We start from the raw sequence: 144,179 nt of genomic DNA, 5'->3' as shown, positions 1-144,179 counted from the left end.
AAATAACAGTAAAGATAGTTTAAAATGAAGAAAACTTTTCATTTTTATAGCAATGATCACCACCTCAAGATATTCTAAAGTGTTTTATAGCCAATGAATCCAACTATTAATAGAGAAATAAATATTGACCAAGAAATTTTTATTCTGCCATGAATGATTTTATGTTAACTTGAGGTGGCAAATGAAGTTTTGATTTAATGTCATATCCAAAAGACAGTGCAGAACTTCATTGGTATCATCCTTAAGTATCAAGCTGGGTTATCAACTCAAGTTTTGAGACTGCGACTTGAACATACATCATACCAACTCAAAGGTGAAAGTGTTGCCATTAAGCGTGGATTGCCACAGTGTCCAGACACATATTTTATTATATTTGAGGCACAAGTAGAAATTAGAATTAGGTTGTTTCACTGTGAAACCATTATTCCATTCATTCATGTAATATATTTAAAATAAACCAATTCATTAATTTGCTTTTGTGTTTGGTCTTATGAAAATGCTCTTAAGTCTGCTTTTGTGTAATAAGAGGAGAACATGACAGGCTGCGTGTATTAAATCCACAAAACAAGAGTAGGTATTGAAAGTGTCGAGTCATACCATCATTTAACTAGATGTTGTGAAATAAAAAATGGCCCTGCTACAAGAGAACAATGACCCAATTACAGACTTGGCCTGCTGATGCTGAGCTCAAAGGAATATATGCCGTGCACAGATGAAACCTATAGCAATGCCACTAATTCATTCATAGAATTTAATTCTTTTTTTTAATCATGGTGTTTATATTCAGGTTAGAACTGGAATTCAAGTGTACATTTAACAAAATCACTGAATTCTTACAGTACAGCAGAAAGCCTGTTGTGTCTGCAGCAGTTCTCTGAATGAGGATTATGGCATGGTGTCACTCTCCTGCTGTTTCTCCAAACCAATATTCGCTGAATATTGTTTCTATTTAAATAAGCATCACAGCCTTCTTGAATACCTCAGTTGACTCTGCCTCCACCACATTACCAGCCAGTGCATTCCAGACTCTAAGTGCTGATATTGTAAAGGAGAGTTACCACACATCAGCTTTTTATTTCCTTTTGCAAATCACTTTGTATCTGTGACATCTCATTTTTGATTCATGGTTTTGAAAACTTCTATCAAATTTTCTCTTAGCCATGAATTCTCCAAGGAAAAAGTCGTAAATTAACTCAAAACTAAAGTTTCTCCTCCACTTTTGCACTGTTTCTAATGCATTCACATCATTTCTAAAGTGTGGCACCCAGATCTGGACACAACACTTTGGCTGAGGTCGAACTAGCATCTAATGCAAGTTCATTATAATCCCATTTCTACTGAACTCTATACCACGTTTTACTAAAGTTCAGAATAATGCAATGTTTATTAATTCACAATAGTACATGCATCATGGTTTTCAAACTGTAATAGTTGTTTAAAAAAGAACACATTTCCTTAGAAGGCATTAAGGAAGAAATGCCTCTGGCCAGCAAGAAAATTCTTCTTTGAATATTAATAAAAAGAATCAGACGACTCAAGGTTCTGAACATTTTACCTCAAAGGAAAGGAATTTCTTCATACTTCAGATCAAGGAGGTAAACCTGTAACTTGAAAAGGCTCTTACAGACTCTAAAATCAAGATATTTGAACAGGCCAGGGAAATGTCTTTGACTATTCATAATAAACTATGTCTACGAAACACCATCCTTATAGACTCAATCCAAGTAAACTAGCTGAAGTAAAATAAGCAACTAAGTTCATGACAGAATAAGGGCAAAATACTACAGATGTTAGAAATCTGAAATACACAGAAAATGTTGAAGAAATTCAGCAGGACTGAAAGCAGCTGTGGAGAGAGAAGCAGTGCTAAAATTTCAAGTCCAGGTTGTCAGTTCTGAACTAAAAGCTGTCAGAAAATGTTTTATTTTATACCTTTTCTAGAGGCAGAGACCCAGTGCTAAAGGCAAAGGGGTTATTCATGGTGGAGAAAGAGAAAAATAGATTTAAAATGGCTGTAAATTATAGTGTGAAAGAGAGAATGGTTTCTCTCTACTATGAATAAAATAAACCAGATGCAAACAAGTTTATGATGGACCATGACACTATTGAACCAAGTCATAGTAGTTGGAACTCAGTTAATATAATAGAGATTAAAATAGATATGTTGCAAAGATTTTGTATTGATTCTTGTAAAGTCAGTGCAACACTGGATTAACATTCTATTCCAAGATTGGAAGACAACATTGAACAAAAAAATAGACATTGTTTGGAAGAGGTGTCTCCACTCCTATGTCCAGTAGCACAGGTCGACCTACATTCAGAGCTCTTTAAACACATGTGTGGGAGAGGCCAGAGACCATTCTGCATCTGGGCTTTCATCTGGGGCCCAGGTCCCTCTCAGTTATAACTCAGATCTGAGGCGAGGTCAGTGACACTCTGGCCTCTCCAGGTGAATATTTTTATAAATTTTGCATTAAAATAATTACACGCAGTATTGATGTAATTGTTCCATCCTGCTAATCTTTACATCCAATCCTGTAAAACACCTGATCAATGATGGACACTCCTGTGGACAGCCTTAAGTTCCTCATGATCTCATATTATTTATCAGACGTCAATATCATCAGTCCTTGGGATCTTATGATGCATCTCATTAATTTACATCCCAATGTTAATGATTATACTCTTTCTCAGACACTTGCCAGACTTACCTATAGAATCATAGAATCCCTACAGTGTGGAAGCAGACCATTCAGCCCCATTGAGTCCACATTGATCCCCAGAAGAGCATTCTACCCAGACCTACCCCCAATCCAATCCTTGTAACCCTGCACTTCCCATGGCTAATCCACCTAGCCTGCACATCTTTGGACATGATGGGCAATTTAGCATGGCCAATCCATCTATTCTGCACATCTTTGGATCTCTAAGGACTGTTCAAATTTTGTTATTCATTGTATGCCTGGTTATCCTAATTACAGGAAATGCAAAAAGATGAAAATTCCTCCTAATTGCCATATAATTCATAATTTCAGGTCTCGTATAAATGTTGATTATATATAAAGTTATATGGTTAGACCTAATGTTAGAATTCTTCGGCCAACGAGTTGTGAGCAGTTTTTTCCTATCTGATCTTGAAGGTTAAGTAAACCCTCTCCCTCTTTCTTGCAAGTGCAACTATAATTCCTTCTACTCAACAGCCATCTGTAAGTGTGTTTTAAACAGAAGATTGCTTCTAAAATGAAGTTTACTGACCCTACTCTAAATATTTCTACCTTAGCTCTTTTACTTAAAAAGACAGAATCTATTCAATTTCCATTAATATGACTGAAACACAATCAAGTTCACAGCTCCATAAGCTTATCTGAACTTCCAAGATTTTACAAGATACAATCTTGTTTCCCTTTTACCTTATCACTTGTCTCTTTTATTGTGGGATCATACTTTTCTTTTAGTTCTTGCTAAACTGCAAACTTCAGAATGTCTAGTCCTAGACCTCCCTTATCAGACTGCATCTTACAGACATCTGCAGTTGTTGGTTTGTACAGGACTCCCCATACATTAATTTGTAATATTCTTTGTTCTGCCTGGACCCTGTTACCTTTGAATTACCTGACTCTCAAAGCCAGCATTGCCCTATCTTATGATCTTACCTTTAGTCTGAACTAAACAAGATAACTCGGTTATTGCAGCTAAAAAATCTTCTCCATCACATTTATGTCAACTAAAAATCCACGGGCAGCCATTTTGAGCTGCCCCAAGGACACTGGCAATTTCCAATGACTGATTGAAATATCAGCTTTTATAATATTAGATTGACTTAATCAATGCAAAGTTATGTCTTTTGGAATAAAAAAAACAGCAATGTTCTAATGATTAACCAATAAAATTGAGGGATTATGTAACTACATAGTTTGTATTAATGACATTCTTGTGTTCTGCCAAATCTAGGAAGACCTTATCCAGATTGTTCAATTGGTTACAAAGAGTGAGGCTGTTTATAAATTTGGCTAAAAGTGAAGTTGCCAAAACAAAAGTGATATATTTGGGCCTCACAGTGGGATTATGTTAAATAGCACCCAGAGATAAATTCTATTTTGGAATTGTTCCACACCCAGAACAATTGCGTTTGTGATAATATTGGAATGAGTGGATTTTATCAGAAATTTATTGTGAACGTCAGGAGTAACTTGGCTCCTTTGACAAATTTGTTAAAGAAATGCAGGAAATTTGAATGGTTACAAGAATATCAGAATGTATTTTGCACACTAGAAGCTGCGCTAACAACTGCACTAATGTTAGCGTTATGAGATGCCAGTGGCATTGGCCTAGGTAATTGTAGTGATTAGAATGAAGGCCAGGTGGATCTCATTGACTATGAGATCCCTGATTAGAGTTGTTAACCTGCCCCAATCAGGGAGCCCTGCCTGACAGATATAAACAGGAGAGTCAGAGAGTCTCCTCATTCCAGGTATTAGCTGTGACAAACTGGTCTGAGTCCATGTACTGTGCACATTTAAATACAGGGTGACTTGGTGACGGGTTACTGGCTGCCTTGGAGCTTTTTTAGTACTATTTTACCACAAAATGATGAAATGAAGATTGAATGAACTGTCAGTTAATTTTTGAAAAAGGTTGATTACATGTCAACAGAAATATTCAGTAGTGGAGGAAGAGACATTAGATGGAATCTAATTGGGCCTGAACAATGTGGGCTACGGTGAGAAATCTGAGTGAATTGTATGGGGATTCAGGTGAGTATTAACATCGAGAGTGTTACTACTGCTTTTGTAACACAGAAATAAGGTTAATAGGAATTTTTGATGAAAAGTGAAGTTGTCTGTCATTTTAATTCTCCTTTAGCAATGAAGGTGAGATGAAAGGCATATGATTTACAGATAAAATATGAAGCTCGGTTTAATTATGAAATCTGACTTGTCTAGTGGTAATGTCAGCTGTGATCATTACACCATTTTGAATCAAATTTCCTAAGTATTCATTCTGCATTGTCTCACTCTGGTGTAGTTTGACCATGCATCCCTTTATAATTGGTTTGTTTCTTTGGATGAGAGAGTTGCCCTACAATGAGAGCTAAGTAAACTGTGTCTCTGTTTTCTGGGGTCCAGAGGAATAAAAGGTGACCTTGCTGAAATACACAAGTTCTAAAGGGGCTTGACAGAATGTGTTTGATATAATGTGTTTAATGACGACCACAAAACATAGTTTTCAAACATGACTATTGCAACACAGCCCGAATACATTGTACAAGTGCATTTTTCCAAATATCCCTATAGTGATTAGAAGAAGGGCCAGATGGATCTCACTGAATAAGTTCCATGATTGGGGATGTTAACCTGGGCCAATCACTGAGTCATGGCTGATCGGTATAAACAGGAGTCTCAGGGAGTCTCCTTACTCTAGAGCTTGGCTCTGAGCTAACTTGTCAGAGTCCATGTACAGTGCATGTGTAAATGAAGGTTGACTTGGTGATGGAATGTAGACCTCAGTGGAGTTATTTTAATCTCTCTTTCCAAAGAAGACTAAAAAGTAAATTTGCATGTTTTATTGCCTAGTTACAAGTTACTCAGCTTAATAAATATATATAATGTAGAAATTCCGGTATTGGATTGGGGTGGGCAAAGTTAGAAGTCACACGACACCAAGTTTAGATTAGATTAGATTACATTACAGTGTGGAAACAGGCCCTTCGGCCCAACAAGTCCACACCGACCCGCCGAAGCGAAACCCACCCATACCCCTACATTTACCCCTTACCTAACACTACGGGCAATTTAGCATGGCCAATTCACCTGACCCTGCACATCTTTTGGACTGTGGGAGGAAACCGGAGCACCCGGAGGAAACCCACGCAGACACGGGGAGAACGTGCAAACTCCACACAGTCTGAGGCGGGAATTGAACCCGGGTCTCAGGCGCTGTGAGACAGCAGTGCTAACCACTGTGCCACCGTGCCGCCCACAGGCCACCGTGCCGCCCACCAGGTTTATTTAAAATCACAAGCTTTGAGAGCACTGATCCTTTGTTAGGTAAATCTTGTGATGTTAAATAAACCTTTTGGACAATAGCCTGATGTTGTGTGACAAATATACCTGGTCAACAAAGAAAAAATATAATCCATAAACAAAACTGGTAATTCTAGTCTGTCCCATTTTCATCAGTCTGTGCACATTTTGTGCTTTATTTCTAATGTATTTTAATGAGATATATTTGCATGTTCTGTTCATATTTTTTGAGTTTTTCACTTCTGCTGTTCTGTGATGTCTGCAGCTCTTCTATTTTGTCTGCCAGTCTCGAGTTGAGTACAGCTGAAACTATCTTCGGATGCCGAGCTGGTCTCACACTTTTATCTACCTTGAGATGATTTTCAGCAGGAAGACATTCACAACCTGCAAAAATATTTTTATAATCTCTGAGGATCTGTTAGACAGTCAATGGTTTCATGGTCTGCAAATTGCTGAAAATATCTTCTTGCATTTAGTGATTCCCAAGTCCAAACTTTCAACTTGCTCAGCTGAGATGAGTCAATTTTACTTCATGTGTACTATCCAGAACATCAGATTTTCATTCCTCCCATTCCATTGGGTTCTCAGCTTCATTTGTCATTTAAGATTGATGTTGGTTGATCATACAGCCTTAACTCTAAATTTTGAGGGCTCCATTTCTCTGATGTCAGCTTGAATCACTTTGCAAAGGACGGCAAAGCTCATGATGTTGCACAAAACGCTGGCATCAGTCTAGCACTTCATATTCACTTGATGCACATACTCTGCAGTCTTCATTCAAACAGTAGCAAACTACTTATCACCTTTAGACCTGACAATGCCAAGGTCAAGATAGCTCAGGGCTGTAATCAAAATCTTTTTTATTATGTTTATATGAGCCACGTTGATCTTTGAAACTGTCCAGGTTATCATTTGAAAATAAAGTGCAAAAATGAGAAGAAATAGACAATGCGGTGCATTTTTCTGAGAAACAAGAAGCAAAATCACCTTTACGTGATTGATCAAAAGAAGAATCTTCATTGGCTTTGGAGAGGAGATGACCCAGTTTGGAGGCATAAGCAGGACAGACCTGACACCTTTGGATTGATTTTGCCTGACAGTACAGGGAGGGCAGGAATGAGCTGGAGGATATTTTTTTAAGGAGTGCAAGAGAAATCTGGCAGTCACACAGTTGAAGTAGGAAGTTGCCCATGGTGAGAAATAAGAAGTTTTGAATATTTGTTTCTCATATGCGAATGAAAACAAAGGTGCAGGGTCTTCACACAGTAGTTCTGATTAACTAGGAGAAAGTGAGGACTGCAAATGCTGGAGATCAGAGTTGAGAGTGTGGTGCTGGAAAAGCACAGCAGGTCAGGAAGCATCTGAGGAGTAGGAGAATCAACATTTCCGACATAAGTCCTTCATTCCTGTGTGGGCCTGCAGGGAGGCTACACAGATATTACATTGCTCAGCTTTTCTGTTTACTTTCTTTAAGTTTTTCATTGGTCTGAATGTTTCTTCTGTGAAGATCTGAAAGAGAATTTTACATTGATGTAATTTTTCTTTTTAATTTGTTAATTATTCATGTATATGGTCTTTTAATGAGCAAGCAATATACCTCCAATGAATTTCTGAATGGACAATTAAATTTGAATTGAATTGATTAAACTGAAATTGCATTGAATGTTAATGGTGTAATACATTTTTAACATTACTGTGCTACGCTTTTCCAATCATGATCAACTACACAGAAAGGGAGCTTGCACTTTAAGATGAATGGATACCTGCATATCCAGGCTAGCTACACAGAGTCAAAAAACCTTTCTCTTCCTCTCACTAAGTTAAAACTTTCTTCAGTGAAATTATTACCATGCCAGTGTGCTTATGATCATGAAGCATTCTACTTAATTTTGTTTTCTTCCATGTCATTGATTTGTTTGATTGTTTTGTTTCAGTTCCAAATCATGGACATTTGCTCACATTTTTGTTAATACTGTCTTTGCATTAGTCATTAGAGGCATAAAGAATGATCCTGAGAAAGCTTCTTTTTCCGAAATGTTAAACAACAATTAAACAATCCTAAACTATACAAGACGTGGTCACTTTTTTTCTTCATTATGTGCCATTTCCATCATTGCCAGCAATGCACAGTGCTGTATTCAGTGGCATCTGTTCGCAAACATTATTTTATTTTCATTCGAAAACCAGATTGCTTCTTTAGTAATTTCCTGCAAGTGAGCATACTTCATTTGTGAACGTCAATTGGCAATGCTCTCAGGTTATCCAGCATTGGAGGTTATCATATATGAGCACCATAACACACAGACTGGAGTAAATTTTTCTGTTCATCAAAACAAGCCCTCTATGGCTCAGAGACCAGACTTGCATAGTATATACGCTCGATAAATGTTTGCATTGATATGGAAGACTAAATGTTATTTTAGAGAAATTGCTGCCTCGCTCCAAAATTCAGCAAAATTAAAGGTGAAAAAAACACAGGTTTTAATATCTCAAAAGATTTCAAATAACTTCCTCCTAATCCCTGAAGAGCACTTTGTGATTGTCTTCACCCAACGTCCAACAGGAATGAATGAACAGCAAAGGAAGCATTGTATTAATTCTATCAGCGAACATAAATAAAGCTGTTAAAGATGAAGCTGTCCTTAAAAAGCTGGATAAGACTTTCTCCTGAATGACTCCACTCCTTTGAATGATTGTGCTGCCTGTTGAGTAGTAATGAACTCTGACTGATTTGTCCATGGCCTAACCCAGGAACACTGAGTCCAATCACAGAGCACTGTTTGTCAGCTCGATATAGAAATACAAAGAAATGTGGTTGCCTGGCCAGTACTAACGTTAGTGCTCCACATGAGGCTGCTCCCACAATATTGCACCAGAGCTTATCCTGGTGGTGGCCATTGCTGAGACTGAATAGAACAAAGAACAATACAACATAGGCCCTCCAAGCCTGTGTCGACAGATCTTGCTCTTCCATTCTAAAACAGTCTTCACTTACAGGATCCATATCTATTCTCTTCTTACTCATCCAGATGCTTCGTGAATGGTGCCATTGTGTCTGCTTCCACCACCTCCTCTGACAGCGCATTCCAGGCACTCACCACTCTTTGTATGAAAAATTTGCCTTGCACATCTCTTTTAAACATTGCCCCTGCCACATCTTTAACCTGTGTCTCCTGGTAATTAACCCCTCCACCATGAGAAAAAGGTTCATACTTCCTTCTCTATCCACACCATTCACATTCTTGTAAACTTCTATCAGAATGTGTCAGTGGGAATGAGGCCTCATGGGGTAGCAGGTATTTTAGTAGGAAGTTGCAGCCAGGCCAGTAGGCCTCGGTAAAAAGGAAATGTTGGATTGAGGGTTATTTTGTGTGAAGGCAGCATAGGATTAGACATAGGGGCTGCCATTTGCTGTATCACACCAAGCAGATGTGCACCACCCCCACCAACCCAACCACCAGCTCCCCTCCTAGTGCTGGTTGGAAGGTCAGATGTCACCCAGCAGTCTCTCCCTGACACGAGCAGACTGCCAGCAGAGGCAGGTAGTGACCCTTCATTGACCACTTAAATGGTTCCATTGGGATCGTGGTGGGTGGTCGATATGCTAATTTTCCAAACTCTGGTAAAATGGCACAGCAGCAAGCAGATATCGTGCAAGCTCACCACCCCAATACCTGTATCTTTTTGCATCCTTTCCACCCTCAGTGCTTCTTCTAAGTGCTGTTCAGATGGAGGAGTATCGATTCACCAGCCGAGAGAGGATGGTACATGATAACTCACAGGTTTCCTTGCCTATGTTTAACATGAATACATGACACTTCTTGGAGTAAATGTTGAGGATTCCCATGGCAACTCCCTCCTGACTGTAAACTGTTGTGCCATCATCACTGGGACAGGACATATCCAGGGATGGTGATGGTGGTGTCTGGGATATTATCTGTCTGTAAGGTATGAATCCATGAGAATGACAATGTCAAACTGTTGCTTGACTAGTCTGTGAGACATCTCTCAACTCAAAGATTAGTAAAGAGGACTTTGCAGTGTCGACAGGTCTATTTCTGCTGTTCTGGTCCTTAGACCGATGCCAGGTGGTCCATCTGGTTACATTTCTTTAACATTATAGGAATTATAGGAGAGACGTGGAAGCATTGGAAAGAGTGCAGAGGAGATTTACCAGGATATTGCCTGGTATGGAGGAAAGGTCTTATGAGGAAAGGCTGAGGGACTTGAGGCTATTTTCATTAGAGAGAAGAAGGTTAAGAGGTGACTGAATACAGACATACAAGATGATCAGAGGATTAGATAGGGTGGACAGTGAGAACCTTTTTCCTAGGATAATGATGGCTAGCACGAGGGAACATAGCTTTAAGCTGAGGGGTGATAGATATAGGACAGATGTCAGAGGTAGTTTTGTTGCTCAGAGTAGTAGTAAGGGCGTGGAATGCAACAGTAGTAGACTTGCCAACTTTAAGGGCACTTAAATAGTCATTGGATAAATATATGGATAATAATGAAATAGTGTAGTTGGATGGGCTTCAGATTGGTTTCACAGGTCAGCACAACATCGAAGACCGAAGGACCTGTACTGCACTGCATTGTTCTGTGTTCTATGAGACTTTGTAATGATTGATACAACTGAATGGCTTGCTAGGCCATTTCAGAGGGCAGTTGATAGTCAACCACATTGCTGTGGGTCTGGAGAGACATGTAGGCTGGGCCAGATTGGAGTGGAGGATTTCCTTCCCTGAAAGACATTAGTAAACCAGATGACTTTTTCTGACAATTGGCAATGCTTTCACAATCATCAGTAGATTCTTAATTCGATTTTTATATTGAATTCAAATTCCAACATTTGCCATGGTGGGATTTGAACCCAAGTCCTCAGACATTAGTTGAATCTTTGGGTTAATAGTCCAGACATTGCCTCCTTCTGTGGAGGTGGAGATACAGTAGTAACAAATGGTGAAAACACAGGATACTGCAGCTGCAGAATCCACAGTAGAGCCCAGACTCACTTACCTCCAGTTTATTGCAGAGCAGTGCACAAGGAAAAACTGTTACAGACCAACATGGTATATAACAACAACAGGCCTGCAGTTGGATTCTGGGTAATCCAAGATGGAGGACGGGAAAAATTTCTGGCTGTAGGAGCTGCTACTTTTTTTTTGAGGTAATTTCCTCTAATTCCAGGAGCAGCAATTACTGTTTTATATGCTGTTGCATTGTTTTGGAACTTTGGTTTGGAAAAAAAAGTCAAAGCAACAGCAGTTTTAAAGGGAGAAGAGCAGACAAAGGAAGCACATGGTGAGAACAATGCAGGAGAGAGAGAGAGAGAGAGAGAGAACCTGCACAATTACTGCCTTTGCTGTTTTTGAATTCATGTGTCTCTGGACATTGGAGTGCATCTGGGAAAATTAACAAACAGTGAATTTCACAGCTAATCTCGGAGGAACCGGTTTGGGTGAAGTTCACAACATGGAATCAGAATGGTTAATTGTTGTTTTAAGTCTGTCCAAGAGAAAGGCTGTATTAGTGAGTACAGTGGGTTCTTTCTTGATTATATGTTTTTGGAGATAAGTCTCTTGATTAAACTTAAAATATAAGCCATAGCTCTTAATTTAACCTGGTGCAGTGATTTGTAGAGGAATAAGACGGTGTTATTTTCTGGGTCTGTAGATTGTGAAGGAGCTAAAATGGCCTTTGCAGTGATATGTACTTCTTGTCAGATGTGGGAGTTTAAAGAGAGTTTAAGGGTTACTGTTGATTATATCTGCCATAAATGCTGTTGGAGGCAAATCTTATCAGATCGAGTGGACCAGTTGGAGAGACAATTAGAAGCAATGAGGAATTTGCAACAGCAACAGTATGTGATGGATGGCATTTATAGGAAGGCGGGGAAGTCTCAGATACAGTCACATAGATGGGTTAACTCCAGAAATGTAGGGTGTGATGGATTCTCAGGGGAATGTAGCACAATCAGCCAAGTTTCTGGTATTGAGACTGGCTCTAATGCAACGAAGGGTACGTTGGCTTCCAAGAGATCAATTGTTTTAGGGGATTCTATAGTCCGAGGTACAGACAGATGTTTCTGTGGCCAGCAGAGAAAAAGCAGAATGGTGTGTTGTTTTCCTGGTGCCAGGATCAAGGATGTCTCAGAGAAGGTGCAGAATATTCTCATGGGGGAGAGGGGCCAGCAGGAGGTCATTGTCCCCATTGGAACCAACGATATAGGAAGGGAAAAGGTTTGGATTCTGAAGGGAGATTACAGAGAGTTAGGCAGAAATTTAAAAAGGAGGTCCTCAAGGGTAGTAATATCTGGATTACTCCCAGTGCTATGAGCTAGTGAGGGCAGGAATAGGAGGATAGAGCAGATGAATGCATGGCTGAGGAGCTGGTGTATGGGAGAAGGATTCGCATTTTTGGATCATTGGAATCTCTTTTGGGATAGAAGTAACCCGTACAAGAAGGACGGATTGCACCTAAATTGGAAGGGGACTAATATACTGGCAGGGAAATTTGCTAGAACTGCTTGGGAGGATTTAAACTAGTAAGGTGAGGGGGTTAGGACCCAGGGAGATAGTGAGGAAAGAGATCAATCTGAGACTGGTACAGTTGAGAACAGAAGTGAATCAAACAGACAGGGCAGGTAGGGACAAGGTAGGACTAATAAAATAAACTGCATTTATTTCAATACAAGGGGCCTAACAGGGAAGGCAGATAAACTCAGGGCATGGTTAGGAACATGGGACTGGGATATCATAGCAATTATGGAAACATGGCTCAGGAATGGGCAGGACTGGCAGCTTAATGTTCCAGGATATAAATGCTACAGGAAGAATAGAAAAGGAGGCAAGAGAATGGGGGAAAGGCATTTTTGATAAGGGATAGCATTACAGCTGTGCTGAGGGGGAATATTCCACAAATACATCCAGGGAAGTTATTTGGGTGGAACTGAGAAATAAAAAGGGATGATCACCTTATTGGGATTGTATTATAGACCCCCTAATAGTCAGAGGGAAATTGAGAAACAAACTTGTAACGAGATCTCAGGTATCTATAAGAATACTAGGGTAGTTCTTATGGCCAGGAATTTTAACTTTCCAAACATAGACTGGGACTGCCGTAGTGTTAAAGGTTTAGATTAGATTAGATTACTTACAGTGTGGAAACAGGCCCTTCGGCCCAACAAGTCCACACCGACCCGCCGAAGCGCAACCCACCCATACCCCTACCTTTACCCCTTTAACCTAACACTACGGGCAATTTAGCATGGCCAATTCACCTGACCCGCACGTCTTTGGACTGTGGGAGGAAACCGGAGCACCCGGAGGAAACCCACGCAGACACGGGGAGAATGTGCAAACTCCACACAGTCAGTCGCCTGAGTCGGGAATTGAACCCGGGTCTACAGGCGCTGTGAGGCAGCAGTGCTAACCACTGGGCCACCGTGCCGCCCACTAAAAAAAATTTTTACTTTTTAGATGGAGAGGAATTTCTTAAGTGCATATAAGACAATTTTCTGATTCAGAATGTGGATGTACTGACTAGAAAGGGGCAAAACCTGACCTACTCTTGGGAAATAAGGCAGGGCAGATGACTGAGGTGTCAATGGGGGAGCACTTTGGGGCCATCGACCATAATTCTATTCGTTTTAAAATTGTGATGGAAAAGGATAGACCAGATCTAAATGTTGAAGTTCTAAATTTGAGAAAGGCCAATTTTGACGGTATTAGGCAAGAACTTTCGAAAGCTGATTGGAGGCAGTTGTTCGCAGGTAAAGGGACGGCTGGAAAATGGGAAGCCTTCAGAAATGAGATAACAAGAATCCAGTCAAAGTATATTCCTGTCAGGGTGAAAGGGAAGGTTGGTAGGTATAGGGAATGCTGGATGACTAAAGAAATTGAGGGTTTGGTTAAGGAAAAGAAGGAAGCATATGTAAGGTATAGACAGGATAGATCGAGTGTATCCTTAGAAAAGTATAAAGAAAGTAGGAGTATACTTAAGAGAGAAATCAGGAGGGCAAAACGGGGACATGAGATAGCTTTGGCAAGTAGAATTAAGGAGAATCCAAAGGATTTTTACAAATATATTAAGGACAAAAGGGTAACAAGGGAGAGAATAGGGTCCCTCAAAGGTCAGCAAAGTGGCCTTTGTGTGGGAGATACTAAATGATTATTTTGCACCAGTATTTACTGTGGAAAAGGATATGGAAGATATAGACTATAGGGAAATAGATTAGGAGGACTGCAGATGCTGGAGATCAGAGCTTAAAAATGTGTTGCTGAGAAAGCACAGCAGGTCAGGCAGCATCAAAGGAACAGGAGAATCGACGTTTCGGACATAAGCCCGAAATGTCGATTCTCCTGTTCCTTTGATGCTGCCTGAACTGCTGCGCTTTTCCAGCAACACATTTTTAAGCTATAGGGAAATAGATGGTGACATCTTGCAAAATGTCCAGATTACAGAGGAGGAAGTGCTGGATGCCTTGAAATGGTTAAAGGTGGATAACTCCCCAGGACCTGATCAGGTGTACCTGAGAACTCTGTGGGAAGCTAGAGAAGTGATTGCTGGGCCTCTGGCTGAGGTATTTGTATCATCAATAGTCACAGCTAAGGTGCCAGAAGACTGGAGGTTGGCAAATGTGGTGCCACTGTTTAAGAAGGGCGGTAAAGACAAGCCAGGGAGCTATAGACTGGTAAGCCTGACCTCAGTGGTGGGCAAGTTGTTGGAGGGAATCCTGAGGGACAGGATGTACATATATTTGGGAAGGCAAGGACTGGTTAGGGATAGTCAACATGGCTTTGTGTGTGGGAAATCATGTCTCACAAACTTGATTGAGCTTTTTGAAGAAGTAACAAAGAGGATTGATGAGGGAAGAGCAGTAGGTGTGATCTACATGGACTTCAGTAAGACATTCGACAAGGTTCCCCATGGTAGACTGATTAGCAAGGTTAGATCTCATGGAATAAAGGGAGAACTAGCTATTTGGATACAGAACTGGCTCAAAGGTAGAAGACAAAGGGTGGTGGTGGAGGGTTGTTTTTCACATTAGAGGCCTGTGACCAGTGGAGTGCCACAAGGATCAGTGCTGGGCCCTCTACTTTTTGTCATTTACATAAATGATTTGGATGCGGGCATAAGAGATACATTTAGTAAGTTTGCAGATGACACCAAAATTGGAGGTGTAGTGGACAGCGAAGAGGGTTACCTCAGATTACAACAGGATTTGGACCAGATGGACCAATGAGCTGAGAAGTGGCAGATGGAGTTTAATTCAGATAAATGCAAGATGCTGCATTTTGGGAAAGCAAATCTTAGCAGGATTTATACACTGAATTGTAAGGTCCTAGGGAGTGTTGCTGAATATAGAGACCTTGGAGTGCAGGTTCATAGCTCCTTGAAAGTGGAGTCGCAGGTAGATAGGATAGTGAAGAAGGCGTTTGGTATGCTTTCCTTTATTGGTCAGAGTATTGAGTACAGGAGTTGGGAGGTCATGTTGCAGCTGTACAGGACATTGGTTAGGCCACTGTTGGAGTGTTGCGTGCAATTCTGATCTCCTTCCTATCGGAAACATGTTGTGAAACATGAAAGGGTTCAGAAAAGATTTACAAGCATGTTGCCAGGGTTGGAGGATTTGCGCTACAGGGAGAGGCTGAACAGGTTGGGGTTGTTTTTCCTGGTGCGTCGGAGGCTGAGGGGTGACCTTATAGAGGTTTACAAAATTATGAGGGGCATGAATAGGATAAATAGACAAAGTCTTTTCCCTGGGATCGGGGTGTCCAGAACTAGAGGGCATAGGTTTAGGGTGAGAGGGGAAAGATATAAAAGAGACCTAAGGGGCAATGTTTTCACACAGAGGGTGGTACGTGTATGGAATGAGCTGCCAGAGGATGTGGTGGAGGCTGGTACAATTGCAACATTTGAGAGGCATTTGGAAGGGATATATGAATAGGAAGGGTTTGGAGGGATATGGGCCAGGTGCTGGCAGGCGGGACTAGATTGGGTTGGGATATCTTGGTGTGGACAGGTTGGACCAAAGGGTCTGTTTCCATGCTGTACATCTCTATGACTCTGTGACTCTAATCATAAATAGCCACAGTATTTTTGCCTTGAGTTCCTTTCAGTCTCCAGGAGGGGCAGTAATATTGATCAATCTGCAGTCCATACCAACAACAGGAAAGTAACTGATACCACATGAACACCTTGGACCAGTAGGTTAGGACCAACATTGTAGATTACCTCAATAACAACAATTATAACTTGCAAAAAAGCAACAGGCTAAGAATGCTGGACATCTCAGACAAAACCATGAGAAACCCAACAGGTTTGGCAGCATATGTGGAGAGAGAAACTGAGTTAACAGTTCAAGTCCAGTCTTACTCCTCTTTGGAACTGAATGGGTCTGGAAGATGATCATCTATATGTTAGTGATAAAGAGTCAGGAGGAGCCAGTGGAACAGATGGTGAGGTTGCCCAGAGCAAAAGTCAAAGAGAGTGCAAATTACAGTCAAGGGGAAATATAAATGAAGAACAGTTAATGTAGAAAATTGGTCACATCTGCTGACAGTAAACTCATGAAAACAGAGCAAGAGAATATGAATAGAGGGAGGAAGAGAATGTAATGATTAGTTTAGATTAGATTCCCTTCAGTATGGAAACAGGCCATTTGGCCCAAGAAGTCCATACTGACCCTCCGAAGAGTAACCCGTCCAGACCCATTTCCCACTGACTAATGCACCTAACATTATGGGCAATTTAGCGTGGCTAATTCACCTGACCTGCACATCTTTGGAGTGTGGGAGGAAAGCAGAGCACCCGGAGGAAACCCCATGCAGACACGGGGAGAATGTACAAACTCCACACAGACAGTCACCCTCGGCTGGAATTGAACCCAATCCCTGGTGCTGTGAGGTAACAGTGCTAACCGCTGTGCCACCATGCTGCCCCTAAAATGGAATCAAAATGGAAGACAGAGTTCGTGGTCCGAAGTTGTTGAATCTATGTTGAGATCTGAAGACTGTGAAGTGCTGAAGTAAGAAATGAGGTGCAGTTGCTCCAACTTCCTTTGAGCTCTGGTGGAACACTGCAGGAGGCTAGAACTATGAGCGAGGACAAAAATATTAGCATGAGATCAACTTGCTTTTGTCTCCCACCTGTATTGTAGTAAATTTCCCCAAGAAGCTTCATAACAACCTTGATAAACAGAAAAAAAAATCATTCTGCATGTTATGACATGGGGTAAATCATTCTGTTAATTTACACCAGACCCACAGAAAAGGTCACCTCAGCTCATAATCTGTAAAGTATGAGTGACAAAGAACTACCAAATCCCACTATTTAAAGGAAAATTAACAATTTATTCTTTAACTCCAAGAAAAAAACATTAAACAACAACCGTCAACACTATAAACCTCCTTTGTCTGATCAATTTATCTACGTCCCACTATACTACACTCTACTGATCCAACTAACACTCCCCATTAAGATTTAGAAAAAAAAATCACATTTCAAAATCAGTTAGCTGTGTTGATTCGTTTTTGAATCTTTCTCTGTAGATTCTTCTGGGTCTTTTCTTCAGTCTTCTGCTGCACAGATTTCACATGAAGAGGTACCTTTCAGAGAGCGATTCTGCAGACAGTATGGTGCTTTTTGCCGCTCTATCTAACTTTACAAAATGTCCCATTTTTATACCCTGAAACATCGGATCGTCTCATTGGTTTGATGGCGTCCAAAGTAGTAAAATTCAAATTCGATTTGTTTCGGTATCTTGGGGCATAATTTAAACTGATTGGCCAAATTCAAACTTGTCGTGTACCATGGCAACTCAGCTCCAGCTATTGGTTTCTCAGCCAAATGTTATGTTTTTAAATTTTTTCAGCATACTCTGTGCTTGTTAAGTCCTTGCCAGCTTTCACTCTCTCTGAAAGATACAGTACACACCTACAACTTCATAACATTGCAAAAGGAGATATCAGAATAGATCATGAAAAATCTAGTCAAATTGGTAGGTTTTGAGAGCATTTGATAGGAGAGAGAGGCAGACATATTTTGGGTAGTGGTGTAGTTCCATGACTTAGAACGAGGTATCTTATGGCATGGTCACCAATAGTGGACCAATTAAAATTGGGACTGCATAAGAATATAGAATTGGAAGAGTGTAGAGTTCTCAAAGGATTGCAGAGTTAAAACAAAAATGGATAGAGATCTGAAAAAATGAAATCCTGGAAGGATTTGAAAGCAAGGACAAGAATTATTAAATATTTAACTTAGTGAGTCTATTCTTCATTGTCACTGTATATGTTCCTTCATTGTGAAATAAACAACTTGATGTTCCATGTTTGATCTCATACCTTCGCATTTTGTTTATAAAAATATCAAAGAAGTGTAAAAGGGGTGGAAGAATTGATTAAATGAGTGTCATGAGAGTCTGTCCCATTGTTACACACTGAGTTATGTGGTAATTTACTTAGAAGTTGTGTTTTATACCTTTAAAGATAAGATACTCGAGTCACTTACAAGATTGAGTTGTGCCACAGTACACAAGAGAATATTTTATGCAAGATGGTGTAAAATGCTGTTCAGAGGACTTCTATCTCCAAATTTGCCATGCACAATCCCAAGGGTGTCAGTGTATGCAGCACTTGGCTCAGGCTGTTCAGAGGTCAAGGGATATCTGGCAAGTGAGAGACTTTCAAAAGTGAGATCATGAGAGTCAGGGCTTTGTTACTTCGAATGCTTAAGGACATGACATTATTGAAAAGTTTATCAATGCATAAAACACACTACAACTGGAGAGACATTCTGTTCACGAGCTGTGACCACTGTGAGCTTACTTAATCAAGATAATTGCTGACTTGTTCAGACACTCAAGTAACCTTGTCTATCATGTCACTTGAACACTACAACTATCGGCATAGCTAGCAGGATAATCTGCTAGTAGCTGAGATGTCAGATGATCAGACACAACGATTGGTTAAGGACATTCAATGCTGGGATAGACAGATTTCCATTTATGAAGGGGATCAAGAGTTATGGGAACAAAGCAAGAATGTGCAATTGAGGATTAGTTGATCAGCTGTGATCTCATTGAATGACAGAATAATCGTAATGGGCCAAATGGCCTACTTCTCCTCCTATGTTATATGGTCTTAAGTTTATTTACTCACCACAGGTAAAATCTAGTCTGGAAACTGGTGAATGAACAGATGGTTTTGAATTTAGGGGCAGAGTAGTGGAATATGACAAAGGGTACCCATGCAGAGTTGAGAGCTTCCAGGTAGAATAATCCTCACATGACCAGTAGGCCAAAGTCATCTGGGGATTAGATAAGAGCCATTGTGTATATAAATGTGTAAAACAAATTACCATCAGGGAGACAGTCTTTTCACGAGCTGTGTTCCCTATACTTACTGAGTACTGGGTATTGAGTATAAGAGCTGGCAGGTCATGTTAAAATTGTACATTACGTTGGTTCGGCCACATTTAGAATACTGTGTACAGTCCTGGTTACCACATTACCAAAAGGATGTGGACGCTTTGGAGAGGGTGCAGAGAAGGTTTACAAGGATGTTGCCTGTTATGGAAGGTGCTAGCTATGAAGAGAGGTTGAGTAGGTTAGGTTTGTTTTCATTAGAAAAAAGGAGGTTGAGGGGGGACTGATTGAGGTCTACAAAATCATGAAGGATATAGACAGGGTAGATAGAGATAAGCTTTTTCCCAGGGTGAAGGATTCATAACGAGAGGTCACGCTTTCAAGGTGAGAGATGAAAAGTTTAAGGGGGATACACATGGCAAGTACTTTACACAGAGGGTGGTGGGTGTCTGGAACGCATTGCCAACAGAGATAGTAGAGGCAGGCACGGTAGATTCATTTAAGATGCATGAGTAAGTGGGGAGCAGAGGGATACAGATGCTTAGGAATTGGGCAACAGTTTTAGACAGTAGATTTGGATTAGCTCAGGCTTGGAGGGCCGAAGGGCCTGTTCCTGGGCTGTAAATTTTATTTGTTCTTTGTTCTCTGTACGTACACTTGCATAATTTTATTTGAGCCCTCAACCATCTTTATCTCGAATATGACTTAAATACTATAAGACAAAAGCATATACCACTGAATTATAATTGTTTTAATACTCTGATTTGTATTGCCTTTGCTTCCATAATATATCAGTCACAGCAGTCAAATATATTCAAGTAGGGGAACTAATATCCATCTCATTAGAATCTTCTTCATATTTATTGACACGAGACACAGGATACAAGGGAAGAATCCATTGTGTTACATTATAAGGATATCCATTTTGTATCTTTTAAATTGTCTTTCATGTAATGCTAACAGCTCAACAGATTAACTGGGGAAATGTGCATATGCTTAAGTGAACTACCAGTTATTGCTTTCAGTTTGCTTGTATAATAGACAAACAAGGCCAGATTTTATTAAGTAACTTAAAAAAACTAACCTTTCCATTTGTGTTATTCACCTAATTCCTCTCATGGTACAAAGCTTGACTTGACTGGATGTAGCATTTTTTTTTAACTAATCTGTTTGAAAAAATAATCTCTGCATATGAATTGTATCTATCAACTGTAGGACACATCTCTATCTCTGACAGGTTCCTTTACTGTTTGGACAAATATGAGAAATAATGAGTCAATCTCAAAGCTAAAATTAATGACTATCTTTGAACAGTACAATTACGGTAACAGTACATCCAATTGTCACGAGGTCTTATACGTACACTCCATTCAGTGAGCTGTCAATCTCCTGCTGACTGTTCTCCAGAGCAATTGAAAATCTCCTCAGCTAAAACATTGAATTAGTCGTTGCAATCATTTTTATCCTTTTCTTTCCAAGGTCGATAGACTAGATGGGAATTTTCAGAAGGCAGGTTTCACATCATGCAACACAGTGTCAATAAAGAACCCATCCAACCACCGATACCAGCTTCCCTCCTGACAGCTAATACACAGTTCTATAGATTGCTATGTGTTGTCTGAGTCTTTCTGTGTGGCATATTTCTTATTTTCTCCTCCAATATAATCACAAGTACTCTCAATTCAGAATATTATATTTCAACAAACTTTGATCTCATTTGTAGAATTAACATTCTGTTCTGCTAAATTAATTTTTGAGTGGATTTGCTGATAGTCTATTAGATTGGCTGTCAGAACTGTATTCATTCCTGAAGAAGGGCTCATGCCCGAAACGTCGATTCTCCTGCTCCTTGGATGCTGCCTGACCTGCTGCGCTTTTCCAGCAACACATTTTCAGCTCTGATCTCCAGCATGTGCTGTCCTCACTTTCTCCTGTCAGAACTGTATTCAAGCACTGGACACTGCTGGGACAACTGATAATCCCTGAAGAGGGGGAGCTATTGGAAGCTTCAGATAAAAAAGCACCAGCCCATCCAGCCTCTCCTTACAGCTGAAACCTTCAGTCTCAGTAACATCCTTGTGAATCTATTTTGCAGTTTAATAATATCTTTCCTATAACAGGGCAACCAGAATTGTATGCAGTTCTCCAAATGTGACCTTACTAATGTCTTGTACAACCTTAACATGATGTCTCAACTCCTATACTCAATGCTCTGACCGATGAAGTCAAGCAAGTCAAACTCTTTCTTTGCCACGCCTGTGATGCCACTTTCAATGAACTATGTACCTGCACCTTTAGGTCTTTCTGTTCAACATCACGCCCTAGGGCCGACTATTATCTGTGTAAGCTTGCCCTGGTTTGTCTTACCAAAATGCAACACCTTGCATTTATCTAAATTAAGCTCGATCTGCCATTCCTTGGCCCCCTGGCCCAGTTTAGATTAGATTAGATTAGATTAGATTAGATTACTTACAGTGTGGAAACAGGCCCTTCGGCCCAACAAGTCCACACCGACCCGCCGAAGTGCAACCCACCCATACCCCTACATTTACCCTTACCTAACACTACGGGCAATTTAGCATAGCCAATTCACCTGACCTGCACATCTTTGGACTGTGGGAGGAAACCGGAGCATTGAACATTGCCTGTACTTAAAAGTGTTCCTTTTCTTACACAGACTAACACTTTTTAAATTCAATTATAAAATGACAGTCTACATACTGATAATAGATTTTCTTTGTTCAAAAAGCCTTTGCTATGCTTGTAAGATTCATTCAGTTTCTGTACACTTGAGTACGTCAAATAGCATTCCATATTTTGGTTAAATCGGGGTTCAATAAATTTCACAAATTTCGACCACGTAATTCATTTAAAGAATGATGAAGTGGGTCGAACTTATTTCAGCTTCTCACACAACCTGAAAAAAAGGTATTCATGGTCAATGTCCTTTATGATATCATTTCGCAACCCTTGTTGCTCTGCCACGATCGAATGTTTTTGACAGCTTGATGACATGAGCAAATACTAACATTTTTGGCAAACCAGCCATTGCTTACACATAACATTCAAATTTCCCTCAGAGGAAATTAATATGTTTTGATAATTTAATAACATTTTAAGATTAATCCTAAAGGGAAGAGGTGTCACTAGTTCAGGTGACATCAACAATGACAAAATTTGAACTATTCAAATGATCGACAAGGTATTTTATTGCCAATGTTTGACACATACTCAATATCATTGTTTGTTAATTTTACATAGCAGGCAAAGATTTATATCAATTATTGAGTGAAAGCAACACAAGAAAGAACACTTCAGTTCCCAGAAAAACTGTAATTGTAAAGAAATCAGCACAGATACAAAATCTGTATCTTTTGTAGGCTAAGGCATCAGTCCAAACAGAATATTAATTTAGCTTTGTCTTCTCTCATTGTTATAAATTCCAGTGTAATGCATCTGTGGTTTGTATTTTCAATGAGGTGGAGTAAGAACTTGGCAGAACAAAGCCTGTCAAATTGTTGACATGAATTGGTGATGTGTATGACAATTAACATGAATGCATATGGACTCCTTTGTCAATATAAAGAAACAATTTCATTCATATATTGTCAGGCTAGTCCATCAATAAGAGAGTAACTGGTTCTGCCATATATTTCTAAAATCACATGAGGCTAAAGGAAGGCAAATTTCATTTTATAAATTGGATCAATGACCAATGTGAGGAGTTATCAGATAAAAAGATTGATGCCCTCATCATCAATCACACAACCATGAGATGAATTGACTGCTGTTCCACTATTTGATGACCTGGAGTCATTAGCATATAATGACAGGAGCAAGACGAATACACACACACAAATCCATTGTCAAAAATAAATCAAGAACAGCAATGGAAGCAGAACGAGTCCTGAAATCAATGGAGCGGAGCCAAAGTGTTAGAGGACTCTGGTGAATGTATCAAGTTTTCAGTTTCACCTGATTTAATTTTTATTAATGATGGTAGTAGATTAGTTATAAAAATTGTATTTGTCAAAATTTGTGCATGGTTCTACAAGCTTTGTAAATGTGGGAGCATCTTTGTGCTGAAATAGAGGATGGAATCAGGTTGAGACACTTGGGGCCTTGCTGGCTGGGGGTCCTGCAAGCAACCTGCAATACTGTCAAATCCTCTCTTGGAATCAGGACACTTGGGGGAGACATCCTGCCCAGAGAGTGGTGCTAACAGCAGGGTCACCATACCTTGGCTAAGTGGAGAAGTTCACAAGGAGAGACCTTCATGGTAATCTCCACAAAATGCAGAAATTGTGTTCCATTGCATCACAAACCACCATCCAGCCAATTGAGCTAACCAACCCCACCACAGGTGTATTGTGACTGGGGAGTACCCAGGACAGAGATAAATGATGTGAGGGCCATTCCTCGCTGTGGTGATAGGAGGTGAGAGATTGGAAGCAAGAGCATGAGTATATGTCCCCGCCCCATGGTCAGTCCTTCAATCAGATACTGACTGAGCTCTCTTCTTCCCCCACTCCACCACTTGCCTCCCATTCACACCCACTACTGAGGCAACAAGTTGCCTACAGTGCAGCAATTAATGAAAATGCTGCAAAGCAATAGACCTATCTGCAGGAGGGGTAATCCCAGCAGGTGACAGTTTGATGCTTTAAGATACAAGCTAGCTTTATGTGAAGATAATGGCATACAATCTTGGGCCTATGAGGAGAGCTGGCTATACTCCACTGTCATTTACATTAGCAAGCAGCACAAGATGATGGTGATGCTTTAAATAGGCCTGGACTCATCACAACTTCCATGACTATATTGGGTGGATTATTGAATATCCTTTATTATCACATGTACTCCATTGTAGGAGTACAGTGCAGAGCTTTACAATGTCTGTCTCCTATGGCAACATCTTAGGTACAAGTACCTACATACAAATCTTGGATAGAACAGGGGAATAAAAGTTGTTGTATTAACTTATTTTTCAACTCTGTAAAGTAAAATTAGGATATCATTAAAGGTTTGACAATTACAGTAAAGTCAGAAATTTCAAATAAACATTAGATTGCAGTATGGAGCAGAGCAGGGACGGTTGTTAGACGGATGTTTGGCGTGGGTGGTTATTGTAGCGTAGTTTAATAAAGTTAATAAATCAGAATAAAAGTAAAGCAGATGCTTGAGTTGATCAGCAAGTGATTCTTTTGCTTTGACTAGTCGAGAGAGGGATTTTAGCTTTTAATGAACACTGCCATCATAATTGACTTTGAGATTATAAGGGACTGAGAACAAATATTATATTTAAGAGTAATATTGACTCTACAAAATAAGAGAATATTTGAAAAGTTGTAAAGTTCTATGGGTTGTGTCAAATGCAACGTTTCTCAAAAAGTTAAATAGCCAATTTATCATATGTCCAGATAGTCAGACTCCAGAATTCTGACTGAGGATGCATACTGAGACACTGTGGAAATTGTTACATTTCACACCTAAATGGAAACTCCCCAGGGAGTTTAAACTTCCAATGGGCATTTTCCTGCTCCTCACATGTCTCTGAATTAAAGCCAGAAACTTCAAACAGTTCAGTGGTACTTACCTGGATAGTTTAACCTGGGAAGTTATAACCTAATCTAAAACCTGAGTAAATTCAAAACTATCATCCCAATCATGTTCCTGACCTTCAACAATGTTGTCAAATACCAAACGACCCGCTCTGAACTCCCAATCCCTAACTACTGCTCCAACCACCCAACTGCACAACGACCTTGCTACCTACCTAACCACCCTGACAAACCACCCCATGAACATACCCACTCACCCATCATATTTCTTACTTGACAGTCTACCCAAGCCAACCCATTCACTCATCCATTTACTCACACATGAAATCATTTGTTTATTAACCGAGCAATCCGACAGCTAGTGCCATTTAAAGGATGCATAACCTGTCTTCCCCAACTGAGATCCTCAATAGATACTGCACAGTGCATTTTTATGGAAGCCAAGCTCAGAAACCTGTAGAAAAAATACACAGCAGAGCCAAGTTGAGGGAATGTTTGAGGATAGCAATCTAATAGTTTATGGTGCTGCCCTTCAAAAGATCAGGACCAATGGACTATGACTTCAAAAATTATAGTTAGTACCTCATTCAAAAAATAAATTCCTCATTCACTGAGAAACATTAACTGCTATTGGTAATGTGAAGTGCTCCAGTAAAATTGAAATGCTAATGCCCTCTCACAGCAAAAGGTAAGAATGGATGGCTGTGAGGTGGGACAAATTGCTAAAGTTTTGCAATCCAATAATCCCCCCGTTTATGGTTTAACTGCAGTGGCTAAAGTGAACCTTCTGGAGATATAGGTTCATGATTTTAATGAAACTTTGATCCTCAGACTTGGGAAATGTCTGTCTCCTATGGCAACATCTTAGGTACAGGTACCTACATACAAATCTTGGATAGAAATCTTGGGAACCTTGCAGGCTAGGTTTCTGAGGAATCTGTAACGTAACACTGAGAGGACACAAGAACCACTGGGATAAAAATATGTTACTGTGCTAGTGTGAGAGTATGCTGGTCAGCTCAGTTGGCTGGATGGCTGGTTTGCAATGTGGACTGATGCCAACAACATGGGTTCAATTTCCATATTGGCTCAGGTTACCACGAAGGACTCTGTTTCTCAATCTCTCTCCTCATCTAAGGCACGGTGACCCTCAGGTTAAACCACCACCAATCTGTGTGTGTGTGTCTCTCTCTCTCTCTCTCTCTAATGAGAGCTGCCCTCTAGGATTTTACCTTTTAATGGCAGCCCATAGTCATCTGATCTCTATTGCGGGGCACTGATGAGAGAGCTCCATCTCACACCCACTTCAATGAATGCGTTTTAGAAGCCAGATTGTTTGTACTGTGAGCTCATAAGATGATGCCAAAATGGAGCAGAGGTTAAGTGTAGAAGAGCATAGCTATTTTAAAAAGAGGAATACAGGACTGTTCAGAACTTGTTATAGCTGCTTACAGCCACTGAAAGCCATTGGAAGAGTACAAAGAGATGCGCCGCAGCTGAAACATAAGGGAAGGTACAAAGACTACAACCTTTCTTCTTCTCCTATCCGTCAAAATGAAACATGGCATGAAATAAAGCTGGTAGTTTTTCCATGTGCAATAGCAAAACTATGAAATTGCAACAGGTTTAATTAACAGCTACAAATGGCAACACTTTTGTCACTGTTGTGGAGAGAGTACTTTAATTTGTATCCCACACTAAATATCTCCAAGGAACAGAAGATATATTGCAGAATTTCCGATGCATTGGAGAAACACTTTGAACCCAACAGAATGTTATGTATGAACAGCATGAAAGAGGCCCTTCAAGCACTGTGTCTGCAGTCTTCGAACATTCATCTATTATAAATCCAATTTTCCATCACTTGCCCCATAGCCTTGTATGTTGTGGCATTTCAATTGCTCATCTAAATAGTTCTTAAATGTCTCTATATTTCCTGCCTCAAACTCACCGTGGTCAGATAGTCCAGGGTCCAAATGGCTAGGCCTGAAACCAATGGGAAACCTTTGAGCTGCCTGGCCCAATGATATATCCAGGACAGGCCAAGCATAAAGCATCCACACAAGACAAAGTCAGGAAAGGATAAGCTCGGACATGCTCCAGAAAACATGGTTGGTTTTTATATTGGAGTACAGTGAGCAGACTCACTGGTGCCCCAGGTTCCTATCATGACCATATATGGAGAGCAGTACATAGCCCTAGACACCTTAGGGATCCAATTAGATGCCATGCCTTGCCCTGGAAGATCGATCAGCTGAGGTCCAGAGACTGTCCTAGAATGATGCAGCGAGGAAGGGTAAGTGGGAACACCATTCCCTCAGTGATGACTCAAGCTGGCCCAGCAACAGAGTTCCAACCATCCGGAAAGAGATTGAAGATGACCATGTGTGAGACCAACCTTCACCAAGTTCATCAGAGTTTGCTACACAGCCTGGCCAGGTTTAACTATATGGATAATATCTGATCATCGTTTGATAGCCAGTACTAGCTTAAATAAGGATTGCAACAAAACATTAACATTGCAATTTGTAAAACAATTAATGGGAGAATCAGGAGGTTTTTTTCCACTAAATAGATAATATTTATCCAAATGGTTCCTTTTGTATCTTTGGTATACTTTGGGAATAAAATTGTGCTGAATTGCAAGCTGACCCTGATCTTTTTGTTCACAAGTATAGTAGATTGTGCAAAGCACAATCAATAATTTTCATGCAAAGAGTTCCAAATAGTCACAGTCATTTCGGTGAAAAACATGCTCAAGCTCTCTAGTGCATTCACATCATTTACAAAGTGTGGTGGCCACTGTTGTGACCTAATTAACATTGTATATATCTCCATCATAATCCCTGCATTGTTTTTTATTCAATGCCTTGATATTAGACAATGTGTCCAATATTAGCTTGCACTGATCATTAAATAACTGTATTGTTACAACACGGCTAAATTTAAAACCAGCAACACAGAAAACATGCATCCTGTGCAGTAATCTGTAAAGATTCGAGTGGCCAAGGACTATTTAATGTAAAAATTAACAACTTCATTTCTTAAAGTATAACAGAGAATAATTAACTAACCAATATTTATGATTTATTCCTCTAACCTATCTGTTACCTTCCCTTCTGTAATACTAGTCCAATAAAACTCCCAATTAAGATTTACAAAACTACCCTTCTTATCTCAAACCCAGGCAGCTGTTGTTCTTTTATTCAGATCTTCCTGTGTCTTTTTCTTCTTAGGAATTTCTGCACCACAGGTTATTGATCGAAAAGGTACTTTTAAGAGAGCTATTTTTCAAGCAGTCAGTTTACATGCTGGGCTTGTCAGTTCTCCTCTCAACTGTTCAATTTTCCCGGTCTTACACCCCAAAGTATCAGATTGTGTCATTGGCTTTTAAGATTGTCAATATACTCAATTGAAACTGGATTGGAGTTTGATTTTTTGTCGGGGTATAATTTAAACAGATTGCCCGAATTCAAATCTGTGTTTGTCTCACATAGCAACTCAGCGAGTGCTGTTTGTTCTGAATCAAATGTTACTTTGTAAGTTCTCCAGTACTCAGTGTACTTGCCAAGTCTTTCACTCTCTTAAAGGTACATCTTCATAACAGTATTAACAGCCTGCAGAATCATGTGAAATAATAACAACTAAAAAAAATTAAAATCAAGATTGTGTCGTGAGTATACTGCACTGAGAAAGTCAAAATATATTCTCAAGAAAATAATTGGTATTTGCAGAAGTACTGGAGTTATAAGAATACTCCATTGAGAAAGAAAACTTTATTCTCAGGAAAGCAATTGACATGTGCAGAATTGCTGGTGTTGCAAACCAGGGAATATTCATGATGGACAGACCAAGCCTTGCATTATCTTGAGTGACATTCCAGGCTGAAAGGACAGAATGTTCAAGGGCAAAGGCCAGGATGTAAATATTGCAGAGGATAATGCACAAAGGAAATCAAAAGAAGTTCAAGATTACATCAGATTAAAAAGGCCAGAAATAGCAATAATTCTGAGGATTAGGATGATTATAGAATATGATATAGGAGGAACATGAAACTGATAAGGAAAGAGAGAATATAATAGGAATGCACCGTAACAAAAAACATAATTAAACAGATCGTAAAAGCTTCTATACATATGTTAAGAAGGAGCCATTGAAGGCAAAGTTACAAGAAATTACAAAGGGCAATAAAGAAATGGCAAAGAACCAAAACTATTATTTTGTATGTGTTTTCATTGATAACGACATCTCCTAGAAATAAAGATCTAAGTGGCTAGGGAGAATGAGGAGTTAAAAGGAAACTAGTATTACGAGGGGCATGGATTGGATAAATGGACAATGTATTTTTCCTTGGTGGGGGAGTCCAGAACTGGAGGGCATAGGTTTAGGGTGAGAGGGGAAAGATGTCAAAGAGACCTAAGGAGCAACCTTTTTACACAGAGGGTGGTACGTGTATGGAATGAGCTGCCAGAGGAAGTGGTGGAGGCTGGTACAATTGCAAAAGGCATCTGGATGGGCATAAGAATAGGAAGGGTTTGGAGGGATATGAGCTGGGTGCTGCCAGGTTGGACTAAATTGGGTTGAGATATCTAGTCAGCATGGACAAGTTGGACCGAAGGGTCTGTTTCTGTGCTGTACATCTCTATGTCTCTCTGACTCTATTAGTAAGAAGATAGCTTTGGAGCCATTAATGGTGCTGAAAATTGATAAAACCACAGGACCTGATTCTTCATCCAGAGGGTGGAAGGAAGTGGCTATGGAAATAATCAATCTATTGGTGATTATCTTTCAAAATTATACAAGTTCCAGAATGAATCCTGTGGCTTGGTAGCTAGCAAATGCCACCCGGTTATTTAAGAAGGAACCTATAAATGTTATATCTGTGGTAGGGGAAATGCTAGGGACAATTAAACGAGTTGGGATAAATAGGTATCTGTTTGATATTGATCTGATTGGGGCATAGTCAGCATGGATTTGCGAATGAGAAATTGTGTTAAACAAACTTGTTCAACTAGTTTTTTGAAGGTGCTGTGAATAAATTGATAAAGAAGAGCCAATGGAAGTAATAAATTCAGTCTGTCTGACAGATTGGGAATGTACCTCGCAGGAAGTTGCTCAGAAAGGTTAAAGCATATGAGATAGGAGATAATATGCTGGTGTGGATTAATGATTGGCAAACAGCTAGAAAACAGAGTTGAAATGAATGGATCATTCTCACATTGGCAGTCTGTGACTAGTGGAATACCTCAAAGATGAATTCTTTGGTCCCTCCTGTTCACTGTATACCACTAATTTGCAAACTGTACCAAGTTATGTGGAATGTCTGTATTCTTTGGAGTTTCAAAGAATAAGAGGCCATCTCATTGAAACTGACAAATCACTTAAAGAGACAAACATTGTAGATGCGATCAGTTGATTCTCCTGGATGAGGTGTCTGGAACTAAGACTCACAGTTTCAAGGTCAGGGAGATGCCATTAAGATGAGGAGAGTTTTTCTTTAACTCAGAGGTCTGTGCATCTTTGGAAGTCTCTATCCCAACAGCTGAGGATATTTATCATAGAGATTGTTAGATTTCTGATTACCAGTGCCATAAAAGGTTATGAGGATCATATGGGCAAAAGTGTTTGATTAGATAGGAATGTATTAAATGATGGAGCAGGCACAACAGGCTAAATAACCAATTCCTGTTCCTATGTTAATTCTAAAATGTGTTTCTATAAAAGACCACTGCTGCAGAGACAAGATAACCGCTAGTGTATAAAGTTTTATTGTGGGAATGTTGGGACCTAAATGCTTCAAAAGAATCTTGGATAGCGATCTATTGTGACTCCGGAGGTAAAAATAACCTGAGGATCTCCGCTGAACAGCAAGCCACATCCTGCAGATTATGTTTCAAGCTAATTACACATTTTGTGTTTTTTCCCATTGGAAAATACACAAGGACAGGTATTAAAATCTCAACTTCAACTCCACTAGAAATAACTAGTTGCACTGAATGTTCTCATGCATACCCACTCAAGTTCAAATGAAGCATGTTCTGAAGGTAACAGTTAAAGAACTGTTCTCTACTTAACCCTGTGTCGCAGTTAAAGATTATCTCTCTTTCCAAGCACTGCAAACCAGTTAAAAGAGAAAAGGGAATCTGGACAAAAGAACAAGCTACATAATTAAAAATCTCAAAAACCAATGACACAACAGCAATATCAGTGTTGCCAGTAACCTCCACAAAATTCAATGATACACTCTTCACAAAGTTTTTAGAATCCGATCTATTTATTTATTTCTCAAAAATGTTATCTTTTTGAAATCACCTGTTATATCGAATCTGTGTATATACATGTTGCATTATGAATCCTTCCCATATGAAGTAATTAAAAAAATCTTTTTAAAAAATCTCTAGAAAGCTGGTTAAATTGGCTCATTTTAAAGCGCAGGATCATTTGGATCTAGGAAAAGGTATCCACAGGGAAAGAATCCTTTTTATGCATTGACGTTGTTGCACCCAACCAAGACATTGAATTAATAAAAAAGGGGGAGCCAATTCATTGCTCCTCACCTGGGAACTTAACATTTCTGGGTGTCCTGTCTGGAATTGGAATGAATTGGCAAACTTCATGCTGGAACCTGGTCATAACCGTTGCTGCTAGCATTATGTTCTCTAGTCTAGGTCTGAGCGGTAATTTGGTTTCCCATTGCACAGCCCTACATGCCACACTATCCCTCATAAGATCACAATCTTTCTGTCACGATGAAAATTAAATATGATGATAAGGCTCTGGCCATCAGTAACAATTGAACTGTAGAAAACCGAGATAGAAAACAGACACCATAGAAATCAATTGTGGATCAGTAAAATGAGTCCAGATAAGCGGAAACAGAGAATGTCTTTAAAACACGCAGGAAGGCTCAAATTAAGAACTGTCTTGAAATGTCATGTTTCTTGAGTAAAGGTCGGTCAGAGATTGAAATTAATTTTAGCTGTCAAAGTGATTAAGTAAATGCTTGTTGAGTTTGTCATAAATTCCCAATTGGGGTTCACTTTCAAACATAAGGGCTATTTATCAGCTCCCTTCAGTTCTGTAAAATATCTTTCAGGTAGAACACAGAATCCTCTAAATACAAATCAAGGCCCAGAGTTTCTGCTGAATTTGTGCTCAGATAATAATCTTGTTGCAAACCAATTAGATACACAGGGGATTTTCATTTATCTGATTTATACATATGACAGCTATGTCCTCAAGTATCCTCAATCTTTAATATCCGTCCACAAATTCTTCATTCAAATGAATTTTCTCTGGAAAATAGCCATTCATCCAACTTTAATGTGAATAACATCTGATCATGGTTTGTTCTGAAAGTTGTGTCATGCCATAATTCTGTAATGGTTAATGTTGAAAATTGCACAAACTGTTGACATTACACAGTTGAGAATCCTCAGTTGAGAATCATGGAGCCCAGTTCTAGATCCTGGTGAAGTCAAATGTGTCATCCTTACCTTTTGGTAGCCTTTGTAATTACTTCTAGTCAACAATGTAACTTGTGCCAATTGCTAATACAAATCAGCTACACTTTGTTTTTAAGACAAGAGGCTCTTCATGTCAAATCTCACTAGAGTTTGCCCTCTAGCAGTGTTAACTAAACCGGCCTTAGATCCAGGGAAAAAGGAAGATTGATGGCAACATGTGACCACAACCGTTGCTTAGTAATCATTGATTCCAGAAATATATTAAATGGTGATCATTCATGGGCCCATTTCTTAAATACTTCAAGACAAGCATTGTGAAAAAATCTATTTTACTCAAGAGAAAATATTTTCAAAAGAAAATAAGATACTGTAATATTAAAAGGAGATTACTAACAGCATTGAGATGCTACAAATGTAAAATAATTTTTATCATACTAGGAGCAGATAATTAAATTAAGAAGCAATGGCAGGAGAAATATTACCTCAACATTTTAATGTCAGTGAAGGACGAAACCTAATATAAGATTGAACATCTTGGAGAAAACAGTTCTGAAGGTACAGAATTTCTTTGAAATGAATTGCTAAATCTCAATGTGAACAAATAAATGCACTATTGTAATTAATAGGACTTACTGCTGATGATGGTTTGAATAGCCAAAACATAAAAGAAGGCAGAGAGATATTTTTGAAGATCTCTTATAGCTTTTGGTAATTACCTCTTTTCAAAGAGAAAACAAAGTTCTAGAAAATGCAAATTTAAACAGAAAAATTCAATATCTAGGGAAATTGGTAGATGGTTTTATTAATGGCCTCTATCGATTAAGAGAAATGTTTGACTATGGAGCTTTAAAATCAGAATTATTGATAGAATTATCGATGAGTATTTGTTAGATCTGTTGTAATCCACAGAAGATTTCACTTTGGATAAAGTTAATCAAATTGTGCTTGAAGCAGAATCAGACAGATTTATAGTCAAATCTTGAGAGGGGAAGAATTGGTTCAAAGACAATGGTTCATGTAAGGACTGTGAAGCCTTCAGATCACCTGAATTTGTGAATTCAGAGAATTAGAAAGAAATCCAGTAGCGTAAAAGTGGTAATATATTGTTAATGATAGGGGATAAACCTTGGGGGGGGATACATAGTAGAAGGTAATTGAAAGGGTTGATATTGGAGATTTCATTAGGCTCAACCTGATAATGTCAAACAGACTCAAGGATTCTGGGTGATATCCATCAATCAATATAAAGCCTTTTGAAAGCCTTGTGGTACCCAGACTGGTGGTGCCAATCTGAAGCGATCTTGCACAGTTGCTGACATTTGCCCTGGACGTGGCAGACAGGGGACAAAAGGGTACCCTTCTTCATGAGCTGACTGATTCTTAGAGGTCTTGCAGGTCAGGACAGTACTAAAGCAGGACTTCTTCCTCCCATGGGCAAAGCTGTAGATGCCATGATGCCAGACCATGTCAGCTTAGTCTAAGATTGCCACCTAGAGTCTGGAGACGTACCCAGCAGTTTAGGAAGAAGGTCAATGTTCTTCACAATCCTGTCAGGGTAAGTGCATGCTGTGTATGCTGCCCATACAATCATGAAATCTCCTAATCTGCACCAAACATTACAGTTGTGCCCACTTTGACTCCCATAATAACTACTTTCTCTCATTCCAGGAAGATGATAGCCCACAATACAGCAGAAAGAACTAGATGGCAGTGGGCTGCCTGACACAGGGCTGTTCTCCCTTTTATGGAGAACATTCTGACTAACTGGGGTGCAGACTGTTATTGAAGGCTGCCCTGACAGACAATGCCGGTGTCCCTTGAGCAAAGGCTGAGCAAAGGCTCCCTTGACATGCTGATAACCATGACTAGCTTCCTGGCTTTGCACTAAATGGCACAGCAAGGTAGCAGTAATATTTGCCTGGTACCTACAACCTCTACCATCAGGGAGAATGTACAGAAGCCTAAAGACATGCACCAGACAGTTTCGTAACAGTTTCTACCCTATTGTTGTTAAAATACTGGATGGACTCAAAAACTCTTAACATTCGCTTGTACCTGTGTTTTTGTTTTTGCTGCTGTTTAGCTATAACTTACCTATCTATGCGACTCAACTCTGTCATTTGCCTGTATTGCTCACAAGACAAAACGTTTCATTGTGCCTCAGTACATGTGACAATAAATTCAATTCAATTCAATTCAATTCACTGGCTGGGAGGACAAAACATAAAATGCTAATGCAAGGAAATGCGAGACTGGGATACTGTAAGATTGAGATAGGATCAGAGTGAATGACAATGAGCAAAAGGCCCGGAGGTGCAGCCTGATCCAATCCATGAGCTGGGTGCACATCCCCGAGTGTAATGTTCCCTTGTTTTACAATGAGTGTTGCCATTGCAGCATGAAGTGCAGAGGAATCCTCTAAGTGGATTGGAGATGCACTTTGAAGCTGGCATGTGAGTGATGCCAATGTCCAAAAGACCTGGGGTACAGGTGGCTGATGCCCATGAGAAGTTGGGACCTGGTTCCCACACATGGAGTTCATTTGGAGTAAGTGCAAGCTGAAAATGCCAGTTGTTTGCTGTGGTTTCCTTGTCAAATTTTCCCAGAGCGAATTTGCTTGCAGAATATTAGTTGGGCCATTGACGAGCAAGAATAACTTAACTGCCAACTTGCCACTACCTGGTGAGAATCTGACTATGCCATCTATAAAGCAGAAATGATGACACAAGTTGTACCCAACATTGAAATGAGCCTAGCCACTCTGATTGCCGGATTCTTTCACGCACACACCTTGCCAAAGCCCTTGCTGCTCAGAACTCGATGAAATTTTCCCCAAAATCTTAGCATTAAGATAATTCACTTGACAAGATTCACAAGTGGACTATTTTCACTCAATGTTAAACAAACAAACCTTGAAACAGTGTATAGAGAAATCATTGGTGGCAGCACCATTACTTGGCATATGTTGATTCCATAAACTTATGATCCTGAAGTCTCTCAATATTGTGGCCACATTTTCAGTTGTAACAGAAGTCATCTTGAATTAGGGCTAACAAAGTCAAAACATCGAGAAGCTATGTACTGGGCAGTCGAAGTACCTTCAATCCAGCTTCATTATTCACTGAACTCACAAGCTCATAACTTGAACATCTCAGAGATTGTTGGACGATTAGTAATTCTCTGCAAAGTAAGAGACCCTTTCCCATCAGAAAAATAAAATAAGCAAATTTCTTTATCACAGTTTCCATGTGGACAGAATGGCCAATGAAAAAAAATTCTTGAAAGGTATGGGATTTTAAACAGGAGGATTGCAGTGGTTGTGGATGGCAGATCACCACCACATTTTCCAGGGCTATTAGGAGTGGGTAATAAATGCTGGTGCAGCCAAAAATGCCCACGTCCCATTAATGGATAATAACTGAAAGGAACAGCCCACCACATGTCTAAATTTTCAGATTTTCATGGCATAAATAGTCTGCGCAGTGAGCCTGAGATTCCTCTGTGCAGACACATCTGTTTTATCTGCAAAAACAGCCCTTCCCTTACCTTCTTGAAAACAGCTTGTTACACAGAGGCTGAAAATTGGAATGAGTGAAACGGGCTTACCTAACTGTAAAGCTCACTAAAGCTGTAAAGCACTCACATCATTCAGCACAATCCCCTATAACAATGAAACAAAGGAGGAAAGTCATTTACTCGGAGATTTTGATGTAGTTCTTTAAATAAATATTACACCTGGTTTCCTAAAAATGGAAAAATCATATCCCTCTTGAAATATGCTTTGCGGGTTTCTTATACTTTTCTGTCAGATCAGAATTGGCAAAGAGCATCAACATGAAGAAATTAAATATCTTGGTGTTTTGTATTCACTGAAAAAGACATTGCTTGTATGCATGCCAATTAGTCCATGCTAGACATTGTCAAAGATAGAATGTCATTTATTTATCTGAAATACTTCAGCACTGGTGTAAGCTATTAGCAAACTGCAAAGTGTCCTGCTATTAACTAATTTACAGAAAACGACTTGCAAAGACTTATCTCTCTGAATTGTTTCGATCAATGTGATAAACAGAAAGACTTGCAATTCTGGGAGAAGTCCTACATATAAAGTTAAAGATCACACAACACCAGGTTACAGTCCAACAGGTCTATTTGGAAGCACTAGCTTTCGGAGCTCTGCTCCTTTATCAGGTGGTTGTGGAGAATAAGATCGTAGGACACAGAATTTACAGCAAAAGTTTACAGTGTGATGCAACTAAAATTATATACTGAAAAAGACTTGGATTGTCTGTTAAGTCTCTCATCTTTTAGAGTGGGCATGTTGGTTTCAGTTCTTTCGTATGTAAATACCAGAACTTTCTTAAAGTTACATTCTCAAGTGAACTTTAACAATAGGTGCCATGTTGGCCTAGATAATGCACTGAAGGTGTGAGGTGTCCTGTGTGATACTGTCTGTGCCCCAATGTTCAGACTGATTTTAATCTAAAAAAGGGATTTACAGAATCTTGCATGGATTTGAACAGTTTTTGAGTAAAATAACATGTAATTCTGCAAGTACAAATTCACCCCATGAACTTGTGTGTGTGTGTGTGTGTTGGTGGGGGGATGTGCATGTGTGTGAGAGAGTATGTGCATGTGTATGTGTGTGAGTGTGAGTGTGAGTGTAAAGAGGTATAAGTCTGTGAGAGGGTGCGTGCTTGCACGTGAATGTAGGAGTGTATGTGTGAGCGTATGAGAGAGAGCTTGTGTGTGGGAGGGAGGGTCTACTTGAGTGTATGGGTCAGTAAGTGTATGTGTGCGCACGCGCACCCGCGTGTTTAGTGCCACTGCACCTCTTACAAACTCCTCAATTGTCTTGTGCACCAACTCTACAGCAGGCGCCACATCCTTGAAATTAAGATGAAGTCCATACTCTCAGCCTGCACTCAGGATTCAGCAGCACAGTTACGGGACATTGCCAAACAGGCAAGGCAACAAAACTACACTACATACATGCACACCAAGAACAAGAAACTGGAGAAACTTGGCATCACCACCAGCAGTAGCCAAGCCTGCCCTGCCACCACTGTGGAAAACTTTATCGCCACAGGGAATTCGATCATCAACTTAACAGACCACATCCTTCAACCGGAAGAGGCTGAAGTTCTTAGCAAAGGTCTCAATTTCTGCCCCACCACCAAAATGGATCCCATGGGTCTTGCAGCAGACCTGGAGGAATTCATCAGATGAACAAGACTCCGGGAATTCTTTCAAGGTGCCAGCAATGATCCCAATGAGCCCGCTGAGAAACCGGAATAATCATCACAGGGATCAAAGAAGAAGTCAACTTGGACCCCAGGGCTTGACATGTATGTTCAAACCGTCAGGAAATATGTAAATGCTAGGTTCATCAGGTGCACCCATAAGGTTGAGCAAAACATCACCTGATCACAATGCAATGCCATCTGTGCTCTCAAAACCAATCACAACATTGTCATCAAACCAGCAGATAAGGAGGAGCCATCGTCATTCAGAATAGAACAGATTACTGCAAGGAAGTGTACTGACAACTGAACAAACAGGAACACTACAGGCAACTACTGGCCGATCCGACCAAACAGCACATCCGTAAACTAAATATATTGATCAGGACTTTGGATCCAGTCCTTCACACACATGCCCACATCCCACATACCTCTCGTGCAGGGGACTTCTACTGCCTTCCGAAGATACACAAAGCCAACACACCAGGTCATTCCATCATATCAGGCATTGGGACCCTTTGTGAGAACCTCTCTGGCTATGTCGAAGGCACCTTGAAACCTATTGTACAGGGACCCCCAACTGCTGTCCTGTCACTATAGATTTCTCACAGAAATTCAGCACCCATGGACTAGTCGAACCGGGAACATTCCTCTTCACAATGGACGTATCAGCACTCGACACCAGCATCTCCCACAATTATGACATTGTATCAGTATGCAACACCAACAACTGCCAATCTCCAAGCACCGTCCTACCACTCTTCTGCTTTATCCTTGACTATAATGTTTTCACCTTTGACAACCAGTTCTTCATCCAGACACGGAACAGCCATGGGGACAAAATCTGCACCCCAATATGCCAACATTTTCAAACAAGATTTCTTCTCTACACAGGACCTCCAACCAACACTATCCATCAGGTATATTGATGACATTTTCTTCATCTGGACCCATGGCGAGGAGTCACTGAAACAACTACACAGTGACACCAATGAGTTTCATCCCAACATCAAACTCAATATGGACTATTCTCTAGTATCAGTCTCATTCTTGGACACATGCATCTCTATCAAGGATGGGCACCTCAACACCTCACTCTACTGTAAAAGCCACGAATAACCTCACGATGCTGCACTTTTCCAGGTTCCACCTGAAATATATTAGAACAGCCATTTCCTATGGACAAGCCCCATGCATACTTGGAATCTGTTCAGATGAGGAGGAACATGACGGGCACTTGGAAGTACTCAGGGATGCCCTCATAAGAACGGGGTGCAATGCTCAACTCATCAACCACCAGTTCTGACATACCACAGCGAGAAACTGTAATGACCTCCTCAGGAAACAGACACGATCAGCAACCGACAGGGTACCCTTCATTGTCCAGTATTCCCCAGGAGCTGTAAAACGATGCCATGTTCTTCGCAGCCTTCAACACATTATCGATGAGGATGAGCACCTCGCCAAGACTTTCCCCACACCACCACGTCTTAGCTTTAAACAACCGCCAAACATCAAACAGTTCATTTTTGCAGCAAACTGCCCGGCTTTCATGACAGCACCATACAACCTTGTCATGGTAGTCACTGCAAGACATGTCAGAGTATCGACACGGATACCACCATTATGTGTGGGGTCACCTCCCACCATGTACATGGCAGGTACTCATGTGACTCAGCCAATGTTGTCTACTCATGCACTTCAGGCAAGGATGCTCTGAGGCATGGTGCATTGGTGAGACCGAGCAGAGTCTATGGCAATGGATGAATGGACACCACAGAAAAATCAACAGACAGGATTGTTCCCTGTCAGTTGAAGAACACTTCAGCGGTCCAGTACATTCAACCTCGGACTTTTGGGTGTCCATCCTCCAAGGCAGACTTCGGGACAGGCAACAACATAAAGTGGCCGAGCAGAGGCTGATAGCCAAGTTCGATACCCAAGGGGATGACCTAAACCGACACACACACACACAAGCATACCCTCACTCATACACAAGCTCTCTCTCGTACACTGCCACACTCATACAAGCACCCTCTCACAGATTTATAAACCTTTAGACTCATACTCACAAGCATATACACACACACTCTCTGCAGACCCACATACACATATAAGTTTATGGTGTGAATTTGTACTTGCAGAATTACATGTTATTTTGCTCAAAAACTGCTCAAGTCCATGTAAGATTCTGCAATTCCCCTTTTTTAGATTAGAATCAGTCTGAACATTGGGGCACAGACAATATTACACGGGGCACCTCACACCTTCAGTGCATTATCTGGGCCAACATGGCATCTATTGTTAAAGTTCTTTAGAGAATGTAACTTCAAGAAAGTTCTGGAATTTACATATAAAAGAACTGAAACCAACATGCCCATTCTAAAAGATGAGAGACTTAACAAACAATTCAAGTCTTTTTCAATATGTAATTTCAATTACATCACACTGTAAACTTTTGCTATAAATTCTGTGTCCTACGATCTTATTCTCCACAACCACCTGATTGAAGGAGCAGAGCTCCGAAAGCTAGTGCTTCCAAATAGACATGTTTTACTGCAACCTGGTATTGTGTGATTTTTAACTTTGTACACCCCAGTCCAACATCGGCACCTCCAAATCCCAAAATATACAATGGTTTTCTATGAAGGAGATGTATGGAGTCAGTGACCTAAAGTGAAATATATTTCCATTTTCCATTTTATCTTTCTGTCAAGAATCAACCATGCAACAGTAGACAGAAGCAGAATGCTTGCTCTCAAGATGTTTTTAACAATAAAGTTATTGTGTCATTCTAAGAGGATATCAGTATTTTTCCCTTTCATTTAATCGCAACCAGATTACTGTCCCTATTCTATCTCTGTTACCTTTGACAGTGAATTTTTCAACCTCATTTTTTCTCTTCCAATACCCATTAGATGGCAATGGTTTCTTATGATGAACCTGGCAAGTTATAGATCATCCCTGCAGCTGCTTATTCTGTGCACACGCACTCATCTGTGTCATAATCAAGGTTGCATCTTGTCTCAGAGTGACTGTCTCATTAAAAAGAATGCTGCTACAAGCTAGTTACATGGTTCAGCTCACCTTGTCCTTTGTGGGTTTCACTTGCACCCTTCAAGAAGCTAATAAGTTGCTTCTCCCTCAGTGAACCAGCCTCAAACCTTATGCAGGTCTCCATGAGTCAACGGAATGAGAAGTCCTATCATTGAATAATTGCAATCTTTGGTCATACCCTCACTTCTAAAATTTTGTTAATGCTGGCTAACCCACTGTGGAGCATGTAGGCAAAAGTGAGGACTGCAGATGCTGGAAACCAGAGTCTAGATTAGAGTGGTGCTGGAAAAACACAGCAGATCCGGCAGCATCCGAGGAGCAGGAAAATCAACATTTCGAGCAAATGCCCTTCATCAGGAATGGACATCAGGTGTGCACTCTAATCTACACTGTGGAGCATGTGGTAACTCAAGGTAGATCAGCAGTGAAATCCCCAGTAATAAATGGAAATGTCTCTCATGACAGCTGAAGTCTGAGTAAGACATCAGTAGAATGGGAAGACCCGTTTAACATGAAAATTAATCCTTTCATTGCCATTTCATAACCAAATGGGCCAAATGGCCTAATTCTGCTTCTATATATTTTCTATCCTTATGGTCTTATTACCTTGTACAAAATTTCCCCTGCTCAAGCCCCTTTACCACTAGTTAAACCGTTATACAATATTCTATTCACCGCTATGCCATCTGTCCTTGGGTGTCCAACTTTACAAATACAGGGAATCTAAACATTTCGGTTTTTTTCAGAATTCTATTCAGATTTCAATAGCAGGTCTCTTGATGAGGACTGTTGACTCTGGTTCTGATATATGGATCCTTTCTTTCCTGGAGGACCATTTATCTAACAGATATCCTGCGCAGACATTGTTGTTGGTCTATTACCTTATCTGCAAGACCTTTATTCTCCTGAATTTTCTATGCAAAGGAGCCCTTCTCTCCTATGTCGGACATTGTTCCATGAATTATTTTGTTGGATCTTTAATCTTGAGAATGTCCATTCTGGAAGTCCACTGCTCTGTTGAAACAAATATTTTCACCTTTGTATTTCCTGAATTTCTGAAGGGAATGTTTCTTTTTTGCAGTGTCCTGTCTATATCAGACAATTTCTTCTTCTTCTCTGTGGATGCTGGTCTCGTTCCCATGGAGACATATGCAGCCTTATCTCTCTCGAGTTCTTGATCTATTCTGAACAAGAGTCATACTGGACCTGAAATGGTAACATGGTTTCTCTCTCCACTGATGTTGGCAGACCTGCTGAATTTCCCCAATATTTTCTGTGTTTGCTTCAGATTTCTAGCTTTCACCGTATTTTGCTTTTAGTGTTCAGTAGACTGTTGTGCTTTTTTTAGATTAGATTAGGTTACTTACAGTGTGGAAACAGGCCCTTCGGCCCAACAAGTCCACACCGACCCGCCGAAGCGTAACCCACCCATACCCCTACATTTACCCCTTTACCTAACACTACGGGCAATTTAGCATGGCCAATTCACCTGACTTGCACATCTTTGGACTGTGGGAGGAAACCGGAGCCCCCGGAGGAAACCCACGCAGACACGGGGAGAACGTGCACACTCCACACAGTCAGTCGCCTGAGTCGGGAATTGAACCCGGGTCTCTGGCGCTGCGAGGCAGCAGTGCTAACCACTGTGCCACCGTGCCGCCCACCAAGGAAGGCTGGATACCTTTAGTTAAAGATTGTTAATGAGCTGAGGTGGGTTGCACAGTTCATTCTTGTTCTCAGCACTTGTTTATTGTGGCAAAAGTTGTTGTGTTTTATCTTCTAATCTGTCGAGAATTCCACCAGCAATTTTATTTCCCACAAAATCTAATTTCAAAGCTCCATATTCACAGTTTTCCGCTAATCTGCAGAGATCACTAATTAAATTGCCTACAGATTCTACTAGAAGCTCAGTCATTTTTAAATCTCGCTCCTTTAAGAATTTTGCTTGTTCCTCAAAGTAATTACAAAAACCTTTTCGTAAATCTTCAAAAGTCAGTACGCTGAGATTTTGAAGTGTTAATAACACCATCAAATCAGACATATTGAATAGAATAGTGTACTCACTTGTTCAGTGTCAGTCTTCATGTTGAATTTTGAGGCAATGTCATATATTAAGAATGGTCACCTTCATGGAAATCAAATCTTGTGTTCTGTATGGTCCTTCACTAACTATATGGTCCTTCACTAACTGTATGGTCCTTCAATAGACTAGGAGGTTTTATGTATATACATTCCTATTTATCATGTGCTGATTAATCTTTCAATTGGAAAGGTATTTTGAAACTTTCTTTTTAACATTGATTTAAAATTGCTGATCCTTGAGATCTAACTCCTGTTATCACCAAATGCTGTTTTAAGGTGAATAACTAGAAGGCTTGGTATAACAGAACTGTTGCAGTATTTCCAAAGGTTTTAATTCTGTATTTCTGTGACACAGGTTAAGGAGATTTTCGTGAAAGCTTTAAGTTGTAATAATAGCTGTGCAGTCGCAATTTATTCCTTTCAAGGCCTTTAAATATGTTATATTTCTGTACGGCTTAGTGGCTTTCCACTTTATTCAGCTTTGTTTTAACAATCCAATGGTAGCTATGCACTTCCTTTAAAGGTGGTTCTGCCTTTGAAGCCCAGATGGAGTTTTCTTTCTTTTCCCCAAGTTAGATGAACGTTTTCTCATCCTTCACAATTTAAAACACAAACTCTTGCTGCTACTCAAGGTTTTAAATAATGGTGTGAAGGAAAGAAGAAAAGAAAAACCAAGAGAGAGAAATAAAGAAGAAAAAAAGAAACAGAAAGAACAACAAAGAAGCAGACGGAATAGATGAGCTCTGGCTGAAATATCCTACTCTGACGCCATCTTGATCCTTTTCAATCTTTATTTTGTTTCCTGATTTTTCTTCTTCTCTTTGGCTCTTTCAATGTATTTCTTCAAAATGTTCATTTTTAGCTTAAATTCTAAGGCTTTATCAATTCTGTATTCTAAATCTATTTACTGGCCGTTTCACTCTCCTTTGGGGCTGTGCCTTATGAAGCTGAATGTCACCTTGGCACTGTGTTTTTCATAAAGCTTAATGTCCTTATGGATGTCTAACAAATCTCATGATGCCTTCAGTTGTTCTTTACAGAGCCCCTCTTGAAAGGTCTCTGTATTTTCCAAATAGGACTACCTTTTTACTGTTTACTAACCACACTCTTCTGCCAATGCTTCTCATGTGCTGCTGAATAAAGTATTTCCTTTGGAGTATTGAGCAAGACTTCTAGTTTCTTCCACACTTTCTCACTTTATTGTAACTGTGTTTCATCAGCTGGCTAACTATTTGTGTCCTTTCAAATCAGTAGCGCTCTTAAAATGGTAATTCATTTGCTTGAAATGTTTTCTTTCCTTCTGGATCTTTTGCTGTTGTTCTCCTTGGAAAAGGGGTCAGATCTGCACTGCTGAAACCATTTGATATTTTCCCAAATGACCACTTCTGGTACTTTGTGGTGTCTGCTTTGTCATGCTTCAGTCTTGGCCCTACCTTGTGATTAATGGTCGAGGATATACTGCTTCATATTATCTGCATTCTTCTTAGAAAACAAGGAGGCTTAGTGCATGATGGCAATCAGTGCAACCAAATTTGACAAGCATAATGAGTGGGACCTTAGGGAACTGCTACAAAAGCATCTGCTTTCTCGAAAAGCCACAGTGAAACTCCATGTCTCCACACTGTATGAAATCAGTAAGACCTGTCTAACCAATACAGAATGAAAATTAGCCTTTTCAAACCCATTACCTCATACACCTTGGACTCCAAGAATCTCTCTTCTTCAATCTCAATGTGTTGAGGATCAGATGCTGGAATGTATTACACTTTACACTCTTCTGCTGACCAGATAATCTGGTCACATACAGAATATTCCAGGGGACTGTCCATTATTTAGACAACATATTCTTGAACACCAGAACACCATCCTCAGATTTGAAGCTTCAAAAATAGCATATCCTTAGCCAAAAGGCAGAACTGAATATCATATTACAAGCTTTCCATAACTGGTGATTGGTAGAAAGACAGGTACAAATAAGATGGCTTTTATTTATGGTCAACTGTATTTCAGATGAAGCTGTACCATTTCAAATAATTCTTAAAGCGGAATAAATTGTAAACTTTAGAAACTAACAACATGTTATTTATAATCCAAACACTGAAAACTCTTTATGTTCAATTGGACTATACACCATATAGATATATTTTAATGGATTATGCTGTCAGACTGAGTTTTTCATGCTTGAAGCAGCTGACAAAATGTCAGTAAACTAAACCAACAGCACAACCTTTGGGAGATAGAAAAAAAATGAACAGAAAAAAAATCATGTCCATTAATTTTTTAAGTTGTTCTCATGTTATTGTTGGTTGTTTTTGTTTTGTAATCAACTTTGGAAGTGTGCGAGTCATGTTGCAAAACGCACAGAAATAAGAATTTTAAGCTTAATGTCTTTATGTCTGTATTTAATGATTGCCTGACCTCTCTGCAGGAAACTGGGATTCTCTTGATTAAAGAGCTCCTATGGCATAATATCCAGTGTGATAATCTGTTTCTACGAGGTAGTACTGTAATGCAGTTTGCTTAAAGATCTTAATAGCTGCACTCTTCAAGGAGATAATCAAACACTTCATGCAAGTGATACTTTCTTCCTCTGAGCCAAAAGGTCCTGGCTCCAGAATTTTGTTGGTTATTAAAGAACCTAGCAATTTGTACAGGCAAACCATTGTTAAGTATTTTTGATCCTGCTGTATATGGTAATTGTTCTAAAAATGTTAATGTTGAAGCTGCCTGAACCTGGACCTGATTTGATGATGTTGTGGTCTTTGGATGGAGAATCGGCAGTCTAGCATGATGGAAACAGACAAATTCATACCTGGCTCCTGGTAGTCTTTGTAATTATGCCTAAATAGTCCATGTAGCTTGTACCTTTTGGTTGATGTACACCATCATTCTTCAAATTGATGTTTTAATTTTAATTTGTTAGATTCTTTCAAAATTTAATTTTCATTATCATGTGCTTAGAGGCTATCCACACTCTACATTTTTCAAAAATTGGTCAATCAGTTATATGGAAGATGGACTAACATCCACAGATTCAGAACATAGTCAAATAGAAGAAATTATTTGGCTCAGAAATCCAAGACACCACAATAAAGAATATAATTGTTTTGACCAAGCAACTGGAATTGCACAAGATGACAGGATCACCCCCGTCCCCCAGATGTTGTTATGAAGCCTAATCACTTGGGTTAGCAGGGAAGAGTTCCTGCACAGAAAGGATTAAGGGTCTTCCAAAAAGATAATGAACCAACCCACCCTGGGATATCACTAATGATGTCCTCAATGAAGGACATCTAGGAGACAAAATGTCCTCCAACATAGAGAGAGTTTATAGACCATGGAACACTAGCATCAAAATTAAGGCCCTCAAGCCAAAAGATTTACATAGAACATAGAACAGTATACCACATTACAGACCCTTCAGCCCTCTATGTTGTGCCAAGCTTTTATCCTACTCTAAAATCAAACTAACCTACATATCCTACATTTTACTATCATCCATGTGCCTCTCCAAGTGATCCAAATGTCCCTTATGTATCTGACTCTACTACCACTGCTGAAAATGCATTCCACACACCCAGCACTCTCTGTTTAAAAAAAAATACCTCTGACATCTCCCCTAAACCTTCCTCCAATCACCTTAAAATTATGTCCCCTAATGATTGCCATTTCAGCTCTTGTCATGAAGATGTGGGTATACTGTACCTTTAAGTGAGTTAAAACCTAGCAGAACTACCTGACACAGCACCAAGTGTTCCGAACAAGATATAATGTAACATTTGGTCAAACAACTCGATTAGCTGGTTGCCTGGAGATGACAAAACAAGTTTGAATTAGGCCAATCAGTTTAAATTATACGCTAAAAAATACCAAACTCCAATCAAGTTTGAATTGAGTATATTGACAACCTTAAAAGCCAATGCTTTGGGAGTATAAGACCGGGGAAAATTGAACAGTTGGAAGAACTGCCAGGCCACCAGCATCTGCAAGGGTGCCCGGAAAGATAACTCTCTTAAAGGTACCTTTATTGATCAGTAACCTGTGAAACAGAAATCCCTAAGAAGAAGAAAGGAAGACAGAGGAAGACATAACGAGAAGATTCGACATCTGGCTGGTTTTGAAAACTTGAATTTTGGTAAATCTTAATCAGAGGTTTTATCAGACTAGTATTATAGAAGGGAAAGTAAAAGATGGGTTAGAGAAAGGAGTTGTAAATAGATGTTTGTTAATTATTCTCTGTTATACTTTAAGCAATAAAGTTGTAAATTTTTACTTTAAATAATTCTTGGCCTCTCAAATTTTCACAGATTACTGCATGGGAAAAATCTTTTCTGTGTTGCTGGTTTAAATTAAGCAGGAGGGTCCACCCCATGTCATAACAGTTATCCTGGACAAGCTGCCAAACTGTTACGACATGGGGTAAACACCCTTGCTTGTCCTTTTAATTCTTAAATTTTACCTGATCTTTTATTCTGCTGCGAGAGCCTATCACTACATTTCTCTAAATGCTCATTTTCAGTTTCTATAAATTCCAAGGCCTTCTCAATTCTGGCTTCTTTTATGACCCTTCCACAGATCCTTACATCTGTGGCTCATGAAGACGAATGTTGATGCTGGCAGTGCACATTGTGAGAGCTAAGAACTCTCTTTGACACTACCTTTCCTTTCCTTTCTAGTTTCTGTGCTGCTTTTCAGTTATTCCCTTTACTTCCTTTGACCTAGGTACCAAAAAAAAATAAAAGTACAGCTTTTCCAGTCCACCCTACAAAGTCTTCCTGAGGAACATAAAAGGGATCAACCTACAAAAATCTAACACATTCACAATTGGTCATTTTGGTATTAAGGAAGAGAGAGTTGTGGATAATACTGAGAAGAAGGAAGGATGTATTTTAACCATGGATTGCTAACAAAAATCCTTTCAACAAAATGACTACTGCAGACAATTTTAAATAACAGTCACTGGTAGAAATCACAGGAAGAAGCAAGGAATCCTTACAAACCAGTGATTGTTAGAGATATATTTCTCAAGTAAGCTGTCAGAACTGGTATTTCTGAAATAATCCAGGAAAAGTGGGTCATCAATAAACTTAGCATTGCTTATTTTCTAAAATGTTTTGAGTGGTTGAGTTACTCAAATCTATTTGTGTGCTGTTTCTATCTGGAAGAGCAACACTTAAAGTTGGTAAGTTCTGGAACTTGCATCAAGATAGCAGTTAGTTAGGCATGAATTTTAGATCTGTTATGTAAAAACAAAAGCTCTTCATTGAAAAAAAAAGCAACTGCAGTCAGATTTGTTAAAGAAGGAATAATTTGTGTCAAGTTAACATCTTTCTGAAGTTTTGGGTTTTTATTTCTCAATATAAAATAGTAACGCGTAACTTATCAGGACTCTCTGACTAGAATTTATGACTGCAATGTACTTTCCATTTGGTGAACATGTGGAAAATCCATGTTGCTTCAAAGAAGGAAGTTAGACTGTGTCAAGGATTTAAATGGTCCGCATTGGGCCTCTGCTAGAATTTAGGACCCCTATATTAGAAATCCCATCTGGCAGGCTTTCAGGAGCCAGCAACTCTCCACTGCTGACAGAATTGCTACCATTAAAAAAAGTCACCATAATCTTGCCAGACCATAATCATTAGCAAGAGACAACTGGTGGTTGTTGAAACTGAGGGTCAGCATGACTCAGGTGAGGGGGGAGACAGACTCCTTCGTGATAACCTCAGTGTGGGAACTGAACCCGTGCTTTTGGCATCACTCTGCATTGGAAACCAGCCTTCCAGCTAACTGACTTCCTGCTCTCATTAATCCAATGAGGCTTTCACCAGACATTATCATGGGTGCCTAGAGAAAGGTAAGTGTGGTGGACCAAGGGCCACAGAGTAGTTCCCATGGAAGTCAATAGAGGAGTGGCTCTCAGTGAGTTCCTTCATAACCTGCCAAGTGCTTGTGATAAGGAAGCCACTGGCAAACTGGACAGTGTCTGCTGAATGGCCTTCAAAAAGCATGGTAAACCCTTGAGGGTTCTGGAGAATACTTGAGACACTGCTAAACTATGGTGTGCTCAGCGATAATGACCTTTACGTGGCACAATAATGAGTGTAATTAGTCATCCAGAAGCTTCCCTATGACAGCCCATTCTTGTTACTGACTTCATGAAGTTTTCCCTCCAGCAGGAATGGGATGCTTAGCCTGGCGTGTGCTTCTGGAGGCCCATCCACAATCAATGACTTCATCAAGCCACACAAAACGAACAATTTTATTCAGGAATTGCAAGTGGGAACTGAATTGATTCCTCAAAGATAGTACAATTTTTATTGGTTTTCTTTCTAACTTCATTTGTTTTGGCTTGCCTTGCATAGAATGGTCTCAGTCATAAAGTTAAATAATAAAGGCTACTAGAAATATATTACGTGTGAACAAACAGTTGGTGGAAGGTTAATACAAGTTTGGGATGAAGGGCAATTCTCCTTAGTTAGAGATATTAATATTTTGAATCAATTTTATTGGGTGCTAAACTGACTTGCAGAAAGATACAGTGAATGAGAGCAGGTTAATAGTTCTGGCATGAATTCAAAGCGAGAACAAAATGGGAAAATATGGAGAATGTTAAGTTTTGTTACAGATAAGAATCTAATACTTACAAGAAGGTGCAAAGGGTGGGAATGTTGTGCAGGGAACATCTGGCAAGCCTGGGGGGGGTGCAGATGTCTTGCCAATTTAAAACAGATTATTTGTAGAATAAATGAAGTTTTATTCTACCATTTCTGTCAAGTGTCAGAAAATCAATATCATGTCATGTGCCAAAAGCCTGGAAGTCATAATTGATCAATATGTTCTTGTCTGCTTCTTAAAAGAAACTAGTTCATTAAAGAAGTTTGTAAAATTATTAAAAGATTTTTATTCTGACATTTCACCACATATACCAAGCTGGTGGTTCAGGCTTGCTTTCTTTCTGATCTGCATTCCTCAATCACTGGGTCAGAATTATCTCCATGACACTCAGAAGCTCAGTGTAAAACACATTTGATAATATTCAAAGCTTTCTGATAGCTTAACCTCAAAAACCACTGACTTTTTTCTCATAATGGATTTTCTGAAGGAAAAAGAAATCACTTTTCATAGATTGTTCAGGTGCCTTGCTTGTTCTGTTATTATTTAAAATGTGTTTATTTATTTGAATTATGCATTTTACATCTACAGCTAGGTAGAATATCTGTGTGTAACTATAGCAAATCAATTTCCCTCTGACATTTAGACAGTCGAGGGTGTGTCCAGGAGATCACTGTGCTAGTGTTCTTTGATATTCTTAAGATGGATACAATAGACAATAGGTGCAGGAGTAGGCCATTCTGCCCTTCGAGCCTGCACCACCATTCAATATGATCATGGCGGATCATCCTTAATCAGTATCCTGTTCCTGCCTTATCTCCATAACCCTTGATTCCACAATCCTTGAGAGCTCAATCCTTGAGACGACACAGCTTAAAAATATGGGGTAGACCATTTAGGACAGAGATGAGGAGAAACGACTTCACCCAGAGAGTGGTGGCTGTGTGGAATGCTCTGCCCAGAGGGCAGTGGAGGCCCAGTCTCTGGATTCATTTAAGAAAGAGTTGGATAAAGTCCAGGTAGACTACATCAAATACATTAATCTCATTAATATTCCTGGTTACTTCCTCAAAAGTCTTGATCAAATCTGTAAAACATGCCCTCCTTTAAAAATATCCATGCTCACTGTCCCTGTTTAATTTGTGTCTTTCCTTGAGTAGAGATATTCTGTCCCCTTTTCTAATAAGGTTCCAACCCTTGACATTATCCTGACTTGCCTTTAATTTCTTGATCTGTCCCTTCCTTTTTTCAATAAAAGGATGACATTAGCAGTCTTCCATTCTGCTGGTACCTCACCTGTGGCCCCAGCGGATTTGAAATTTGCTTTCAGAGCTCCTGATGTCACCTCCCTAGCTTTCTTCAACAGCCTGGATACATGTCATCCAGGCATACAGGTTTATGCACTTTTATGACTGCTAAACCCTCCAGTATCTTGACTCTCTCATGCTAATTTCTTCTAATGTTTTACACTCCTCCATCTATAATTGTGTTTTCTTTTTCCATTGTGAAGATAGGTGCAACATATTCATTTTGGACTGTGCCCACACACAGACTATCTCTATGGTCCCGAGTGGACCCTTAGCTTTCCATAATGATTCTCTTGTTCTTCATGTATTTAACAGAACCCTTTAGCTTTTCATTTATTCTACCTGCCAATTCTTTCTCTTGCAGTCTCATTGCTTTTCTAATTTTCTCCTTAAATTGCCCTTGCATTTTTCATACTCCATTAAGGATGTGACAGTCTTTTATTTTCTAAATCCTAAACTTTATGTCCCTTTTCACCCAGGCTTCTACAGTCCTTGTTCTACCTTTTGTCTTGATGGGACCATATTTGCTCTGTACTTTTGCCATTTCCTCCATGAATATCTCCCACTAACACATTTCATCTACAAGTAACTGCTTCCCGTTCACCTGGGCCAAATGGTTTCTTATCATAATAAAATTAGCATTTCCTCAGTTTAGAATTTTTATCCCCATCCCTTCCTCATCCTTTTCCATAAGTATCCTTTTCTGAGTTACGATCACTGTCTCCAAAATATTCCCCTAGTGATATGCCTTCCATCTGCCCCGGTTCATTTCTGAATATTTGGTCCAGAATTGTTCCCCTCCTTATTGGGCATTTCAAAGATATAATTTAAGAATTTGCTTTCTCTCTCTATCTTGGATACTAAAACTCTCCCACTTAATATTTGGTTAGTTAAAATCCCTGACAATACCTGCCTTACTTCTCTTGCGTTTCTCTGAAATTTGATTCTATATTTGGTTTTTATTTCTCCTTGAGTGTTTGACCCTATAATGCACATGCAACAGTGCGTTTGTCTCTTTTGTGTTTTTTACTTCTACCATGTGGACTCCTTTAATGATACTTCCAAGGTATCATCCTTCTTCATTGCTTTTCTTTGATCCTCTATTGTCCTCTTCTCTATCTTATACAAATACCCAATGACGAGGACCATTGAGCTGCCAATTGTGCCCATCTTTCAGCCACGCTTCAATCATAGCTGCATCATACTCCAATTTGTGACTTCACTTAATATATCTTATTTATCAGGTTCCTTGCATTAAAATATATTCCACTAAGCCTTGCTAAACTCACTTCTTTCTTATCCAGCCTATAATTCCACTGCCTTTCACATTCACTTATTCATGCTTTAATTTCTCATTCCATCTCAGCATCTCTGACCTCTGAATAATTTGTCAGGATTCCATCCCCCTGTCAATCTAGTTTAAATCCATCCCAATAGCGTTAGCAAACTTCTGAAAAGCATGTATGTCCAACACCGTTGAAGTGTAATCCATTAAAACTCTTCAGCTGCTCCATCAACAAGAAAGATTCCCAAAACCTCAGCAATCTGAAGCCCTCTTTCCTGCACCATCTCTCCAGTCACACATTCACTATCTTGCTCTATGCTTCTCTTCCTATTTTCACTACTGTGGAGCACTGAGACTAAGCCAGAGGTTAGTACATTTGATGTAGTGCTTTTCAGTTTCTGACCAAAAGTCCCTAAAGCCAGCTTGCAGAACCTAATTTCTCATCCTTCCTATGTCATTGACCCCAGCATGGATCATAGTATCTGGCTAGGTAAAAGCAAGGACTGCAGATGCTGGAAAGCAGAGTCTAGATTAGAGTGGTGCTAGAAAAGCACAGCAGATCAGGCAGCATCCGAGGAGCAGGAAAATCGACGTTTTGGGCAAAAGCCCTTCATCAGGAATAGAGGCAGGGTGCCTTTAGAATAGATAGATAAATGAGAGGAGGGTGGGGGTGGGGAGAAAGTAGCATTGACTACAACAGGTGAATGGGGGTGGGGATGGAGGTGATAGGTCAGGGAGGAGGGTGGGGGAAGGTAGCAAAGAGTACAATTGGCGAATAGGGATGGGGATGAAAGTGATAGGTCAGAGAGGAGGGTAGAGTAGATAGGTGTAAAGGAAGATAGGCAGGTAGGACAGGTCATGAGGGCAGTGCTGAGCTGGAACATTGGAACTGGGGTGAGGTGTGGGAAGGGGAAATGAGGAAACTGGTGAAGTCCACATTGATGCCCTGGGGTTGAAGTGTTCCAAGGCAGAAGATGAGGCATTCTTCCTCCAGGCATCAGGTGGTGAGGAGCGGCGTGGAGGAGGCCCAGGACCTGCATGTCCTCGGCAGAGTGGGAGAGAGAGTTGAAATGTTGGGCCACAGGGCGGTGCGGTTAATTGGTGCAGGTGTTCTAGAGATGTTCCCTAAAGCGCGCTGCTAGGAGGCGTCCAGTCTCCCCGATGTAGAAGAGACCACATCGGGAGCAACGGATACAATAAGTGACATTGGTGGATGTGCAGGTAAAACTTTAATGGATGTGGAAAACTCCTTTGGGGCCTTGGATGGAGGTGAGGGTGGAGGTGTGGGCGCAGGGGTTTTGCAATTCCTGCGGTGGCAGGGGAGGGTGCCAGGAAGGGAGGGTGGGTTGTTGGGGGGCGTGGACCTGACCACACCCCCCAACTATTCATCCCTCCCCCCTCCATAATGATCTACAGCAGTTCTGTGACATCCTTGACCCTGGCACTCGGGAGGCAACATGCCATCCTGGAGTCACATATATTGCCACAAAAGTGCCTGTCTACTCCCCTTACTGATGAATCCCCTACTACCATTGTCCTTGCACCTTTCCTCCTTATCCCTGAGCAGCTGAGCCATTCACAATGCCTCGTCTCTGGGCTGACTTTTAAAGAGGAATAGTCACTTTCACCACTTTCCAAGGCTGAGAAATGGTTTGAGAGTCAATTTCATTATATTCTGATTAGATTAGATTCCCTACAGTGAGGAAACAGTCCCATCGGCCCAACCAGTCCACACCGATCCTCTGAAGAGTAACCCACCTAGACCCATTTCCCTCTGACTAATACACCTAGCACTATGGGCAATTTAGCATGGCCAATTCAGCTGACCTGCACATCTTTGGAGTGTGGGAGGAAACCCACACAGACACGGGGAGAATGTGCAAACTCCACACAGTTGCCCAAGGCTAGAATCAAACCTGGGACCCTGATGCTGTGAGGCAGCAGTGCTAACCATTGCGCCACCATGCCGCCCCAAATTCTTTAATTGACCTGTTCAGAGACGCCATTACCCATCTCTGGAAAGGTGGGACTTGAACCTAGGTCTCCTGGCTCAGTGGTAGGAACACTACTACCGCACCTCAAGGGGCCCTGCTCCAGAGGTATGTAATAATGTCTCTGAATAGGTTGATTAGAAAATTAGGTGAATACAAAAAACACCTGAAATACACTTGGGGATTCCCTCTTCCCTTCTCCTATTTGGTAGTCACCTAATCCCTCTGCTTGCATTTCCTTTAAGTACAGGTTAACCTGCCTGAAGCACGCCACCCACAAGCCTTAGGGCATTTTGAATGCCCCATCATGCCTCCAGCATCCAAACACCCAGATTTCCTCCTGCACACATGATCATCCTGATCACCAAAAGCATCTAGATTTTTCCACATTGAAAATTACAGGCCGAAACTCCACGGGGGATGTAGCTTAAATAAACAGAATATGGACCAATGCTTTTCTTTTACCATTACTCCTACTTAGATATGGATTAGAAAAATCTTATTCTTGTTTCAAGTTCCACTCAGGTCTACCACCCATCTACCTGCTTTTTTTTATTAAAAAATATACTTTATTCATAAAATAATTTGATGGTCTGTATAGCTGGACATGCCATATATATGTAAACATTCCATTTGTTTGCATACCGAAACAGAGTAACCTATCCTATTTACAGGTCTGTACGATTATATTTTTAGCTGAGGAGTCAGCAGAGCCCAAATGATTGCGTGGGCCCCCTGTTCTTCGTTAGGCAGGCAGATGTTACACAGTGGTCTTTCCCCACCGCGCCTTGGCGGCAGCTGCCCCAAGCTTCAGCACGTCCCTCAACACATAGTCCTGCACCTTGGAACATGCCAGTCTGCAACACTCAGTTGGGGTCAACTCCTTCAGCTGGAAGATCAACAGGTTTCAGACCACCCAGAGAGCATCCCATCTGCCTTTTTTTTTAAATTTCAAAATATACTTTATTCATAGAAATAAATCTTTGGTACTTGTACAATTTGTCATGTCGTTCATAGATATATACATTGCATGTCTTAACATTACAAAGAACAGATTGAATTACTCGAATTTACAGTTATCCTATTTACAGTTCCCTTTATTAACCATCCAGTCTCTTATTATTTAGCTGTGGCTTCAGCAGAACCCACCTACTGAGTGGGTGCCCTGTTATACGATAGCAAATGAACCATTTTTAATCCCAGTTTATGGGGTTACCGTTGTCCATTTGACTGTCCTGTCTCTGGGGTAGCTGTCTGCATCCCCATGGTGAGCATGAACTGCTGGACCCTCACTGGGCTGAGGTAGCTACCCAGGCTCTCACTGGGGTCATTTACCTGCTCTGGAGTCATTGAGGAGAAAGTGAGGGCTGCAGATGCTGGAGATCAGAGCTGAAAATGTGTTGCTGGAAAAGTGCAGCAGGTCAGGCAGCATCCAAGGAACAGGAGAATCGACGTTTCGGGCATAAGCCTGAAGAAGGGCTTATGCCCGAAACGTCGATTCTCCTGTTCCTTGGATGCTGCCTGACCTGCTGCGCTTTTCCAGCAACACATTTTCAGCTCTGGAGTCATTGAGCCAAGGCAAGGGTCCGCACCGTCCAGTTCTGTGTCTGACAATGGAACTGTCAGAGGATCGCAGCTCTCAGTTGTCTGTAGTTGTGGGGCAGTGGGTACCCCCTGGTTCTCACTGGGTGGAGGGTGGACTTTGGGGGGGTCCGTTGTTTCCTGGTTGGGAGGAAATGCCCTCCTCTTTATCTACGGCGCTCTGTCTCTTCTTCTGGTGGTGATGACATTCTTTGCGCCCGTCTTCCCCATCCGAAGAGCTGGCCGTCCCTCCCTCGTGCAGCTGTCTTTTCCCCCTTTGCTGGGAGGCTTTGGGAGGCTGGCCGGATTTTCTCTTCCTGTTTTTAACAGGTATCCACTCCTCTGTCTGCTCCATTACCTTCTCCTCCATTGCTTCCATCTGCCTGCTTCTCTGCAAGGGTCCTCACCACATACCTGTTCCATTCAGATGCTGCCTGCCTGTCATTGGGTCCTCACTTCGCCCACTCCTCACAGTGATGCTGACCGCTTGTCACAGGTTCCACTCCTCACCCACTCCTCTCGTATTATATACTATCCTGCCTTCCTTCTTGTTTCCAGATGCTGATTTTGGAGTTCTATTTCAGAATTGAGGGAATGCTCCAATGTCAATGGTGTCACCTTTCAGGAGAAATGTTAATCTAAGACTCAGTCTGTCCCCGCAGATGGAGTAGTCAATATCCCACAACATGATTTGAAGAAGATCAAGTAGGTTCTCATGAGTACTTATCCTTCAATAAATAATCTAGCTGTGGTTCATGAAGCCTTGCTGTGTGTAAATAGGTTGATAGGTTGCTTAGGTTTCAACAATAGTCACACTTAAATTGCACTTCATTAGTTTGAAAGAACCTTGTTACATCTGTTGCTATAGTAACTCGAGTGCAAAATTGTTTACAAAACACATTGGATGACAAAAATACAGCATTATAAAAAAGTATGAGACATTTTAATTCCATCCTTATCAGACAATGTAAGATTAATCATTTAAAAGGGACTCTTTTTGACATTTAAATCAATTAAAATAAACACACCAAATATTTCATTTTAATCCAGTATTCTGTTTCTCAAACACTATATAGGTCCACTAACTGCAACCATGCCAGGTCACATAGAGAGCTGGCAACATAAAACAGAAGAAATAAAAGCAGGAGTAGGCCATTCAGCCCCTCAAGGTTGACCTGTCATTCACTAAAATCATGGCTGATTTCTCCCAGGCCTTAATTCCTTTCTTGTACAAGATCCTCAAAGCCCTCCATTCTCTGATATTTCAAAAATCTATCTACCTCCTCTTTAAATAATTTCAATGATCTACCCTCCACAACTCTTTGGGACAGAGAATCCCAGATATGCACTATCCTCAGGAAAAGATATTCCTTCACATTTCAGTTTGAAATGAGTGTCCCTTAATTGCAAATTAGGACCCAGGTTTGAGATGCCTCAACTAATAGAAATATCTCCTCAACATCCACCCTATGAATTTATTCTACATATATGTCTGGAGGATAAAGTATTCCAATATTTTAAATGTACTACTTCATTCTCCTGATCAACATCACATTACAATTTTAAGGATTAATATTTGAGACTGTGTGAAAAGCACCACTACTATATTATACATTATTATTAATGATGTTGGGGATACACATAACTGAGTGACTGAGAGGGAGTTTCAGTAAAGGAAGGCCTGCTTATTTAAAGCTGAAGATAGGTTCTTAATATGTCATCAGCTACAGCTAATATTTAAATATACTAACAACTCAGTAATCATGGGATCACTACAGTGTGGAAAGAGACCATTCAGCTCTTTAAGTCTGCATCAAACCTCCTAACAGCATCCTGCCCAAAACCAAACCCCTATCCTATCCCCGTAACCTCATGTTTACCATGGCTAATCCACCTAATCACCCCTGGACACTACGGGTCAATTTAGCATAGCCAATACAGCTAACCTACACAACTTTGGACTGTGGGATGAAACTGGAGCACCCAAAGGAAACCCTTGGAAACACAGGGAAAGTGCAGAAACTCCACACGGGTAATCACCCAAGGCTGGAACCTAACCTGGATCATATGCACTGTGACACAACAGTGTTAGCCACTGTGCCACCCTTCAAAGCTAGCTTAACCAATATACATCAATTTAGGAGCATGAATAGTTGCTGTGACAACTTCAGCTGTTAGCAAAGCTGTTGATCCCGGGAAACATTGAGGAGCTCAAGAGGAACTACGCAGGTTGGAGAACCGTGAAGCCCCTCTTTGAGTCCCCAGCGGACTGGTGGGAAACAGTTAAAGGGAACATCAAGAGGTTCTTCATCCTCAAAGGTGTTCAGGAGGCGAGAGAGAGGCGGGGAAAACTGTCCCAGCTCCAGGAAAGTATGCAGAACCTGCTCCTGCTGCAGACGATGGGGGTGGATGTCACGGAGGACCTCAAGGAGGTGAAGGGCCAGCAAGCCTCGCTCTTTGCTTCAGAGGCCTCCAAGATAATCTTCCGGTCCAGGGTCTGCTCGGTGGAGCAGCACGAGACGTGTTCACGTTTCTTCTTCCAGAAGGTGCACAAAGAGAGCTCCGTGCTCAGCAGCCTGAAGGAAGAAGATGGCTCACTAACGTCATCTCAGGCTGAAGTCATGAGGATCAGCAAATCCTTCTATGCCAGTCTGTATGACGCGAAGCCGACCGACAGCGCGGCCTCCCAGTCGTTCCTGTCCTCTATCACGGAGGTCTTAAACAACAGAACACGTGAGAGGCTGGACCAGCCGCTATCTCTGGACGAGCTGACCAAGGCCCTCGAGTCCTTCGAAAAGAATAAAACTCCCGGAAGCGATGGCTTACAGGTCGAGCTCTATTCCGCTCTGTGGGACTTGATTGGCCAGGGCCTGCTAGAGGTGTATGTCAGTATGCTTCGGGCAGGTACCATGAGTGAATCCATGAGGAAAGGCATCATCACCCTCATCTACAAGCGTAAGGGTGAGAGGGAGGAACTCAAAAATTGGAGACCAATCTCACTGTTGAATGCAAATTACAAAATTCTGTCAAAGGTAATCGCCAACCGGGTCAGGTCTGCTCTGGGGTCGGTGATTCACCCTGACCAAACCTGTGCTGTGCCGGGCAGGAAGATCGCTGAAAGTCTCCCACTCCTCAGGGATACGATCGCCTATGTGCAGGACAGAGGGTTGGACACCTGCCTGATCAGCATGGACCAGGAGAAAGCCTTTGACAGGATATCACAGGTATATGAGAGATGTTCTCTCCAAAATGGGCTTTGGGGAGGGAATCTGCAATTGGATCAGACTGCTCTACACCAACATTGTCAGTGCAGTCTCAATCAATGGGTGGGAATCAGATAGCTTCCCAGTCAGATCCCAGTCAGGCAGGGCTGCCCTCTCTCTCCTGCCTTGTTTCTGTGCTGCATAGAGCCATTTGCCGAGTCCATCAGGAATGATGCGAGCCTGAGAGGGGTGACTATTCCTGGCAGTGGGGGCCTGCAGGTTAAGGCCTCCCTATACATGGATGACGTCGCCGTTTTCTGCTCGGATCCGCTGTCCATGCGCAGACTCATGTGCATATGTGACCAGTTCGAACGGGCCTCAGGGGCCAAGGTAAACCGAGGCAAAAGCGAGGCCATGCTCTTCAGGAACTGGGCCGACCAATCCTCGATCCCCTTCACCGTCAGGACCGACCACCTGAAGGTGCTGGGTATTTGGTTCGGGGGAGCTGGGGCGTGTGCCAAGTCTTGGGAGGAGCGTATCAGCAAAGCGAGGCAGAAACTGGGCAGATGGAAGCTACGCTGAAACTGTGTTGCTGGAAAAGCGCAGCAGGTCAGGCAGCATCCAAGGAACAGGAGAATTGACGTTTCGGGCATAAGGCCTTCTTATGGCCATTTGGCAGAATGCCTCATCGCCAGAACTTTCCAACAAGCACCAAGACATGGCTTGGCTGGTGGTGAGAAGGGCTCTGCCTGTGAGATCCTTTATGCACGCCCGGACTCTCAGCCGCACCGCACGCTGCCCTCGAAGTGGCTGCGGAGGGGAGGAGACTGTCACACACCTCCTTCTGGAATGTGCCTATGCAGAAGAAGTCTGGAGAGGAATGCAGTGGTGTTTGTCGAGGTTTGTCCCGAGCAGCGCCATGACGCGGGACTCCGTGCTCTACGGCCTATTCCCCGGGACACACACCGAGACGAACATCAACTGTGCCTGGAGCATCATCAACTTAGTGAAGAACGCTCTCTGGGTGGTCCAAAACCTGTTGATCTTCCAGCTGAAGGAGTTGACCCCAACTGAGTGTTGCAGACTGGCACATTCCAAGGTCCAGGACTACGTGTTGAGGGACGCGCTGAAGCTTGGGGCAGCTGCTGCCAAGGCGCGGTGGGGAAAGACCAACGTGTAACATCTGCCTGCCTGAGAAGAACAGGGGGCCCGCGCAGTCATTTGAGCTCGGCTGACGCCTCAGCTAAAAATGTAATCGTACAGACCTGTAAATAGCAATGATTACTCTGTTTTCGGTATGCAAACAAATGGGATGTTTACGTATGTATAGCTTGTCCAGTTGTACAGATCATCAAAGTATTTCATGAATAAAGTATATTTTTGAAATTAAAAAAAAATTCAGCTGTTAGCCATTCTAATTCACTGCTTCCACCTTTGTGTTGCTACAGTGCAGTGCCAACCCTATCCTGCAATGCTAGTTCATTGTACTGGTGCTGGGATTTTATATATATTCAGACATTAAACCTGGCCTTTATTTTAACGTGCAGCTCAAATAACTACCTATCTGACTTGAGTTTAATGGCATTCCGTCCTGCGCTATGTTATTCATAACTTTTGGGACAACCCATAGACTACCTGCACACTTTTGTATTTTTGTTCAAAAGATTGCTGTGCAATTGACAAACATTTTCAATTGTTTCAGAAACATTTTTCTGTCTAACTTGTCTGGTTCATCACAACAAAAAGTCTATTTTTTTTTCTCTCACAACTTCTCTTTAATCTGTGCACTTCTTTCTCTAACCAACCTCACTGCTCATAATTTACCCTGACCATTCTCCTTCCTACTTTCATCCATCCATTTCAACAACAGGCACTCTAGAAGAATAAATTATTTGTTTATGATTGCAATCTCTCTGTAATCTTGTGAACCATCTGCTACCTTTCCACAGCTTGAATTTTAACTTCCATTATTATCATCAAATTATCCAAGTTCCATGCTCAGTTTCCCTGATTTAATGCTGCACTATTATCAATTTAATTCAACTTCAGATCAAAACAGTTCCAAATGATGGGTTCATTTAACAGGTTGAGTGCCACATCATTTAGGTGAAACATGAAACAGAGGCCCATCTGTTCTCTCAAGTGAACATTAAAAGTTCCATGGCATTATTTTGAAGTTAAAAATCATACAATACCAGGTTATAGTCCAACAGGTTTATTTGGAAGTGCTAGCTTTTGGAGCACTGGTCCTTTATCAGTTAGCTGGGAACAGGATCATAAGACACAGAATTTATGGCAAAAGATTACAATGTCCTGCAACTGAAATGATATATTGAACAAACCTGGATTGCTGTTAAGTCTTTCATCTTTTTGAATGGTTTTCAGGTTTAGATTCATTAATATGTAAGTCCCAGAACTTCTGGAATGAGCTATCAGAGGAAGTGGTGGAGGCTAGTACAATTGCAACATTTAACAGGCATTTGGATGGGTATATGAATAGGAAGGGTTTGGAGGGATATGGGCTGGGTGCTGGCAGGTGGGACTAGATTTGGTTGGGATATCTGGTCGGCATGGGTGGGTTGGACCGAAGGGTTTGTTTCCATACTGTACATCTCTCTGACTCTATGACTCTATAACCTTAGGTTTTATTAAAAAAGGTGACATCTCAGTTCAAACAATGCACTAAAGATATGAGGTTAGAGTCTGCCTGTATCCTAATCTTCGATCAGACTGGTTATATTTCCAAAGTAGGAATTTATAAAATATTATATGGATTGACTGCCGGCATTGACTACCTACAGATTGTGTGCTTTTTGAGCAAAATAGAATATAGCTACAAATCCAATTTTGCTCAAAAAGCACACAATCTGCTGGCAGTCAATCCATATATTTTATAGATTCCTACTTTGGAAATAGAACCAGTCTGACTCAAAATTAGGATACAGACAGACTCTAACCTCACACCTTTAATGCATTGTCTGAGCTGAGATGTCACTTTCTTTTAATAAAACCTTAGGTTATCTTGAAACTGTGACTTAAAAGAAATTTTAGGATTTACATTTTAATGAACCAAAACCTGCAACTCATTCAAAAAGATGAAAGACTTAACAGCAATCTAGGTTTGTTCAATATATTATTTCGGTTGCATGGCATTGTAATCTTTTGCTATAAATTCTATGATTTTGCTCCACAACTACCTGATGAAGGAGCAGTGCTCTGAAAGCTAGTGCATCCAAATAAACCTGTTGGACTATAACCTGGTGTTGTGTGATTTTTAACTTTGTCAATGCCAGTCCAATACTGGCACCTCCACATCATGGCTACTATTTTGAAGAGCACAGATATTTTCCACCATGTCCTAGGCATTTTATATTCCTCAAATAATATAAGTTAAATTGATTATCTGGCAATCATCTTTTTGCTGGTTGTGGGATTTGCTATGGACAAATTAATTGTTATACTTTCTGCATGACAGCAGTGACTACACATCACAAAGGGACATCACTGACCTCATTCAAGAAAAAGCATTAGGAATATTCTGAGGTCATGGGAAAGACACTGCATCAGATCAAGCTCTTTCCTTTTCTCCTTATTTATCAGTATCTCAATCTATAACAACTCAGCCTCTATTCTATTCCCAAAATATATGTTGCAACATGTTAGTTCTTGGTGAACAATCCTATTTCTGACATAGTTAACAGGAACTAACCATAGAGATGATCAAAGTAAAGCACATTGCAAAGGTTTATTGACAGAAAACAATTAGTTGCATTGTTTAATCCTATCCGAAGAACAACTTTTACCAAAAACTGAACTTGCCTTCTGAGAATTTAAAAAAGAATATTAAATTGTTCTTAAACAGAGGTTAGCATCTTAATTTGTATCATAAAATGAACAATTTACCTTAATGGTGTAGCCAGTGAAGTGTGTAACTATGTAATGAGTCCAGAGAGGCTTTTAAGTAATAAACTTTCCATTAACTGACCTGAATTAAGCTAGAAAGGAATCTATACAACGGTAATGTTATGCATTACTTGATTACATTTTTATAAACAGTCGTGACATATTAGTGACTAAGAAATTTACAGTGAGAAGTGAGTTAATAATGCTAATTTATGGAGACTTATAACACATTATTTGTAAATATGCAGTGCATTGACAACCAAGGTTGCTGGCTGAAATAGCAATTGCATAAAGAGCATGTTTTTATGCTCATATTGTTGCATTGTCCAATCAATCATGCTTTTAAAGATATATACTTTGCCATATGGCCTTACATTTTACTTTTTTTAAACTTCCCATTTGACTATGCTATCACTTTTTGGTTCCATTTGAAAGAGTATATCCTCTATTGTCACAAGTAATTATTGCAATAAAATTAAGTGTAGATAGTCACTGTTAGCAATGTTTTATCAACAATTGCAATTATAAGACATGGTGAAGCCCTGTGACCTCTGTTATCAGCTGTCAAAACATGGGTGACGAACCAATGATGCCAAAAGATGTCAACACTGGCAAACAAATGATTGAAAGCATGTATGCATGAGTGAATGTGAATGTATTGGCTTTTGTTTCAATCTGCAGACACTGAAACAAAAACTCTATCAAGTCTGAAGCAAGATTGTCATATCCAACTTTGGCAATTGCATTAAAATTTCAAAACATTTAAATAATTTCATTCACCGTGCAATTGGGTAAGTTGTTTCCGTCTCTTAACTTATATGGACAGATACATTCGATATTTCTCCCCACTTGGAGCTCAGTTTAAGTGATGTAATTTCTCATGCTTCAAATAACAAATAAAGTATAATATTTCAACCATTGTGCTTGTTTTTCCTTATTTGGGTACAATTGCCCCACCTTGTCCTTCAAGTGACAATATTATTGCAGTAGTTAATCATCATCGGCTAATGATGTGAAGGTACCAGTGTTGGGCTGGAATGGACCAAGTTAAAAATCACACACCACCAGGTCATAGTCCAACAGGTTTATTTGAAAGTACAAGCTTTCAGAGCACTGCTCCTTCATCAGATTTATGGTGGGGCAGGATCATAGGACACCAAATTTATATCGAAGCCAATTCACTTCTTCCGCAATCAAACAAATATGTGACGATCTTTGCCTGGCCAAAATTATATCTTGTGGCACTGTGTGGGATTTAGATGATAATATTGAGAAAGATAGATAGATGCAGCAGATAGTGCAAAAAAAAAGTCTCATGCATTGATTGTACCCAGATGAGAAAAAAAACCATAGCAACTAAACTTAGGTCAGAGTAGTTGTATTGTAAACAGACTTTAGAAGCACAATAGTTGATGCATTATATATTTTTATATTCTTTGAAACAGTATTTTTAGTACTCTGGAATATTTGAAAGTGTTTGACTTTTTGAAAAAAACAATTTAATGACCTTCACCAATAACACTTTGCTGAACACTCTAAGTGACGAACAAGCTATGCCATTTATTCAGCTGCTGTCATATAAAGGTCAATAAAAATGAATGACTGATTCTAATAGATCATTAAAGAGAATCCGTCCTGATTCAAGTAATAAAATTTAAGTGTTCTCATTTCTTTCCAATGTTAATGAAGGCAGGGCACTGAATTTCTTTTAAATAAAAGGGATGGCTGTGATTTTTATTCGTTTTTTTAACCTTTTAACTTGATACCAACAGCAAAAGCAATGTATACATCTGTGTGCCTGGAGGTATTCCATACATATTAATGCTGAATTTAGCCCGATTTCCATTTATTGCTTCCTGTTAAGAGTTGCTGCTAGCGTGAAAAAGAAAGAGAAGGAACAATGTTAGTTTCCTTCTCATGGTATAGCTCATTATTGAAAGATTAAGAACAGACACTTTGTGTGCAGTTAAGTCAGCAAATTTGCATAATTTTCAGCAACAAGGTGCAATGAGTACAATAGGATGAGTGCTGCGAGGGGGGAACAAAAACAATTAGAGGGTGGTCAAAAATTCTCAAAACATTTGCCCATCTCATCAAACCCCTTAACAGCCTTTGTCAAGACGAACAGATGAAGGAATTAAGATGTGACAGCAAAAATGAAGGGAAAGGAATCTCACATGCAGGCTTCTTGGCACAGCTCGTCCTTCTGTCGCTGCCTAAGTCAGACTTATTGTCTATGTCCTTAAAACAGGTGGCTCAGCATACATCTCATTCAATGTTGACCCATTCCCTACAATGGCACTTTCCCACAGGCAAGTACAGTATGTTGTCAAATATACTTGGTAGTATCTTGGCAGCTGCAACTGGTGATCAGCCTGGCACAAGGAACCAAATCAAAAATGAGATGTCTTAATTCTGGTGCTTCAGATGAAATATCAAGTGTAATTATCAGCATATTCAATGTAATTGCTTGTACTATTATCCCTTATGTCAAAACCACACAGTTAAATCTTAGCATCTTCTGGTAAGTGCAAGTGTGTCAAGTTTGGTGGAATATCTTCACCACAACTCCAAGTGAGCTTCTTTCACTCTATCTTACTAAAACCTAATTGCTATTTGAGAGGAGTCACACCCTATTTCCACCCCCCATCTTACCATGTGCCATTCCTGGAGGAATGCTCCGCTCAGTAAGGGTCTTCAAAAAGAGCAGCATCCTTGCAGCCATGTCAACTTTCAAAGCCAGCTGTGCACCTGCAGGAGTGATGCCATCTTGAAGCTGTACTATTCAGCTGTGTTAGTCATCAGGGGAGATGTTGGAGAAGGGGAAGCTGGATTGCACTTCCCGTGATCCATGTACATGGAATAGTAGAGAGGATTTGAGTGCTCTTCTTTCCTGTTTCTCCCAGGAGGACGTGACATAGACACTCTACCGTGCCAGTCTGGCCAGAGATCACCCCCTCCATATCAGTGTTATCAGAGGCTGGAGTGCGGGAAGAAGGTGCACCCATGTCTTCACCCTCCCAAGGAAGGAATCCAGTTTAGCAGGAGAAAATAGTGATCCCTCTTGTAGAGATATAGCAGAATCCTGTCCCAACATCCATAAAAGTAACACTTGTCATTCCACTGCCATGGTCGCTTTAACCAGATGTCGACACCTACAAGTAACCAGTGACTGCAATGCTGTTTGCTTCTTATATTTTACAGATGGACCTACCCACCCAAGGACCTTCCCACCTCCTGCAGACAGAGCTCCTTGACCACCCAGAATATATATTGGAGGGAGCATTGCCTGTAATGCCTCCAGGACACTCAACATGGGTGATGGCGTATTGTTGGGTGCTGTGAGGTTGTTCACTGAGTTGCAAACACCTGTGACTCCATAAGTAGATGAGCAAGAAAAGCTGCAGGTGGACAGCAAGGACGAGGTACATGCTGAGCTCCCACCAGGTGATGACCATGTATCTTGGCCATGAGGGATTCTGTGCAGTTGCACAGGAAGGAGAAGCAACTGCAGTAGGTATTCAGGACTGGCTGATGCTCATTGCTGAGAAACCTCCGTGATATATTCACTGTATTGATTGACTGCTTGTCATTGCTTAGATGCTATAGTAGAGCACCATTTCTCCTGGAACGTACTTGAATCATGTCCCAACATCCATATAAGTAACACTTGTCATAAGTTACACGAAACATGTACAGTTGACAGAAAGACAGAGTTTTTATCTTACTCATCCACAGGCTGCATTATTGAAGACCCCACAGATGACAATACAGGTAGATAACCCTTTATCCAAAATCAGAACCAGCTGTCTTTCGGATTTCAGAATTTTTTGGATAAAGGATTAAATGACATTTTCATAGTAAAATGTTTAAAATTACCAAATAGCAGACCCACCTATGATGACACCAAAATTGGAGGTGTAGTGAACAGGAAGAAGATTACCTAAGAGTACAATGGAATCTTGATCAGATGGGCCAATGAGCTGAGGAGATGGAGTTTAATTTAGATAAATGTGAGGTACTGCATTTTGGAAAAGGAAATCAGAGCAGGACTTAATGGTAAGGTCCTGGGGAATGTTGCTGAACAAAGGGACCTTCGAGTACAGGTTCATAGCTCCTTGTAAGTAGAGTCGCAAGTAGGTAGGACGTGAAGAAGGCACTTTGATATACTTTCCTTTATTGGTCAGAGCATTGGGTATAGGAGTTCAGAGGTCATGTTGCGGCTGCACTGGACATGGTTAGGCCAGTTTTGGAATATGGCGTGCAATTCTAGTCTCCTTCCTATCGGAAGGATGTTGTGAAACTTGAAAGGGTACAGAAGACATTTCCAAGGATTTTGCAGGGTTAGAGGATTTGAGCTGTTGGGAGAGGCTGTATAGGCTGGGGCTGTTTCCCTGGAGTGTCGGAGGCTGAGGGGTGACCCTACAGAGGTTTATAAAATCATGAGGCGTATGGACAGGATAAATAGACAAAGTCTTTTCCCTGGGGTAGGGGAGTCCAGAACTGGAGGGCGCAGGTTTAGGGTGAGAGGGGAAAGATATAAAATGGACCTAAGGAGCAACTTTTTCATGCAGAGGGTGGTATGTGTATGAAAGAGCTGCCAGAGGAAGTGGTGGAGGCAGGTACAATTGCAACATTTAAAAGGCGTCTAGATGGGTACATGAATGGGAAGTTGCTGGAAAAGCACAGCATGTCAGGCAGCATCCGAGAAGCAGGAAAATCGATGTTTCGGGCAAAAGCCCTTTCATCATTCCTGCTCCTCAGATGTTGCCTGACCTGCTGTGCTTTTCCAGCACCACTCTAATCTAGACTCTGATCTCCAGCATCTGCAGTCCTCAAATTCGCCTACGTGAATAGGAAGGGTTTAGAGGGATATGGACCAAGTGCTGGCAAATGGGACTAGATTAGTTTAGGACATCTGGCCGGTGTGGACGAGTTGGACCGAAGGATCTGTTTCCATGCTGTGCACCTCTATGACTCTATAATTCACTCCATCTGACTAGATTTCCAGGTGACTGTGCTGAGACAAGACAATGAGAGCAAAGACTTATGTTTAAGTAAAATATCCTGTAAAGATTCTGAAGGAGAGCTGTTAGACTCCCACAGTAAGTTATGATGTAATTCTCAAAAATAGTATTGGCGAATATAGAACTACCTTATTGTTCTATCAGCTTCTCTATGCATTTGTTTCTATTGATGAGCATTTTATCATTCAGTTAGAAATGGATAAGGATTTTTTTCCGCCGATCAAAGATCTCTGAAGCACATAGTGAGTGTTTCTTATTGTTTCCAATATACCCTACTGCAAAAAATACTTGCCAGTCCTGAGATATGTAATATCTATTCATTCTATATATATTAAGTTTTGTTCAGAAGAAATACAGGGCCGCTTAAAGTAGCTGCTTATGAGCTGAGTCCAAGAAAAGGATATTGGGAGACACTCTAAATTTTGACACTAAAATTTAGATTATCATGGTACCATTTAGGATTAAAATGGGGCTGAAGAGGAAAATGAAATAATGTATACAGATTGAGATGTTCCAACTCTAGTTTCAACACTGGACATTTTCACCTACAGGTTGGGAAGTCCACTTGCTGTAATATAGAAGTTGACAGCACCATTTTGGAAGTATTTCAGAACTTCTGCAATTACCATTGAGGCAGTCACCTGCAGAAGTGAACCATGGATTGGAGGTGGGAAGCACACCTTCCAAACTCACAATCTCCATCATTAAAACAAGGACAGCATAGGAACAGTATCGCATACAGGTTCATCTCAAGCCACACCTATTCCCAATGGGACTATATCGCCGTTCTTCACTGTCGCTGGGTCAAAATGCTGGAACTCACTTCGAACAGCACTACAATTGTACCTACCCCTCAAAGACTGCAATGATTCAAGATGATAGCTCACCACCACCTTCCCAAGAGCAATTAGAGATAAGAGCTGAAAATGTGTTGCTGGAAATGTGCAGCAGGTCAGGCAGCATCCAAGGAGCAGGAGAATCGACTTTTCGGGCATGAGCCTTCTTCAGGCTCATGCCCGAAACGTCGATTCTCCTCCTCCTTGGATGCTGCCTGACCTGCTGCACTTTTCCAGCAACACATTTTCAGCTCTGATCTCCAGCATCTGCAGTCCTCACTTTCTCCAATTAGGGATAAGCAAACAATAAATACTGACCTAGCCAGTAATGCTCACAACCTGAGAATAGACAAAGAAAGCAGGTGATATAAAAATGTAGTATTTTTTATCAATTCCAAACAAGCTGTTGTTGCCTGAGTTAAATCTATATTTACTAAAGTGAGTGGATGACAGGCTGTGATTGGAAAACGTAACTGACTATTACATAATGTGATTACCAGGTTGTCACTTCTAACTGAGGAAGCCTTCATATACATTAGCACGGTGGCTCAGTGGTTAGTACTGCTGCCTCACAATGCCAGGGACCCAGGTTCAATTCCTGCCTTGGACAATTGCCTGTGTGGAGTTTGCACATTCTCCCCATATTTGTGTGGGTTTCCTCCCACAGTCCAAATGATGTGCAGGTTAGGTAAGTTGGCCATGCTAAATTGCCTGCAGTGTTAGGTGTAGGGGAATGCGTCTGGGTGGATTGCACTTCAGATGGTTGGTGTGGACTTGTTGGGTTGAAGGACCTGCTTTCACACGGTAGGGAATCTAATTATTAAAGTAATCAGTTGAACGAATTCTGTTCTTTTCCATTGTACAATATTGAAAGGCTAACACCATTAGACATCCAGGGCCATGTTCAAACTCTCTCCATTGCTTTTTTCATTCATTGCTGAACAGTCCACCCATCTACTTAGCCACTTAAGTACTGTGACTGAAGAAGGAACTTTTAGTTGTATTTAACAGCACTTACACTTCTGTACTTCAGAATGTGTTTGTCAAACTGTCCTGGGAATTTACGTTTGATAGTTTGGTTGGCTTTCGTAATCCTAAAAAATTTTGCTGTCTGGAGTTTATTTATTTAACTATCATGGAGTAAATGAGTCTGATTACTTTTATAAATTTATGAACTTCTGAAGAAATAATAGTCCTTCAAATGCCTTTCCAGGTCATGTTTGCTTATTTTGACAGACTCATGAAGTGGATAATTGTTTTCAAGTGCCTATCAGTGAGCTCTTTATTTATTTTGACATAATTATTGACTTTCAAATATTATAATAAGGATGATAGTATTGACTTTGTAAGCATAACCTAAGTGAGTGGGGGTGAAGTGGGTAAAAGGGAAGGGGAATGATTGGTTGAGGAGGTGAAAGATTTAAAAATAAGGGTGAGAAGGGCTTCATACTGGTCTGCAGTATTGAGCCAACACTTTTGAGATTGAAGGTGGGCATTTTCCTTGGCTGGTTCAGTATATGCCTGCCTCCATACCCAGCTTAGAGTTTTTGCCTAAGGCAGCAGGTCCAGCTCCATGAAATCTCACCCTCCACAATGCCACTTGCCAACACTGCTGAATTGCAGTGATTTCCATCTCCAATTGGAAATTTCTCACCTAAATGTTAAGTCATGCAAAACACGCATCATATGCCTAAAGTTTAGACGTGTATGCTTGCTTCCAACAATGACTATGCTTCAAAAGTACACTTGGAGTTTTTCAAATTTGGCATCTGACACCTCAAAGAATTTCTAATCTTACAAAGCACATGAAGGGCAGTGAGTTTTCGAGACAACTGTCCAGTTGTAATTTCACCAGTCTGCAGATATACAGATGTGTTCTAGTTTGTTGGATATATAACAAAAGTTGGTTGCGAATGTATGCCTGTTATCTTTGTGCAATACAAATATTGCAGCTGCTAGGAAAGTAACACTTCTCTTCTGCATTACTGGGTTACATTTAGTAGAGCATGGATAATTACTTAGGCTTTTGATGAATTCTTCTAATTCTGCTTTTTGCGTAAGCTCAAATACACCATATATCCACCATAAATACAGAAAGTAATGTTGGTAGGTGACTGCATTGAAATCGTAAAGGGGTAAGTGAGAATGAGAAAGGATCCCTGAGAACCATAAATGAGCCCCTAAAAGTCAAAACACAACCCTTGAGAAAATATCAAGCAGAGCTATTGAAAAAAACACCTGCCCCAAACTCTCCATGTTCACAATTCTTCAGATACTAAAATAATGCATGTCCATTTCGACCAAGATCTAGGCAACTTGTATTAATAAATGGCAAGTATTTTTCACGCCACGTAAGTGTCAAGCAATTACCATATCCAACAAGAGAGAATCTAATCAACTGTCCTTGACATTCAATGGCATTACAATTACTGAATCCCCCCTCTATCAACTTCCATATAAACACAGTGGCTCTATAAGCAGGTCTGGGCCTGGGAATTCTATGGTGGGTAACTCACCACCAGGCACCACAAAATCTAACCATCATCAACAAGACATAAATCTTGAGAGTGATCATATGCTCCTGATATGCCTGCATCAATGCAGTTTCAACAACACACAAGAAGCCCTACACAAGCTGGGACAAAACAGCCAGTTTGATTGGCATCCAATCCTCAACTTAAGCACTCACTTCCTCTATCACCAATGCATTGTGATAGCAATGTGTATCATTTACAGAACATGCATCACTGTGGATCATCCGACAGGGCAGCATGGTAGCTCAGTATTAGCACTGCTGCCTCACAACACCAGGGATCCGGGTTTGATTCGAGCCTTGAGCGACTTTCTGCATGGAGTTTGCACATTCTCCCCATGTCTGCATGGGTTTCCTCCTCGTACTCCCGTTTCCTCCCACAATCCAAAGATGTGCAGGTTAGGTGAATTGGCCATGTTAAATTGCCCGTAGTGTTCAGGGATTGTGGGTTAGGTGCATTAGTCAGGGGGGAGGGGGTCTGGGTGGGTTACTCTTTGGAAGGTCGGTGTGGACTTGTCGGGCTAAATGGCCTGTTTCCATACTGTAGGGATTCTATGAGTACCTCCAAAACCTGTGACCTTTAACATTTAGAATGACCAAAAGCAGTAAATGCATGGGAACACCATCAGCTGTAAGTTATGCCTCATCTTGATTTGGAACTATATTGCTGTTCACTCACTGTCATTCTGTCAAAGTTCTGGAACTTTCTTCCTGACAGCACTGAGGGTGGACAACACTGAGGGTGTACCACCACGACAGATTACAGCAGGTCAAAAAGGCAGATCAACACCTGCTCAAGGGCAACTAGGGATGGGAAATAAATGCTAACCCAGTCACTGACACCTACGTCCTATGATTTTTTAAAAATCCATGCCACGAAGGAATAATTTAAAAATAACATTCACACCAAATTAGTAATACCCAATAGAAATCAATCAGAAATTAATCTGTAAGAGATTGATACTTTGTTCTTTTGTTGCATTGGTGATAGGGGTGCCTTCCTACCACTGAAGACAGGTTCAAATGAATATGGTTAAGAATCTATTTTAGCTGGAGAGTTCAGCTTGGAAATTATCTGCTAGGGTCAAATCAGCATTACACACTGAATGATATCACAAGCTCCTTTCATTATGTGTTTCTGGTGTACAATGCCGCACCTACAGTAATGCCTTCACAAAATGACTTCTAGCATGGAAATGTGTTTATAAACCACAGTCAGAGTTTTAGACTTAAAACAGAGCCCGCAGCACAACAAATACACATCAAAACGTCACATCTTGCAGCAAACGTGCTATTGTATTGATTAAAAACTTAAGGACAGAATAAATTGGATCAAAGCTTCAAAACCTTATCATACATATTTTGAACAGAAATTCTCTTTATAGGAGCAATGTGGTAATTCCAACGGTTATATTAATATTCAGAGACAATAATACTTTTAAAGAGCCATTTTTCTAATAAAAAAGAAGCGTGATTCATAAGGTTAAACTGAAGCTATTCACAGTGCAACATATGAATTCCAAATAATTTTGAACAAAGTAGTGATTCTATCTAGGTCAATCATGCTAAATAATTCAACCACTCGGCAACTGTAAGCTATCAAGCACTACAATAACAGCATTGCAATGTTCAATGCCTCCAAGGCAATTCTCTTAAAGAGCAGTGCAAATGTTTATCATAATTTGAGTTTTATTCAGTGAACCTCAGCTGTAACCATCATGCTGTTAAAACAGGTTTCTTCCATTGGTAGAAGAATTGCCCTCAAAAATCTCAAGATAGGTTGAGATGGAGATGGTGGTACAGTGGTTCTATCACTAAACTAATAATGCAATGGCCTACAATAAGTTTTCATGGGACGTGAGCTCAAATTCCACGTGATAGCACATGAAAACCATCTTCATTTAAGATGAGAAAATGTGGAATTCAAAAAAAGTCTCCATTATGGTGACCGTGGGCTGAATCTTATATTTCCTTGGCTAAATGTGAGTTACATTGATTTGTTGGAGGGTTTATTTGCTGCAAGGCCTGTACCAAACTTACCACATTGACCGCCTGCTCTGCCTCAGTAGCTATGATCCCCCTTACCAATCAACTCAGTGCTGCCTGGTGAGAAACCTGCCTCACCACTTAGCAAATGCATAAAGATGCAGCGAGCGGCTGCCAACTTGAGATAGGTCTTACTGGACTTCTTGTGTGACTCTGCCACAAATAGCAAGTTTTGAGAAGATTTGTAGCTCAGGTTGAGGTTCTGGATGTAAGTTTGCTCACTGAGCTGGAAGGTTCATTTCCAGACATTTCATCACCCTACTAGGTAACATCTCGAGTGGGCCTCTGGGCGAAGCACTGCTGACAATTCCTGCTTTCTATTTATCTGTTTGGGTTTCTTTGGGTGGTGCTGTCATTTCCTGTTCTTTTTCTCAGGGGATGGTAGATGGGGTCTTACTCGAGGTGTTTGTTGATAGAGTTCTGGTTGGAATGCCATGCTTCTAGGAATTCCCATGCATGTCTCTGTTTGGCTTGTCCTGGGATGTCTGTGTTATCCCAGTTTAAGTGGTGTCCTTGCTTACCTGTATGTAAGGATACTAACAAGAGAGGGTCATGTCATTTTAACATAGAACATAGAAGAATACAGCGCAGTACAGGCCCTTTGGCCCTCGATGTTGCGCCGATCCAAGCCCACCTAACCTATACTAACCCACTATCCTCCATATACCTATCCAATGCCCGCTTAAATGCCCATAAAGAGGGAGAGTCCACCACTGCTACTGGCAGGGCATTCCATGAACTTACGACTCGCTGAGTGAAGAACCTACCCCTAACTTCAGTCCTATATCTACCCCCCCTTAATTTAAAGCTATGCCCCCTTGTAATACCCGACTCCATACGCGGGAAAAGGCTCACACTGTCAACCCTATCTAACCCCCAAATCATCTTGTACACCTCAATCAAGTCACCCCTAAACCTTCTTTTCTCTAATGAAAACAGCCGCAAGTGTCTCAGTCTTTCCTCATACGATCTTCCTTCCATACCAGGCAACATCCTGGTAAACCTCCTCTGCACCCGTTCCAGTGCCTCCACATCCTTCCTATAGTATGGCGACCAAAACTGCACACAATATTCCAGATGCGGCCGCACCAGAGTCTTATACAACTGCATCATGACCTCAGGACTCCGGAACTCAATTCCTCTACCAATAAAAGCCAGTACGCCATATGCCTTCCTCACCGCACTATTTACCTGGGTGGCAACTTTCAGAGATCTGTGTACATGGACACCAAGATCCCTCTGCTCATCCACACTACCAAGTATCCGACCATTAGCCCAGTACCCCATTTTTTTGTTATTCTTCCCAAAGTGAATCACCTCACACTTAGCTACATTGAATTCCATTTGCCACCTTTCTGCCCAGCTCTGCAGCTTCTCTATATCCTGCTGTAACCTGCCACATCCTTCCTCACTGTCAACAACTCCTCCGACTTTCGTATCATCCGCAAACTTGCTCACCCAACCTTCTAACCCCTCTTCCAGGTCATTTATAAAAATGACAAACAGCAATGGTCCCAAAACAGATCCTTGCGGAACACCGCTAGTGACGGCACTCCATGAAGAAACTTTGCCATCAACTACTACCCTCTGTCTTCTTCCATCCAGCCAATTCCTAATCCAAACCTCCAACTCACCCTCAATACCATATCTCCGTATTTTCTGCAGTAGCCTACCATGGGGAACCTTATCAAACGCCTTACTAAAATCCATATATACCACATCTACCGCTTTCCCCTCATCAACCTCCTTCGTCACCTTTTCAAAGAATTCAATAAGGTTTGTGAGGCACGACCTGCCCTTCACAAAACCATGCTGACTATCCTTGATCACATTATTCGTTTCCAGATGTGCATAAATCCTATCCCTTACAATTCTCTCTAAGACTTTGCCCACAACAGAAGTGAGACTCACTGGCCTATAGTTACTAGGGTTATCCCTACTCCCCTTTTTGAACAAGGGAACCACATTTGCTATCCTCCAGTCTTCTGGCACTACTCCTGTAGACAAAGAGGACATAAAACATTTTGTGGCTGTGTTGATGTTAGCCACAAAAGTCTGCAAACTCCACACAGACAGTCACCCGAGGCTAGATTCAAACCCAGGTCCCTAGCACTGTGAGGCAGCAATGCTAACCACTGAGCCACCGTACCTTGAATATAAGGAAAGCTTTGAAGTTGCCCAATTGTTTTCTCGAAACAGATGGAAAACTTTAACTACGATAGTTAAGCATGCACATGATGAGGCTGCAGTCGTTACTTCTTGTTGGGTATCCATTCCTGACTATAGATATGGTGGGTGACTTATTGGCTGGCACAGATGCAAGCTCTCTGGTACTTCTGAACATTTCAGATAGTTTTTCCCTGCTTCTGCCATCCTCTGTGTTTAATTAAGTGTCAGAGGAACACATGATCACTGTAAACAAGCAACATTTCAGGTACAGAACAGCGAAAAAAAATAAACAAAAGGATAAATAAAATAAAATTACGGAGCAGAATGCAAACAGAGTCAAGATGGGATAATCATCTTAAGCTGTTGAATTCAATGTTGAGGCCGGCAGGCTGTAACATCCCTAGTCGGAAGATGAGATGCTGTTCCTCCAGTTTGCAATGAGCTTCACTGGAACGTTGCAGCAGGCCAAGGACAGACATGTGGGTATGAGGGCAGGATTGTGTGGTGAAGTGGCAAGCCACGGGAAGGTCCGGGACCTGACTGCGTACAGACTGAAGATACTCAGCAAAGCGATCACCCAGTCGGTGTTTTTTCTCTCCGATACAGAGAAGACCACATTGGGAGCAATGAATGCAATAGACCAAATTGAAAGAGATACAAGTGAAACGCTGCTTAATCTGAAATGAGTGTCTGGGGCCTTGGATGGTGGGCATGGAAGAGGTAAAGGGGCAGGTGTTGCACCTTCTGCGATTGCAGGGAAGGTGCAGTGTGTGATGGGAGAGATGTTAGGTGTGATGGGAAGGTGCCGTGTGGGATGGGAGAGGTGTTAGGTGAGATGGGAAGGTGGCATGTGTAATGGGACAGATATTAGGTGTGATGGGAAGTTGCAATGTGTGATGGGAGAGATGTTAGGTGTGATGGGAAGGTGCAGTGTGGGATGGGAGAGGTGTTAGGTGTGATGGGAAGGTGCAGTGTGGGATGGGAGAGATGTTAGGTGCGATGGGAGAGATAAAAACAATGACTGCAGATGCTGGAAACCAGATTCTGGATCAGTGGTGCTGGAAGAGCATAAACCAAATCATCCGCCGACATTTCCGCCACCTCCAAACAGACCCCACCACCAGGGATATATACCCTTCCCCACCCCTCTCCGCCTTCCGCAAAGACCGTTCCCTCCGTGACTACCTGGTCAGGTCCACGCCCCCCTACGACCCACCCTCCCATCCTGGCACTTTCCCCTGCCACCGCAGGAACTGTAAAACCTGTGCCCACATCAGTGGGCGGCACTGTGGCACAGTGGTTAGCACTGCTGCCTCACAGCGCCAGAGACCCGGGTTCAATTCCCGCCTCAGGCGACTGACTGTGTGGAGTTTGCACGTTCTCCCGTGTCTGCGTGGGTTTCCTCCGGGTGCTCCGGTTTCCTCCCACCATCCAAAAAAAAGATGTGCAGGGTCAGGTGAATTGGCCATACTAAATTGCCTGTAGTATTAGGTAAGTGGTAAATGTAGGGGTATGGGTGGGTTTCGCTTCGGCGGGTCGGTGTGGACGTGTTGGGCCGAAGGGCCTGTTTCCACACTGTAATCTAATATAATATAATCTAATCTAATCTCCTCCCTCACCTCCATCCAAGGCCCTAAATGAGCCTTCCACATCCATCAAAGTTTTACCTGCACATCCACTAATATCACCTATTGTATCCGTTGCTCCCGATGCGGTCTCCTCTACATTGGGGAGACTGGGCGCCTCCTAGCAGAGCGCTTTAGGGAACATCTCCGAGACACCCGCACCAATCAACCAAATCGCCCCGTGGCTCAACATTTCAACTCCCCCTCCCACTCTGCCGAGGATATGGAGGTGCTGGGCCTCCTCCACCGCCGCTCCCTCACCACCAGACGCCTGGAGGAAGAACGCCTCATCTTCCGCCTCGGAACACTTCAACCCCAGGGCATCAATGTGGATTTCAACAGTTTCCTCATTTCCCCTTCCCCCACCTCATCCTAGCTTCTAACCTCCAGCAACTCGTCCCCTGACTTGTCCGGACTTGTCCGACCTGCCCAGCTCCTTTTCCACCTATCCACTCCACCCTCTCCTCCCTGACCTATTACCTTCATCTCCTTCCCCACTGACCTATTGTACTCTATGCTACTCTCTCCCCACCCCCACCCTCCTCTAGCTTATCTCTCCACGCTTCAGGCTCTCTGCCTTTATTCCTGATGAAGGGCTTTTGCCCGAAACGTTGATTTTGCCTGTCCTCAGATGCTGCCTGAACAGCGATGGGAGAGATGTTAGGTGTGATGGGAAGGTGCCGTGTGTGATGGGAGAGGTGTTAGGTGTGATGGGAAGGTGCCGTGTGTGATGGGAGAGGTGTTAGGTGTGATGGGAAGGTGCCGTGTGTGATGGGAGAGATGTTAGGTGTGATGGACGAGTGGACTAGGTTGTTCCGGAGAGAACGATCTCTGCGGAATGCAGACAGGGGGAGGGAAGGGAAGATGTGTTTAGTGGTAGCGTCGTGTTGGAGTTGGCGAAAATGGCGGAAGATTATTCTTTGCATGTGAAGGCTGTTGGGATGAAAGGTGAAAACAAGAGGGACCCTATCTTGTTCTGGGAAGAGAGGGAGAGGGTGAGGGTCATGGCATGGCAGATGGACCGCACGCTGTCGAGAGCCCTGTCAACAACTGTAGGTAGGAAGCCACGGTTGGAGAAGAAGGAGCACATATTAAGAGCACCACTTTGGAAAGTGGCCTCATCTGAACAAATGCGGCTGAGGCTCCTAATCTCCCTATAATCTCTTAATGCACTGTCATTATCACCTCTTTATTGCTACCTTTGCTTCTGGAGGAATGACTCACCTTCTCTCAGCCTAGTATAAATACCTCCCTATTTCTCCCTTTTTTTTAGCTTTGACAAAGGGTCAGTTAGACTCGAAACGTCAGCTCTTTTCTCTCCTTACAGATGCTGCTAGATTGCAGAGATTTTCCAGCATTTTCTCTTTTGCTCTGAAAGTTTATGGTTTCAAATAAACATGTTGGACTATAACCTAGTGTCATGAGACTTTAGACTTTGTCCACCCCAGTCCAATACCAGCACCTCCACATCAGGTTCTCCTCACTACCTTCAGCTGAAAGGTTTATAGGACATGCTGTTCATTGGGTTAAAAACCACGATAATCAATTGTAAAGTAACTTGCCAAGATTTTCAGATAACTATACCAAATCCTTGTAGAAAGATACTGGATTGTTGTGAGCAGTGGACAAATTCTGTGAGGAGATATGTAATATACCCACCACACAAGTGGTCCCCATATATTGAAATATATCTAGGAAAAATGATGTATGTCCACCCAAGATGACAGACAGCACACCACAACATGAAACTACACAACCGTGTATGATAACTGTATCGAGGCTAGATTTGATTGTATTATTTTTCCACCAAAGTGTTTTCTAAACATGTAACAACAGTGCATTTATCTGCATCCGAGAGCACGTTATCAATAAGGAATTCCCATTCTTTAAAGGTAAAAGTGGAATGTTGTGCTATGGCATACATTTCGGATGACACTGGTTATGTCTCTTTAAGATGGTAACATAATATAACAACATCAACATTCCACTCTAAATGTATTCACCTTCAGTCAGTCTTGCACTGCAATGGAGACAGTATGTTCAGTTAGTCAGTTTTGTACATGTATTGGATAGTAATTTTAGGAAGTACAGAACCAAGATTAAGCATAAATCTGCAATACCACAGCAATATGGCGGCATGGTGGCACAGTGGTTAGCACTGCTGCCTCACAGCACCAGAGACCCGGGTTCAATTCCCGCCTCAGGCGACTGACTGTGTGGAGTTTGCACGTTCTCCCTGTGTCTGCGTGGGTTTCCTCCGGGTGCTCCGGTTTCCTCCCACAGTCCAAAGATGTGCTGGTCAGGTGATTTGGCCATGCTAAATTGCCCGTAGTGTTAGGTAAGGGGTGAATGTAGGGGTGGGTTGCGCTTCGGCGGGGCGGTGTGGACTTATTGGGCCGAAGGGCCTGTTTCCACATTGTAAGTAATCTAATCTAATATAAAGTGTTAGTAATAAACTCCAAGACATTTGCATCAAGAAAAACCCAGTCTTTGTGATATATGTTGCAAGAGCTAACATATAGGGCAGCACACAGACCATATCATACTGGAAATGGTGCTTGATCCCAAGGAACCATGTCATTGACCATGCACTGGATGTAAATTAAAATCCAGAATAAATCACCTTCCTCCTTGTATTCTGAATGTACTAATGCATTTTCATCTAAATCTTGAATTGTGTCATCATATGCAGCATCAACATCATCTTCATCAAAAATAATGTCATAATCAGCCGTGTAATTCCACAAATGATGACCTCCTGTACCATCAAGGCATTGGGGATTTAGAGCCATTGTAGTTCAGTTTGTACAGGAGTAATAACTGAGCTGAATAATACAGGTCCCCAATTTAAGAACGTCCAACTTACACATACTCATATTTATGAATCTCATACCATTGTGTATTAATAATTATTTTAAAGAACTGACTTATGAGCACATCCTCATACTCACGATCGGTTACTTTATATTTTCTGCACTGTATTCCAATTTGCTAACAAATTGACTTATGATTGTCCTTAGGAATGGCACCTGTTTGCAACACACAGATTGCCTGTATACTTTTTTAATTTAACTTAAGTTTACAGGGACAATGTGATCCTTGACTGGAAAGTATTGGAGTAAACATGTGTGATGCTGACCAGACAGAACTAAAGGTTTTAGTTTCAGATGAACAAAGCCAATCCATATTACATATGCAGAAATAAGCATTATCCAGCAACAAAGAAAATGTTATGAGATAGAAAGTTCAGCTCAAATATGAACACATGCTGAAGATGTCAACAGTATAATTTAGCCAGGAAATTGTCTGAGGTTTCAAGGGTAAAGCGGGATAGTGGTGGGGTATGGAATTAGGCAGCAGTGGATATTGTGGATCCAAACTGAGGGGACTGCTAGTGTGAAGCATGGTGTCAGTGGGGAGGATATGAAATTTCTGTGACTATTGTAAAATAACAATAGTTCTCCAAATTAAAATCAGAATACTGGGTGCTGGAAATCTGAAATAGAAACAGAAAGTGCTGAAGAAACTCAGCACATCTGGTAGCATCTGTGGAGAGAGAAACAGAGTTAATGTTTTGAGTCCAGGATGACTAATCTTCATCTGAATATTCAACTGGAATAAAGTTCAACTGTTTCAAGACTTGACATCAAATAAATTAATGGATAAATAGAAAAAAATAGAGTTGGTATCTGGTAAAACTGGGTTTCATCCATTACATGTGAAGACCAGTCATACACTGCCTCGGTTGAGTAAATGAAGAGTGAGGTCAGTCTCAGAGCTCCATGATGGAAGAAGAAATGAATGCAGGTGATGAAATGATCTCTGTCCAAGGATGCAGAGAGATTAATGAGAATGAAGATTAATTATTATTAATTCAGACAGGAAGTACTCTGTACAGTTGAAATTTGTGGCTGAGTAATATAATAGGAGTCTTGGCACAAAAATATGAGCTCTGATGAAATTACGACACATCTGGATAGTAGTAACAGGATAGGTCAGAGTCAGCATGGATTTATGAAGGGGAAATCATGCATGACTAATCTTCTGGAATTTTTTGAGGATGTAACTCTGAAGATGGACGAGGGAGATCCAGTAGATGCAGTGTACCTGGACTTTCAGAAAGCTTTTGATAAAGTCCCACATAGGAGGTTAGTGAGCAAAATAAGGGTGCATGGTATTGGGGGAAAAGTACTAACTTGGATTGAAAGTTGGTTGACTAACAGGAAACAAAGAGTAGTGATAAACGGCTCCATTTCGGAATGGCAGGCAGTGACCAGTGGGGTACCGCAGGGATCAGTGCTGGGACCGGAGCTTTTTACAATATATATTAATGATATAGATGATGGTAGTAGTAATAACATTAGCAAATTTGCTGATGATACTAAGCTAGGTGGCAGGGTGAAATGTGATGAGGATGTTAGGAGATTACAGGGTGACCTGGACAGGTTAGGTGAGTGGTCAGATGCATGGCAGATGCAGTTTAATGTGGATAAATGTATGGTTATCCACTTTGGTGGCAAGAACAGGAAGGCAGATTACTACCTAAATGGAATCAATTTAGGTAAAGGGGCAGTACAGAGAGATCTGAGTGTTCTTGTACACCAGTCAATGAAGGTAAGCATGCAGGTACAGCAGGTAGTGAAGAAGGCTAACAGCATGCTGGCCTTCATAACAAGAGGGATTGAGTATAGAAGCTTAGAGGTTCTTCTGCAGCTGTACAGGGCCCTGGTGAGACCACACCTGGAGTACTGTGTGCAATTCTGGTCTCCAAATTTGAAGAAAGACATTCTGGCTATTAAGGGAGTGCAGCGTAGGTTCACGAGGTCAATTCATGGAATGGCTGGACTACCTTACGTTGAAGGACTGGACTGACTGGGCTTGTATACCCTTGAGTTTAGAAGACTGAGAGGGGATCTGATTGAGACATATAAGATTATTAAAGGATTGGACACTCTGGAGGCAGGAAACATGTTTCCACTGATGGGTGAGTGCCGAACCAGAGGACACAGCTTAAAAATACGGGGTAGACCATTTAGGACAGAGATGAGGAGAAACTTCTTCACCCAGAGAGTGGTGGCTGTGTGGAATGCTCTGCCCCAGAGGGCAGTGGAGGCCTAGTCTCTTGATTAACTTAAGAAAGAGTTGGATAGAGCTCTCAAGGATAATGGAATCAAGGGTTATGGAGATAAGGCAAGAACAGGATACTGATTAAGGATGATCAGCCATGATCATATTGAATGGTGGTGCAGGCTCGAAACGCAGAATGGCCTACTCCTGCACCTATTGTCTATTGTCTATTGTCTATTGCATTAGACCTGTTACTCAACATAACCTTTGTCATTGTTTGCATCCTCCATTGATGACATTTGTTGAAATACATGAATACACAGTTGCTATATTTACAGTGTACTTGATTTGTTGACTAATAAGTATACAAAACCTTGCTTTGTGTCTGTAATTTTCACTTCCTTAACAAGCTGTCAAGTTAGTATAACCTGAACCATACCACATTGGTAGTTATTCTAGACAAAACCTGGTACTGTATTATATTTGGTACTGTCATGGGGACAGATAATTAAGATGCAACAAAGCTTATAGCCTCAGTGCTGAATTAAGCTTATGCAATTTATCGCAGCACTCTGCAACCACAAAAAAGACAGAACATGGAGAATTTGTGTGCAGCCAAGCAAGCAATTAGTCAACGGGGAAGGTCCACTGACTCTGATTGAACTTACATCACAATTGGAGATACTTGGCAGGTTGATATAGTAGGCAACAAAGATTCCAATAATTCACATAGAAGAAACAAACTCATGAACCGCCTATCAGTCAAGCACTTTTATTCCAGAGATCATGTTGCCATGGAATGCTTTACCCATCAAATGCCGAGTCATGAGTAATTATCATTTCAAAGAACAAGGGTTCAAGACACTGCCCGCATACAACTGCTGTCAGATATATCTTACCTACAAAATTTACTAACGTATAATTATTGATTTCAATTCATCTTATACTACATGTTGCGTAGCAAATGTGACATAAAACAAGAACATCCCAGGGATCAAGTCTCATTTGTGAATTTGTTCGCTGACATAAAATTAGGTTGAAATAGTGGCAAGGTAATAAGTTCCTAAGATATAGGAGCAGAATTAGGCCTTTTGGCCCATTGAGTCTGCTCCACCATTCGACCATGGCTGATATGCTCCTCACCCCTATTTCTCTGCTTTCTTTTCATATCCCTTCAACCTATTACCAATTAAAACTCTGTCTAACTCTGTTTTAAATTTGCTGCCCCCTATCCTTAGATGGTGACCTCTTGTCCTAGCGGAAGCATCTGCTCCATGTGTATTTTATCCACACCTTTTATCATCTTGATCTCTAGATCTTTTAAATTCCAGAGAGCATAGGCCTTGCTTCAACCTCTCTTCATGGGTCAAACCCCCCTATCTCTGTGGTTAATCAAATTAAACTCCTCTAAACTGTCTCCAATGCCACTACATCTTTCCTCAAAAATGGGGGGCCAAAACTATGCACAATATTCCAGGTGCGGTCTCACCAATACCTTGTATAGTTGCAACAATACTTCTTTACCTTTATAGATTAGAGTGGTGCTGGAAAAGCACAGCAGTTCAGGCAGCATCCGAGGAGCAGTAAAATTGATGTTTTGGGCAGTTGTATTCCTGATGAAAGGCTTTTGCCCGAAACGTCGATTTTACTGCTCCTTGGATGCTGCCTTAACTGCTGTGCTTTTCCAGCACCATTCTAATCTAGACTCTGGTTTCCAGCATCTACAATCATTGTTTTTACCTTCCTTACCTTTATATTCTGTTCCTTAGCTATAACATTCCATTTGCTTTCTTTATTATCTGCATGCTAGTTTTCTGTGGCTCATGAAGAAGGGCTTATGCCCGAAACGTCGATTCTCCTGCTCCTTGGCTGCTGCCTGACCTGCTGTGCTTTTCCAGCAACACATTTTCAGCTCTGATCTCCAGCATCTGCAGTCCTCACTTTCTCCTCATGAATACATACCCCTAGATTCTCTGCACCGGAGCATGCCAAAGTCTCTCCCCATTTAGATATTAGGTCACCCTCCCACATTTTCGACCCAAATGCATGACCTCGCCTTATCTGTGCTACAAAAGAGTAGATTGGGAAAATATAATTCAGATTTTAAAATGTCACAGATGTTGGGTAAACACAGCAGTTTAGACAGGAAATAAGGAAGATCTTCAGAATAATAAGCCCCATAAGTTGCTTCTGCCATTCAATTAGATCATAACAGGCCACTATGTTAGTTCTGCTCAATAATATTGGTTCCATAATCCGATACAGCCTTGCATAACAAAAATCTATCATAGAGTCATAGAGATGTACAGCACGGAAACAGACTCTTCAATCCAACCTGTCCATGCTGACCAGATATCCCAATCCAATCTAGTCCCACCTGCCAGCACCTCGCCCATATCCCTCCAAACACTTCCTATTCATATACCCATCCAAATGCCTCTTAAATGCTGCAATTGTACCAGCCTCCACCACATCCTCTGGCAGCTCAATCCATACACATACCACTCTCTGTGTGAAAATGTTGCCCCTTAGGTCTCTTTTATATCTTTCCCCTCTCACCCTAAACCTATGCCCTCTAGTTCTGGACTCCCCGACTCCAGGAAAAAGATTTTGTCTATTTATCCTATCCATGCCCCTCATAATTTTGTAAAGCTCTATAAGGTCACCCCTCAGCCTCCGACACTCCAGGGAAAACAGCCCCAGCCTGTTCAGCCTTTCCCTGTAGCTCAGATTCTCCAACCCTGGCAACATCCTTGTAAATCTTTTCTGAACCCTTTCAAGTTTCACAACATCTTTCCGATAGGAAGGAGACCAGAATTGCATGCAATATTCCAACATTGGCCTAACCAATGTCCTGTACAGCCGCAACATGACTTCCCAACTCCAGTACTCAATACTCTGACCAATAAAAGAAAGCATACCAAATGCCTTCTTCACTGTCCTATCTAGCTGTGATTCCACTTTCAAGGAGCTATGAATCTGCACTCCAAGGTCTCTTTGTTCAGCAAAACTCCCTAGAACCTTACAATTCAGTGTATAAGTCCTGCTAAGATTTACTTTTCCAAAATGCAGCACCTCGCATTTATCTGAATTAAACTCCATCTGCCACTTCTCAGCCCATTGGCCCTTCTGGTCCAGATCCTGTTGTAATCTGAGGTAACCCTCTTCGCTGTCCACTGCATCTCCAATTTTGGTGTCATTTGCAAACTTACCAACTGTACTGCTCAGTTTTAATTTAAATAGTTATTTTATTTGTTTTTGTCAAATTCATTTTAATTGTTTTTAAACTGACCCAGTCTACACAGATTTTTGGATGAGTTCCAAATTTCCCTTACCCTTTGTGTCATTGCTTCCTCAATCACCTTTCAATGATTGAGGTCTAATTTCGAGAGTAACAATCAGCTTGATTTAGATTCCACACTAGAGGCTGTATGGCAACAAATTGGAATAATTTGTGTCTATTTCTAGATGCAATGAGTGCCCTTAAAGTGAGACTGGTAAAATAATAATGGGGAAACCAGAAATGGCGGAAGAGTTGAATAAATGTTTTTCATCATTTTCAAAATTACTAAATAATCGAAAGAGGCGACAAAATATTGTGAAGGTATCACTACAGAATAAATTACTAGGGAAACGAATGGGGCTAAAACCTGATAAGTCCCCTGGACCTGATGGGGGTGCATTCTGGGATATTAAAGGAAGTTATTAAAGAGATAGTAAATGCATTGGTGACGGTATTCCAAGAATCCTTCAATTTTGGTAAAGTCACAAAGAAATAGCAAGCTCCTAATGTAACACCTTTATCTAAAGATGCTCGGAGATGGAAACATGTTACTATAGGACAGTTAGTCTAATATCAGTTATTGGGAAAATATTAGACTCTTACAAATATGTTACAGTAGAGCATTCAGAACTATGTAATGTGATCAAGCAGAATCAGCATGAATTCATGAAGGGGAAATCATGGCTGAGAAATTAATCGGAATTCTTCGAGGATAAAGAAGAAACAGTAGATAAAATATATCTGGATTGCCAAGTCAAAAACATCCCATATCTAGGCTACTTTATGTGGTAATAGCCAATCATTTTGAAGGTGGGATATTAGCATGGACTGAGAATTGGCTAATGAATAGAAGTCAGAGTTAGGATAAGGTGAACATTTTCAGGATGGCAACTTGTAACTAATACAAATGCCACAGGGATCAATGCTGAGGCCACAATTGTTTCCAATATATATTAATAACTTGAATGAGGGACATGAATGTACTATTGCGAAATTTACGGTTAGCGCAAGAAAAGGTGGGAGCAAAATAGATAGGTTAGGCAAGTGGCAAAACCCTGGCAGATGTGATTAATGTGGGAAAGTATGAGGTTTTGCATTTTGGCAAGAAGAATACAAGAGGAGACTATTGTACAAATGAAGAAAGACTGCAGAAACCTACGGTGCAGTGGGATTTGGGAGTCCTCAGTATGAAACACAAAAAGCGAGCAGACAAGCTCAGTGGCTAATAGGGGAGGCAACTGGAATGTTGATCTTTATTTCAAAGGGAATGGGATATGAAGATAGGGAGGTTTTACTACAACTGCACAATGCACTAGTCAGACCATTTCTGGAATATTGTAACAGTTTTGATCCCCTCATCTAAGAAGGTTTAGCTGATTTCAGTACCATGCATTGTGGGAAGGTTTGCTGCAATTAATGTTTCTGCATCCTATTCCATTCAGGCCACAGCAGGAGGCATTCACAACATCTCACAGTTTACTGCCTACTGTTAAATAGAGAATGTCATTGAATACGTCTAAGAAATTAGAATTAACTACAATCCACCCTCTCCTATTAGGAGTAAGGAAGCTGAACAAGTGAATGGATTGTAAGGATTTCAGGCTTTCCCATGGTGCAGGGTACATGGATTTTTCCTTGAGGATGCCCCATCTCAACTCAGACATGAACGGCAACTGGAAAGAATTCCCGTTTCTACAACATCAGTGATCGCCAATTGCACATTCACCAACCCGTTCCCCACATTATCTTTCCTCTATCATTGTCTATTAGAGTGTCTACTTTCTTTTATTCATGTGTGGCATCTGGCCATTGCTAGTTGGACAAGCATTTATTGACCACTTCTAGATACTCCTGAGAAAATGGTGGAGAATGACTTTCTTGAACAGCTGAAATCCATTTGCAGTAGTTAGACCCACAATGCTATATGAGAGGGAATTCCTGGAGTTCGACCCACTAAAGGAACAATGACATATTTCCAAGTCAGGATGGTGAGTGGCTTGGAGGGGAACTTGCAGGTCGTGGTGTTCCCATGTATCTGCCACCCTTGTCCTTATTGGTAGAAGTGGTTATGAGTTTGGAAGGTGCCATCTAAGGTTCTTTGGTGAATTTCTGAAGCACATCCTGTACATGGTGCACACTGTTGCACTTGAGCGAATTCTGGGGAGTACATTCCTGCTGGTGCCAATCAAGTGGGCAACATTGTTCTGGATGGTGTCAAATGTCAAATGTACTCCTCCAGGCAAGTGAGGTGTGTTGGGCAGGCTTTGGGATGTCAGGAAGTTAATTGCTTGCTGCAAGATTCCTAGCCTCTGACCTGCCCCCGTAGCCATGCTATTACACAGAGTCATAGAGTAATACAACATGGAAACAAGCCCCTCAGCCTAAACTGGTCCATGCTCTCCATGGTGTCCACTCAGCTCGTTCCAATTGCCCACATTTAGTCTGTATCCCTCTAAACCCTTCCCATCCACGTTCCTATCCAAATGTTTTTTTTAAATGTTCCTATTGTACCTTCCTCAACCACTTTGTCTGGCAGCCATTCCATATACGCATCACTCTCTGCCTGAAGGAGTTGCCCCCTAGGTCCTTCTTAAATCTTTCCCTTCTCACCTCAAACCTATGTTCCCTAGTTTTCAATTCCTCATTCCTGGGGGAAAAAAGTCTAGCTGCATTCATCCTATCTATGCACCTCATGATTTTATACACCTCAATAAGGTCACCTCTCATTCTCCTACATTCCAAGAAATAAAGTCCTATCCTGACCAACCTCTCCCTATAACTCAGGCCTGCTAATCCTGGCAACATCCTTGTAAATCTTCTTTGCACTCATTCCAGTTTAACTATGTCTTTCCTATAACAGGGTGACCAAAACTGTACACAACACTCCAAGTGCGGCTTCACTTATGACTTATACAACTCTAACATAACATCCCAACTCCTGTATTTACTGGCTCAACTGATGAAGGCCAGCATGCTAAATGTCTTCTTCACCACCCTGTCTACCTGTGACGCTGCTTTCAAAGAATTATGTATTTGTACTCCTAGGGCCCTCTGATCCACAAAACTCCTCAAGACCTTACCATTTACTGTATAAGTCCTGCCTTAGTTTGATTTTCCAAAAATATAAAACCTCACACTTATCTGTATTGAATTGCATTTGTCAATCCTAAGCCCACTTACCCATCTGATCAAAATCCCTTTGTAATTTATGATAACCTTCCTCATCATCAACAATACCTCCTAATTTTGTGTCATCCACAAATTTACTAATCATGCCTTGCACATTCACATTCAGATCATTTATGTAAATAACAAATAGCAATTGACCGCTGTGGCTCATGATAGTCACAGAGCTCTAGTTAGTCCAATTAAACTTCTCATCAATGGTAACGGCCAGGATGTTGACAATGGAGAATTCAGTGATTTAAAGCCATTGACTGTGAAAGGGCAGTGGCTTTATTCTCTCCTGTTAAAGATGATCATTATCTGGCATTTGAATGATGCAAATGACTTTTCATCAGCCGAGATGTGGATATTGTCAAGGTCTTGCTGCATGTGGATATAAACTGCTTCAGCATCTGAAGAGTGGCAAATGGTGCTGAATATTGTGCTACTGTCTCCATTTCTGACATTATGATGGAGGGAAAGTCATTGACGAAGCAGCTGAAAATGGTTGGGCCGAGGACACCGCCTCAAGGAACTCCCTCAGAGATGTCCTGGAGCTAACATGACAGACCTCCAAGAACTACACCATCTTCCTTTGTACCAGACAAGAAAACTGTTGTAGGAGGCAAGGTTAGTACAAGGATTGTTTGTCTCTCCAATCAGCTGAGGGTCTGCCTTAATCCCCATTGATTCCAGTTTTGCTCGAGCTCCTCTATGTCACTCTCAGTCAAATGTGGCTTTGATGTCAAGGTCAGTCACTCTCAACACACCTCTGGAGTTCAATCATTTTTGTCCATGTTTGGACTAAAGCTGCAATGAGGTCAATATCTGAATGGCCCTCGTGGAGCTCAAACCAAGTGGCACTTAGCAGGTTGTTTGGCAAGTGCTGCTTGATAGTACTGCTGAAGACACCTTTGATCACTTTCCTACATCTCCTCTACATCAAAGACATCTCGGAAATGACTGCCAGACTATTCAGACCCCTTAGCATCATGGTAGACCACAAACCCACCAACACACTAAAACAGCAGCTAACGAACTTGAAAGACCCTGTACAGACAACAAGAAAAACTAATGTCATTTACAAAGTACTGTGCTAGGACTGTAACAAACACTATATTGGACAAACAGGCAGAAAGCTAGCCACTAGGATACATGAACACCAACTAGCCACAAAACGACATGACCCTCTCTCACTAGTATCCTTTCATACGGATGAGGAAGGACACCACTTCGACTGAGACAACACATCCATTCTAAGACAAGCCAAACAAAGACACACATGAGAATTCCTAGAAGCATGGCATTCCAACCGGAACTCTATCAACAAACACATCGAGTTATATCCCATCTACCACCTCCTGAGAAAAAGAACAGGAAGTGACTTCACCACAGGAAATAACATCATCACAGGTAATGGCATCACCAACCCATAGAAACCTGAACATGTAAATAGAAAACAGGAATCATGTACAGTGCTTCACCTGAGGAAATGAACCTCCCAGTTCAGCGAGCAAACCTATATCCAGATCCTCCACCTGAGCTACAAATCTTCTCAAAACTCGTTAATTTTAATAACAATTACAGGGGGGAGGGTAATAGCTGAGTGGTATTCTCACTGGACTGTTAAGCCAGAGACTTAGATAATGTTTTGTGGACCCAGGTTCAAATCCCGCCATGGCAGATGGTGGAATTTGAATTCAATAAAGATCTGGAATTAAGAGTCTAATGGTGACCATGAAACCATTGTTGGGAAAAGCTATTTGGTTCACTAATGCCCTTTAGGGAAGGAAACTGCCATCCTTACCTCGTCTGGCCTACATATGACTCCAGACCCACAGCAATGTGGTTGACTCTTAACTGCCCTCTGGATGGGCAATAAATGCTGGCCTAGCCAGTGATGCCCTCATCCCGTGAATGGATTTTAACAAAAAACTGGTGCGGTTTGTATTTGACTTGCTTTTTGAACATTCTTGGGAAAATGTTCACATTACTGGGTAAATGCCAATGTTGTAACTGTACTGGAACAGCTTGGCTAACGGTGCAGTAACTTCTGAAGCACACGTCTTCAGCACTATTGCTTCAATTTGGCCACAATACAACTAGAAAAGCTGTCACAAAATAAACATTCAAAGCCAATTTTATGAATTAGATCATCCTATTTGGCATATAAAGGTCAGTGAATCACCCTTGTGCATTCCCTTGCTTCTTGTTTTCTGTATGTCTTTGCCTGTCTTAATACTCTTACACAGTGCTACCTCAATTGCTGCAGCACAGCTGATGGAAGGCTGCTGATATTCAGCAGAGGAGTCTGCAGATGGCCTTGGAGGATGAAGACAAATACTCATTGTGCCACAGCAATTTGGACTGCTTGACAATCAACAGCAAGGCACTAGCTGAATGTCAGTGGTGGATGAATGAAGACTGTCATTCTGAGAGAGGATGGCTGTCTATCTTCCACAGAATCGATGCCAATACATTAGGGCAGCATCCCAACAATCTTAATAATTTATTCTGACAGTCTGAAAGGCCCATTACATGCTGCAATTGAGAATCATGATAGTAGGAATCTGAGCTTGCATGACATAAGGTACCCTTGTTTGGCTTCATTCTGAGTTTCCACTGCAACACTCAGGCGACCAGCAGAAACTGCATGTTCTGCAATGGAAACTGCAGTTTTGGCCATCAGCTGCTGCATCACAGTTGAGTTCCTGGTCTACACATGGAGTTGCCATTGTTTCTATGCTAGAAAGCTTATGCTCCAAATTCCTTACAAAGCAATGTTCCTCATTGGCGACATACTTTTCTGTGCTTCCTGATATCAGCCATAGAATTTTTACCTTGGTTTCCTAGTGCAACAAGCATTGTCTTGTACATACACACCAATACTTTCCTTTAAGTTTCTCAATCAAATTCGTCAATACCCTTTGCACTGAGCCCATATATGAACTCAGACAAGCTGACACTTGCACCTCTTTGTCTTCTGCAACAAGACAGGTACCTCACGAAGCTTCTAAGTTCCACTTTAAGTTACCCACAATGTCAGTATCTCTGCTGATGGATCCATGTGTGAACATGAGTGACAGTGCTGTTTATTCATCATCACTCTGTCTCTCTTTTCTCATTGCCTGGCCAGTCTGCCAATTCTTGGAATCTGACTCAGTTCTATCAAACTATAGTCAAGGACTGTTTATGTATAAATAACGGGTGACTTGGTGACAAGCTCCTGTGAAATTATTTCAATCTGCGTACAAGTTCTCTAGTTGTGTAACACTGCAACCAACTTGTCACTTCTCAATAAGTAAACCTATGTATTTTTGTATAAACCACTTATACATGGTTAGTGTATGCATGATGTAAGCACAAGGAGATGTGATAGATAACAATCCCCTGCATTCATACAATTACCCAAAACTACTTTCATTTACTTCTGCATTGTTATCCTCCTTTGCTCCATTAACAGTTCCATTGCCAAAACTATTCCAGTCAATAAATACACTATATTTAATACTTCACACCTCAATAATTTCTCATCTGCCCTCAATCTCAATAATTCAGAGGTTTCAGCTGATCCAAAATCTTGAAAACATTTTCTTACCTACAAAACATCCCACACAGCCCAGTCCTCACAGTCTACCTCATGCCCCACAATGGTCCTTTCAAGTCTGCCTATAGCTTCCCCTCAGTCCACTTTTGTGACTTTCTTTTTGCTTAACTCTTTGTGAACACCCTCCAACAAATCCCTTTCCTTTAATCCACTTCCCCTTACAAGAAGATTCTCCTCTTTCTCCCTCTTGATCTTCGACTCTCTCTTCCATGCTGCAGAGTCAGTGAACTACTACGTTGCTACAGGTAGTTCTCCTACAATGCCATAGCTGCATTCCGATGTGACACCATGTTATAAAAAATTATGCAACGATAATAATGAGGCCTATGGGGCAAATCAGGGTTGGGCAAACCACCAAAAATACCAATAAAAATCAAAACAAAAATAGCAGTTAGCCTAACACAAACAAAAGTACAGCCTAAGTAAATTTTGACTTGTATAGTTCAGTATTGTGTGATTCATCAGAATCTTCGATTGATTACTCTTGATGGGCATCTATACCTGCTGGGAGAAAGTGAGGACTGCAGGTATTCCTGACGAAGAGCTTATGCTCAAAATGTCGGCTCTCCTGCTCCTCGGATGCTGCCTGACCATCTATACCTGCTGGCTGCACTACATTCTGATCCCATCCAATAGTAACACTGCACAAGTCAGGTCGCAGAATGAAACTGGCCTTGATAGGTCAAGGGCGGAATCTTAATTTATTTCGTTAAGTGTCAGTTTTGTTAAGTTTTTTGGAGGGTTTCACATCGAGATACTTGGGAACGACTATCACGTTACCTTACAAAACCCACTTGATTTATTACCTACTCCAACCTTTGGTGCCCCTTTCACACATTCTCGTACCCTCACGTCATGGGCTATTTTCAAAACAACTCTCCACTTCCTGGATATCCCAGAATTGACCAAAATCCGTGGTGGAGCACCATCTTTAAAAATATATCGTGCACCCAGCCAAGAGCAGTCAGTCTAGAGCTGCCCTGTATGGTTCCTGGCATTGGTTCTGGATGTGGCAGACAATGGTAAAGTGGTGTGTTTCTTTGTCAGCAAGGACATGGAGATGCTGCTGATGGGGATGGGGTGACGCTGAGGCAGGACGTCCTTTTCTCCGAGGCCAACAGAGGACACCTTTTTACTGTAACCACGCCAACCTGGACCAGGGTTATCATCCAGGCCAGTGCAGATTCAACTATCTGAAGGAATGCACAGTATGTAGGAAGAAGATCAATGACCTTCTCCACTCTGCCACCATTTTCTCATTGATACCTCACACTCACTCTATCTCTGCTGCTGTACCCACCATTTCCTGCATCATCTTCCCCACTCACTCTCATCCTCACTAACAGCTGACCCTGACTAACCCTGAATCTCTTCTGCACAGCCTACTCACCCCTCAGGACATCTCCACACATGCACCAAAAGTAACAATGTGCCACCCACCTTTCCCTCCCTCACCCACTATGAAAAGAGTTTCCTGACTCTGACCACCCTGAGCAGCTGACCATGTCGAAGCCCCTTCTCTGGCATTTTTTTGCAGTTGGTTACCACAGTGATCAGATGCAGATTCACATGCGTCTACAGATATTCTTTAACATGTAAACATATTTTTTAAACAAAAAGAGAGAAAAAAATGCTCTGAATACAAACTACAAAGCCAAGTTTCAAACTGTTCCTCAACACTTTTCTTTTACTAGGCGGAAGTGAGGTCTGCAGTTGCTGGAGATCAGAGCTGAGAATGTGGTACTGGAAAAGCAAGTCATGCAGCATCCGAGGAGCAGGAAAGTCGACATTTCGGGCAAAAGCCCTTCATCAGGAATGAGGCTGAGAGCCTCATAATTGGAGACATAAATGGGAAGGAAGTGGGGCTGGAGAGAAGGTAGCTGAGAGTGCAATTGATGGATAGAGGTGGGGGCAAAGGTGATAGGTCAGAGAGGAGGGTGGAGCGGATGGGTGGGAAGGAAGATTGACAGATGGGTCAGGTCATGAGGACGGTGCTGACCTGGAAGATTGGAACTGGAGTAAAGTGGGGGGAGGGAAAATGAGCAAACTGGTGAAATCCACATTGATGCCATGGGATTCGAGGGTCACAAGGCAGAAGATGAGGTTTTCTTCCTCCAGGTTGGAAGATTGGAACTGGGGTAAGGTGGGGGGAGGGGAAATGAGGAAACTGGTGAAGTCCACATTGATGCCCTGGGGTTGAAGTGTTCTGAGGCGGAAGATGAAGACATTCTTCCACCAGTCGTGGGTGGTGAGGGCGTGGCAGTGGAGGAGGCCCAGGACCTGCATGTCCTCAGCAGAGTGAGAGAGGAAGTTGAAATTTTGGGCCATGAGGCAATGGGGTTGATTGGTGCAGTTCCAACCTTCCAGCTCAGTACTATCCTCATGACCTCTCCTACCTGCCAATCCTCCTTCCCACCTATACTCCACCATCTTTTCTGACCTATCACCTTCATCCCCACCTCCATCCACCTATTGTACTCTTGGCTACCTTCTCCCCAGCCCCACCCCCTTTCACTTATCTCTCCACCCCAGAGGCCCTCTGCCTTCATTCCTGATGAAGGGATTTTGCCCGAAACATCGATTTTCCTGCTCCTCGGATGCTGCCTGACCAGCTGCGCTTTTCCAGCACCACTCGAATCTAGACTCTGATCTCCAGCAGCTGCAGTCCTCACTTTTGCTTGGGGTAGTTGAGGTGTTCAGCCACGGGGCAGTGGGGTTGGTTGGTGCAGGTGTCCCAGAGATGTTCTCTGAAGTGCTCTGCAAGTACAATGTAGAGGAGACCATATCAGGAGCAACTGGTTCCAGTAAATGACATATAAAAGTGCAGGTGAAACTATGATGGATGTGGAAGACTCGTTTGGGGCCTTGGACAGATGTAGGGGGGGGGAGGTGTGGGCGCAGGTTTGCAATTCCTGCGGTGGCAGGGGAAGGTGCCAGGTGGAGAGATTGGGTTGTTGGGGGGCGTGAACCTGACGAGGAAGTTGCAGAAGGAATGGTCTTTGCGGAAAGCAGATAAGGGTGGGGTGGGAAATATATCCCTGGTGGTGGGGTCCATTTTTAGGCCACCCTCATGACCAGCCATACCTGTCCATCTTCATTCCCATCTATCTGAACACCCTCCTCTCTGACCTATCACCTTTACCCCCCATCTCCATTCACCTATTGCACTCTCAGCTACCTTCCTCCCAGTACCAGTCCCCTCCCATTTATGTCTCAGACCCCCGAGGCTCCCAGCCTCATCCCTGATTAAGGGCTCCGACTCAAAACGTTGACTCTGCTGCTCCTCGGGTGACATGCTGTGCTTTTCCATCACCACACTCTCAACTGTCCTTTTACTGTTCATCAATTCCAGTGAAATTTCACTCTTATCCCAACTCTTTAAGGTTTTAAATTAACCTAGCTTCTTGTCCTCAGGCCGTAGAGACACATTCACGATGCTTTTCCTCGTCCATTAGCACAAACATTTCATAAAAGCTTTCACAAAGCTCTTCACGGGAAAGCGAATGAGCTGACTGATTATATGTGGCTGACGTGGAGTCCAGTCCTCCGTGTACTGCGATGCCTATTGCTGAGGATGATAGTCACGTGACAGTGAATGAGAATATGTTTTATTTTTTAAAAATTCAAAAATCTCATTACAGATAAATTGTGTTTAATGAATGAGTTTTATAGGAGAACTACCTGTATCGTCAGAATCTCTTCATCCAATTCTCCCTACAGAACCACACCCATCCTTAAGCCCTTCTTCATTATCTCCACTGTTACTTCTCTATTAAATATCTCATCTTTCATTCCTTCTCGCAAACTCTTGATCCACACTTTCTTTTTCCTCCACTTTGTAAAACAGGTTCAAATAGTATCCTGCATACAAGGGCTGCATATTGCATTGCAAACACTGGTGGCTATGAAAATAATTGTCAAAGGAACATTAGCTCAGAAGCAGCAGCTTAATGTCAGCAGAGTTTTCTGCAATCACATCCTTGGGAAATTCCAAGTAATTATAAACTTACTAAGATTAAACAATCCATTAATATGAAAACAAATTATTTTCAATAGATTTGATTTTCACAACTGCTACCAGAATGCAGACAAGAAGGGGTCTGTGACCTTTGGAATGACATCCCAGCTACAATTTAATTAGTCCTGAAGATAAAAGCATCAGTTTTAGGAAGGAAACAAAGTCAAATTTAAATGTGCAGCTATCTGCATAAAAGCAGAATTATTAATGAGAAGCATGTTTTCTATTGAAAAGGTGCAAAGCCCAGCAAAATCAATCATTCACAGCAAGGTCTAATGACTGGCTGTTTCCTTTTTTGCTTGTGACTTAGGCACCAGTGAACTCACATGTGAAATAACAGCTGTGTAGAACAGCTGGAAATAAAAGATCAGTTTGAACTCTTTCACTAAAATAATAATGTTACATCTGCTGGATCTTCATGAGAAATGGTTACGGGAATGTGGACAGACTACACTTCAGTTGTACAAGGTTCCCTCGATTGTGAACTGACATAAGCTGAAAACCCAAGTCAGGAAGGCAACTTAAATATGCTTTTTCTGCTCAGAAAAAAAGAAAGATCACTAAAAACAGCAATTGTAAATTAGCTTTAATAATTTCCTACACACATTGAAAGAAAGGCAGAAAATGAGAGAGGAAGACATTAACTATAGAATTCCAGAAAAGAAAATGGAAACTCTTTCACTTTAAACCTAAACTGCAAATACTAAAAAAAATTAATCCAAATGCAATGGAGCTTTGATGTGGGATTTGTTCCATGAATTAGATAAACAATGAACAAAAATTAAGGTAACATCAACGAGCATCTTTGCAGCTGCTCCATTCTCTAAACAGACAGGGTGAGCCAGGATGAAGCAGAAACAAGGTGCTATATTAATTGTGAACATCAAACCTGTAGAAACTGGAGCCATTGCCATTCAATTCCTCTATTAAATAGAACAGGTGAGCCATGAACACTTGACAGGCTATTCATTAGACACAGACCCAGAGGCTGACAATCTAGCAGCTAGATAAGACAAAAGAGCAAGAGTCCTGCATAAAGCTTACAAGCCAGTTATCACATACAGTACAGCTTCATAAAGAAGAGGAGGTCTAGTCTGAAACAGGTCCATGCATTATCTATCCATTGTTTGGGGGTTGTAAAAGTGGTAATGGGCAGTCGCATTACTTTCAACGAAGTGCAAGAATTAACAAGCCTATTTTGAGGCCATTATCACCTTTTTAATGTGAACCCCGATAGGAGAATTTCACATTTTCCAGGGATAGGTTGGCAGCTGGGCAAGTGCATTCCAATCCCAACACCAAACTGCACATTCTAAACCTGTCACAATTGTAACACCAGTGGGGGAGATATTGGGAGGTCCACCAATCCTTTGCCAATTTGAAGCCCTCAAATGACCTCTTCCTTGTCAGCAATAATGTTTCACATGGAAGGGAGAGGAGGGTACTTAGCTTGAAGGTCACTGGGTCCCACGTATGAGGCACTTGGAAAGGACAAGATGTTTCCTCCTTTACAAGGACCCTGAACACATTGAAAGAACTGACACCAAGTTCTGACACTACTCCCACTCCAAACTGGATACTGGAAGCACCAGAAAATCTGGGAGCATCTGAAGTGAAGCAGAGAATCCCCACAGTGTGAAAGTAGGGCCATTTGGCTCACCAAGTCCGCTCCGCCTTTCAATCATGGCTGATGGACATTTCAACGCCACTTACCCGCACTCTTCCTGTATCCCTTAATCCATTGCAAGATTAAGAATTTATCAATCTCTGCCTTGAAGACATTTAATGTCCTGGCCTCCACTGCGATCCATGGCAATGAATTCCACAGGCCCACCACTCTCTGGCTGAAAAAATGTCTCCTTATTTCCATTCTAAATTGACCCCCTCTAATTCTAAGGCTGTGCCCACGAGTCCCAGTATCCCCGCCTGACGGAAACAATTTGCCAGCATCCACCCTTTCTAAGCCATGCATTATCTTGTAAGATTCTATTAGATCTCCCTTCAACCTTCTGAACTCTAACGAATACAATCCCAGGATCCTCAGCTGTTCAACATATGTTAGGCCTACCATTCCAGGGATCATCCGTGTGAATCTCTGCTGGACACGCTCCAGTGCCAATATATCCTCCCTGAGGTGTGGGGCCCAAACCTGGACACAGTATTCTAAATGGGACCTAACCAGTGCTTTATAAAGTCTTAGTAGCACCTCACTGCTTTTACATTCCAACCCTCTTGAAATAAATGACAACATTACATTTGCTTTCTTAATCACGGACTCAAACTGCAAATCAACCTTTAGAGAATCCTGTACTAGCACTCCCAGATCCATTTGTACTTTGGCTTTATGAATTTTCTCACTGTTTATAAAATAGCTCATGCCTGTGTTCTTTTTTCCAAAGTACAAGACATCGCATTTGCTCACATTGAATTTCATCAGCCATTTCTTGGACCATTCTGCTGAACTGTCTCAATCTTTCTGCAGCCTCCCCACCTCCTCAGGACTTACCTGCATGTCCACTTAACTTCGTATCATCGGCGAACTTCACAAGAATGCCCCCAGTCTCTTCATCCAGATCATTTATATATAAAGTGAACAGCTGCAGCCCCAACACTGAACCCACCTAACCTGTACATCATTGGACTGTAAGAGGAAACCTGAGCAGTCAAAAGAAACCCATGCAGATAAGGGAGAACATGCAAACTCCACACAGACAGTCGCCCAAAGCTAGAATCAAACCCAGGTCCCTGGCATTATGGTTAACCTCTGAACCACTGTGACACCTAAGTAAGGCTTTCCTATGCCGCCCTGTTCTGTACTTCGCCTCAAGGCTGGCTGAAGCAAATTGATAAGGAGAAAAGTTACTTTATTTTTACATAATAATTCAATTACTATTATAATAAAGTTACTCCTGACATTGAAGAAGCTGATAATGTTTGCTTTAGTGGCTTAGGGTGAAGGTGAAAACATGTTAAACTGGGGACAATCATCTGTCTGGAACAGATGGTTAATTTAAGGTTAAGAACAAAAACAGAAATAACTGCAGTGTTGGCTTTTACACTGCAGCTTAGAGAAGTTCAAAACAATATTATTATTTGACCTCATGCAACTTTCAATATATCCAGACAATTGCAAAGACTCCAGTTAACTCAGTGCCAATTGTCCTTAACATTCATTTGCGAATAATTTCATCAAATCTTTGTTCATTTCAAAATCGTAATTACCTGGAAGTTCCAGATGATGATATAATTGCAATTTAATTTTTAAAATTACATACAGCTACAACAGCAAATAAAGCTTTTGAAATAAAATCAGCTGTAATTTTAATTACAATTAAAATTGTACAAGGCAACAGCACAAAACAATAAAGTTTTTATCATCCAATTTGCCAGGTGACTATATATTCAAAACTAATTAATGTCTGCCTTTCATTTTTCCATTACACAATTATCTTAATTGGCAGAACATGCTGCTCCTGAGTTGCCAAGCTTGTCTTTCCAGGTGGTCTGTGAAAAAAGACTTGTAAGCGTCAATGCAAGTTAAGAGCCTCTGCTTCATTTCACTAAAGGCAGTTTCCCTCGAACCCATCTTGAGCAGTCAGTGGCATTGTCAGCATAATTTATGTAACATTAAATCTGACCACCGATTCATATGGATTTAGTGCCCATCAGCCCCATGCTTCCAAGTAACTGTGGTAACAGAAGGACAATCACTGGCTCAAGCTTCAATTAGAAACCATTATTTGCCGGGCACCGTTCAGGCAGCTATTGAACCTATCTGATGGAGACATTTTGTCTTTGTCACTAAACGTAATAACTGTTTCATTATGACCATCCATATGTGAAAGCTAGAAAAAGGAAGCATGATTACCACATTAATGTTTGCAGATTATGTTGTCCTTGTTTGACAAGCACTTTCAATGAGTAAAATACTCCCAAAATTGACCCATTGTGAAGAGTTGTGCTATACGTAATCAATTCTTAAGTTTATTAAATCAAAGGGTGGCACAATGGTTAGCACTGCTGTCTCACAGTGCCAGGGACCTGGGCTTGATTCCAGCCTCGGGCGACTGTGTGAAGTTTACACATTCTCCCTGTGTCTGTGTGGGTTTTGTCCGTGTAATCCAGTATCCTCCCACAGTCCAAAGATGTGCAGTTTAGGTGAATTGACCAAGCTAAATTACCCATTGTGTTCAGGGATGTGTAGGTTAGGTGCATTAAGTCAGGGGAAATGTAGAGTAATAGGTAGGGGAATGGGTCTGGGTGGGTTACTCTTCAGAGGGTCAGTGTGGACTTGTTGGGCCGAAGGGCTTGTTTCCACAGCGTAGGGATTCTATTCTCTTAGTTTATATTACAGCTGATACAGGATAGCTTGAATGGAGGGAATTATTTTCTGTAATGAGACTTTATTCTGGAAGGGCAGCATAATTAGTTTGATTTAAAAATATATATATTTGCCTCATTTTATTTTCCCTTCTGAGTTCTTTCTCTGTTGTGAGGTGAGCTGATTCTAGAATTTGACACTTATTCTGTGTTCTCCAGTTAAATAACATTCAGCATAATTTTATTTTTAAAAACAGTGCTAAGATGTTTCCATAATGCATTATGATTGAAGGAATTAAGTCATTATAGAACTTTTTCTAAAAATAACCTCACTGTACATAAGAAGCTAAAAGAAAAAAAGCTGCTACAACTCAGCTGACTGATGGGGGTTGGCATGGTGGCTCAGTACAGCTATCTCACAACTCCAGGGACATGGGTTCAATTTCACCCTCGATTGACTTTCTGTGTGGAGTTTGCACATTCTCCACATGTCTGTGCAGGTTTCCTCTAAGTGCTCTGGTTTGTTCCCACAGTCCAAAGATTTGTGCAGTTTAGGTGGATTGGCCATGCTAAATTGTCTATGGATGTGTAAGTTAGGTGGAGTAGCCATGGGAATGTACAGTTACAGGAATGGGGTAGTGGGGTGAGTCTGGGTGGGATGCTCTTTGAAGAGTGACTGTGAACTAATTGGGTTGAATAGCCTGTTTCCATACTGTGGGGATTCTAACATTTGGCTATAAGACCTCAGGTTCTACATAAGTTACAGAGGGACATGCCCCAATTTGCAGATATTTCACCCATGAGTTAATGAATTTCAGCGATGGCTTATTATGAGAATGTAAATTGGGCATTGGCTGCAATGAACACTAAGAGTTGCAGAATGCCAATGCCTTTCTGGAATGTCATTTAGCATTTGCATACACCTGGTAACAACAACCAGCTTAGCTTGACAGCAAAGAACGATTCAAAAAGGCAAGGATCAAAGGATCTGACGAGGGAGTCACGGAGGGAGTGGTCTTTACGGAATGCTGATAGGCGAGGGGAGGGGAGGGGACGATGCCCTCCACCGCATCTCTTCCACTTCCCGATCCTCCGCCCTTGAACCCCGCCCCTCCAACCGCCACCAGGACAGAACCCCACTGGTCCTCACCTACCACCCCACTAACCTCCATGTACAGCGCATCATCCGCCGTCATTTCCGCCACCTCCAAACGGACTCCACCACCAAGGATATATTTCCCTCCCCTCCCCTATCAGCATTCCGTAAAGACCACTCCCTCCGTGACTCCCTCGTCAGATCCACACCCCCCACCAACCCAACCTCCACTCCCGGCACCTTCCCCTGCAACCGCAGGAGGTGCAAGACTTGCGCCCACACCTCCCCCCTCACCTCCCTCCAAGGCCCCAAAGGAAACTTCCATATCCGCCACAGATTCACCTGTACCTCCACACATATCATCTATTGCATCCTCTGCACCCGATGTGGCCTTCTCTATATTGGGGAGACAGGCCGCCTACTTGCGGAGCGTTTCAGAGAACACCTCTGGGACACCCGGACCAACCAACCCAACCACCCTGTAGCTCAACATTTCAATTCCCCCTCCCACTCCACCAAGGATATGCAGGTCTTTGGACTCCTCCATCGTCAGACTACAGCGAAACGACGGTTGGAGGAAGAACGCCTCATCTTCCGGCTAGGAACCCTCCAACCACAAGGGATGAACTTGGATTTCACCAGTTTCCTCATTTCCCCTCCCCCCAGCCTGTCTCAGTCAAATCCATCAAATTCAGCACCGCCTTCCTAACCTGCAATCTTCTTCCAGACCTCTCCGCCCCCACCCCAGTCTGACCCATCACCCTCACCTTGACCTCTTTCCACCTATCACATTTCCGACGCCCCTCCCCCAAGTCCCTCCTCCCTATCTTTTATCTTAGCCTGCTGGACCAACTTTCCTCATTCCTGAAGAAGGGCTAATGCCCGAAACGTCGATTCTCCTGTTCCCTATAGGAGAAATATTGTCTTGCCTTTGCTCTCATGCTGACAATTCTGTCTCAGGCCTACTGCAGTATTCCGGCAAAGGCCAACACAAGCTGGGGAAGCAGCACTTCACTTTCTGCTTAGGCATCTTACCACTTTCAGGACTCATGATGGGAGTTCAATAGCTTCAGACCATGATCCCTGTCCTTCACTGAGTTTACAATCCTCAACCTTCAACCTTTAAAATTGCAAATCATCTTGTCGGCATTTTAAATAAACTCTGCTGTCTAAATGATGTGCCAGGATTAAAAAGCCTCTCCAAATTTTTTCTTCGACATCATGGGAATCTGGCCAAAGATTCCAGTGGGGGTCAGCTCATCAAGCTCAGAGCTGTGAAGTGGACTCAGTGGACTTTGCCTTAAATTCTCTCTTTCCTTAATTTATTTTCTTTATTATATTATCGTAGAATGACTTATTCTGAACCTTTCATTTCTTTCTCATTTATTGCTATGATTTTGTACTTTTGTAGGTCTGTAATGCTGGACTTTTTATTTCTTTAGTTTTCTAATTTGTTTTCACTAAGAATTTGTACTCAAAAATATGTACTTAGATACCTTTGTACCTAAGTTGGCACCATAAGTGACGACTCACAAGCTGTTCACTGCTCTCATGTGAGTACAGGTGACAATAAAGCTATTCCAATTTAATTCAAACTTCAGAGAGAAGATTCCTCCTGTCTCGCACATGATCATTCAATGGCATCAATCAGTCACAGATCTAGACCAGTGCATCAGCCTACAGTTTAGTTTAGGTTCGCGGTCTGGCCCCATGTGCTGGTGCAGCCTCCTGTTGCTCCTCTCAGACAGCCTGTTTGCTGTACAGTGTGGTGTTCATCACAACACCTCCAGCATCAGAGACAACTAAGGCGAAGGTGCATGATTCCCATACTGTCATTGCCTTTCCCTTTCCTTGTGGGTAGTCCCCTTATTGACTTTGTCTTAGGTACTCCAATCGGTGATTCCACTTGAAAGAGTGCCCCCACAGTATTTCACAAGTTCATAAGATATAGGATCAGAATTAGGACATTCAGCCCATCAAATCTGTTCTGCCATTCGATCACGGCTGGTATGCTCCTCACCCCTATTTTCCTGTCTTCTTCCCACATCCCTTCAACCCATTATCAATTAAAACCTGTCTAACTCCTCCTTAAATTTACTCACTGACCCAGCATGCACTGCATTTCAGAGAACTGATTCACAACGCTTTGGGAGAAGTAGTTTCTCTTCAACTCTGTTTTATCCACACCTTTTAGCATCTTGAATACCTCAATTTGATCTCCAAGAATTTTTTTTTAGATTCCCTACAGCATGGAAACAGGCCTTTCGGCCCAACTAGTCCACACCGACCCTCCGAAGAGTAACCCACCCCCTGAATAATGTACCTAACTCTATGGGCAATTTAGCATGACCAATTCACCTAACCTGCACATCTTTGGACTGTGGGAGGAAACCAGAGGAAACCCACACAGACACAGACCTTGGTGCTATGAAGCAGCAGTGCTAACCACTGAGCCACAGTGGCCACCCTATTCATTTCTAGGCTGTGTCTTTACATTTGGGACTCAGTATTTTGGAGCTCTGAATTTCCTACCTAAGGCAGTACATCTCAGAGTGTCAGCTCAGCAAGTTTTCACCCAAAGGAAATATTTCCAAGAACAATCAGTGCTATCTGACTCAGAATCATAGAATTCTACAGTGCACACAGAGACCATTTAGCCCATCACATCTGTGCCAGCCCTCTGAAAAAATAACACTCTGTCCCTGTAATCCCACATGCATCAACCTTAACCCACCTAAGCCTGAACACTATGAGACAATTTAGCATGGACAATCCACCTAACCTGCATGTCAGTAGCCTGGAATTCAAAGAAACTTTTGCTGTTGGATGAGGAATCCTTTACGGTGTGGATTCCTGAAGGAAGATGGAAATTAATGACTTTCACCAAATAGGACTAAATTGCATTGACAAAAACACAAAGAACTGTAGGTAATGGAAATAAGAAATAAAAACCAAAATATATTGCAAACACTTATAAAGTCAGGCAGCATCTGTGGAAAAAAACAGAGTTAATGTTTTGGGTCAAAACTAAATTGCATTGAATTGTGTTGAAATAATATGTAAGTTGCCAGTTTATGTATATTAGTAAGCATCCAACACTAACTGAGAAGTTTCTTACTTTGATACCTGCCCATCATTGACTTCGTCACTTATATTATTCCTGTCATCGGGAGTTTTACTCATAATCTTCTGCGTAATTCTTTGTCCACCTGCTGTCTTGCCCACTTTAAACCCCTTTTATCAAATGGAATAGTAATAGGAACACACAAAAAAGTATGTGTCGTCCTTTCAATTTAACACACTGTTCACGTGTGGTCTTCTCTAACTTTGGGGAACTAATTACAGTCTGGGTTTCCACTTTTCAGAATATCTCCATTCAATCCACAATCGTGATTCCAAGCTTCTGATTGCTTAAGTTTTAGTTCATCACCTTGCTCTCATCTAACCTCTCCCTTCTTTGCTTACTATGGTCTTACAATGAAATTCTGCATAAGGTTGAGAAACAGGGTGCAGCGTTACATTCATTATGTTCTTGGTTTTAGGGTAATATGTCAGCTGTTTGAACCATCCTCGGTCCTATAAACAGTTTTGGAAATCCCTTCCTGATCCTCTTCAGACTGCCCTATTTATTAAGCTAATTCATGTTGCGTAGGTCTGTGTGGACTGTATCAATCAGTAAGGAGCTACCCTGATTGTGGATGACTTTAAGGATATTCATTAGTTCTCTTCCCTTTTAACAAAATGTGGCAACCATCTGGCTTTAAGCTGTTTGTCGAGTACCCCGGGGCCATGGAGTGGATAAGTGGATAGCTGGAGGACCTCAGGCTTCAGCCAGGTCTAGTGTCTGAAAGAGTGAGGACACCTGCTCTGTATCTAATTGAAAATACATATTGTGGTCATTGAACATCACATCATCAGTCAAAATTTATAGAAGCACAGACCTGGCATCAGAAATTGTTGTTGGTAACCGCATATGTTTATGTTTTCAAATTAGAGCTGAACGCTTCCTACTATAGCATACTGCTTAAAAATGCCCCTTCCTACAGCAGGATTGGCATTGTGCATTACTGGCTGGAGAGACTTGGTGATGGTGTGGCGTTTTTCTGGTGTAACAGAGAGATCTGTTAATGTCAGCGTCTGAGTCCTCTGTCTTCCAGCTCTGTTACACAATACGTGATCTGGATGCTTTCCAACTTGATGATTGGCAGGTTTCCTGTAGAGGGAATCACCATGGTTTGCTTCTGAGCCCCGGATGTCTATGCCAAGAGCTTTTCGTTTTATGAGCCCAAGGTCTGAGTCGAAAGCTTCAAGGATGTCAACATTTTATTGGTTTCTTCTCCAATCCACTGACTTGTTAAAATATTGTCAGCACAGATGCCAAATGGGAACAGGAGCTCTCTGACCTGCTCCTTTCCTGACTTCTCAGCAAGTCCAGAGACATCCCTGTACAAATGTAATCAGCAGTGCCAGTTTGGCTGGTGGGCAGTGAGTTTGAGGCCTCCAGTGCATTTCAGCAGTACCAGTTTGGTTAGTGGGCAGTGTGTTTGAGGCTTCCAGTGCATTTAATGGGGTTCAGACAAAGTTAAGGATTTGTAAATCGTGGCTGGGCTTGTGATGCTTTAGGCAGATGAGGGCTGGATGCTCTACTGGTCCAAATTAATATATATTTGAAGCTAATTAAAGTAGTTACAGAGATAAGGTTCAGCAGAACTCCATTAGAACCTTCTTCATCCAGTTCCCGCTGCTATGCGATCTGATATCATCTGATATCACTGGCGACATAGTCAAACTATTAGCATTCATTAACATTTATATCTCTCTATCCTTACACTTGCATAAAACCTATTGCATGAAAGGTCATCAACCAAAACAGTCACTCTGATTTCACTCTTCCTACCTGACTGAGAACTTCGAGCATTTTGTTTTTTTTATTTCAGACTTCCAGAATCCACAGTGTTGGCTTTTGTAAGTCTGTATATCAATTCCATTATTGATTAGCTAGTGATAAATTATTAAACACAGTCACTTTTAAGCCTGTTTTGTCTTTCTTATTCTTAGTTTCCTTTATTTATGTGGATTTAAGTTCATTTTATTTACCATCAAAATATTAATTTCTATTGTTCTTGAATGTTGGAAGCACAGTCACACCTAATGTCTTCACCTAATAATGAAGATCACAATGGTAACAGGACCAACACATTAACCTGATGCATATGTTTCCCCAAGTTATTGATTTACAACAACTCGGTATGTGAACAAACAATTTTACAATACAGAGTTATGAAATCTGTGCCAATTGATTACATAATTCTGTCCATTTAGGTGGTTGAACAGAAGACCTGTGTACTAAATCTCTCATGACATTATACCTAACAGTGTAAGGTTCACATCATCCCCTCTTCCACTACCAAAATTAGCCAGGTTGTCATTCATGTTTTTGCTATTTGTGGGATCAAATGATGGGAAACACAGAGAATCTTTCCCTATGGAAAAGTGATGGGAAACACAGAGCATCAGTTAATGTTCTTGACTTGGGCTTGACTAGCAGCTTAGATAATAACTCCGCTCCTGCTGTTTGCATGTCCCATTTGACAGTTACTGGTCTCTGAGGCTGAATGCAGAGTATCTGCAGCCTTGTAGTTTGCTTAACCTTGCTGCGCCACATAAAAGAGTAAAATTACATCTCGGAAAATAAAAACAGAAGGTACTTGAGAAATATAGCACATCTGGCAGTATTTTTCGAAAGAGAAACAGAGCAAACGGTTCAATTCAGAACACTTAAACTTACATCTATCTGTCCAGTAGAAAACAACTAAATCAAATATACTTTGAGTAGCATTTGCGGACTGCTGACACTGCTGAGATTTTCTTTGACATGTGGCTTCACAGCAACAGGACAACTTTTATAACAAAGTATTTACTAAATTCCAGTGGGATCAGGAGTAATTATCTATTAATGAACCTAATTGACATCCCATCTCTGTGAGTTTCCTGCATCAGTCCATAGCACCTCTGAACAAATCAAGGCGATTTCTCAACGTCTGGGAGATTGGCACATGATCTCTCCTGCAATTCACTGAACTCAGCCATTACCTTTCCTATCACAATAGACTGGATGAAATTCTGCCCAACATCAGACTTGCATATTACAAAAGGGATAGAATCAATCAAGTTCAGGGGTTATAGAGTCATAGAGTCAAAGAGAAGTACAGCACGGGAACAGACCCTTCGGTCCAACTTGTCCATGCCAACCAAATATTCCAACCCAATCTAGTCCCATTTGCCAGCATCCGGCCCATATCCCTCCAAATCCTTCCTATTCATATACCCATTCAGAGCCTTTTAAGTGTTGCAATTGTACCAGCCTCCACCACTTCCTCTGGTAGCTCATTCCATACTCGCACCACCCTCTATGGGAAAAGGTTGCCCTTATGTTCCTTTTATATCTTTCCCCTCTCACCCTAAACTTATGACCTCTAGTTCTGGACTTCCCCCACCCCAGGGAATAGACCTTGTCTATTTATCCTATCCATGCCCCTCATGATTTTATAAACCTCTATTCGGTCACCCCTCAGCCTCCGACGCTCTAGGGAAAACAGCCCCAGCCTATTCAACCTCTCCCTATAGATCAAATCTTCCAACCCTGGCAACATCCTTGTAAATCTTTTCTGAACTCTTTCACATTTCACAACATCTTCCGATAGGAAGGAGACCAGAATTGCATGCAATATCCCCAAAGTGGCCTAACCAATGTCCTTACAGCGGCAACATGACCTCCCAATTCCTGTACTCAATACTCTGACCAATAAAGGAAAGCATACCAAACGCCTTCTTCACTATCCTATCTACCTGTGACTCCACTTTCAAGGAGCTATGAACCTGCACACCAAGGTCTCTTTGTTCAGCAACACTCCCCAGAAAGTTTCCATTTAGTGTAACTGCTAAGATTTGCATTTCCAAAATGCAGCACCTCACATTTATGTAAACTAAACTCCACCTACCACTCCTCAGCCCATTAGTCCATCTGATCAAGATCCTGTTGTAATCTGAGGTAACCTTCTTCGCTGTCCACTACACCTCCAATTTTGGTGTCATCTGCAAACTTACCAACTATGCCTCCTATGTTCACATCCAAATCATTTATATAAATGATAAAAAGTAGTGGATCCAGCACCAATCCTTGTGGCACTCCACATTTCACAGGCCTCCAGACTGAAAAACAATCCTCCACCACCACGATCTGTCTTCTACCTTGAAGCCAGTTCTGTATCCAAATGGCTAGTTCTCCCTGTATTCCATGAGATCTAACCTTGCTAAATAGTTTCCCATGGGGAACCTTGTTGAACGCCTTCTGAAATCCATTTCGATCACATCCACCACTCTGCCCTCATCAATCCTCTTTGTTACTTCTTCAAAAAGCTCAATCAAGTTCGTGAGACATGATTTTCCATGCACAAAGCCATGTTGACTATCTTTAATCAGTCCTTGCATTTCCAAATACGTGTAAATCTTGTCCCTCAGGATTCCCTCCAACAACGTGCTCACCACTATCGTCAGGCTCATCAGTTTGTAGTTCCCTGGCTTGTCTATATCTGCTGGTCCATTAAATTTACATGCAAAATGGTGTGGAGCTTAATAGTCACTGTGTCTTTAGTAGTATACTACTAGTTCCATCAGTGACATAATGGAACAGAGATTATAATTGTCTGCAAAGTAGCCATACATTACATTTGCATCCTTATCTTTCTGTCTTTTGTAAAATGTCTAAGTCTACTTTTAAAAAGGTGCCTTCTTTTGCCTACTCAGTTTAAATATCTTTCTATCTTGGGAAGAGAAATAAAGGAATAACAATCAGGTTTCTGGAGGCTACACTGAGGTCTTGATGACATCCATCTCTGAGCATTAATAAATATTCACTTGAAGAAGTGACACTGGGTTAATAGGACTGAAAGAAGTTGAAATAGATAGAAAAAACATTTCACTCTCTTACATGACCAATTTAAGGTTATCATTTAAGTTCCTAGGATTATTTTAAAATTTAAAACCACAGATGTTATAAGTTTTATTCGCAAAGAGCAAACATTAAAAAGAATGGCTTATGATAAATGTGCCTTCATATGCAGAATGGAATTTAATATATTCAGCATCTTTAATATTTGAAAATATGAGGGTTTTTCAACAGAGCATAACTAAAAATGGCAGGATAAATCAGGGCAGCAATATCAATGTTAAATTGGTAAAGTTCCCAGGTGAAGATGGCAACACAATATTCAGATCCATTGCTGCTCGGACTGTCCATGAGGGCCCTGATATTCCAGGTCATGAGCTTCATTTTGAGGGTGTGGAAGGTGATTGTGTGGCAGTTCTTTCAATGGGCACAACAATTACTATCATGCCTCATACAATCTGGAAACCAAACTGCTAATTCCAAAATCAGCACAAAAGTGGAAAATGATATAAAAATATGCAAAGTCCAAATTCAATTGCCAGTAACATCCAGTCTTACATAATATGTGGGCCAGATTTCCGTACTTAACAAGCACATGTATTTATTACAAACACATATATTCTAACCACAGGTAAACAGCTACAAATTGTTGATCTCTAACTCTACCATTTAAAATCTACCTTGCTTCTAAAAACCCATTACACACAGACAGAGACAGACAAAAGCATTGGAGTTATGTATGGAGGAGGAATAACTGGGAAAGCAGTTCAATGACCCCAGGCCACAGGTTTTGTTGAGATGACTTTTTTAACTCAGCAGGTATTTCTATTTTTCAATCTCTCTTACCTGTATTGTTTTGCCTTCATTGCAGAAAGTACAGATATTTGGTACGTTAGCTGCAAAGTCTCTTGGTTACTAGTTAAAGGCCATAACTTATGAAGTGATGAGGAAAATTTAACTGGCTTCTCTCATTTTCAGGTATTTTACTGAAGAGAAGGACATGCCATCTGGCCCTTGCAGCAGTCTGAAGGCTTCTGCCAATATCTTTTACGCCAACAAGCTTCTCAGGAGCTAATCAGATGATTGTTGGCAAGCTGATGACAAGCACAACTGGTCACAACTCCGCAAATCAATTAGCAACTTGTTGCTGCCTGAATCTCTATTTGTACACATCCCTTGTGCTGGCCCATGTATAAACAGCCTCTCTCACTGCTTGAACAATGCAACAGTGTAAACAAGACTTATAATGAGTTTCCACAACTTTTTTAAAAGCACTGCAATTCCTTCATCAGTTGTTTGCTGTAAACAATACCTTTTCCCACTTCAGTCGATAATCAATATTCAAGGCAAATATGGTTTTTACACTACAACTAGTTCTGACAGAGTAAAGTATTTGTCCAGTGATTGGGACAGCTGAGACAACTGGGGAGCAACAATCAAATGCAGTTACTCACAACTATCACACCGATTCCAGGAGTCTTCCGTCCAACTGATGGATCTGCATTCAAATGGAGATCATGCTCCACATCAATCAGTCTCTCTAAGATCAGCCAAGGCCCTTGTTGCTTCTTCTGGATATATAAGCCAGAGGAAGATGACCAACTCCCTGGGGTTGGTTTTGCCACTAAATAATGATTTGACTGTCTCCGTGAGCCCCCTTGTGGAATAAATGAATGTCTTATAATCTTGCAGTCTGCCCCAACCCAGAAGCAGTGCAGAACAGTCATCAGCGTATATACCTCAACTTTAGAAGCAACAGACAAAGCCAAAGAGAAATTCTACACCAGCTTTGATCAGTCAATGCACCATATCCCAAAGGGAGACACGATGATTCTCCTCAGTGATTTTAAGGCTAGAATTGAGAGGATGCAAATCTCTGGAAAGACAAGGAAGGTTTCATGTTCCTCATTAGTTCTATAGCTACAGCACTTGCAGATTGCCTCAACTCTTCCAACAGGACAATAGACATTTAAGCAAGTGTTTCTCCTTTTGCTCACTTTGACTGAGACCTCTGTCTCTGAGGGTGTCTTTCAAAGTTCTTCCTGGTACATCAACTAAAATGAATCTTATTGTGTGTCTCAAAATCAAAAAAAGATGTTATCCCAAAACTGGAACATCATGCTTGTCTATTAGGCAGCAGATACAATGCTTTCTCTTCAAAGATAAATTAACTTTTAACTGTCTAATCCATCAGTCCGGATTGTTCTCATTTCCAGGTTATGGTGAGATAGGATAAGCTATTCACACCACTCAGGAGAACATTGTTCAACCTTGGAAATATTCGCGGACTTTCATAAAGGTCCCAAGGAATTTTGCCTGGTAGACCTAGGACTAGCTCAATGGAAAAGGGTAGTCATGTGACCTTTGCAAGTATTTTGTAGGATCCTGTGTCCATTTTTAAAAAGTCAGGTTAGACATTTTAAAATAACATATATAAAATGCCAATTACACTCATGAAAACCCCCATAATAGAGTGTGTTTGAACTTTCAAGAATTTTTATGGCATGCATTATGTAATCAAAGCTATGATACATTAATTTCTACACAGCTTCTGTATTTTTCCCATTGTCCTTCCATAATTCTTTTATACCCTTTTGACATTCACACCAAACAATCAAGACGTATGATTTAGGGTGAGAGGGGAAAGATTTAAAAGGGACCTAAGGGGCAGCTTTTTCACGCAAAGGATATTTGGTATATCGAATGAGTTGCCAGAGGAAGTGGTGGAGGCTGGTACAATTACAACATTTAAAAGGCATCTGGATGGGTATATGAATAGGAAGGTTTAGAGGGATATGCAACAAGTGCCGGCAAATGGGACTAAATTAAGTTAGGATATATACACAGCCATATATATTACTTCCACACATTAATATCAACAATTTCTATTAATATGATTTATTTAACATAGTGAAGGTGAATCACAAACAATATAGGGATAATACTTGGTGCTGGAGGTGATTTCCTCAAATTCCAGGAGCAGCAATTACTGTTTTATATGCTGTTGCATTGTTTTGGAACTTTGGGGGAAAAAAAGTCAAAACAACAGCAGTTTTAAAAGGGAGACGGACAGAAAAAGGAAGCACATGGTGAAGTCAGTGCAGGAGAGAGAGAGAGAGAGAAAGAAAGAAACTTACACTGCCTTTGCTGTTTGAATTCATGTATCGCTGGACATCCGATTGCATCTGGGAAAATTAACAAACAGTGAAATTCACAACAGATCTTGGAGGAACTGTTGAGTGAAGTTCACAGCACAGAATTAGATAAGTTAATCATTGTTTTAAGTGTGGCCTAGAGAAAGTCTGCAGTAGTGAGTAGAGTTGGTTCTTTGTTGATTATATGTTTTTGGAGATATGTCTCTTGATTAAACTTAAAATATAAGCCATAATTATTAGTTTAACCTGGGACAGTGTTTGTAGTGGAATAAGATTTGTGTTATTTTCTGGATCTGTAGATTGTGAAGGAGCAAAAATGGCCTTTAGTAGAGTGATATGTGCTTCTTGTCAGATGTGAGAGTTTAAAGAGAGTTTAAGGGTTACTGCAGATTATATCTGCCATAAATGCTGTTGGTTGCGAATCTTATCAGATCGAATGGATCGGTTGGAGAGAGAGTTAGAAGCAATGAGGAATTTGCAACAGCAACAGTATGTGATGGATGGCAGTTATAGGAAGGGGGGGGGGGGGAAGTCTCAGATACAGTCACATAGACGGGTTAACTCCAGGAAAGGTAAGAGAGGTAGGCAGCTAGTGCAGGAGTCTTCTGTGGATATACCCATTTCAAACAAGTATGCTGTTTTGGAAAATGTAGGTGGTGATGGATTTTCAGGGGAATGTAGCACGAACAGCCAAGTTTCTGGTATCGAGACTGGCTGTAATGCAACAAGGGATACGTCAGCTTCCAAGAGATCAATTGTGTTAGGGGATTCTGTAGTCCGAGATACAGACCGACGTTTCTGTGGCCAGCAGTGAAAAATCAGAGTGGTATGTTGCTTCCCTGGTGCCAGGATTAAGGATGTCTCAGAGAGGGTGCAGAATGTTCTCACGGGGGAGAGGGGCCAGCAAGAGGTCATTGTCCACATTGGAAGCAAGGACATAGGAAGGGAAAAGGTTGAGATTCTGAAGTGAGATTACGGAGAGTGAAGCAGGACTTTAAAAAGGAGGTCCTCAAGAGTCGTAATATCTGGATTACTCCCGGTGCTACGAGGTAATGAGGGCAGGAATAGGAGGATAGAGCAGATGAATGCATGGCTGAGGAGCTGGTGTATGGAAAACAGATTCACATTTTTGGATCATTGGAATCTCTTTTGGGGTGCAAGTGACCTGTACAAGAAGGACGGATTGCACCTAAATTGGAAGGGGACTAATATACTGGCAGGGAGATTTGCTACAGCTGCGCGGGAGGATTTAAACTAGTAAGGTTGGGGGGTAGGATCCAGGGCGATAGTGAGGAAAGAGAGCAATCTGAGAGTGATACAGTTGAGAACAGAAGCGGGCGGGCAGGGACAAGGTAGGACTAATAAATCAAACTGCATTTATTTCAATGCAAGGGGCATAACAGGGAAGGCAGGCGAACTCAGGGTATGGTTAGGAACATGGGACTGGGATATCATAGCAATTACGGAAACATGGCTCAAGGATGGGCAGGATTGGCAGCTTAATGTTCCAGGATACAAATGCTACAAGAAGGATAGAAAGGGAGGCAAGAGGGGAGGGGGAGTGGCATTATTGATAAGGGATAGCATTACAGCTGTACCAAGGGAGGATATTCCCGGAAATACCTCCAGGGAAGTTATTTGGGTGGAACTGAGAAATAAGAAAGGGATGATAACCTTATTGGGATTGTCTTATAGACCCCCTAATATTCAAAGGGAAATTGAGAAACAAACTTGTAAGGAGATCTCAGCTATCTGTAAGAATAAGAGGGTGGTTATGGTAGGGGATTGTAACTTTCCAAACATCGACTGGGACTGCCGTAGTGTTAAGGGTTTAGATGGAGAGGAATTTGTTAAGTGTGTGCAAGACAATTTTCTGATTAAATATGTACCTACTAGAGAAGGAGCAAAATGTGATCTATTCTTGGAAAATAAGGTCGGGCAGGTGACTGAGGTGTCAGTGGGGGAGCATTTTGGGGCCAGCGACCGTAATTCTATTAAATTTAAAATAATGATGGAAAAGGATAGACCAGGTCTAAAAGTTGAAGTTCTAAATTGGAGAAAGGCCACTTTTGACATTGTGAGGCAAGAACATTCGAAAGCTGATTGAAGGCAGATGTTCGCAGGACGGCTGGAAAATTGGAAGCCTTCAGAAAAGAGATAACAAGAATCTAGAGAAAGTATATTCCTGTTCGGGTGAAAGGAAAGGCTGGTAGGGAGAGGGAATGCTGGATGACTAAAGAAATTGGTTTGGTTAAGAAGCAGAAGGAAGCATATGTAGGGTACAGACAGAATAGATCGAGTGAATCCTTAGAAGGTTATAAAGGAAGTAGGAGTATACATAACAGGGAAATCAGGAGGGCAAAAAGGGGACATGAGATAGCTTTTGCAAATTGAATTAAGGAGAATCTAAAGGGTGTTTACAAATACATTAAGGACAAAAGGATAAGTAGGGAGAGAATAGGGTCCCTCAAAGGTTAGCAAGGCGACCGTTGTGAGGAGCCACAGAAAATGGGGGAGATACTAAACAAATATTTTGCATCCGTATTTACTGTGGAAAAGGATATGGAAGATATAGACTGTAGGACAATAGATGGTGACATCTTGCAAAATGACCAGATTACAGAGGAGGAAGTGCTGGATGTCTTGAAACGGGTAAAGGTGGATAAATCCCCAGGACCTGATCAGGTGTACCCGAGAACTCTGTGGACAGCTAGAGAAGTGATTCCTGGGCCTCTTGCTGAAATATTTGTATCGTCAATAGTCACAGGTGAGTTGCCGGAAGACTGGAGGTTGGCTAACGTGGTGCCACTGTTTAAGAAGGGTGGTTAGGACAAGCCAGGGAACTATAGACCAGTGAGCCTGATGTTGGTGGTGGGCAAGTTGTTGGAGGGAATTCTGAGGGACAGGATGTACATGTATTTGGAAAAGCAAGGACTGATTAGGGATAGTCAACATGGCTTTGTGTGTGGGAAATCATGTCTCACAAACTTGACTGAGTTTTTTGAAGAAGCAACAAAGAGGATTGATGAGGGCAGAGTAGTAGATGTGATCTATATGGACTTTATTATGGTGTTCAACAAGGTCGCAGGTAGATAGGATTGTAAAAAAGGTGTTTGTTATGCTTTCTTTTATTGGTCAGAGTATTGAGTACAGGAGTTGGGAGGTCATGTTGCGGCTGTAAGGACATTGGTTAGGCCACTGTTGGAATATTGCATGCAATTCTGGTCTCCTTCCTATTGGAAGGATGTTGTGAAACTTGAAAAGGTTCAGAAAAGATTTACAAGGATGTTGCCAGGGTTGGAGGATTTGAGCTATAGAGAGAGGCTCAACAGGCTGGGACTGTTTTCCCTGTAGCATTGGAGGCTAAGGGGTGGCCTTATAGAAGTGTGCAAAATTATGAGGGGCATGGATAAAGCAAATAGACCAAGTCTTTTCCCTGGGGTCGGGGAGTCCATAACAAGAGGGCATAGGTTTAGGGTGAGAGGGGAAAGATATAAAAGAGACCTAAGGAGCAACCTTTTCATGCAGAGGGTGGTATGTGTAGGAGCTGCCAGCGAAAGTGGTGGAGGCTGGGACAATTGCAACATTTAAGAGGCATTTAGATGGGTATATGAATAGGAAGAGTTTGGAGGGATATGGGCTGGGTGCTGGTAGGTGGAACTAGATTGGGTTGGGATATCTGGTCGGTATGGATGGGTTGGACTGAAGGGTCTGTTTCCATGCTGTACATCTCTGTGACTCTATGACTCTATATCTGGTCAGCATGGATGAGTTGAACTGAAGCAACTGTTTCTGTGCTATACATCTCTATGACTCTATGACTATATTTTGGTTGTCACACCTTAGCCGCATTGAGAGGAACCCTTTTAAGTCTTGACTTCTGGTGTACTGCTCATTGAATTTATTAATGTTCCGGTGGAAGAGAGTAACTAGTTAATGATATAACCCTTCTGCACTATTAAGATAAGGAAGCCATCTTGTGGAAAACTTTGGACACTAATCCTCACCATATCCTTTTAATGAAAGCAGCTGCAGATCATTAAACATGGGGCTGAATTCCATTTATTAAATTATTTGTTTTAGTTTACTGGTATTATTTTATCATTAAAATGCACTTCTTATGGTAAATTTCAAAAGGTCTTAAAACATTCCACTCTCGTTAATATTTTTTCTTTGGATCCTTCCATTTTTCCCATGACCAAAAATGAGCAGCCAGATGTGTGCATTCTCTTAACCTCAGGGAGAATGAGTCAATTTTAACAAGTCAGCAATAAGCTTCTGTGCATTAGAAATGAAGAAGGCTATTCTATCACACATATGCCCCGCAGGTTGATGAAAATATGATGTCTCACTCACTTGATTCACTACACTGCCAAGCACAAACACAATTTATGTACTAAGGAAGATAATACAGTAAAATTGAAAAAAAATAGCATTTCACTCAGCTCTCTTCTGTTGCAGCCCTGATGTTTCAAAATCAAGTTGTGAATCTGCTTGATTTGGAAGTCTCGAAAATGTAAATTTTTTCAGTCACTATGATGGTTCCAATCGTCAATCAGCTCAGAGGTGAAGCTCTCAGCTGATCTTGAGGAGGGACAGAATAAAAAAAGCGGTTCTTTCTTTCTCTTGCAAGGTACAGCAGTTAAGCACAGCTGCTCAGCTGACAGCAGAAGTTAGATGCATTTGCCTTTCTCTCTCGGACAGAATTCTAACAATAAGCAGTTTAACATTCTTTTGCAATATGTTTTCGCAGGGAGCACTGATGTCTTATCTTACTCATGTCCATTTTTAACAAGTGTCGAATCATGATCCACACAAGATTTGTGGTCAACCAAAGAGCTATCCATTACCCTTCTCCCAGTTGGGTGTTTTGGCAGCTTCATCCTTTTGCTTTTGACAAGGCAAATTTTAATTTGAAGATGTTCAGGGTGTTATTTGGCTGAAGTGATAACAAATTATTATCAAATCAAACGATGACCATGATTCATCAAAAACAATTTGATCTATAAAACTACCTGGTGGTCTTTGAGCCACTTTGAGTTCCAGTCTTTTTCAAAGTGTAAGGCATGTTTTTGCAAACTGTGGATCATGAGCTCCAGTGTGGTCAGAGGCTCCACGACTGTCATGAACCACAGACTTAGACTTGACAGTCCTGAGATTGGCTGCAAGGTACCTAAGACATATAAACACATAAGCAATCTGCTTCATTCTTGGCATATCCTTTCACCCATCTATTAGACCACTCACTTCACTCCCATCTCAGTATCTGCAATGAATTGGCCTGAATTCTGCCCTCTTCACTGAGGGGTTAGGATAGAGAGACATCCTCTGCTGGTCTTTCCCCCTTTGTGGGCATTGTGAGCTGACTTTCCCTGCGAGCACTCTGATCGATCTTGTCAGTCAGTCATCAAAGATGCAAGAATGGTCTATGATGCTCGCCAACTGACTGACCATGCTAGTTATTTTTCTGCATGTTACCACTCAGAAGCAGTAGTGCAGGAGTCACCTGAGAGTAAGTGGGGTCATTCACCAATATTGCTGCTCAGCACCATTGTCAAGAACTGGATTGGAATTTCTTCTCTAACAAGTTCACCATCATGTCTGGCCACATGTCAGCCACTAAGGCCAGCACAGTGCGTTACACCTGCCTTGGGTGGGGGGGTGGCATGCAGGATGCCACTCATCATATTGTGGCACTAAAACAATAGTTTCAGGACGTCCCCTTGACTGTTAATCTCCTCTACAGTCTCCTTCCAGGATTGTTTGATCTGGTAAGGAAGTATGTTTTTCCAAGAGGTCAAAGGCCTCCCACTTTGCCAGAGGAGAAGCAACATGGAGGCCTCAAGAAGTCATGAGGCCAGTGGCATCTATTCTTAACCAATACAGGATGGGACTGATACCTGCTGCTTTTCATCTCAGCCTGTTTTGCTGCTGCAACAGTTCGAAAGAGAGACACCACCCCTTTAAAGATGCCACAAGCAGTCCCATTGGCATGGCTTCACATTGACACTGTTAAAAAAAAACACACTCCAACAGCATTACTCCCTATTCAGAGAGAAATGACTGTTGGTAAGTTTAACCTGAGGGCCATGGCGTCACAAACAAGACTGAGAAAACAAAACATCATGTTGACCTCAGCCAGTGTGAGAATTGAACCTGCACAGTTGGTATCACTCCATATTGCAAGCTAGTCATTGAGCAACTGCCACTAGCAGCCAACAAGAGTTAACTGGCCAACTTGCACATAGTCACACTTCACAGCTCATCCCCACCCTCAAAGGCAGCACCTTCTCCTTCTGATCCCAGTGTTGACAGTACATTCAGAGTAGCAGCACGATAACATTCAACCAAAGGTTAACATTTCAGCTTGATGAATGATCGACAGACTTCTTGCACTGTCTAAGTTAACTGATTAAGTGCTATTTTACAACATTAAGCTTACACTTTGGTATTAGTGCGGCCTTACTGGAAGTGAGAGCACGCTTCATCACATTGTTCCCAATAGAGGATCATTAATCTGTAAAAGCTGTAACGCAGTCAAGAATAATCTTGGATTTCCAGGCATTACATCAACAAATGTGTTCTGTTGCTTAGTCTCTATTAAGCCTAACAATCAGAACAAGCAACGTGTGTTCTCAGTATCTTGCTCAACACTCCTCTGTATCACTAAAGCTGAGTGAAAATTTATGTTTGCCATCACCTTCTGTCTAAAAGAAAAAGAATGAAAAATGGACAGAGATTGATGGTCAATTATTTTGTTAGCTTGTCACTTGGTTTGACTTAAGTTCAGGTGACTTGGTATGGCATTAGAGCGCTGATGGGGTTTACAGGAATGAAAACAATTTGGTCACTTTGATAAGCATTATTGAGCAATTAGTGTGATTAAAATGTTTCTTACTTATGTGTTGAAGTTGTTCAGTACTTCTTTTCAAAGGCATTATATACATTGCACTTGTGCAACTGGAAAGCTTTGTCCCAAAGTCCTGTCTGGAGGTTATTAACAATCTTAGCCACAAAATTGCATTCAAGTAGCAGTACTTCTTAAAACCGAAAAATGGCCTTAACTTCCAGGCACAGTCAAATGGTGTTCAAATCACGTGTCCCATTGTTTTGGGAAACTATGTTATGAAGCCTGAGAGGCAAGTAATTCTGTAGCTTTTCATATATAACTTCAACAGCTGCATTCATTCTGTGACATCACTTTATTAGATTCAATTTTGAGTAAGGATTTTATGAAGTCATCTGATTATCGAAACAAAATTTGTAAAAGAAAATATAACTCAAAATGTAAGAACAATCTTCATTTTAATTCTGCCATGGAATGGGAGTCACTGATAAGACTAGCATTTATTGCCCTTCCCTAATTGCCCATGTGTAAATTAATGAACATGACATTAGCTTAGCTTAGATAACAGTTTATAAGCTTTCCTCGAAACTTAACAGGCTCCTCAATAAAGTTCTGCTGGTTACTGTGTATTTCTGACTGTCTGCCAGTTCAGCATTATATCCATCATTAAGTTAAAATGGAGTAATAATGTAGTGTTGATGAGAACACTCTCAGTCAAAACTTGATTAATTTTTGCTTCTATTGACATGTGATGAAAACAGGGAAAAGCACACAAATAGAAATCTGATTAGTAACTGTAAAAATAGGGTGCTCAATCTACTATCAATATACCCTCAAATGTCAAAACATGTTTGAAGTTGTTGACAGAAAAAGGAAAAATATTTAATCCGAGCTTTATCCTTAACTCGAAACATAACCTTGACTCTCAGCAAGCAAGTTCACAGGAGGATAATGGCAAGTTTGGTTAGGATGTGATTTCTCCTTGCAGAGGAGATGAGAAGAATCATGGACCTGAGAATTTAATTGATCAAGAGTCCAAAAATTAGAGTCTTGCTGTCGAGATAAACTTTAGCAATTAAATCTGCCCCCTGAAAAGGCAAATAAACCTTCTCTCTATCAGGTTTGGGGAACCTCATCTGCATGCATTTGCAACTATTTAATTACACAGATCATTGGAATTAACTGAGCTTCCTCAGCTGGCTTCTGTCCAGTCAAATCACTTGAAGTTTCAGATACTCAACCATACATAGCACACACATACTGCATTCTTCAGTTCAGGTGAGTTCTTTGTCTTTTCTCATTTTAGTAAAGTACTGTAAATGGTTTTCAATTTTGCTGTGAGTGCTCGAGGTACATCCAAGGGAACCAAGGCAGGATGTGTCCCTGTGATGTCACAGATCTCACCTAGATAGTGGAATTGCAGCACTGTGGTTCAGAGTTGACAATGTGGCACAGAAGGCAAAACAAAATGGTTCACGGGGGGCAAGTTCGTACTGAAGGCTATGGAGCAGATTGTACCTTTAGGACACAGCTACATGAAGGTGGGAGAGGAGGTTGCATTTGGCTGAAGGGCATGGTGCTATATTAATGTCAGAGCTGGTGCAGTAACACATCAAATCTCTTTCAATAGCACCTTCCAAACATGCGACCTCTACCACCAAGAAGGACAAGAGCAGCAGACACACGGGAGGACCACCAGGTCGCACACCATCCTGACTTGGAACTATATCCTGAATCCTTCACTTCATTTCAGTGCAGGCATTGGTACACAGTCAATCCAGGAAGTCAAGCAAAACGAATCTGAGCTTTGCTGGTCATTCAGATAGATGTCTTAAAAATTCAGTCCAGAGAATGGGCCATGGGAGATGGACCAGAGTCAGAGGAGATTGCTGTGCAATGTCAGATTGACATAGGCCATAATCATTCAGGTGTGTGTATTATAGATGGGGTTGTTGGTGGGAAGGGAGAGTGCATAGAGGTTGATGTCAATTCTGTGCAGGACATTGGTTGAGACTACAGACAACTGAAGTCTGATGATTGGCCTGATTGTATTGACCAGCTGAGGGAATGGTTCCACTCATAGAGGGCAACTGAAATATAATAAGGTGGGATCTGGTAGCATAGGATAATGATGGGTACAATCTCAACAAGGAGATCAAGCAAAACTGAAAATGTGTTGCTGGAAAAGCGCAGCACGTCAGGCAGCATCCAAGGAACAGGAGAATCGACGTTTCGGGCATTCCTGAAGAAGGGCTTATGCCCGAAACGTCGATTCTCCTGTTCCTTGGATGCTGTCTGACCTGCTGCGCTTTTCCAGCAACACATTTTCAGCTCTGATCTCCAGCATCTGCAGTCCTCACTTTCTTCTCGAAGATCAAGCAAGCAAAACCCAAGGTGTTCCTGTCCTGGATCTGGGAAAGGTCCTGAGCCAGGATTAATGTCAGATCTTCAACATTGAGGTGCCCTAAATCTGTTTTCACTTTCAAAAAGGCTACATCAAAAGTAAGAGGAGTAAATAAGATCTTTTCCTAAAAGGGGAGGTATTGATGCCTGCAAACCAAGGCTAATTAGTGTGCCACTGCAGTCATCAGGAATCCAGTGATTGTTCAGCATCATTGTTCAGCAGCTGCCTTCAATTCCCAACTAAGCAACTGTCTTGTGGTGTAATGGTAATGTACTGTCCTCTAGACCAGAGGGTCTAGGTACAAGTACCATGTGCCCTAAAGGTGTGGTGTAATATATCTAAATAGGTTCAGTGATACCTTCAGTGACCTTCAGAGGTCACTTTGATCCCTCATCTGCAGAGTTTGTGATGAGGATGTTCATCCATTTCTCTCAGAATAAAAGGCAGCACTGTTTCGGCGCTGTATGACTCTGGTTGGAGAACATTTTGTGATAGTGACATGACGGGGTAAACAAGATATTGCATAATGAAGTGGGTGAAAGTCAATGGCGAATAGACAAGTGAATATGTAAGAATATGCTTAGAAACAAAACGATGTAATAGCATGAAAGAAAGTACACCTGTAAGGTTAGTCACTGCGGTGAAAGAATAGAAATGAGAAGGCCGAATCGGATGATTGGAGTGAAATGTAAGTGAAAGCATCAATATCTCCATGTTTCCTGTTCTGCTTAATTTCACCTCTCATTCTTCTAAACTCCAGAGCAGATTGGCTCAATTTACTTAGCATTCATCTTCGGACACACCTCTTATTGCAGGAAACACTATGGTGCATTTTCACTGTATCACTTTCAAGGGCAGCTATGCACACCCTTTTGTGTTTAGACTTGTGCTTCAATTCTTTGGCAATAATGGCCACCATGAAATTTACCTTGCTGTTTGTTTGCTGAAACTGGATATTACATTTGAGTTCCTTGTGTGAGCCTAACTGGAGATCAGCATTGACAAATTTGAAGAATGCAATATATTTGTGAGTTACAAATCCATGCTCCCCTTTGAAGTCTTTGTTCTCTTCAAAAGATAACACATTGTGAAATGGTCTTGAGCAATATTCTCCACTATTGACAGCAGATTAATTAGACTTCTATTCCTCGATCCACAGCTTTTAGCTTTTTGACTGTTAGTACAAAATTCATTATCTTCCAGTCCTCAAAAAAATATTATGCATTGCCTCACTATTTTTATCATTAGCTTTTATAGGATCCTTGGATCAGATGCCTTATATTGCTTTTGAATGATTATGAAACATATACCTTATAAATGCATGATGTTGTAGTTTATATTTATATTTATACAAATGGGAGATTTATGAGCCAAGATTTTTGAATTCATTTATGATGCTGGGAAAATACTGAAAATAATTTAGAGACACAAAAATGAATTAATATTATTTCTGTAGTGCTTATCTTCAAAAATTAATTTATCATTTTGTGGTCAAGTGAAATTTATAATGTGGATCGATTATAATACCTTTATAATTTTCAAAGAATCAACAGAAAATCTTTAATAATTCTGTGTTAAGCATTCTTGTTATGAAAGGAGAGCTTAGTTTTGCCTTAGAGAAAAAAAATCTATTAAAATCTTTGCCTTCTGTCAAAGCAATGGTTCCTTAAAACTGAGTTCACTTAGACAATGCTGAGGTGGAATTGTTCTGTGTTGATAATGAAAGCGATAAATCTGCTTTGCTGTTATGCAGATGTGCAAAATTGACTCGATAGATCCATATTTCCTATGGGGGTGCCGTCTGAGTCAGCCAGCTCCTATTCAGAAGTTAGCAGCAAGAAAGTACTGCAATGTGTAAACCCACAGATTGACATCACAGATTCCAAATGGTCACATGACAAGAGCAAACAATTCAACAAGAAATCAAGATTCAGCCATTCACATTTTACCTGTGAAATGACATTTTATATCTTCTGTGTCTGACCTAAGGAAACTATACAATGTGCAGAGGACAGCTTCCATTGAAATCCCAGAAAAGTGGAGAAGAACTGAAAAGATGTTCACTGATTTTTAGTTCCCTCCTACAAGTCGTTCTTCTAATAAAAGCAGCTGCAGGGGCTCTGCAGAGTTTTCATGAGATAATGGTTCACCAAAGATCAAATGAAAAGCTATTGAAAATAAATTTCTAAGGACTGAAGACTCATATTGTTTATGAATTGTTTTTCTTCCTGTGCCAGTACCGCTCTGCTGTTTTCAAAGTGTGCATTTCTGCTTCTATGTAATTATCTTCTGCAATAGCCTGAACTCATTGCTTTGACACTGTGATTAGCACTGTGTCCTTTAACATAATACTGTATCAGGAGTCATGTAGTTTTGGAACAGTGCATAATGAAAGAAGTGCTGCCTCTTTTGTAACTGGAGGAAGCCTGAGTGTGGGCAAGTTAATAGGCCTGTCGCATTTGCGATGTCTCCCAAAAGAATTCAAGCCATTTCTTCTGGTGCATTTAGCAGCTCAGTAACAAATAAATGAAAATTTGACCATTTTAAAAACCTGCTTCACCTTACCAACTCAGTTCCTTCTTCGCTTTTCCCCTTCACCCTCCTGTTCTCTCATTCCGCTCCCAAGGACATACTATCTATTTTGTGAACAGAATGCACAAGCTTAATTAAAATAGTTGGCAACCATTGAACAGCACAGAGCTCTCCCTAAATAAATAGACTTCTCAAGTACTGTTGCAGTTCACATCCAAGTGCAGCAAGGAATGACCACATTCAGGCTAAGGCTGGCAAGTAGTAAGTAATGTTTGAATTCAAAATGATGCCAGATAATGACCATCTCCAACAAGAGGAAAACCAATCTTCAACTCATGAAGTTCAATCGCATTGCTATCACTGCAAGCCACACTGTTGACATCTGGATCTTACCATTCTCTAGAAACTGTACAGGACAAGACAGTCAGAGGCTGGGAATTCATGTCCTCTAAATTTTGTTTACTAATCTCCTATGTTCGTTATTGAAAGACCTCTAAAAATCCAAATACAGCATGTCAACAGATTCCTCTTTTTTATTCTCTGATATTAGTGTCTTCAAAAAATTCTCAGGTTTGTCAAACATGATTTCCCTTTGATAAATCCATGTTGACTGAGTTCAATCAGATCATTATTTTCTAATTTTCCAGTTATTGTATCCTTTGCAATAACTTCTGGTATTCTAGTATCAGGCAAACAAGTCTGTTGTTTCCCACCTTCCCTCCATTTCTTAGTCAGTGGAGTCACATTCACAACCTTCCAATTTTTAGGTGTTTTCCAGAATCTATAAAAACATCACTGGATCATTGCAAGAGCTGGCAGTGAAAATGTGCTTTTGCTTTGGAACATTACATTTGGTAAAGTGAGATCAGTGAATTGCAGGGATTTTGTTAGATGCAGTCATTCATCTGAAAATCATCTGCTTTTTTTTCACAATACATTCAAAAGAGGCTGCACCTATGCCATCATGATGTCACAATCTGAATAAAAATAGAGATTTGCAAAAAGCACCCAAAAAGAAGTTCCGTGGTATTTTCTTGCATTTGATTATGCTAACATTATACAAAGAATATAGTGATATAAGTAGCATAAATAAGACACTTGTTCTTGAAAGGTTTCATGAAATATTCCAGGTACAATAGGTAGACCTTAGAAATGTCAAACACATCTATGATTACTTAGGAAAGAGAGCTATACTGAACTTGAAACACTAACACTGTTTTCTCTCTCCCTAGGTGCTGCCAAAGCTCCTGAGTTTCTCCAGCACTAATGAATAGACCGTTTTATTAAATATTACATTTAGGCAGCTCCTGAGGAGTAAAGAATCATAAAATTGCACAGTGATATTTTGACAAATTTTTATAGAGATAAACAGATTTTGTGTATTTGCTAGAGAGACTCAGCAGGTCTGGCAATATCTGTGGGAAGAAAACAAAGGAAACAGTTTGAGGTCAGTTACTCTTTATCAACTGCGGATGTTGACGATTGCAAGTCTGGAAGCATCTGTGGGAAGAAACCTGATAAAGAGTAACTGACCTCAAACTGTTTCCTTTGTTTTCTTCCCACAGATGCTTCCAGACTTGCAATCGTCAACATCCGCAGTTTTATTTCATTTACGTATTTGCCATTAACTGTTACACTCTTCAGGTATTTCAGAAATTATTCACTGAAATGTTTCAGTATATTGAATTGCAAACTGAATAATCAATAATTACTTTCATAGTTTTATTAAATTAACAGTTTAGTTCAATATTCTGAAATTAGATATTGACCAATACAAACAAAAAAAATTCATCGAAAACCATTTTGATGCTTCATCCAGATGTTACCCGATATGAGAAAAACAGATTTAGTGATATTTTGTCACACTGGGAGTTGTGACCACCAAATTACATTCAAAACACAAATTGGACTCTTCCAAAACTTTACTGAACTGTGTGACCTCAGTAACAATTCCAGTTAACATCAAATCTGCCCTATTAGCACCTACTGACCACAACCATAATCGTTCCCTACTAATTGGTCAAACACGTATCAAAAACATATTAATCATAGTACTGTGGAATTCAGCATTGTATCTTATGGCAGCTCTTTAGGATTAAGTGGCAGATTGTCTACTGAGGGATGCAGTTGCAAGTCATGCTATTCCAAATGAATGCACAGCACATACAATCCATAAGAAATCTTTTAATTGCTTCAGGTTGTGTGATGTTCTCTTCCACTTTGGAAAGCTCCAATTTTTAATCTATCCCTTTTGAACAGCAAAGAAATTTGCCTGTCTAGCTAAAGAAAGCAGCGCAAACCCTCCTTTATGATCTTTCGAGAAGTAGCTCAGTGTGAATGAGAATGTACCCTAACAATATACCTAAAAACCAATTAAGAACCTCTCTCAAATTATTCAGGTCTTCTTCTTAAGAAGTGTTGGTGACTTTTCATTCACAAAGTTATGTAGGGCCAGGAGATTAACTGTAGGGAATCTGAAATAGAAATCTAGCCCAGATTGATCCCACCACTTCCACTGTAACACAACCGGGATGAGGAGCGAGCATGCAAGTTTCCCATTGGAAGGGAATTGGCCATTTAAATACTTAAGTGAAGTCAAGTGCCTGATTTTATGGCCATTCTATTTTGAGTCAGAGGCCATACAAATATGGCAGACTAATACAGTTGAGAGAGGGAGCATCAACGAGATAAAAGCTTTTACTGTGCCATTGATGGGGCAGGAGGACTTGGTATGTTTTTTCTGAGTCTAACAAGCTACAAAGTAAACATGCAAACTCTCTGCCCCCATTCATAATTGGATATCTCCAACTTGCCTTGCAACATTGGATTTGCACAGCCTCAGCAATCAGCACCTACTGACCACAACCATAACTGTTCCCTACCTCACCGTAATCAATGGCCATTTCCTACAAACACTGTCTGCTCTTGAGTGACTATGTGATTACCCCTCCGCAAATGGAAGCCCCCTAACATTACTCCAACCCATCAACCACCTTAGCACCATTGTTCATTTGTGTCCCTGACCTCCTTTGCATACCATGGAGACCCCTCCTATCATCCAGATCCATGGGGCTACCAACTCACACTTCTTACCAGTGATAAGAACTGTCAGGATCTCCAGGGGCCACTTTGCAATCCCGACTCTACCCCTATGGTCCAGGGACTTCACAATGATCAGAGTTCCAACATTACTGCCCAATATCCATCTTGTTGTAGTTCACTCTCTCAATACAATCTTGCGCCTGTCAGTCAGTCTGCCTGCAAACAGGAATTCCAGTTGAAGGAGCTGTGTAATTAAATTTTGCAAGCTTTTCATGAAACGCAGTAGTTCAAGTCCCAAAGATGCCTTCTCATGCCACACAGAAGTCACCAGATTCCAGAAATCAATACACATATTATTTGCTTGCATTGCCGCTGCACTGTCAGATAGCAATTCGCACTGTGATGAAAATTAGCTGCTCAGTTTGTCCGAACGTTTTGAGTCTATGACACATTGTATAGCATGGAAAGCATCAAAACTAGCCACTGGAAAGTCTTTTTAGACAAAGGGGGTGGTGGGGAGTAACATACTTGCACAACATAACTCAGACTGGTTGTAAACTAGCCATACGCTCCACCTACATGGTGCAAACAGGAGACATGACTTTTTTTTTGTGCTCATGGTCTCTTTGTATTGATTAGGTCATCCAAAACACTGCTTGAACTGGTAATGACACTTTAAGTGGGAGTGTGGGTTATCAAGTGGGGCAGCAGTTTGAAATAGACCTTCAGCAACTTCTTAAATGGGGGGAGTTTGAATTGAAAGACTGAATGGAAGCAGTCATTCCTAGCAGTAGGGAGGATTCTTGGCAATCCAAGGCAACATAAATTGATGTTAAAAATCACACAACACCAGGTTATAGTCCAATAGGTATAACTGGAAGCACACTAGCTTTCGGAGCGACGTTCCTTCATCAGGTCGTAGTGGAGGGCTCAATCCTAACACACAGAATTTAAAGCAAAAATTTACAGTGTGATGTAACTGAAATTATACATTGAAGAATTGATTGTCTGTCAAGACTTTCATCTGTTAGAATACCATGATAGTTTCACTTCTTTCATGTGTAAATCACAAAACCTTTTTTTAAAAATGTTGCATTCTCGGGTTAGCTGTTAACAATGGTGATAGCTAGACAATATGTTGAAGGTGTTGGCCCCCTGTGTTCTCTGCCTATGACCTGATGTTTAGATTGATTCCAATCTAAAAAGTGAGATAACGGAGTTTTACATGAATTCATGCAGTTTTTGAGCTCAGAGTTCTACATGAATGCATGCAGTTTTTGAGCAAGTACAGTGTAACCCTGCAAGTACAAATTCACCCCACAAAATATGTGTGCATGTGGGTCTTTGTCTGTGTGTCTGTCTGGGTTGGGGGTTGTGAGTATGAGAAAGTGTATATGTGTGTGTGTAGTGAGTGCAGAGTGTCTTAAGTATGTGAGGGTACAATGCCCAACTCATCAACCACCAGTTCCAACTTGTCACAGCAAGGAACCGTAATGACCTCCTCAGGAAACAGACATGTGCTGCAACCGACAGGGTACCCTTCGTTGTTCAGTATTTCCCAGGAGCTAAAAAATTACGCCATGTTCTTCGTGACCTGCAACACATTATCAGTGAGGATGAGCACCTCACCAAGACCTTTCCCACACCTCCACTACTTGCCTTTAAACAACCACCAAACCTCAAACAGATTGTTGTTCATAGCAAGCTGCCCGGCTCTCAGGACAATTCCATACAACCCTGTCACAGTAGGTGCTGCAAGACGTGTCAGAGTGTGGACATAGATACCACCATTATGTGTGGGGACACCTCCCACCTTGTACATGGCAGGTACTCATGTGACTCTGCCAACGTTGTCTATCTTATACGTTGTTGGCAAGGATGCCCGGAGGCATGGTACATTGGGGAAACCGAGCAAAGGCTATGACAACGGATGAATGGGCACCGCACAACAATCAACAGACAGGAGTGTTCCCTCCCAGTTGGGGAACACTTCAGTGGTCCAGGACATTCAGCCTCGGGCCTTCGGGTGACCATCCTCCAAGGCGGACTTCGGGACAGGCAGCAGAGAAAAGTGGCCGAGCAGAGGCTGATAGCTAAGTTCAGTACCCATAAGGGAGGGCCTCAACTGGGACCTTGGGTTCATGTCACATTACAGGTGACCATCATTGCACTATACACACACACGGATACTCCTATGCACACACACTGTCACACACATACAGGCACTCCTATACACACATACACACAGACACACATATACACAGACGTGCACACAGACACACACACACACCCTTACAGAGGCACACACTCCCACAGTCACACATGCACCCCCTCACAGATTTTAGACACTTTGCATTCACTACACACACATACATACACTTTCTCACACTCACAACCCCCAACCCAGACAGACACACACACACAGACAGACAAAGACCCACATGCACACATATATTTTGTGGGGTGAATTTGTACTTGCAGGGTTACACTGTACTTTGCTCAAAAACTGCATGCATTCATGTAGAACTCTGAGCTCAAAAACTGCATGAATTCATGTAAAACTCCGTTATCTCACTTTTTAGATTAGAATCAATCTAAACATCATGGCATAGACAGAGAACACAGGGGGCTAACACTTTCAACACATTGTCTAACTATCACCATTGTTAACAGCTAACCCGAGAATGCAACATTTAAAAAAAAGGTTTTGTGATTTACACATGAAACAAGTGAAACTATCATGGTATTCTAACAGATGAAAGGCTTAACTGACAATCAATTTTTCAATGTATAATTTCAGTTACACCACACTGTAAATTTTTGCTTTAAATTCTGTGTGTTAGGATTGAGCCCTCCACTACCACCTGATGAAGGAGCGACTCTCCGAAAGCTAGTGTGCTTCCAATTAAACCTATTGAACTTTAACCCAGTGTTGTGTGATTTTTAACTTTGTACACCCCAGTCCAACACCGGCATCTCCAAATGATAAAATGATGAGCTGTTAAGGCTGGTAGCACAAAAGATGACAGAAGGATACTAAAATAGCCTGTTGTTACCAATGAAACCAAGCTGATATGTGAAAGCAGGTAAACTGGATAATTAGTAAACCAACTGGTGATCCTTCCAAATACTAACTATTCAGTAACGTTTTATTCATTTCTCCACAGAACAAAGGAAAACCTATTGTCATACTAAAGCAGCAGAACTACTAAATGTAGGCGAAACTTGTAATTCAATTTTATTCTGATTCGGATACATTCGTGTAGAACTCTGAGCTCAAAAACTGCATGAATTTATGTAAAACTCTGTTGTCTCACTTTTTAGATTGGAATCAATCTAAACATCAGGTCATAGACAGAGAACACAGGGGGCTAACACCATCACCATTGTTAACAGCTAACCCGAGAATGCAACTTTAAAGAAAAGGGTTTCGTGATTTACACATGAAAGAAGTGAAACTATCACTGTATTCTAACAGAAGAAAGGCTTAACAGACAATCAATTCTTCAATGTATAATTTCAGTTACATCACACTGCAAATTTTGCTATAAATTCTGTGTTACGATCGAGCCCTCCACTATCACCTGATGAAGGAGCGTCGCTCCGAAAGCTAGTGTGCTTCCAATTAAACCTGTTGGACTATAACCTGGTGTTGTGTGATTTTTAACTTCAATTTTGTTAGATACAAGATCTAATCATTTTGAATTGGTCTTTGAAAGTATGGTCAGACATGGTTCATGTGATTTTTCAAGTGTTTCTATCCTATATTTAAATATGCATTTCACGAATAATGATTGTATCACCCTTGGTAACTGAAACAGATGAATGTTATAACATTACAGGTGATTATTCATTGTATTCATTCTAAGTGGTAATTAAGCTAAATTAATTGCCTCAGACTTAAGTGAAGTACATTTCTTGTTCTAAGTGTGGAAATTTGGCTTAATTATTGAAATTATGCAAGTGACAAAATAATAATTTGTGTACAACCACTGACTTTTTGATGGTTTTAAAATTAAAACAAGAGTTCATATTAAAATCCAACTGAATAGCCCACAATCATGATTCTTAAACATTGCATAATTTTACTACCAATAATTTCATGTGTGCTAAAGAATACAAATTTCATCCCATTCTTTCACACTGGGGCTTTTCTCAAATTCAGCTTGTTTTTAGAAAGCTTAGTCCAACTGATTAAGAGAAAACAAGAACTTCTCCAAGCTGGGCACTATTCAAACAAAGCCTGAACAAGGTTAGGGGTCAATGACAAGGCATACATTATCACCAGTCATGTGATTTGCAGGAAACCTTGTTAAAATATTCTTCAGGGTAACTGAAGGATTAGTTATTGGAGGAGAGTCAGCATTCACTTTGAGTGCATCAGGCAGAGTCAAGTGTGTGTGAGGGGCATATCAGTGGTGAATCTGGGGTCAGGAAAGGGGAAAGGAGTCAGAATTGGTGGGGGGTAGTACAGGGTGGACAGAGTTGAAACAAACATAAAGCTGGAAAATCTCTGCAGATGTGACAGCACCTGTGGAGCAAGATACAGTGTTAGGATTTTGAATCCAGTATAACTCCTCTTGGTACACTGTCCAATCAAAGTCCTCATCTCAGTCCTTTGCAGCAGAACTCATGTGTAACCGTACCCTCAGGTAAAATGGATCTACCTACACGCTCTGCTGGGGCTATAACCCACTCATAGGCACACCATGGTGTGCCACAATGGTGTTCACTGGCACACCAACTGTACATCAAGCCTCTGAGCAATCTTTTAAAGTACACGTAGTGTCTTTATCGGAGATACTTCCCCATTTCCTGTCCTACCACCCCTTGCTGAGTGTGGGGCTGATGGCAGAGTTGGTAGATGTATGGTTTTAATATATAATCACTGATCTTGACCATTTATATACGTTCACCGAACATTTTACAGTGACACCCACATCCTTGGGACTGAACTCTGACCATTGGCCACCATGCTATCCAATCCACCACCTGAACAAAGCCTGTCCAGAGGGCCTCTTGATCCCCTGGAAATGAATCAAGTTTCTTCTCCTCACTGCTTCTTTCACTGAGATGCCCAGGGCAGCATGGAAAAATCTTGAGCACACTTTCTACCATAGTGACATTCAGTAGTCTCCATGGGAAAATCATTTAGAGAATGATTTCCAGCTTCAACCACACTTTCAATTCCCCTTCAGGAGGTGCAAACTGGCTTTGAGTAGTGCAGTTGAGCTTTAACTGCGCCAGTCCCTTACACGTTCATCAAGAATAAAGACATGACTTACATTTGGTGCTGCCCTCATGCTGCAGTATAGCAACCATTTAAATTAGCAAACAGTGTGAAGTTTACATGCTGTCTACAACTAAAGTAATGGATGTTGGGTGATCCTGCATGATGAAAACCTGCACCCATTTCCCAGTTCTGTAGAATTTTAACCCGTTGAAATCCTGATTTGTCGACCTCAATTCCAATAGTTAGGGAAAAAAAAATTAACACTCCCTGAATTTAATTAAATGTGTGAAAGAAAGCTTTGCTGTGCATGGCTGGTTTTGCAGAGAATCCATTCCCTAAATTACATAACAGCCTGGACTATGTAATCTAGGGGATGTGAATAGGTCTGTAGAAAGATTTGAGTTGAACTGACATTTTTACAACCAATTCTTCCATAGCTGTACCTCATTGAACCATCTGTAACTCTCTCTCACCTTCCGTCTCCTTTGCTCTCGGCTCCCATGCATTATTTCTCTCATTATTGGCAATACAGCCATAGGCTACACAGCAGAAAGATCAGAAACTGTTTTTTCCTGTATCTCCTCAGCCTTCTACTTCACTCACACCTACGTAAGGCTTCTGAACACCCATCTTTTCAGCGACAAAAATAGAAATTGCAGGAAAAACTCAGCACGTCTGACAGCATATGTGGAGAGAAATCAAAGTTAATTTTTCAGGATGACTGACTCTTTCTCTATCTTTTCAGCCATATTTTCAGCCCCTTCTGCTGTGGACCAGACCAAACCACCTCAAAATATGTTAAGAAGATAGCCTAGACCCCAACAGTTTCTTATTTTTAATGACAAGTATAAGACGCTGTGTTCTGGGTGCAGTTCGATTGGTCAAACTACCAGGCTTGAAGCAAAACCACTTTATTCTTACACTATAGTTAAAATACAAACAAAAGAAAGAAGAATTGGAATAACAACACTATTGGAAAAGTTAACAGAACAATAGATTATTTAACTACTAAACAATAACTGATCCAATATATCTTCCCATACACACACTCTTGGCAAAGGCAAATTCAGTAAAATAGATTGTCTCACAGGCAATTCTCCAGTCCAGGAGGAAAGAACAGCAAGAGACAACTCTGAGAGAGAGAGAGAGCTTAAGCATCTTGCTGAAGCATGGAGATATGCCTAGCAGCTTCCAAACCCCATTAATTACTGTAAGTTAAAATAAACTCCTGGTTCTGTAGGAGCTTGATCCCACACATTTGTACTGCCTCTATTGTTCGAACTTTAAAAAAAATCCAAGGTCTCAAAAGCTGTTTACTTTCTTAGCTTAGAACAGACCATTTGCCACCTCTATCTCAACTTCACTTCATAAAAAAAGGACAAAATGAGCCTTTTAAAGTCACACTACCCCAGCAATTGCCTCTGCAAAGTGGCTCTGCATTAAAAGTGCTTTGTAAATGCAAGACATTACTGTTTTAGTTGAGTTCTATAGTCAGTTCTAGTTATTCTTTTAGGAACCTCTGGAACACCAACTACATCTTATCATATGAATAGCAATACTTCCTTGCAATGTTTCAATTGATGTACTATGGTTTCAAATATAAGCAACTTTTTAAATGTCTCCTCCAAGATTTATGATTATTCACAAATAAAGAATCTATATTATTTTTAGTTTCCAAATGAATGAAAATACTGAATGCAGCTGGTTGGATGAGAATCTTTTTTTTTTAATTCTTCAATGAAGGCATTAATAATGCTATTTAGTATTGCAGTATGCTCAAGAAAATACTGTCTCTATTTCATTCAAAGTAGTTCAACACAAGGAAAACTAGTTCTTGCGGATCTATGTCCACAATTCTTCTGTCATTATATCCTCTGGGAGAAAATTCTGTTTTAAACTATTGATAATACTAAAATATATCAAGTAAAGAGGACCACGGGTAATTACTCCTAACTACTTTTACAGTGATTTATGTATTATAGATCACTGATTACTGCTGTCCCAAGTAATGTTGCAATCCAAATATAAACTCGATATTGAAATTAATAAATAACCACTTTCAAAATAATCTTGGACTTCAATTTCCTGATTGTTCTGAATGCAAGAATTTATGAAAAGTTATGTTACATGCAACTTTACCTCTCTCTTTACACTAGTAGATGGTGAAACATTGAACTCTACCCAGAGTTGAGATTTGTTTGTCAGAGGAACAGAGGTCCACGTCAAACCCCATGGAAACTCAAATGCAAAAATCCACACCTTGGTCCCAAAGTTGGAACAGTCTTGACTTTCAGAATCATACACAGACAGTGAGACCCGAAGAAATAGGCAAAAAATAAACAGCTGCTGTACCAGTAAATAGAATGCTGATGAGAATGAAATCCTAGTATTAAGAGACAGGAGTCATAAAGACAAGATGTCACTAGACAGCACCTTGCTTTTGCAAACCAGTGCAATGATGCTCAGAAGAATTATATATTAGTTGTCTGCTAAGTAATGTTTAGTCAGTGCTGATTTTGTTTGTCTGTCACAGCAAAAGTCTTAAATATGTGTATCTTGTGTGATTCTTTCCATCGGATACTGGTTTTTAAAGCACCTTTTCAAAAGTTATTGATCTTTATGGGTATCGCAATATTATAGATTTACTGCTTTTTAATGTTCATCCAAATCTAGTGGTTTATCCTGATGTGGTTGTAGATTTTGGCTATACTTAATAACTAATAGTTAGACATTTTGTTAACTGCTAGGATTTTTAAATTTCAGAATTGGGAAGATAATGACTCAAGTGCTGAATATTTGATCCATATCGGATGAATACAGAGACTGGCAAACAGGCACCATTCTGCCCCATGGCTATTTTCTTGAAGAAAGGATCAGCAGCTGAACGGCTGAAATCTAAAATAAGAGCAGAATATGTTGTAAAATCTTAACATATCTGGCCAACATCTATGAAGATCAAAACAGAGTTGATGGGGGTGGTGTTCGTTAGCTCAGTTGGTTGGATATCTGGTTTTCATTGCTGAAAATGTGTTGCTGGAAAAGCACAGCAGGTCAGGCAGCATCCAGGGAACAGGAGAATCTATCTGGTTTTCATTGCAGAGTGCCATGAACAGTGGGGGTTCAAATGTCACATAGGCTGAAATTACATCTCCTCTTACCTGAGACATAATGATATTCAGGTTAAACCATCACCAGTCCCCTCTCTCTCTCTAAAGAAAGAGCAGTCATCTAGTCTGGTAAGGTTATAGCAACTTTACGTCTACCTTACATATGTGATAAAGCTGCTCCTTTTAACAAGGTTATGTTGTGCTTTTTTTTCAGAGAGCTCATATAAGATACAGACTCCTAAAAGGCGAAGTTGAAGGGTTTTAGGGCCAGTTTGATTCTCACAAATAGATACTGCCTTGAGCAGAAGGCTTTCAAGTTTTTTTTAAAAAAACACTTATACAATGAAAGGGGAGTGGCCAGTTCTCCAAGCTCAGCTTTTCTCTGGTTTGATTGGTTTGTAGCAGTAGTATTGAAAAAGCTGTTGGATCCAAAGAAGCAGGTCCATGCTGATACTCTCTCTGTGTCTGACCTCTCTCCTGTAAGACCCTGTGTTTGCTTTTACCTCCAGTGCCAAGGGGTGTCCATGGGGATTGCTGTAAGTACTTGAAACAGCATCATTAATGTGAGATCATCTGTTGGGTTTTCGGATAGATTAAGTTATTTGGATTCTGTTCTCTTTTGTTTGTTTTTAATTCGGTAATCTTGTAAATAAGTTCTGATTTATTTAAAACTAAGTGATTTGACCAGCTGCATCTCTCCTGGAATCTCCACTGTACACCTGCTTAAAACAATTAGCAAAGTTAGGGTCTGGGCTACCAACGTGAAATGTTTTGAGCGGGTCTGGCCTCGTCCATAACACAAAAAAGTAGCTAAAGTCTTAGTAACAAATAACCAGAGTCCTCCAGTGGTGATGAAGATACTCTATCCCACTGAAAGCTGCCTCCCAGTGGCAGATGAGAATGGGGTGGCAAGGGAGCATGTGCTGTGAGACGCCTCCCTTCCTCAGCTTGCTGGCAACATTTGTAGTTAGAGCCTGCCTTTGGTGGAGTTGTCCCCTCAAAATGGTTATCCAACTGCTGAGTCCAATAGTTTTCTTTACGATACGGGTTTAAAAAGTTAAAAGAGAAGGCACAACAAAATGGAGATGCAGATGAATTGCTTGCTGCTGTGTCTTCTTAGCTGAGCATCCCATGTTGGTCCTCCAGGTTGGAAAGGAGAAAGTGAGGACTGCAGATGCTGGAGATCAGAGCTGAAAATGTTTTGCTGGAAAAGCGCAGCAGGTCAGGCAGCATCCAAGGAGCAGGAGAATCGACGTTTCAGGCATGAGCTGAATAGTATAAAACGTCTTGTGATTTCAATCCATAGAAATGGAAATGAGCCTCAGCAGGTTCCCACTGATTTAAAATCATACTTCAATTTGAAAAATCCATCCACTTGAAGGGTTTTCATCATCCCAGAATCAGCAATAATACTGAAATAACTTGACAACAATTTGGGTCTAAATTTAAGATATACAATGGAATGCAATACCACCAATCTGACATATTTGCTCACCCATAACTCACCCTGAAAATCTGGTGCTGACCCATATTTGAAATAAGGTAGCATTTCATGCAACTGAGTCATTTCATGAGGCAACAAGAAGCAGTCGAATTGGGATGAGGCATGAGATACAGGCCAGATACGTTAAGGACAATAGATTTCCTTCCATGCAGAATTCTGACATATTCCAATTGACTAGGAGAAAGTGAGGACTGCAGATGCAGGAGATCAGAGTCAAGGAGTGTGGAGTTGGAAACGCACAGCAGGTCAGGCAGCATCCAAGGAGCAGGAGAATCAACATTTCGAGCATAAGCCATTCATCAGGAATGAGGCTTGTGGTCCAAGGGGTCTGAAAGATAAATGGGAGAGGGTTATGGGGTAGGTAGCTGGGGATAGGTAGATGAAGGTGTGGGTGAAGGTGATAGGTCAGAAAGGAGGGTGGAGCAGATAGATTGGAAGGAAGATGGACAGGTAGGACAGTTCAAGAGGACGGTACTGAGTTGGAAGGTTTGATTTGGGATAAGGTGGGTTGAGGGGAAATTAGGAAACCAGTTTCCTCCACCCCTCTCTCATTTATCTCTCACCCAACGCCCCCCCCCAACCCCTGCCGCCCCGCTCAAAATATCAATTTTCCTGCTCCTCAGATGCTGCCTGACTGGCTGTGCTTTTCCAACACCATACTCTTCAACTATATTCCCATTGACTTTGAGGTTTATACATAAGATATTTCAGTATGGAAAACTGTCCATAATTCAATCATTTTAACTTGTTTAGAAAACTGTTTAGAAGTGGAGAGTTATTGCATGTATCTCTGACAATTTCTCAAAAAATTTGGATCATCATTGTGTTGGACAGCTAGAAAATAAAGTCAAGAATTACATGCTTTTCAGTACTTTGAAGATCTAATCAGGCTGACACTTGTTTTATATTAATGGAACTGTACTATTGTATTTCCAAGGAAGATTGACACTCCTAATGAATAATGCTCAACAATGAAGGCAAATTATGCAGATGCTGGAAATCTGAAACAAACAGAGGGAATGCTTGAGAAACTCATCATATCTGGCAGCATCTATGGAGAGAGAAACATTCTGAGTCCATTGTAACTCTTTTTCAGAACTCAACAAGAACTGTTTCCATAGGGTAAATATTGAGAACTGAAGGATAACAATTTAATGTATGGTAAAAGAATCAAAGCAGAAATTAGGAGAGTTTTTGTTTAATGTAGGGAGGGTTCGGATCTGAGATGCACACCAGAGAGTGTGGTGGAAATTTGTCCGATCGTTGCTTTCAAAAGGGAATTTCATAATTGTCTCAGCAGAAAGCTTTTGCTGGATGACAGGAAAAGGCATGGAGAGTGGGACTAACTCAATCACTTTGCAATGAGCTTGCATGGACATAATGTGCTGAGTGGCCTCTTTCTTTAGAGTAATGGCTCTTGGATTCTTTAGCATATTTAATAACTATCATGTTGTAGCTTTAAAGCTATTCTATAATTTTCATATTCAAATAATCCAAACTCCTCTTCAATAGAAAACCTGTGTCATAAATTATGTAAATTCAGACTGAAAAACAGATTGTGAGGTTAGGGGAATGGATATGAACCTATTGCATGTATTCAAAATTGGAATCAAATCTTACTGCACTTAAAGAAACTATTATATCTGTGCTGGTTCTATCCACTTCTCATTTCACCTTAGTGCATTGTAATTTATTTTTGAAATATTTATGCACTTCTCTTTTAAAAATCTATATGCATTCTTCTGAGGCACGGACAGCTCACTCCATGTCTCAACAACCATCTCAACAAACCCAATATAGACCATCCCTTTGATTACAAAAATGTCCTCAAATTTCTGATATGCTGACCAATGGATTTGGATTTTTTTTTTATCTTCTTCATTATTTTCTCTTGTGAATGAAATCTGAATTTCCTATTTGACATCATCTCAGTAAATCTTTTCCCTATGCTTGATCCATCCAAAATGGAACATAAATGTTTGAATTTTGTGGTGAGTGATGATGGATCCGTCTTTGATGTTCATCTCTTGCATGAATGATGAGTCCTTTTTTGTAGCTTTGTCAGCAGAGATGTCTTATCTTTAGACATCTGACCAAATGCAGTTCCCTCTGCAGTGCATCTGTGACAGCGCTAAGCAGATCTTGTAGCAGAGACATTCTTCAACCAATCAGACTGGAGATCCGCAGCTAGCCTTATTTTTCAAAGTTTGTGCGAAGATTTGTAGCTCGGGTGCTTGTTGTTATGGTTCTGTTCGCCAAGCTGGAAGTTTTTGTTGCAAACACATCGACCTGGACCCAATATACCAACCACTACAGCGGACAGCTGAAACTGACAACCGGAAGCGGCAGGGACAGACCACTATAAACACCGGAGGAAACATCAAAGAAGTGCTTTGCAGGAGGCTCCCAAGCACTGATGATGTCGCCTAGCCAGGGGACGAAACGTTTGCAACAAAAACTTCCAGCTCGGCGAACAGAACCACAACAATAGCCTTATTTTCTCATCTGCAGCTAGAGTCAGAGATGGTTCTGGTTCAGAATCCTTCCTGTTGTGAAATAGGATTTAGTGACATTGGTGGCTTTAACTAGTCTGGTGATGGCTCTGTTATCCAACTTAGCAGGCCTGTGGTTGGCATGGCGACAGGCCAGGTTTGAAGTGGGAAGCTTACAAGGCTATACTGCATCGTGAATTCAGTATTATACATTTGTTATATATTCAACAAAACCATCCTCACTTCCTCCCACCTGACTTTCTGTTCCATTTATTTCGTTGAGAACCAGATACTGAAAAAAATAACCTTCAAAAACTCAGTCATGAAAGTTTAAGTGAGAAATAGAGAAATGGAATTTGAATCTATTAAACTCTGAGGTGTTCCTTTTACACAACTGATAAAAAGAAGTCTTAGTTTTGAGAAAGAAAGCTAATGGAATGCTAAGCATTATTGCATGAAATTTTGAATACAGCAAAACTTTGCTTCAATTGTACAGGAGCTTGGTTGGGCCATACCTGGAGTATTGTGTGGTGTATTGGTGTCCTTATCTTTTCACTGTGCTCCTGTATCCTTATACTTAAATACACATGGCAATGAAACTAAATTTAAAAAATTATCTCAGGAAGATACTGTTGTCTTAGAGGAACACAATAAAGGTTCAACAGACATATGCCCAGGATGACAGCCTTATGGAGAGAGATTGGTAAAACTTGGTCTATATTTCAATATATGAGAGGTGATAGTATTGGAACCTCCAAAATACTTGAAAGAAATATCCAGGACCAGTACAAGCATGATGTTTTTTGTTGGTTGGGGAATCTAGAAGAAGAGGGGGCAATTTATAAACAAGAAAGATCCCACTTTTAGAATTAAAATGAAGAGAATACTATTCTTCAGAAAGTTTGTGTACCTTTGGAATTCTCTACCACAGAGGACTCTGGAAGCACAGCCCTTTCGTATTTTTAAGGTAGAGGTTGATAGATTTCTGAGTACCAGTGCTACATCAGATTATGGAGATATTGAAGTGTTCAATCAGCCATTATTTTATGAAATAGCAGAGCCAGCCTAACAGGCTGAATGGCTTTTTCCTGTTCTTATGCTCATATGTTAACCCTTGAGGAATTGAAGATTTGTTTTCTTATGAGAGCTGTAATTAGGTAGTGTCAATAAGTGAGGCTATTAATTCATTAAGGACAATGAGAAAGGAGTCAAAAGCCACAGCTGTTTAACCATGAGCAAAGTGATCAAATAGCAATAAGCAAATTGATGGAAAAAATCTTCTACGGTGCTACCAACTTGCACTCGGAAAAGAATAACCTGTTTACTAGTGCTCAGTTTAGGTTCTGCTAGGTCTACTCTTCTCCCGACCTCATGATAGCCTTAATTCAAACATGTGTAAAAGAGAAGAACTCCAGAGGTAAGAATCTCCTTTGACATTAAGGCAGTAATAGAGCAAGCATGGCTACAAAGAGCCTTAGCAAAACTAGAATCCATGGGAATTACTCTGCGTGGTTGGAGTTGTAGTTAGCTCACAGAAAAATGGTTGTGTTTGTTCAAGGTCAATCATCTCATTCCTCACCGTAGTTCCTCACCGTAGTGTCCAAGGCCCAAATATGTTCAGTTGCTTCTAATGATCTTGCCTTCATCAAAAAATGAATAGTTGGAATGTTTACTGATAATTACACAATGTTGATTATCACTCACGACTCCACAGATACTGAAAGAGTCAGTGGACAATATTCAGACTTGGACTGAGAAGTGGTAAATAACATTTTGCACTACACAATGTCCAGGCAATGACCATTTCCAATGAGAAATAACCTTAATCATGACTCATTAATGTTCAATGGCTTTACAACACCATCAACATCCGATGAGTTAATATTGAGATCTGTCTCTTGAATAAATTTTAAAAATAAAGTCATAAATATTAAGTTAGCCTGGAGCATTGTTTTGTAGACCAATAAGACAGTGTTATTTTCTGAGTCTGTAGATTGGAAGGAACAAAAATGGCCTTTAGTATAGTGATATGCTCTTCTTTCGAATGTGGGCATTTTCAAGAGAGTTTACGTGTTATTGGGTGGCACGGTGGCACAATGGTTAGCACTGCTGCCTCACAGCACCATAGACCCAGGTTCAATTCCCGCGTGTCTGCGTGGGTTTCCTCCGGGTGCTCCGGTTTCCTCCCACAGTCCAAAAATGTACAGGTCAGGTGAATTGGCCATGCTAAATTGCCCGTAGTGTTAGGTAAGGGGTAAATGTAGGGGTATGGGTAGGTTACGCTTCGGCGGGTTGGTGTGGACTTATTGGGCCGAAGGGCCTGTTTCCACACTGTAATGTAATCTAATCTAATCTAAAAAATTATATCTGCATTAAATGTCATTGGTTGTGAATCCTATCAGATCAAATGGATCAGTCAGAGCAACAGTTCCAGGCAATAAGGAATTTACAAGAGCAAAGGGGTGTGATGGATGGCAGTTACAGCAAAGGAAAAAAGCCGCAGATACACTCACATAGAAGTGTTAACTTCAGGAAAGGTAGGAGAGGTAGGAAGGTATGGAGGAGTCTCCTATGGCTATCCCAATTTCAAACAAGTATGTTGTTTTGGAAAATGTAGGGTGTGTGTTGCATGAACAGCCAGTTTCTGGTATCAAGACAGGCTCTAATGTAACAAGGGGTAGACCAGATTCCAAGCGATCGATTGTGATCGGGGACTCTCTAGTCAGAGGCACAGACAAAATGGTGTGTTGCCTCCCTGATGCCAGGATCAAGGATGTCACAGAGAGGGTGCAGAATGTTCAAGGGGGAGAGGGCCCAGCAGGAGGTCATTGTACACATTGGAACCAATGACATAGGAAGGGAAAAGGATGAGATTCTGAAAGGAGAATATCAAAAGTCAGGCAGGAATATAAAAAGGAGGTCCTCGAAGGTAGGAGTATCTGGTGCTATGAGCTAGTGAGGGTAGGAAAAGGAGGATAGAGCAGATGAATGTGTGGCTGAGGAGCTGGTGTATGGGAGAAGGATTCACATTTTTGGATCATTGAAATCTCTTCTGGGAAAGAAGTGACCTGTACAAGAAAGATGGATTGCACTTGAAATGGAAGTGACTAATATACTGGCAGGGAGATTTGCTAGAGCTGCTCAAGAGGATTTAAACAAGCAAGGTAGGGGTGGGACCCAGGGAGATAGTGAGGAAAGAGATCAATCTGAGACTCATACGGTTGAGAAATGAAGTGAGTCATACAGTCAGAATAGGCAGGGACAAAGCAGAGAACAAGGTAGGACTGATGAATTAAATTGCATTTATTTCAATGCAAGAGGCTGAACAGGGAAAGCAGATGAACTCAGGGCATGGTTAGGAATATGGGACTGGGATATCATAGCAATTACAGAAACATGGCTCAGGGATGACAGGACTGGCAGCTTAATGCTCCAAGATACAAATCCTACAAGAAGGATAGAAAGGGAGGCAAGAGAGGAGGGGGAGTGGCGTTTTTGATAAGGGATAGCATTACAGCTGTGCTGAGGGAAGATATTCCCAGAAATACATTCAAGGAAGTTACTTGGATGGAACTGAGAAATAAGAAAGGGATGATCACCTTATTGGGATTGTATTATAGTCAGAGGGAAATTGAGAAACAAATTTGTTAGGAGACTTTAGTTATCTGTAAGAATAATAGGGTGGTTTTGGTAGGGGATTTTAACTTTCCAAATATAGACTGGGCCTGCCATAGTGTTAAGGGTGTAGATGGAGAGGAATTTGTTAAGTGTATACAAAAAAATTTTCTGATTCAGTATGTGGATGTACCTCCGAGAGAAGGTGCAAAACTTGACCTACTCTTGGGAAGTAAGGCAGGGCAGGTGACCGGGGTGTCAGTGGGGGAGCACTTTGGGGCCAGGAAAAATAATTCTATTAGTTTTAAAATAGTGATGGAAAAGGATTAGACTGGATCTAAAAGTTGAAGTTCTAAATTGGAGAAAGGATCATTTTGACAGTATTAGGCAAGAACATTCAAAAGCTGATTGGGGGCAGATGTTTGCAGGTAAAGGGACAATGGCTGGAAAATGGGAAGCCTTCAGAAATTAGACAAGAACCCAGAGAAAGTATATTACCGTTAGGGTGAAAGGAAAGGCTGGTAGGTATAGGGAATGCTGAATGACTGAAGAAATTGAGTGTCTGGTTAAGAAAAAGAAGGAAGCATATGTCAGGTACAGACAGGATAGTTCGAGTGAATCCTTAGAAGAGTATAAAGGCAGTAGGAGTATACTTAAGAGGGAAATCAGGAGGGCAAAAAGGGGACATGAAATAGCCTTGGCAAATAGAGTTAAGGACCAAAGGGTTTTTACAAATACATTAAGGTCAAAAGGGTAACTAGGGAGAGAATAGGGTCCCTCAAAGTTCAGAAAGGCAGCCTTTGTGTAGAGCCGCTGGAGATG

The 144,179-nt window shown here is 41.1% G+C and overlaps 1 pseudogene; it reads left to right on the top strand.

The window, feature by feature from the left end:
* Positions 1 to 38,740: 38,740 nt before the first annotated feature.
* On the top strand, positions 38,741 to 129,565 carry LOC148147972 (uncharacterized; annotated as a pseudogene).
* The last annotated feature ends 14,614 nt before the right edge of the window (positions 129,566 to 144,179 follow it).

Source organism: Chiloscyllium plagiosum, unplaced genomic scaffold (genome assembly GCF_037043375.1).
Source record: "Chiloscyllium plagiosum isolate Xiang-an unplaced genomic scaffold, Cpla_swu_hap1 HiC_scaffold_14, whole genome shotgun sequence".
In the NCBI taxonomy this organism is placed as follows: domain Eukaryota; kingdom Metazoa; phylum Chordata; class Chondrichthyes; order Orectolobiformes; family Hemiscylliidae; genus Chiloscyllium; species Chiloscyllium plagiosum.
Note: the sequence above shows the minus strand (reverse complement) of the source record. Positions and strands in the feature narration are given on the sequence as shown.